Raw genomic sequence first — 124,365 nt, 5'->3', positions numbered from 1 at the left:
CTCCCCTGAAAATCCAATTCCCACCCAGTACGTTATCTCTCTAGCTCTTTGACTAACAGCTTTGCATAGTGCTGTGTCTTGGCAGATCCTTTACGATCTGCATATGCCCATTGAACTTCTAGCTTTGATCCCTGCGCATGCATGGCAATCCATGCTATTCCTTAAATCCGCTCATCTATCCGGAGACTTTTATCTATTAAAGAAATCCGTCCTTTCGATAAAATCGCCGTTGTCTCTTTTAAGATCAGTCCTGCTTCCAAAGTTACAAATGATCCAAGGTACACTAGATTGTACTCTGCTAATAATCCAGCTTTGGATTAAAACATACACATTAGCACTACCACAATCTTATCGGCACACTCATCCTTGTGTGATTTTCAGAGCTTTTGCCTCCTCTGCCAGCCCCTTGTATGCAGAATTGATTGCTCCAATGTATACATTTATGGATATATATTGATTTTCTGCCCAATTTACAAATGGTCCAAGCTGTGATTTATTGAAACAAAACTTTTTTTACGTGGGGTACAGGTTCCAAATATCAAACATGGATAAACTGGAAAATGAGATAATGACAATAATAATAACAATAATAATAATAATAGTAATAATAATAGTAATAATAATAATAGTAATAATAATAATAGTAATAATAATAATAATAATAATAATAATAATAATAATAATAATAATAATAATAATAATAATAATAATAATAATAATAATAATAATAATAATAATAATAATAATAGTAATAGTAATTATAATAAGAGTAATAACAATGGGAAATGCCATTTTTTAAGTGCAATTCTAGATATCATGGAGCTAAGCTGTCCGAACTTGTAAAAGTCAAAAGAAGGATAGGGAATCAACGATGATTATTATTTTCAAGGCATAAAATTAACAGGGAAAAAAAATGCCACATATACCATGTTGAAAACATGTTTTTATCCTTTAGTTTTCATATATACGAATCGAGGACATATTGATTGTAATAAAGATGTTTGCGACAAATAGTAATGAAAGTATGAAAACAAGAATGCTTGGACTATGTGGATCTCACAGCATCATCAAATATAGACTCCACACAAACGATTTTTCTCTCCACAATTTTGGACATCTGTCTTCATGAATTTTTTTTTTCTTTATAATACAACGCACAACTTGCAAGAGGTGGGAAGGGAAAGAGTGATATAGTGGTGAAGAGAAGAGCAGAGATATTTGAAGAGGCAATTCTGTTTGCAAAGTCGCATAGTCTGTTTATCCGAGTTCGTAGTGGGACACAAGCGGCATTTGAATGATGCAGATGCAGGATAACAAAGAGAATAAGCGGGGTCGGATAGCGCATTCTCGTTTTAGCAAGAGCATGATCGGAAATATTGTGCCATCAGCAAGAGATAGAAGTGGTAGGAAGGAAAATACCAATATGGTTGATAATGGTGCAGAACAAAAATAAAAAAAAGAGTATTGATCATTCGCTGCCGTGCATACATGAAGATGGGTGGATGAATAGACAGATATCAAAAAGAAGAGTCCCTTGTTAAAAAACAGTGCTGCTTTGCACAAAGTACCAATCTCTCATGAAATAAAGCCCTTCATGAATATGTATCAGTCCATACGTTTCATGGTTGCCCAGCCGGTACGCCGATCTAGTGTCCTTCCAAAACTGCCTTCGTGCCATCATGGCCTGCCACTCAGTATCCAACTTGATGTAAAAAAGTATTGCTGGTTTTAGGAAGGGATGGAGGGATTCAAGATGTTATCGTGACTTCTAGGCAACAAGCTCCTGACGAATCATTGAATGCATTTTATGTGCATTCGTGGGAGATGCAGAAAAGTGAGAGAAAGCAAAGTGGAAGTACAAAAAAAAAAAAAAAAAAGGTAGTAATAATAATAATAAAAACAATAATAATAAGGGGGAAAAAAAGCAGAAAAAAACAAAAACCAAAAGGGCCGTTGAACCAAAAGCGTGCCTTTTTGAAAGAATGAAGAGAAAAAAGAAAAAAAAGAAGAGAAAAGAAAAAAATAGCAAAAATGAGATAAAGCAACAACTTCTCCTGTTTACCGGTATGGAGGATACGCCGTTGCTGCGGCTTGGTAGCCTGTAGCAGGAGCTTGGTATCCTGCGGCCGGGGTTTGATAGGCAGTAGCTGCAGCTTGGTAGCCAGTTGCTGCTGCTGCAGGGTAGGCTCCTGCTGCCGCGGGATATGCAGTTGCTGCTGCTTGATACCCTGTGGCAGCAGTTGGATAACCTGCCGCTGTTGGATATGCAGTAGCAGTACCTGTGTTTTGGTATCCTGTAGCTGGAGCGGGATAGCCGGTGGCTGCGGTAGGGTAAGTATTACCCGCTTGATAACCTGTAACAGCTGTAGCAGTAGGATATCCAGTAGAAGCACCAGCAGGATACGCTGTAGCTGCAGCTTGGTAGCCTGCTGCCTGGGAAGGATATGCGGTCGCTTGAGGCTGTGCTGGATATGTGGCAGCACCAGCTGCAGTGGGCTGGTAACCCGCAGCTGCAGCTGGATAGCCGTATGCTTGAGCATATGCTTGGGAGTACGCTTGTTGCTGCTGCTGCTGTTGCTGTTGCTGTTGCTGTTGCTGTTGCTGTTGCTGTTGCTGTTGTTGGTGTTGTTGCTGCACTGCTGGTGGTGGTGGTTGAGCAGGCAAGGGTGGCTGACGAGCGTTGTACCCATTGGCGTTACTGTAGCCAGCGGTAGCAGCATTGTTTTGATTGAGAGGGATACTATTAACGCTACTAGTGTTGCTAGGAGTAGCGCTGTTATTGTTATTTGCGAGGGCCGCGTGATTGTTATATCCAGCATTATGTTGCCCTCCTCTATTACCTGCTCCAGCAAACCCACCTCGTCCACCGCCTCGTCCGCCACGACCCGCATTAGGTGGGCGTTTGTACGGCGTGCTCTGTTCAGCAGAGTTTTGCCAATCGCGTCCATTAGGCCCACGAGCAGGACCAGGCCCTGCAGTGCCGGCTGCAGGCTGTACCGCATTCGCTGGAGCAGCAGTACCATACCAATCTTGCTGATAAGGGGCAGGTGTCGCGGCGGGAGCCTGGGCTGCATAAGCATCGTATTGCTGTGCTGGAGCTTGCTGACCATATGTTTGAGCGGCAGGAGCCTGTTGACCAAAAGGCGCTACATTAGGAGCTGCAGCCTGTCCATAAGGAGCGCTATAAGCGGCTCCGGCGGCTTGTGGTGTTGCATTGGCGTTGCCGTAGTACGACATATCTTGAACACCATTGGCAGCTGGTGACCCGGCAGGAGGCTGATTGCCCTATTTAATTGAGACCGAAAGCAAAGAGTGTAAAATAAGAAATCTGCTCATAAATTTAAAAGCGCAATTGACTAAGACAACGAACATACCCGATCCCATTGCATTCCCTTAGCATAGTCAAAAATGGACTTGATCGATCCAGGCTTTTGTGCCCTGCCTTGAGCTGGAGGTGTGAGGTTTTGCATGGGTGGCTGCATGTTTGGTTCTTGAGGCGGGCCACGAGGCATTCGTTGTGGACGCTGACGTTCATTATGGTCAGGTCCCTGGAATCGATTTTGGTTGTGATGGGGTGGACCATTCTGGAACTGCTGCTGTGAAGATTGTTGTTGAGAATGGCGTTGTTGGAAGTGCGATGGCTGTTGCTGTTGTTGATGAGCAGGCTGCTGATATTGATTAGGTCCATTATAAGTGCCATTGAAGTTGCTATTGTTGTTATGATTGTTATTGTAGCTGTTCTGATTGTTGCCGAAGTTATCTCGTTGACGTTGCTGGTAATGATCTTGCTGTCGTCCGCGAAAATCCTCACGGCGGTAAGGCCGCTGATCTTGCGTACCTATGGTGGTATTATACAATTATAGGATAGAAAATGGTGTTAGCATTTACTTCATGGATAAACAAGGTCCAGTTAGCTGGACCTGAAGCATTTACGGAGAGGTGATGACGCGTTATGGTTCTGTGAGCTCATTCAGATTTTAGGTGTACATACGACTCAATCAGAACAGAGGATAGGCATTCGCTTTTCGAAATTATATCAATGATAAAATTCTGTCGTACATCGAATTTTTTTACAGAGTATGGTATTATGATCAAATTATTACCTCGGTATCCGCCTCGACGCATAGGTCCTGGTCCTCCATGATAGCTATTGTTGCTATTGGGACCGCTGTTGTTCGAGCTATTGAAGTTATTGAAATTGTTGCTATTGTTGCTATTGTTGTGGTTATGATTGTTATAATTGCTATGGTTATTATGATTGTTGCGATTGTTGAAGTTGTTGCCGTGATGGTTATGGTTGCCATGGTTGTGATGGTGGTTGCTATTGTTATTGTTGCTGTTGAAGCGCTGGTTGAAAGGCCGGTTATTCTGGAAGTTATGGTTATTGTTGCGGTTATGAAAACCACCCCGACCACCACGCTGATGATGTCTGCTCTGGTGATTTGTGTGATGCGTCTTGCCGGATGGAGGTGCCGCTGAAGTCACTGGCTTGGCGGCGTTATCATTTGTCTGGGTCGTTGAGCTATCTTCTTCAGGGTGACTTTGATTCGCGCCGGATTCTACATCGGCACCTTCGGGTACAGGTACGTCCGATACAAGTTCTGTATCTCTATAGGTACCATCCTGCTCAGTATAGGGATCGGCTGGATCATTTGAATCGTTTACAGGCGCATCATCTTGTCCTTCAGTCGCAGTCGATTCAGCCTCTGGGACAGGGGCGGCCTCATCAGTTTCCATTGACGGATCATTTGGTTGCTTGTTTTCATCTTGTGCAATATGCACTTCAGATTGAGTGATCTCTGCAGCTGATTCAGGTCTGCTAGACTTTTCCTTGCCAATCTCACCAGGTATGCTTAAAGAAATGGCCGAATCAGAAGCATGTTCTTGCTCGATCTCTGACGTAGCATCTACTGGGGGTGAAGTATGATGCTTTTCATCATCTGTTGGTGCAGATGATTGTTTGTCAGTCATTGGATGATCGACAATGGACGTGTCTTCGGTAGGGTTTGATGAAGAAGCAGTAGCAGGATCAACAGTAGTAAGTGTCGTTGTAGCTTCAATTTGCTCAGTGGTTTCCGCCATGGTCTGAATGATTGAGCGAAAGGGAGATAAGGATAATAAAAGAAGCAAAAAATACTTTTTGTTTTGAATGTAAGGCAAGATATTTGAGATGAAAAAGAAAGGGGAGCTGACGATGTGGATGGTATGATCAGAAAAGAGAGAAGAAAAGAAGGGGTTAAAAAAAGTCTCCTTTCCTCAGTCTGAGCTCATGAATGCAGTAAGAGAAAGAGAATGTGTGCAGATACAGAACGTCCATGCCGCGTGATCAAGCACTTGTTGAACTGGACCCAACTGAGGTGTCTTCCCTCTCATACTTAGGACCTGGACACCTGACTGTAAGACTGTAATATGCTTCCTGTCTGGAAGCCCTTGATACCACCTTTTTTTTAAAAAATCATGGTCTAAAACAAAAAGGTTGTCGTAGAAATGTCGTAGCGCTGCCATTAGCATATGGTGACATTCAACACGCTCCTCAAATAAAGCTATTTACATGCAAACAAAAAGAAGCTCTTTCTCAATTCTCTCTTTTCCTCTCTCTCTCTCTCTCTCTTTTTTTTTTCTCCCTTCACATTCCTTTCCACATACACTGCCAAGACACCTCTTGCCCTCTTTCTTGCCCCACAGTATTGACAGAGCCCTGTGGCTATTCTATCTACTTTTTCACGGCCATGGTCCACACTATCCAATCCAGTGGATCCTCTGCCCCTGCGTCTCCCAAAGACCAGCCAGTCGTAACTGTGCCCGCTACAGAATTCACTTCCAATCAAATTGGCTTTCAAACCATGCCAAGTCCTGAAGTGACAACCTCACATTATCAGGTCGCTGCGGCAGGGTCTGGTTTTTCAGTTGGTCTATCTGACGAGTCTACTATCCCCAATAATGGCAATTCAGCGACATCTACCAGGAGCACGGGCCCTGCCCAAGCTGACGACACAGACGTGTCTCAACCTTGTCTTGAAAGCACAAGCAATTTGAAAATGTCTACACAAGAGCATAATGACCAAGCAACGAAAATATCGGAGGGGCAACCAGAAGCCGTACTGCAGCAGACACAGCAGCAGACATTACCATTACAACTAGAAACTCCACACAAAATGTCACAAACGGAAGAGCAGGCACCGTCGTCCAAAATTGGGTCGCGCTTCAGTGTCAATCTCTCAGGTGTAGGACTGCCAGCAATGGCATCAAACTTGGGTTTGACACAAGCTAACAGCGAGCGTGCTGCGGACATGGCTCAGGATTTGAAAAAAAATGTAGTGAACATATGGAATGCCTGGTTTCCTACTCCTACAACACCTGCAGTACCATCAACGTCAACATCGACTAATGTGACACAGGACTCGTCGCGGCCTCTCTCTGGAACTCAGTCTTTGACTCATCACCCAGGCCAAGCACGACCTGCCAAAGCCTTGCGTACGAACTCTTATACTTTGGGATCAACTATTGCAAGCAAGGAGCCAAACACTCTTGGAGAAGTCGACTCACCTTCATCGAATAGGGCATCGCTTGATGCATATGAGCGAGGCTCAAACCAGAAGGCGATACCTATAAAAGCACAGACATTAGAAAATGAGGCAACACAAATAGTTCATGAACCCAACGATCCTGTGGCCAATCGCTCGTCAACATGTGCGCCTCCATCATCAAATAACAATAATAGCCCTATCTATTTGATGGGCAAGCTCTATCCTCCTTCACCAACTCAATGGGCAGATTTTCAAAGAGACTTTACTTCAGGATTGATCTGGTGCACTTATCGACATAATTACGCCCCTATCAGACCAAGTACTTTTACTACAGATGTTGGATGGGGATGTATGCTCCGATCAGGACAAGGATTGTTGGCAAATGCTTTAGCAGTTCAGTTTATGGGTCGAGGTAAGTTCATCTATTCTTTTTTTTATGTTCATGTATTTCATATATTCATATATCATTGTTACTAAAAAAAAAAATAAAAATAAAAATAAAAATAAAAAAAATACAAACTTAGGCTGGAATCGTCCTGTTCCAGGTGACCCCATGTGGGACATCTACGTTAAGGTAGGCAGCGTCTGGTCTTATGCCAAGCTCGTCCATCTAGTCGACCAGTTATAAATGTTATTTCTTCTGCCTCTAATACTAACTCTCCTTCCTTGTTAAGATATTGTCGTGGTTCTTGGATGATATGAACGCAAAATCTCCTTTTTCAGTGCACCGTATAGCACTTTTAGGGAAACAGCTTGGTAAAAACATTGGAGAATGGTTTGGTCCATCCACAACGAGTCAAGTCACGCAGTAAGCTTTTTTTTTTTTTTTTTTTTTTTTTAAAAAAAAAAAAAAAAAAAAAAGAAATTGGGAAAAGAAATGTGATCGATAGTAGTATTTTCATATTGCTGACATCACCTTTACTGTACTGCTACCTTCTTAGAGCCCTTGTTCACAACTTTCCACAGAGCGGACTCAGTGTGTATGTCACTACGGACGGTGTCATTTATAAAGACCAGGTTGAAGAAATAGCCACAAAAAAGAAAACAGCGAGCTTTGGCCATCTCTTGATTTTGGTCACTATACGGTTGGGTATTGATAAACTCAACGCCATTTACAAAGATGCTATCAAGGCAACCTTTGAATTTCCACAGTCTCTCGGTATTGCAGGGTAAAGAACAATGGTTTTAATGCGATAGCCCATTGATCATGCATCCATATGTTCAACATACATTTCTAAAGTCTTTTTTTTTTCTCTTGATATTTGATTATAGCGGTCGACCATCGTCGTCCTATTATTTTGTTGGGTATCAAGGAGATGATTTGTTCTATCTTGATCCTCATCATTCACGAAACATCGTGGAAACCAAAGATCTGAGTGCATACACCGCGGAGGTATTTAAGAAAGATGGATATCTAGTTTTGTTTCCGAATACCACGACTTGAACGAATGTACTTATTTATAGCATGTGCTTCTAGGATTTTGCAACATACCATTGTGAGACAATCCGCAAGATTGACATCAGTGCAATTGACCCATCCATGCTTTTGGCATTCTACTGCAGAGATCGTTCAGAGTTTGATGCGCTCTGTGAACGCGTTAAGGAATTAAATGCACGGCCTGGTATGGGATCAAGCATCTTTACTGTTGGAGAGAAGGCGCCTGACTACGAGGTTGATGATGAATCAAGGCTACTTTCGGTTACAGACGAGGAAGATGAGGACTTGGAGCTGATTTTGTAGTAATCATACGAGCTTTGCCTAAGGTAGTACAAGATACAATTCAATAGAGTGTATCTGTGTATCCTAACAAGGATTTAAAGCAAGAGATTCATCTTTGTACTACGACAAATTTAGTTGTCTAATGGAATTTGAGTTTGCTTGTTAAAACCAAATCATTCAAGGTTCAAGCTTATCAAACTAAAGCTTCCAACAATGCCTTTTGCACGTTGTTTGTTCGGTTGTTATTACGTTAAAAAAAATAAAATAAAAAAAATAAAAATAAAAATGAAGCGAACTATAAGCGACCTGAGGCTTATTAAAGCGCGATTTTTATTATTTAATGAAGACGATAGCGTCTCTCCATTTCATAACAAATACGCAAAGTGTGTATTTTCTTATTTGATAATAATAACCAGGTGCAGAAAGTTGTCGGGGTATGACATATTTTGTGCTGCCCAGAGTGCGCTCGTCTCTAAACTAGGGGTGATACCGTGAATCATTGCCGTCGCTACTGGCGGTCCTGTTTCCACCAAAGGAAAAAGATCTGGCAATGATTGATAAAGGATCCTTCGCAGTGACTTTGGTTGATCTAGTGTAGATAGTAATGTAACATTAACATTCATACTTTTACGTTTTGGACTCTGGTCGTTTCTTTCATGGGTGCTTTTTTTTTTTTTTTTTTTTTTTTTGGATGCTCATTACTGTTTTCATCTACAGGCGAGATTGGTTCCTGAATAACGGGACAGTTTTCTGGCAAGTATATCCTAATAGGAAGATTCCTGGGCATTACACCATCGTTCATCACAAGTTTATGATTCATACCCCAAAACCGATCATAGTTGTCTATTGTAACATAAGGCACGATAACATTGTTAAACAGGCATTAGTAAAGGTTCCTTGACATCCGTGTATGAATCATAGACATCCTATTCACCCTTACTTGACCACAATCCATCCCACAGCTGCGTTTGATCCGATTTTGACATATTCATGACTTTTTTGGTGGATCCATTACGTAGATAATCGGCCTACAGTTAAAAAAGAAAGAAGAAAAAAAAAAAAGTTTAATAGACAGCTTATACTATAAGTCTTGCGTATTATAGCAGTCATCACATACTTCCTTGATCATGGACATAAAGTAATCCTGACAGCTGTCAATAGCCTGGCTCTTGATTAATTTATCTGCAGGAAAGTTCTGAAAATGCACTGTGATCTTCCATGGCAACAATGATCCTTTTGTAGCATTGCCTCCAGATGCCTGAAGTCCATGAATGTCGTACAAAAGTCCAATTGGATAATGCCTATCATTTAAAATGATCCAAGAAAATAATAACCGAACCGGTCCCGATAAAATAAATTAAGCGTGAACATGAAAAAAAAAATAATAAAAAATAAAAAATAAAAAAAAGCTTAAAAAGATTGTTTTGTCGCTTGAGAGCGTGGCTCAGGCCATGATACAAAAAAAAAACATCTGCTTCTGAAAAGGCGAAGAGCCATAAAAAAAATAAAATAAAAAAAAAAAGACGGCGTAAAAAAAAAGTTAATGATTTCGATGTAGCTTTCTTACCACTTCAATGGAATGCCTTCGTAGTCGTACCAGACTTCAGCATCATCCCCAATAAAATGTAATGCCATATCCACAAAATGCTTTCTGACATGGGTGGTGAGGAGTGAAAAATAGGAACATCTTGGTGCTTCATACTAAAAAAAATAGAAAAATATATATTGATAGTCAGTTACGAAAGTTTTGAGTTGACTGATACTTCATTGACAAGTTTCAAGCTGTTTGGTCGAATCCTCTGCTTAGCTGCAATCCGAGGAACATACAAAGAATGATTCGACAGCATTGGACCCTACTGCTGCGGCCTCAGCCTTGTCCCAAGAAAATTGGATGGGTATGGATCCATCCCAGATGACCCTTGCAATGGGATTATATGGAGCTTGTGTTGCTGATGTAGAGGACGATGCAGTAGCTGGTGTTTTTCCTTTGTCTGGTTGAGGAGGCATCAAGTCAAGTCCTGAGTAGAAAAATGAGCAGGTTTTGTTGGAGCGAGATGTGATTCAAAAAAAAAAAAAAGCAAGCTGTAGATATCCTTTGTCTATTAACTAAAAAAAAAGAAAAAGAAAAAGAAGGTGTAGACAGGAACGCGTGTTGGACAAAAAGAAGGAAAGCCAAGGAGTAAAAAAAAAAAATAAAAATAAAAATAAAAATAAAATAAAGCAAAGGAATGAGGATGGAAGCGAACTAACAAGTTCCGTGGGTTCTGTGGTTAGGGTTGGTGTAATGGGCAATGGGTAGAGAACAATGGCGAAGTTAGAATGCAAAGAGTGAAGTATTTACTTACACGGGGTCTAGCCACAGTAAATTACATTCAACGCCCCCATGCCATTACGCGTGACATTTCAATATAAAAAAAAGTTTAACGTGTGATGATTGACTGACTCTTACTCTTCCTCCTTCTCTTCTCCCTCCGCTCCTCCTCCACTTCGTTATTCCTTCTTTCTTCCTCTTTCATTCTGCTTCTTCACATTCATCGCATTCCTTCTCTGTCATCGCCTTCATTGCATTCTAGCATTCACCTTAGGCTTTACTTAATTCCTCCAATCGCTTTTGCTCTATCTGAATATGGATCAGTTAAAACACCGAAGCAACAACACAAAGGCTCTCTTTCGTGGTCAACCATTGTCGGATGAATCACAGTTCATGGCTGAGGATGGTAAGTCTATAACCATCTTGGCTAATGAACACAGTACCGGATCCGATCTGCCTGTATTACTGTGGACATTATTATTTTCTTCATGTTACCGCTTTTTATTACCGCCTGACAATTTTCTTTGTTAGAACAAGAGCAGCTCATTGAGTCGCTAAGGAAATCAAACGAGAAAGCCAATGATGCATTCAAGGCAAGTTTCTGTCAATCTATCAACTGTTGAACTTGTGTCCACAGGTGGACGAGCAAACTCACAACGTCATTTGTCCGCTCTAGTTTGTCTTGCTCTTATTTTCAATCATGGAGATCTTTATGTAAGGGATCACGGCATGATTTGTAGGCTTTTCTTCACTAATGGAGAAAGGAGAGCTTAAATGACAATCTGTTTCTATTTTGTTGTCGACTTTTTTTTTTTTTTTTTTTTTTTTTTTAATTTGATAATAGACATCTCGGGTTTACTGCATATGCATGGTCAAGGAACAAATCTATGTCTGGGCTTCCATTGCCGGACAATGCTGACCAGTCCATTTCTCCAGGATTTGCCACTATTTTTTCATTGATCTCATTTTTCATTGGTATATTCATTATCTGGGACATGTGCAATATCAGTCGCACTGTTGTGGTAGGTTGGACTTTTGTGTCATCTGTGCCTCTAGTGCTGATGATGGGATCGACAGAGTTTTCGTTTGAGTTGATGTGGTGGTCAATGCCGTTGTTACTTCAGGCCGTGGACCTCGCAAGCTTGTGGATCATGAGAGACCCTGATGAGGACTTTTTACGACTCGAGAAAAGTCAATACAAGCTGAAAAGTGCATAGTGATGGATCAAAATATTTCGCCCAAAATGAATAAACATTCCAATAAAAATGAACCACAGCAAGCCAGAGCTGAGAGCATGCAGTCACATTTCGATGCTTCTTCATTGGCCCTTTAAAAAGAAGATTGTCTTTGTCCCCCTTTCTATCCTTTCTTTCCTTTCTCTCTTTTCTTTTTCTCTTCTCATCGTCCAATAGCCATTCTCAGCTGGACAGTATCGATCACACTTCTCCCTTCCCTTTTTCGATTAAACGCACATTCTCTATTCCTAAAACTTGACTTTACTTGGCTTTTTACTTTCTTTCCACTTTCTACTGTGTGTTGAAGAAAGTTTAATTGAGAACTCGTCCCCTCAGTATTAAAACTTGTTCCTTATTTTCATCGCCCGTGCACGCTGCGTGGTTTATAAACACATTCACTCTCATTTGACTGCTCTCTTTGGCAACATTGTCGTTGCAAACTAATCTTGTTTTTGTTCATCCCATTGTAACCAGACTAGTGACACACCCTTTGTCTACCATTCTTCATTCAATAACTCGACTTGTTCTACTTTCTTTAAGTCTCCTCCTCCCTTTTTCAGGAACATTGACCTGTCGAGGATTACGCGCCACACACCTCCTTGTACATACACAACTCAATCCTGACCAATAAGAACAAGCACCAAACATGCCACAGGTAAATGTCAATAATACAGACAAGATTGATATCCAAAAAGATAGCACGTTAACTGCAACTTTCTTTTTTCTTTTGCTTTCTTATTTCTTTTTTTTTTTTTTTTTTTTCCTTTCTTTTCTTTTCTTCAAGGCATCTTTACTTTTAACTAACTCCCTGTTGTTCTGTTGTTGTGATACATGATTTATTAATCGTACAGCACAAGAGCATTCGTAAGGAGATCAAGGTATATCCCTATTCGCAAGTCTATATTTCACACGTGCCTGCATGCCATCGGATAAAGCTTTTGCAGGGCTTTCTAAAAACCATTTCGCTGCTCAAAAAAAAAAAAAAAAAAAAAAAAAAATTCCCCGGTCTTATCTTTCTTCACTCTACCTAGGTTGTTACAGATCAAAATATTGTCAAGGGCCAAAAACAGATGGGGTTCCCAATTCGCAAGTGGAAGATTTCGCTGTGCGGTGTGAATGCAAACGGCGAGGAAGAACAAATGCCTTATGTTGACCATGTGGAATATATTCTCCATCAGAGTTTCGAACCGCCTGTTAGAAGTATGACCACTTTCGTCATGGCTTTATTGGCTGCTATAATATTATTATTATATTATTCTCATTTTCTAATTAATGGAGAAAGCAATTACTCTTGATAATATTTACTTCATGAATTTGAATAGAGGTGACAGAGTATCCGTTCTCATTGCAGGAAAAAGGATGGGGCGAGTTTGATATGAAGATTATGCTTCATTTTGTTGACAAGTCAGTGCCACCATTCGTGCTGGATCATGATCTCCACTTTCAATCACCACATTATGAGGTTCCACAGACAATAGTAGGCAAAATGTCTTTTTTTTTTTTTTTTTTTTTTTTTTTTTTTTATAAAAAGAAATTTATATATAGCAATGACGACCCATCAGAGAATTATTTTCTGATCCCAGATCTTCTATTTCATCAAGTTTTTAACTAATGGCCATTCTATTTTTTAATTTTATTTTATTCCCTTGGCTCCTTAGATATTTAAATCAGATTTAAAAGCAGGCTTTTTGAAGCTGTTAAACCTTCCTTCTAGCACTGTCTCTGACCGGGAATCGAGCAACGATAGTGTGGGTGAAAGTGTGACACAGAAACGTCGTAGAGACGTGCTTATGAAGGAGAAATCAAAGAGAATTAAGGATGACCGGAGTTCGGATGACGAAAGCATAGCTGATAGTAGTGTTGCTGGATCAGGAGATGAGTGGAATGAAAAAGTAAGAGGAACGAAAAGGAGTTCTCATGCATAAGTGTTCTTTACTCCTTGCAGTTGTTGACTAATGTTTCGCTTTTTCTTTTCTTTTCTTTTCTTTTTATTATTATTATTATTATTTGTTGCTGTTGCTGTTTTCGGCCATTTGTCTTATGATTCTTTAGGTTAATGTGCATCAACTGGTGAAAAATTTTCAGCTGCTACAACCCGAGGACTTGGTTGAACTTGTTCAGATCATAAAAGCAAACCAGACTGCAGATATGTATGTCAAAGAAGATGGAGAAGGTAAATGAATTAAAGCTGGGGGTCGAGGTATTATTTTGATACGGATACAAGGGGAAACAAAGATTCTGTTTCAGAATCCAATGGGGCCTAACCATGTTGGACTCATTTACTATGACGAATAGCAGGTGAATTTCATATTGATCTTCGGACACTTGGAAACGAGCTATTGACAGAGGTATGGTATAGTCAGTAATTAAGGGGGAGAACTAAGAGGGTTGCTATTCGTATTGACTATGAGTGTAAATGAATAACCGAACGAAACTATTTGATCCGCATTCTTTGCTAGCTCTGGCAATTTTGCGAAAAAAAGCTCGAGTAATGCTTTAAAATTACAAAAAACATTTGGTAGCTTTAACTTGTCCTTTACAATAACAAAAACAAGAAAGAAAGAAAGGAAAGCCGGGGATCAGAACATCTTAAGCATCCTAATCCAACACCTTTGAGCTATTGCAAGCTTTATCCTTAGAACAACTATTTCTTTAATTTTTTTTTTTTTTTTGCCATGTTCAAATTAACTATCTATCTTAGCCTCATGTTTGCTACACTACTTCTTTCTCCATTCCCTTTCCTTCTCTACCTTTCCTTCTCTACCTTTCCTTCCATTTTCTTTCCTTGCTATTCCTTTCCTTTCCATTTTTATCTCCGATTTTACAATTTTTGTTCTTTTTTTTTTGCCACGTAATTTTCATTCCATGCGTTGCTTTCGCTTCTATTATACATGTTGCTTGATGGCTCAAGTCCTTGCTTAGACGACTTGCCTATTGTGTACGATTGCATAAATCTTTTTTTTTTTTTAAAAAAAAAAAAAAAAAAAAAAAAAAGGTAGTATCCTTTATATTCACATCATTTTCAAGTATCGAATCACAAAAAGAAAAGGGATACTTTTGTGTAAAGACGGCAGGAAATACATACTCTCCATAAAAGAATAAAGGGTTAGAGCAGCTCTTCGTAATATGTCATTGTCTGTCATGAGTTTAATATAAAAGATGATTCAACATTCTGTAAAGACGAAAAATAATAATAATAATAATAATAATAATAATAAAATAAAAAAGTTAGAGATTACATGCTTGCTATGGCAACGAGATCAGAATCGCCAGTAATGTTTGTAAAGACTATCTGCATCAAGATTCTGCAAGCGATCCCAAAGACAATTACTAGTGTTGTCTGCAAGTACCCTGTATCTAGGAAAACTAGTTTATATCGGTTAAAAAATAACAAGGATTAATAAAAATAAAATCCTTTTAAATGCTTTTGCGACTTTTTTTTTTTTTTTTTTTTTTTTCTTTTGTTATAGATAGACAGATAGATAGATAGATAAATAGATAGATCGATAAAGTCGAGAGATGAAGGAGTTGATAAACAATACCTGAGAGAGCCTCGATGTTCGATGTAAAGACGATAAAGTTGACTAGATGCCAAGAATGCTCCAATTCTGTGTAGTCCCAAATGACCATTAGGATTAACAGCATCTTGCCAAAGCTCGAGATGATAAGTGCTGTAGTGATGTAGTTGTATCTAATGGATAGTGATAGCAGGAAGAAGATAAGGAAATAAGACAAAACAACATAAATATGCATTCCATACATGTATCAAGGATGTTTGAATGACAGGCACTTTGATGCTCTAAGAGAGAAGGTATGATTAGCTGGCTTACTTGAGGATAGCATAACGTCCACCATAGCATAGACTGACAATTAAGCGTACACCAAAGTGAAATGAAAGGAACTCTAAACAATGTAACCAACATAATTTTTGTTAAACAAACCCCCATCAAAGCATTATATCCAAATGCACTCATTCGAACTCTGAATGAAAATGCGTTGGCTGTTGTTGTTTGTTTTTTTTTTCTTTTTTCACATTTTCACCTTTACCTATGATACAAAGGAATAAGATATATAGATATTGAAACACTAAAGCGTGCTGTGCAAAGTCGGCATCTACTACAACCGCTTCTTGCTCCAGTCTAAACCACTTGATATCTTTATATATATATATAAGAGTTAGTATTCCTTTTTTCTTTCTTCCTTTCTTCTTAAGAGACATTTTTTTTTTTAAAAAAAAAAAAAAAAAAAAAATGGATATCCGATTCACTGTTAGTAACTTACAAACATCGAATAAGATCAATAATACTCCCAGTTTGAACACATTTGGCTATTAAAAAGATATACAAACCCCACACATACGCACAGAAAAATGAAAATGGAAATAAAAATAATAATGATAAAAGAAGCCCTTTAGTTAGTTTTCTTTTCTTTTCTTTACTTTTTTATTTTTATTTTTATTTTTTTTTCTGAACTTGATATCTCGTGGAATTTGCTCCGCAAGCAAAAAAATAAAAAAAAATTGCATTTTTTTTTTTTATTTCTTACATCGATTCCCAGATCGCGATATGGTAACCGATTGAATAACAAGTGTCGATATACAGGCTTCTTGTGCAGGACCATGTCGACAAAAATGATTACAAAGTCATGCTCCACATATTTATCCGCTAGTTTCTTGCAATGCTCCTTTTTTAAAAATAATAAATAAAAAAAATAATAAAAATAATAAAGAATCAGATTGAAATGAATAACATTAAATACATTGATAGTCATATAGGTGACAGTTCTTCTTTATACTCCTTACGCAGTATGTAAGTCGGATGTTGCCTTTACTGTATTCTGTATACAGTGAAGACACTGCTGCCCCACACTCAACACATATTGGCATTATAAATATTTCTTAATAAACAAAAAATAAAAATAAGAATATTAAAAACCCCTATATGAAACAATGAAACAATGTCAAAAAGATGTGTGAATGAACGAATGAATGAATGAATGCATACCAGAATGAACTAAAGAATGGATGGTCCATTTCTTAAGGACTGCCTTTCAAAATTTCAAAGTACTTTGGGGACACTTTCATTTATTTAAAATTCAATCGCCAGACAAAAAAAATACCAATTATAATAATAATAATATCTTTATATCAAACTTCCTTTACGTGTAGTAACGATCGGTGCAGAAGGGATATAGGCAACTCCATAAGAACTACCATTGTTGTTGCTGTTCACTGTTCCTGTCACAACCACTCCTCCGCCAGCAGAGGAAGATGGAACTACGTATTCACGGTATGAAGATCGTGGCGTTCGAACTATGAGCTCTTTCGTAATCTTTGTCAAATTGGAAACGTTAGTCATGACAAGTCGTGAAAAGATTTCAGGCTGCTGTTGTTGCTGCTGTTGCTGCTGTTGCTGTTGTTGCTGTTGTTGTTGATTTGACGTCTGCTGCGGGTATCTCGAAGGGTGACGGTAATTCTGTTGCTGTTGCTGTTGCTGTTGTACAGATTTATCTGGATAGGTCAATATGTTCGATCCAGATGCAGAGAAGGAGGAGGCAGAAATCAGATTGGACGATGTGGAGGCATTCGCAGAAGAAACTAAAGGGACAGCGGTTGATGACCCATCTGAGACACCCATGTTCACAGAAGCTAAGGCTGAGGCTGCAGGAACTGCAGAAACTGCAGAAACTGACATGTTGGCGTTCGCCCCAATTGTACCCCCATCGACTGATGAAGAGCCGGATCTCATTCTGGTGGATGAAGGGGAAGTAGAGACAATATTTGATGAAGATGAGGCTGATGCTGATGTCGATGTGACTGCAACTATCCTTGAAGAGTTAACACTGCTGCCGCTATTGCTGTTGGAGGTCGAGAGCTGTCGGACCAGTGTAGATATCGCCACCACAGATGTCACAAAATCGCTAATGCCCATGCCGAACCGTCTGCGAAGGATATTGATTTCATCAGAGTTGGACCCTATATGTACAAAACCGTGTTGATAACCAGATCCCTGGATTTGCTGATAAGGATGAGGTCCTTGGTTTTGATGATATGGCTGTGCATGAGGTGGGAATGATCCTTGATGTACATGTTGCTGATACGTATGGTGATGTTGTTGATGGCTGTACTGAGAATGGTCATCTGTACGAATCATTGTAAGATCCAGATCAAGCCGCTTAATAATCTCTGTCATTTGTAGCAAACAATCCTTCATCTCTCGCCAAGGATGAGAAGTAGACAAGTTCACAACACCTCCTGTACCGAAAAGAAGTGAAGACGAGGTCGAGGGATAGATACCAGGTGTAGGCGGCATATGCGAATAGGGCGAACTAGCGCCAACAAATCCCTGTGAAGGCAATGATGAGGCCGCCATCATATTAGTGCCGCTGCTTGATGACAGCAATGAGTTAGTGTTGGAAGGCAAGCCTGAAACACTGGCTGATCTGGCTGTCATGATTGGCTGATATTGTGGCATTGGAATAGGGACTGAAGTTGACGAGGCCTGAGCAATAGTTCCACTGGTCTCATCCTGTGGTATAGCGGGCAAGGCAGGATCGACAGATGCTTTAGATGAGCCCTTGGAATGTGACCGTGCTCGCCGCTCGTTCCTTACATTGCTTTCCTCACCCTGTCCATTTGGCATGCCCGATGATGTTCCTAATTCTTTTGAAGTAGAAGAACTTTGGTCTATTGGCAGTGTCATGCACATACTATTTGAAAAAGGAACAGCATCCGAATCAGAAAACAGCGGTAATCTAATCAGACTGGTATCGGGCTTGCCATTGGCTGCGTTACTTTGGCTTGCTAACGATCCTGCTGCTGGTGCCGAAGATGTAGAATTGGATGAGGTTGTGTTTGCTGCAAGTTGTAATGGACTCATAGGTAAATCCTGGCCCTGCTGATCTTGCGAACTGCCTTTGCCATTCGAACTATTACTATCTCCGCTGCTTCCAACGCTTCTAGGAGGTGATGCGGAGACGGACCGCGCTCTTCGTGTTGGCTTTTGCTGGGGACTAACCACCAAGTTATCAGCACGTGTCATGCATGTTTCTGTCAAACATTGGATTACTCGTCGAGCAGCCTCAATTGCGTGTTCAACAGTCTGTAAAAACTGAATATCTTCTTCTTCCTCTTGATGCAAGTTATTGGTCGATTGACCGTTGTGGCTGCTAGCTCGCGACATGTTTTGACTGCGCTGAGGGATTTGGACAGGAAGCCATGTTGAAGAAGTGGGTATAGTTGGCGAGGCCTGAAACGAGTGATTCTGATGGACTGCTGATAAACTATTAGAGAAATGACGTTGGCCTTGATGGTTCTGCTGTTGTTGTAGTTGGTTACGACCACTACTCAGAGGTATTTGGTGAGGTGGAAATTGTGTGTTCTGCTCTTTAACCACCTGATAATTTGATTCGATAATTTCTCCGTTGAGCTCACCAGGGTTTTGTAGGAGGGGAAACAGCGAGTCCCAAGCTACGCGGATTTCGGTAAGTGCGCCATGGAGCACCAAAACCAAGTTTCTGACCAGCCTAATATCCGCCATTATACCAATATTTCGGAGCTGTATCTGAATCATATGTACAAGTCTCCTGAACGCCACCACATTAGACTCGCAACACCGCATGACCTCCGCGCAAATAGTCTGATCAGGTACATCGACTTGAGCCATACTATCGAAACGGTCAAGTGACTGGATAAGTTGTGCCATAGCACTGCTGGCGCCTTGAAGGAGACGTGTGAACATTAAACTGAATTTTTCATCTGTGAAGCACCCTACAACCTGCTTGACAGCCTTGTAAATTTGTGAAAGAGCAAATAATATCCCTCGAGCAGCCTCGACTAAGCGCAATCGCTCATTTGATAACGGCTGAGATGGTTGAGGATATGACGCCAGCCTCTGAAAATAAATTTCGCTATATCTCTCACAATCATTCGATGCATTACTGTTAAATGAGCTAGTCGAGTCTCCAGAGACCCCTCTTGAATGACTGATAAAACGATAATGATCTTCCCCATGAGCTGCATGCTGGCTATTGGTCCGTACATGTCTATGTGAAAGAGTGTCTGTTGGAGGAGCGGGAATGTGCTGTCCAGCGCTGCTTGGAAGACTAAGTCGCAGAGCTGCCTCATTCGCGCTCTGGCGTCGAGCCGGTGGTATTGCTAGACTATCCAAGGAAGCTGACCTACTGCCACGTTGCTGTACAGTGACCTTATTCTCTCGTACTGTAGCAATGGTTGCTTCTTCAATTGGGATGCGACTTGATTGATTTTCATGCCCCACTAGTTTAGATGAAAGACATAATAGAAGAAATTTAGATTTCTAGGTATACTAAAGTGAAGTGTAGTAATAAATAAACTAAAAATAAGATATTACACGCACTCTTATAAGAAATGAGATATGACTTGAGTTGATTGAGCCATCCTTTCATGTCCTGATCAGGAAGTTCGACGATCTCTGGCGGGGGGAAAACAATAGGGTTCTGTTCTATTTTCAAATACTGTAGCTGTTCCATTTCTCCAATATATGTTGGTATAGTTTCAATTCGATTCTTGGAAATGCTCAGCACCTAGGATTATGTCACGCACCAAGCAAGCAATATATAAATAATGAGCACCTATGCAATCTTTTTTCTTTTTTTTTTTTAAAAAAAAAAAAAAAAAAAAAAAAAAAAAAGCGATACACCTGCTTACTCGAAGGTTCATCAGATTTCCGAACGTGTCTGGAAATCTCGTAATCTTGTTGCGGCTCATATCCAATATCTCAAGACTCATCATCTGACAGAGCTAGTACCAATACATCGTGTAATTAGAATATTACAAGATTTAGTACAAAGACGATAGGTTGAACGACACTGCATTTTTAGTCTCCTGATGCCTCTGATGTCTCCTGAAAGCTTACCACTGCTGGAAAAATCCTGATGGAGTTGGCACGAATATTGAGGTAGCGAAGACTCTTGAACATATTGAGCTGCAGGGGTAGTGTCCTGATCGAATTATGGCTCATCGTCAGCCTAGTACAGTCGACACAACGTGTGCATTTTTTTAAGGAGACAAAGAAGTGATCATTGTAAGTTGATTAAATAGCGATCCGCTTAGAATCCGTTGATAATAAGAGTTAAAACTGCAGAGGAGACTTGATGAGGAAAGCTATAAGATATTCGGCCCTGGCTGATACTGAGAGAAATAAAGTCTAAACTTGGGAGCAAACCAGGCATATGAAATGGCTGTGCCGATGGGCGATTGTACCTCAACTTCTCTTTCTTTCAGTCTTGCCTCTAATGTTCTCGTGTCTCCTCATAGCGTAACAGCGAAAGAATTGGTCTCTATTCTGATTCCATTATTGATGGTTTTTGTATGCTTGTTTGTTTGTTTGTTTCCTTGCTCTTTCACCTGTTCATGCTCCATATCAGAGGTGTATATGTCAATGATGACCTCACTGAACACCATGAAACATTCCAGCGTACACCATGTCCCATTTTCACAATCGACAACTACATTTCGTTTGTCAGTTCTTTGGATTCAAACAACAAATTAAAACTTGGTTGAAACCCATTATTAAAGTGAGGGTGAGAGTGAGAGTGAGAGTGAAGATGAGAACGAGAATAAGAGGAATAAGAAAAAGAATGAACATACTTTTCAAGAACATCTCTTAGGAATTCAATTTCTGATGGGAATGCTTCCAGATTAGAATATGAAAGGTCCAGAATTTGAGTGCTGCCAGCAGCACTTTGGCGTTCCCGAATGAGATTCATCAAGCTGCCATTGCTGTTACTGGTGGCACTTGCTCTGCGTGATACTCCTTCCCCGCCAGTAGTATTAATGCTACCTCCATTTCCTCCACCACTTACTTCTCCCCCTCCTCCTGTGCTAACACCTCCATCTTCGCCCTGTGTCATGACAAGGAGCCCACGGTGCAATACTGAATGTGTATTTTATTGTTAGCTGTACGAATTTAGAAACGCTAAAAAAAAAAAAGAGAGAGAAGAGAAAAGAAAAGAGTCTTGAATGTAAGAATAAGCACAATTGGATGTTAAAAAAAGATTGTCAAATGAAGGTATAAGGCTGTCACGTGCTAAAATTAAGACGTCTAAAGTTCGTTGATCTGGATGTCTTATGGTTTCACAAGATACGAACTGTAATGCGTATATTTTATTATGGATACAAATATATGATAGAAAATGAACAATGGGAGCCAAGCTCAATGGCCAAAACGCCCTTTTCCTGTCTGGACAATGGATAGTTCTATACATGTAGGAGGTTGGGAAAGGTGGAGTGATGGGGATGGAGACAAAGATGTTTCCCTAGTTCTCAACAATAATCTTGCCTTCATCGATGAAGGACTGAATGGCGAACCGCCAGATAGTACTCATTTGTCCATAAAACTCTTGAAAGTCGATTCCATTGGAACTGTCCTTGTCGTGTTCCTAAGATTTCCCATATTAAAAAAAAAAAAAAAAAAATCAGTCTTAGTGATTCAGACAAAGGATCTTTTTGTTATTCTTTTAAAATATAAAAAGGAATTGTCACTTACAACCAAGTATGATGCAGCTTCGTTAGCTGGCAACCCCCAGGAGATCAAGAGGTGCTCCAATTCTTGGACATCAAGATATCCGGAACCATCCGAGTCCAAAATGTCAAAGACTAACTTTGCCTGACCACGAGGGGTACTAGGCATGCGATGCACTGAAACGCTGTTGGAGTGAATCCAGTATTTGGTGAACCAGCTGCAAAAGTCGTCCAATGTAGCCACCTTTCGGTCCCCAAACAAGGACTCGAGCATCAGCCTGGACTCCAGGGCTTGGGAGGAGATACCGCAGGCCAACAAGAAATCGCGGACTTCTTGAAGGCTGAGCTCGTTATTTTTATCAACATCAATAGCACGGAAGACAGTCTCGGCCTTGGAGCGTGGGGTAGCATTACGGACGTTGGCAGACATGACCTTGGAGCAGATCTGAGCATAACGAGTCTTGGTGTCCTGAATGGAAAGGCTATCGACTACATTGGCGACTTCAGCCGCTGCAATGAGGGCCTCGAGGACTACCTTCTTTTCAGGAGCTGAGGCAAACTCGCGTGGGTGCTCGGTGGTCCAGGAAGCCCAAAAATCACTGCTAGTAGTCATTCGAAGTACGATATCGGTCAAGAGGACACCACAGACTAACATCATGTTACCATAGAGACCCATGACAGAAGGCACAAGCAACAATCCACTGGTGAGCATAGAGGCAGAGAAGCGATGGTTCTCAAACAACTTGAAGCGGTAATACAATGCGAAGAAGACACGGGACCAAGCGTAGATATGCACAGTCAAATAGGTTGATAATAGGTAATAGAACGATGTGGGATTCAGAGCCAAGTTGAAAGCATAATATCCGTGCAAGGCTGTGACCATGAACAAAGATGGCACCAAGAAGGCTTTGATGCCAAGGACTGTGGGGATCTGATAGAATGTTGAAGGTACATGTGAGATGACAGAAAGGATAGCAGCCGCGTATGAATACATGGTTGGGTCTTCTGCATAGAATCCAGCAATACAGGCCATAACTAGAACAAGTGAACGTAAGAATTGACAGTGTCCCAACATGAATTGATTTAGTGCTCTTATTCAACCAAAAAAAAATAAATAAATAAAGCCCAAGAGGTACTTACTTTCAAGACATCCGCTGACAATGTGAAGGCGTAACATGCGTCGTCGCGTTGTCTTTACATAGAACTAGATTTGATTTGAAGATCGACCAATAAAAGAAACGTCAGTAAGTAAAGACGTCGTTTCATACGCGAAAAAGTGTTTGGGATTAATCAGAGGTATGACTTACCTTGGGATGGTACGGAGTACTGAAATGATATGCCAACACTGCAATGTCGAAAAACAGCGAGATATAAGCAATGTACATGCGATAGGCTTGCTCAGGATCATCCCAATTGACATGCTTGAAGTGAGGAAGCTGTGCTGTCTCCATGGTGAGAAAAGAAAAGCAGAAGGAGAAAGTAGGGAGAGCGATTGAAAAGACAAGGAAGCAGAGGTGAGAAACGGAGAAGCCTTTATATATCCTGGGATCAACTAAAACAAGTCCGAGGAGAAGGAGAAGAGTTGGATTGACTTGTTTTGAATACCCACCATCTTTGTGTAGTGCAGTATAGATATACAAGTAATATTGAATCAAGAAAAAAAAAAGTTCAATGCATGCGCGAAGTGTAACGAAACAAGATAGAGTTACTGGAGGGATAAAGATAGTGAGCCAGTCACGACAAACAGCAAATAGCCTCGCCATGACCTCTTTACGTTTCGTACTAATGGACCCCTGACCAATTCAGTACCCTTTCACTCATACACACCACATACCCATCTCATTAAGATTAACGGTACGTAGAGTGTGAACACCTCCTTAAAGAATGCTTCAATCTTTACATGGTGGTAGTGGTGAATTTTTTTTTTTTTTTTTTTTTTTTTTAACAGATCTTTGGGATGCAAATTGAGTTATGCTATTGAAAACATATTTATATATATATATATATATAATGCATGCATGTGTATTGACTTTATTTATTTTTTTATTTTTCCACACGCCATCTCGCATGGGGGAAAACTTTCTTCATGCAATCAAGCTGACAGTATCACACAACATGTGTTCAAAAAGTAAGAAAGAAAGAAAAGAAAGGACGGATCTTTACACAAACATGCGCACGTCCAAAGAAAGATGAAAAGAAAGACAATAGGAGGATCAAAAGGACACAGTCTTCAACTCATCATGAGTGCATTCTTATGCGCCAACTCTCTTTTTCTCTTGAGACAAAGGCAAAAGAGAGAGGCGCTTATGAGCATGATTCCTCAATAGGGTGTCATGCCAAAGGAATGATACGGATGAAATGCTTGCGACTTTTGGTGACATTTACCCTTTTTTTTTTTTTTTTTTTTTACATATTTTCCGATTGCTACTTGTATCGTAAACTCAATTAGCCTATAGACAACTATTAAGTAACCCAATCTAGTGTTCAACCATATCAGACAATGTATTAGCAAATCATCAAGTCGATGCGTATTATTGCCTTTTTTTTTTAGCATCCGCCGGAGCCGAAGTCCTGTGCCTCCCCATTGGCTGAGGAAAATACCGAGGAGACAAGGAGGAAAAAAACAGAGCATCTCCCCTAGTTTGTAAACCTTATGCATTCTGGCTTACTGAAGACAAGCTTTGTTCATTGTTGTTTGTTTACTCAGCTTGTGTGGTTACTCAAATCACTTTTGTTAAAGATGTTAAAGACGCGCAAAAAAACATTATACACGCATTTATATTTATACACTGTACACAGAACATGTTTATAGAAACAACTCATTAGACAACCCTTATTCCACTTACCATTGCTCTCCTTCCTTCCTTTTGCATTCGACTCTCTTCCTCTCCCTTTTCTCCGTTTTCCTTTTTCCTTTCCTTACCATCTTTTTCCATCTTTCCTTTTTTTTTTTTTTTATTGTAATTATTCTCACACCGTTTATTTCACACGCCGTTATCCTCTTCAAAATGTCTACATCCGAAAAAACCGCATTACCTGGAAATCCTTGGCCATATTCTATGGGCTACGATAATGCTCCCGAAGTCCTTGAACCAGTCTCCTTGACCGTCAAAGGAACCATCCCACCTTGGCTTGAGGGTGCATTGTATCGGTCCGGACCTGGGTAATTTTAAATAATTTTATCATTCAAATGAGATGCCTTTCGCAAAACGTAAAAGAGAGATTCAGAATTGCTGATAAATATACTCTTTTGCAAAAAAAAAAAAAAAAAAAAAAACCAGTTCTTACGATCTTAAGTCGGAGTCTGGAAAAGATGTCAAAATTCAGCACTGGTTTGATGGGCTTGCTCAAAGTAAGCTTTTTTGTGACAAACTGTGTTTGGATCTACACGGATCATTGAACGATGTGCAGAATAAATTTCTCGACAAAAGGTCCTAATCCAAATACATGTCTATTTGGAGGATGGTTTTGAAATTAATATTTTTTGCTTGTCTGCATTGCAGTTCATAGATATGAGATTCAGAAAGGTGGCCGAGTCTCGTATAGATCCCGTAACACTTCGGATGATCTTCGAGAGCGATATAAAAAAGCCGAGAGAGTGACAGGTGTAACCTTCTGTCAACGTGATCCTTGCAAGACCATCTTTCAAAAGTTTTTCACAACATTCAAGACTGCAACCCTGGGTGGAGCTCCAATCTCAGGCACCGACACTAACGTCGCCGTTATCCCTACAATCAATTTCCCGGGCTTCAAAGAAGATCCAGCCAAGAGGCACAAAAGCAATGACGGCAAAACCGACTCAAATGTCCGTAACTTCGTCATGAACACGGATGGTAATGTCTTGCAGGAACTTGATCCAGTCACATTAGAGCCCATCCGCCTATTCACCTACGGAGACATCGATGATTCACTCAAAGCCAGCAATTTGGCGCCAGCTCATCCATGCGTGGACCCCGATACGAACGAGCATTATACAGTCTTGTTAACTTTTGGCCCAACCTCTGTCTACAAAGTCGTCCAGATCCGAGAGTCTATGAAAGGAAGGGCCCACGAACCTGATTTGGATATCCTAGCTGAAATTAAATCACCTCGCCCTTCATACCTACACAGCTTCTGTATGACCAAGCGTTATGTTGTTGTAGCACATTGGCAGTGTGATTTCGCCGCATGGGGAATGAGCGTTCTATGGTATGGTAATGCCTGGGAATCCTTCAAGGCTCATGACCCCACTCTCAAGTCTTCCTTTTATGTTGTGGATCGCCTTCGGGGACGACATGTGGCCACATTTGAATGTGATCCTTTTTACGCCTTCCATAGTATCAATGGATTTGATGATGGGGATGACATTGTCCTCGATATTGCTGCATACAAGGTAAAAAAAAAAAAAAAAAAAAAATAGCCGGTTTCTCCAGTTCCTATTACTTACTTCTCCGTCTTTATTCTTTTTCTTTTCTTTCACAATCAATAAGGATCATACTGTTATTGGCGATTACTACATTGAAAACCTCCGTAATGAGACCCATGGCAAGCCCACACAGCAGGCCAAGTTGCGTCGCTACCGTCTCAAAGATGTGACCAAGCAAGCGTCACTCTCTGCAGCTTCACCTCGTGAGCAGCCAACACCCGTTCCTGCGCTTATAGACTTTGAACTGGACGAAGCCATCAACTTTGAATTACCCTCTATCAATCCCAGCCGATATCTCCGCAACTATCGCTATACGTATGGTGTCAACCGCTCAGGCTTGAACCGGACCCTAATCTATGATCGCCTCATCAAAGTAGATCTAGACAAGATCAAGAATGGTGACCAAACTAATGCTGCCAAGTTCTGGATGGAAGACAAGTGTACGCCCTCGGAGCCCGTCTTTGTGCCTACCCCAAATGCTACAGAGGAAGATGATGGTGTGCTATTATCGATTGTCTTGGACGGTGGCCGCCGCTCGGGATTCATGTTGGTCCTTAATGCTCAGACCATGGAAGAGATTGCAAGGGCAGAGATGCCAGCAGGCAAGATCCCACCACACAACTTCCACGGAGTATTCGTACCAAGTGTTTAAATGGTTTAAATGTCTATAAAAAAAAAGAGAAACCCCTCTTCCAAAGATGCATCGAGGGATATGAGAATGGAGTTTGGTACATTGTGTTGTCATTGTAGAGCTGTATAGTCTTCTTTTATATTGTTTTTTTTTTTTATCTCTATAAGCAAGCAACAGGCCAAAAATAAATAAATAAAAAACAATTCTCATTTCCACCGTTTCTACACTTCGCCCGCTTGCTTTGCCAGTTTGTAGAATAATGAGCCCTCCTTACGCTGTAACAGAATCTCTGGCTGACCAAACTCTACAACTCTACCTTGTTCCATCACCAATATCTTGTCGTAATCCATGACGGTCTTTATCCTATGTGCAATCGTCAAAATGGTTCGGTTTTGAAACTCTCGCCGAATTGTTTGTTGAATAAGCTCATCCGTTTCCACATCTACCGCAGAAGTTGCTTCATCCAAGACCAGGATCTTAGTTTTCCGAAGCAATGCTCGAGCTAAACAAATTAATGACCGTTGGCCCACTGAGAAATTCTCGCCGTTTTGTGACACTTGGAAGGATAAGCCCCCTTGCAGTTGCTGGATGTACGATTTCAAATATGCTCGCTCTAACGCTTCCCAAAGAGACTGGTCTACATGTTCCGAGAACGGATCAAGGTTCTCACGGACAGAGCCCGCGAAGAGAACAGGGTCCTGAGGGATGATTGCTAGTGCCTGGCGAAGGTCTACCAGGCCCAGCGTTGAGATGTCTACTCCATCAATTTCAATCTTGCCTCTGCAGCTCCTGTGAGCTTCAGTTACTATATCCGAGCTTGCGCTACCATTAGCTAGGTGGCTATCTGCAGCTTCAATCATCCTAAACAGCGCTAGAGCCAAAGATGACTTGCCTGCACCCGTGCGACCTACAATACCCACACGCTCGCCTGCCTTAATATCAAACGACACATTGTCCAGAACAAGGCCCAGCCTCTCACGGTATCGAGTCGAGTAGTGATCAAACACGATTGAGCCCTTTTTGGGAGGCCATACTTCCTCAGATCCTATTAGAGGTAACGGTAAAGGCAGGTTCTCGGGTGCCTCTGTTGGCAGATCAGTATATTCACACACACGCTCGACGGCCACCAACAGGTTCTGTAGTTCACAGTAGCTCCTGACTAAATAGCTGATATCCTGTGTGGTGGTCAAAACGAAACTCATAGCTAAACCGGCAGTGGCTGGATCAACTTTATCGTGAGACACCACAAATGCTATCGCGACCACCACAATAGCAAATGCAGACAAACACTGAAGACGAACCTCAACCCATCGAATACAGTAGGTGTAGGCTACATGAGCATTCGTGTGAGTATCCACCCTAGTCAAATTTTCTTCAATAAATTGAGCCTGATATCGCATGGCGCGGATCGAAAGCACTCCATTGAGCGTCTCGTTAAAATGCTGATAGATCGGCGACTTGGAGACATGGAAAATACGCTTGACCGCCCTTGAAGCGTGGAGATACTTACGCTGAATCATTAAGACAGCCACCATAAAAAAAGGTAGGCTCACCAAGAACAGCGGGGCTGAAATTGACACAATGATAATGCTAGATACGACAGACGTTGAAAACATCAAAGTATCGGAAACCCTCCAGGGAAGTCTGTCATCAATTGCTTCCATGTCGCCTGAGATGCGGTTAATAATCCTCCCAAGCGGCGTTGTGTCGAAAAAGGAGGAAGGTAGGCGAAATAGCCTGGACAAGAGATCCGAATGCAATAGCGACGAAGCTCGGATACGAGCGACAACGAAGGAGGCATAAATTGTAGCCATACACAAAAGAACGTAAGCTGATGTCAGTAGCGCAAAGACTGACAGGAACGCCTTTAAGGATGGCGGGGGGCTGTTTTCATCCTCATAACCGCTACGTAAGGCCTTCTCACTACGCTTGATCCAGTGCTTGAGCCAAAGGCTGGTCCCCATCAACGAAGCTTGCTGGAGAACATACAGAAGGATGACTATGATCGAATACTTGTAAGATCTATTTAGAAGATAAATACCATAATAAAAACATAAACCAATAAGCAGTCAGCACATTGAACATATGAAGTCCCATCTTTATCTTCTCACGTATTTGACAAGCAGTAAACTTACATTGCCCGCACATAGGCTAAAAAGATTTCAAAGCTAACGTTGCCTTCCTTGATGTCTTCATCCACAATGGTTTTTCCGTCTAGCATCGTAGCTGCTTGTGCACCGCTTTCCAATCCAGCCTCGGCTGCCGAGACTCTCGCTTCAGGAGGCTCAGCCGTCGGAGTGTCTATCCCTTGGTCTAAAGTCCCGTTACTTGAGATCTCGTCATTCTCAATCCCTGCGTCGTATGGGCTCGATGAGCGAACCTTAAGATGTGTGAATGAAGAGGTAGATGTGGATGACTCAGTGATGGCCGCCTTACTGTTTTCGCCATCCTCAGAGTTTCGGCGCTTCTGGAGGGCATACTCCTTGAAAAGCATGTAGAACATGGCTTTTTCCGCCATCAGATCGTTGTATGAGCCCTGAGATGCGATCATGCCATCTTTCATCATGATAATTTTATCAACTTCGCTCAAATGATGGATACCATGGGTTACCAAGATCCTTGTTTTTCCTTTGAGTAAGCCCCTGGAGCCAATCAAATTCTGCCATAGATGCCGATCCACATGTGCGTCCACAGCACTAAGAGGATCGTCCAGTAGGTAAATGTCAGCATCGGCATAAGCAGCTCGTGCAAGTGAGACTCGCTGCTTTTGGCCACCAGACAGGTTGATGCCACGCTCACCAATCTCAGTCAAGTCCCCGCCAGGAAGCATAGCAATATCCGGCTCCAGCCCACATGCATGAATGACTTGGTAGTAGCGGATAGGATCAAAAGGCATCCCGAAGAGAACATTGTCCCGAAGAGAGCAGCAAAGGATCCAGGTTTGCTGAGGTACATATGCAATGCGCCCTCTCATTTCGACTAGTCCATGGAGCTTGTACATCTCTCCGATGATGGCAGACAAAAGCGATGACTTGCCCTGACCAACCCGACCGACAACAGCGTTGAGTGATCCCTTGTTGAGCAAAAGATTAATGTTTTGAAGTGAGTACTTGAATGATTCCGGAGGGGAACTGGAGTCGGTATCCGCCTCTTCAGCAAGTAGTGGCCGAATGTCCTCTGTATATTGCTGTTGTGTTGGACGACCTGACGCATTTTGTTCACCTTCTTCTTTCTTTTCCCATGAGAAACTACCATCGCGAACAATGACCACCGGGACACTGGGGTCTGTTGAAACGCCACTAAAGCGTACAACATTCGATTCCTCCAACTCCTCCAGCAGTAAGAACTCTTCAATCCTTCTAGTTCCGACCAAGGTCCTAATTGTCTCTGAAGTTGTTTCTGCAAGATTCGCAATAGGGGCTCTAAGCATCGCAAATAATGTCATGCTTACAAAAACTGTCTGTGATGTAAGTTTACCCTCTGTGAGCCCTTCTCCGCCCCAGGTTGCGTACACGGATAAGGTAAAGAGGGAGATGATGAGGGTTGAGGATGTAAAGAGAATAGACATGATGGAGTAAACCACACCTAAGCGCTCCATAGCAGCCAATTCACGGTCCCGGACAGCAAGGATCCTTCTCTTGAACGCGGATTGCCAACAGTATAGTTTGATAACTTTGATTGCAGAAAGGCACTCAGTTGTAAGTCGAACACGCTCGTCCATGATGGAAAGCCTGTTCTTCTGCATGCGATTGTATATACGAGCTCGCCAGACTTGAAGGGGTGCCATTGCAGCAATCGCTAAAATTCCTACCAAGAAACTCCATCCAAGAAGCCGGTATACTAGTTCAAAAAAAAAAAAAAAAAAAAAAAAAATCAGCACTTCAACTACACTTAATGTTTTTTTTTTTTAATATTATTATTACTATTCAGTACAGACTTACGTAGCCACATCGCTGTGAAGATCTCAACGGGCAAAGAGATCCACATACTCAGAAACAAGAGAGCCTCCGACCATACATCGGCATCAACGGACATGTGATTGGTAATTTCACCCGTTGTTGACTTGTTCCTGGATTCAGGGCTCAGGCGTAGTGATTTACGATAGACCATTGATATCAGCGCTGACTTGACCTGCAAGCTGAGCTGAATAGAGTATTGTTTGCTCGCTGCTTGGAGAATAGTTCCAATAAACGTGACGGAGAAGATGGCCCCTGCCAAGAGGAAACCATATGCAGGACTTTTCTCCTGATCTGTCCCAACATCCTGTAGATAATTAAGAAAGAAATCCAGGAGCCCTGGAATAGAGAATGTGAATAGTGGTTGGGCTATTCTTAGGAAAATAATCGGAACCATTGCATGGGCTTGCACTTGAAGGACAGTTCTGAATAATGAAGTTTGTCTTCCGGATCGGTTACTCTTCATATTCTTGCGCCATTGCCTGTCAATATTATCGTGACTCGTAGAGGATTTCATAGACCCCGGAAGCTGGCCCTGGATATCCTCGGCAGTAAGCGTTCTCGTGGTTGAAAGTGAGATGACCGGCTGAAAAAAATGAAAGGTACAACGCGAGAGAAGGTTAGCTTTATCATATGCACTGGCTTCACAGCGTTGCTGCACAAGGGTCCTGCCTCTTGGCCACGCTTCGATAATTAAACCAACGACCAAACAAAGGGTCATCCCAAGAGTCACATTGGCTTCTAAGCCTGATTCTGCTCCATGATAAAGAACGCTCAATGACGAGGTGATGCTTAAGATGTAGAATGATAAAATTGGATCTGAGGATCGGATTTTGTATCGGTGCTCATTGTAGTTCAGGACAACTGCGAGGACCTGCCAATGGATAAATATTGCAACTAATGGTTAATTCGTTCCACTGCCATTGTGTTCATAGGTGCTTAATGCTTTTTTTTTATTTTATTTTTATTTTTTTATGATAATGAACGCTGCATTTACCCATGCAAGCCCCAAGGAAAAGTAGCCGAAGACAGCTGCAGGATATCCGTCCCCGTGTAGTAGTCTGCTGGTTGCATTCACGAAGGATAGAACGGCAGCGGTACCCATGGCAATCTGAGTTGGCCAGTAGATCCAAGCTGTTCTTCCAAGATGATGAAGAGTGCACCGTTTCCTCAAATAAAGGATCCGGGAAATAAAAGCGATGGTAGCCAGGATAGAGAAAGCGCCGTAGAGGACACTTTTTTTTTTTTTTTTTTTTTTTTTTAGTAGAATATACGGTCGATAAGGGAAGGTCAATGGGAGATGGTTAATTAATTAAAAACTATTAACGTATGCTGTCACTATCTTGACCAAACAATGTTACCTGAACTTGAAACAAGGAGTGAAATCGAGTCGATCAGGACTTACTGGCCCCTTCAGATATATATATATAAAGTGTTGTGGCCGTTTCCAAATTAGAAAGGCGAAATAATTGAAGTATAAAACGACCTTAATAGTGATGGAAGACCTAGATCTTAATGCTAATAATAACAATTACCCAGTCTTCACCATAACCGCAAAAGATCACTATAGAGCCTCCCTCTAGCCCGAGATGAGCATCATCTGGAGAAGTATGGACTTGGAAAGTGGCCTGCATAAGGTCTTTAGAATTGCAATAATTTTTTTTTTATTTTGTTTTTATTTTATGTTTTTGCTGCAGCGTGCACAGTAGGGAGAAAAAACACCAAATATCTCAAGAAGCAAGAGAGAAGCGATACCGATCAATGGATAATGGCAACTGGAGAAACGCTTTCTAAGAGAAATAAAAGAAGAGAAGAATGCAATTAGTCAATATTTTTATCTGACATGGGAAGTGCGCAGTGCATAAGGATTTTTGAAAGTGCGCCGCTTCTGGGCAGTCATGAATGTGGCTCAACAAGTTGTTTCAGGCTCTTGTAAAAAAATGTCGAATACGGTGAGCTGATTTACCATGCCCAGTTTTTCAAGCCAAGCATGACACTGTTTTGTGGTGACAACCTGTGGAAGAAAGTGTAAGACAGAAATCTAAAATAGCTCATTGATCCAAGGATTCAACATTTGCACAGCCACTTTGGAGGGTTAAAAAATGTTTAGCGAATCTTTATCTAGCGAAATCTTATCAATACAACTACAGCTGTCTTGTGATTAGGGGTAAAAAATTTACACGCTTATTTTGGTTTTATCCAAGACAATTATCTCTTCACCGTCTTTGATATCGTAGTACGAGATCTGGCGCATATCATCCTTCATGTTGACATTGACCTAGGCCCACAAAAGTACGGATTTTAATGAGTGGAAATTAATCACATATTCCAAACAAATCTTTTTTTTTTTTTTTTTTTTTTTTTTTTGTACTCACCTTGACGCCTTCATAATCAGGATCATCTGTCAAGAAAACTAACTCTTGACGTAAAGCTGGGACACGCAAGAGCTTTTGTGCCAAATTCTTCAAGTTCTTAACTTTCATTGTTCCCAAAATCTTTTTCTGAACCGATGCCTTCACAGGGCCTTCGAGGCTATCTTTCGATACAAGCGTAACGGCTGGAAAAATGCAAAAAAAAAAAAAAAAAAAAAAAATTAGTGGATCAGTGCGTAAAAAAAATATTCTTGCATATTGTGGTTGTCATATGCCTACCGATCAGTCGATCCCTTAGCATATCACTTGTAGCCTTAAGGAACTCATCACTAGTATCGGGACGTCCGTGGACTATAAAAATCATCGGATATTTGTATGTAAGGTAAGTTATCAAAATATTTTCTTATTTCCTCACAAATTTTTTTCTTCCTTTTAGTGAGCCATATACGCACCTTGACAAAGCTCCTCAAATCGAGGGTGGATTGCCAGGACTGCAGCGGGGTCCATATCTCTGGTTGCAAGCCCAACATGCATCAAATAGTAAATCTCTGCATCCAGTCTGTTCTTCTTGCTGATCTATAAATCATCCGTAATATAACGCTCAATTGTCAGACAAAATGTAGTCGGCATGCAACTCAGTAACTTTGCCTTCTATGTTTATCCATGACTTTACCTCAGTTCCATTCAGTTGCTGGATATTTACCATTCTTGCAATCGTTTCAATCCGCGGCTCAAATTTGCTAGGGGTAGCCCCAGCTGCATACTCTTGAGCAGATTCGGCCATAATTGGATTGTTTTCAACCCAAAAATTCTTCAATGCACTATAGAGCCTTAACTGGTCAATGCTGGACCAGTTTTTGAGCAAGTTATCCGCTAAGCGTAGCGATTCTAGTACCTTGAAATCATTTTCGTCCTGTGGACCGGTAATGTTGTCAATTTTATTTTCAGAAAGATCCAGTGACTTGAGTCTTTGTTTTAATTAAAGATAGGACAATTAGAAAGTCAGAAGGTTAAAACTGCATAATCGCGCAACAAGTGGAACAAGTGCTAACGAAACAAGCTGGAAATGCAAAGGCAAAAGCGACCTACTTTGGTAAGTGGGAGAGGCGAAGGATCTGGTTCCAGTCAGCAAGCATGTTGCCTTCTAGATGCAGGTCCTCGAGATTGACGAATCCCTTAACCTTTTGAGCCAGAACAGGCATGGTGCTATCCGTCTTCCCAAGCTCCGAATACATATTGAAGCCGATCTGAAGTACTTGAAGGTTAGGCATTGATGGCTCCAAAAGTTCGATCTATAGTCAAAAAGCCAAAAGTCGATAAGCCGATACAAATCATTAGTAAGCTTATATTCACAATGGGGAATAAAGCGATTTGTGCTGAAGGCGAAGAGTCCCACTGTAAGGGCGTAACATACCTGATCCCAAGGCGCATAGATACGGTTGATCGCCAAGCAGCGAAGGTTTTTGAACGCATATAAGAATGAAGGTGACTCAGTAAGCGGCTGGAACCGATTACGACTGTTTGAGAGACAAATAAAAAAAAAGTGGATGTTAAAACAATCATTTATCGACTTGTCACTAAAGTGAAGAAACGGAAAAGGACAAAGGGACATTCTATAAGCTGATTTAATTACTTCAATCTTAGGACTTCCAATCTGGAAAGAGGTGCGCAAATATCAGCTACATCCTGCCATGTCGAAACGAGCGTTGCTGTGAGATCCAAGTCCTGGATATCTAAGTATTAAGAGGGTTTACAATCAACCAGTAACAATAATAATAAAAATAGAAGACATTAGGTCATTAGTGTCAGGAGTTCAGTCCAGTTCAGTCCTTGCTAGTCCTAACAAAGAATCGGTTTACATACTTGGGCATGCCTTCTGAGTCTCTTCAAAGCCTGCAGCAGTTTCTACATTTGTGTTGGCAAGGCCTACGGTCTCCATCAAGTGTAATTTCCTGATGCAAATAAAAAATTATTGCCAAATATAATGAATGCTGTGTGTTAGCCTTTTTAAATAAAATAAACAAATAAAATAAAATAAAAAAAGCTTACTTCTGTTTATGTTTGATTCTCTCAAAATCATATAGATCCACTTTGACATTTGAAGATCCAAGATACAAATCTTTCTGAGCACCCTTATCGTCATCAACATATCTTTCTTTCAAAATTTGGAGAAAGGTCTTTCCAGTATGGATCTTTGGAGTCAGTCGTGTAAAGCTCCCAGTTCCAGGAAACCTATTAGAGCACATACACATCAATCGGTGTAACAGAAGGTACAGGGAGATGAGTCTCGATGCATTGGTATATTCAAGTATGAGAAATCGAAAAAAAAAAAAAAAAAAAAAAAAAAAAAGCACTAAAAGGTTTCCTACAGGCATTCGAAGTATTTGGTTCCATTGTGTTCACCCGAGTGTTTGCCGCGTTCCTTGTCGTCCCATTCAACGCCGATCCACTCTCCTGCGGTTGGAGGCACCTCACCCAGATAACGAATGGTGCCTCGAAAATGTTCAGACTCGATACGTTGTCCGACCCTGACCTGTGGCTGTGGCTGTGTTTGAGGCTGAGTAGCATCGACCATGGTTACATCCGAATTCTGCGGTGGAGAAATGTCTGTGTTGGTGTGCATTCAGATAGCACTAAAAGGAAAGAGTTAGTGGTAAGATGAGGAAATACCAATTAGAGTAATCAGGGGGGAAAGAGAATGAATTGTAAAAAAAAAGGTGCAAAGCTACTCTTTTTATAAATGAGGAAGAATGCCTCAACCTTATTGTATCTGTTTTATCACTTCTCCAATGATACGCGCTGCGCGTATTTCTTAATTAAAGTTTATCAGGTCACATTCCGTATTTATTATCGCAGATGCAAATGATGCTATATTATGCACGTGCCGCTGCACTTAACGATCTGTTTTCTGTTTCAGAGCTCGTGCAGATCTGAAGACCGATTACATTCAACCCAATAGCAAGGACATGTGCTACACGTCCATTGACACAGCAATAATCTCCAAATGGCCTCATGGGTTAATCACACTTCAGCTACAATGCAGAATCAATCTGGTGTAAGACGTAATGTTCAATCTAATGTTAATGGATCAATCGCGCCTTTCAATCACCAACAACAATCTATCCAGCCTCAGTCGACAACCACCTACCCATCATACTCTCCCCAACAACAACAGCAACAGCAGCAACAATTTCAGTTCAAGCAATACCAACCACTACAGCAACAACATCTGCATCACCAACATTATCTTCAACAACAGCAAACACCGTCACATCTTCGCCATAGCCAAGTATCTCCGCAACAACACTACCCAGCACAACAGCATACTCCTCTAGCACCAATTCATATGCAGCCACGCCCTCCTGCTCCAGCACAGCATGCTAGGACCTCCACGCCTCTACTCGCATTTAATGCACAGCCAAACTCGATCTCCAAGATGGTTAATGCGCAAGGAACATTTAGCACTTATGCATCCAGGATACGGGACGCCAACAGCGCTCTGATCTTGCCACCCGCGCTCGGAAGACGTGCCAAAAGAGCAGTAATGTCGATGGCAGAGAGCGACGAAGATGATTGGGATTTCGAGGACTCGTTAAGAAGCACACCTACGAGACATCAATATAGACAAGCAGCATACATGGGGAAAGAGCGCTCGGACAAGGGGAAGAAAGGATGGGCACCTCGACCAAGAAAAACTCGCCATACCTTTAGGTAAATCAAAGCTTTGCCTAAGGATACCCATCTAGCCCTTATGAATCTTCTAGTTTTTATTCTTTTTATTTCTTTTTTTTTTTTTTTTCCTATTTAAAAAAAAAAAAATCATTATTGACATTTTTAATATGTTAATAGTTCCCAAAAAGAATTGGAAGATGTGGCAGATCAGGATGCAATTTTAGTTCCTATCCGCTTAGACATTGACACAGATGACTATCGTCTTCGAGATACATTTACATGGAATGTAAATGAACAACTATTAACGCCCGAAAAGTTTGCAGAAATCCTTTGTGACGATCTCGATCTGAATGCAGCCAAATTTATCCCAGAAATTGCTCAATCTATCAGGGATCAGATTGCAGAGTTTGAGCCAGTTGCTGAAGTCCAAGTCCCAGATGAAGGATCAAGAGTTGTCATCCAGGTATATATTATAGGATTTTTTTTTTAAAAAAAAAAAAAAAAAAAAAAAAAAAAAAAAGATTGTTTATTAAGACTCACACTTCCAACTTTCTTTCTTTTTTTTAAAAAAAATCCGACATATAGTTAGATTTGCATGTAGGAAGTATTAATCTTCGTGACCGTTTTGAATGGGATGTAGGCTCCGATATGACACCAGAAGAGTTTGCGAAGCAATTAGCAGCAGATCTTGGTATTGGAGGCGAGTTTGTGTCAATGATTTCACATGAGATCCATGAGCAACTTTATCGGTTTAAACAAGAGCGTTTATTGGGCCGTGGATTTGAGCCAGAGCCCCTATATTCAGGATTTCGAACTGTTGATGACGGTAAAAACTGGAGTCCTGCACTTGAGACCCTGACTGCAGAGGAATACGAAAGGATTTTGGAGGATAAGGACAGAAGCATTCGGTAAGGGGGCATTTGGAGCATTTCTTTCGTGTATCCGTACTATAGATATTTTGTGTCCGTGTTGAAAGAGTAATCAGCTCATTTTTTTTTCCCTTTTACAATCTCCTGCCATCTACTTCATTAGGCGGAATCGACGAGCCACAACGAGTCAATCAAAACGTCGTGGTGGTACTATTGCCATGTCATATAATGTGCCAGGGTATTCAAGCAAGATCACAAAACGTGGACGCCTGATACCACTACAGTGCAGCTTGATTGACGCGGAACAATATGAGAAATGGCAGTGTCAACAATGTGGATTAGGGGCTCATTCAACCTTCATGATTCGTTCTGGCCCTACAGGCGAGAAAACCCTCTGCAACTTCTGTGGTCTCCATTACACAGTTCACGGCTCGCTACCTATGGATAGAAAAGATCTTTTTAAATTCAGCGTGACTGATACAAGTACAGATGCAGAGACACAAGCAGAGATTAGAGAAGGGATCGCTTCATCAGCTTTATCTGCAGCAATTACCACGCCAACAGCTGCACCCGTAGGTGCATAATAAGTCACTAATAAATACATCGACTAAAGAAAAAAAAAAAAATACATTTCTGCATCTTCACTCATAGGCAATGAGTCTATATACAACAGGCAGGTGAAGTGGAAAAAGAAAAAGTATTTGTAATATGTAATAAAATGGAAGTTTTTATACTCGGAATTTTTTTTTTTTTTTTTTTTTTTTTTTCATTTCCTTTTTGAGTTACTCTTTATACTTGAGCCGAATCCACCACTTATATCATCCTTTGGTGCTGCACCTGATGCTAAGGGATCTGCGCTGTTTGTCTTCCTATTTTGTGCCTTTACTAAGGTAAGCAACCCATGCAATCGTTGTTGCTATTGCTTCTGTTGTTGCTGTTGTTTATACGACCTCCAGGAGGGTGGGGCCGCGCCTGGAGCATTTTTTTGGTGTTGACCCTGATGGCCCAATGAAGCTGGGTTGGTAACAGCTCTTAGCCCACTTTTCTCATCATCATGTTGGTGGGCTTTGGCAGCAACAGCCTTTCGATTACGACGTTTCATTGACTTGGTTTGATTATCAGACATAAGGTTCTCACTTCCATTATTGTTCGCATTACTGTTCTGACTTTCATGTATAGTGCTATTGTGGGCTGTTGGCAGCGGGCCATGGAGGGCGGGGGAAATCGCAGAAGCTCGATTGTTAACTGCTCCGTTAGCTTGAATAGGTCGTCCCTGTTGTGACTGAGAGGCCAAAGGAGCTGCTGGTATATCGTTATTCTTCGTAATAGATCTTTGAAACACCTTCCCATATTTCGACTCTATCCTCTTGTCACGAGGCCGATTTGATACACTGGTAGTGACCGTGGTAACTTCAGCGATTTTAACTCGACGTCCGGAAGTAGCATACGTTTCTTCGCCTTGGGAAGACTCTGGGATATACTGGAATGCTTTTTGGAACTCACCCCGGCAAAGAATCAAATAGATTCTCTCAAAAACCGTCCATACCCTAATTAAATGACGTCCCGTACATGTTTTAGCGACATTACGGTCTCGAATAAATGGATCCATGACTATCAGTCTCTTCTCACCCTTGCCAGGCAGGGGCATCATTTTCCGTCGCGTAATTTCATCTCGTACTCTGACCCCGCCTAATCGTACATTGACTTCCATGGTTTGATAATCGAAATACCGCGTGTAGAATTCAAAAAACTCAATTAAGAGCTGTCCGACAGGTTTGGTATTTTTAGCACCAAAGTTCTGATGCCGACTAAATTCATGGTCGAATGTGCAATCATACACCGCTTTGCCTCTCCGATCTTCCTCTATAACATGTAATGGCATCATACATTCCGCTGGTTGAGCTTGCAGTGACGGTAGAATAGGTGGGTCCTATTTTTGATTTTGCAAAACGAAACTGTCGGTCAATAAATGTTCCTGCCAGATATTGGATATCAAAAGAGACATACTATCAAGCGCCTGGATGGCAAAACATTTATCGCGCTGCCGTGACTAAAAAATGGAGGCATAGAAATTGTGATCTTTTTACCTGTGCTTGCAGAAACCCTATTGCCATCATTACATAGGCATAACTACTCAGCCAAGATTGGCTAGAGTCGTTAATACGATGCCTTTTCACAAGGTCCTTAATAGTGTACAGAAGTGGTTTCACACGGTCATCGATCATGGTGTAACACCGTATGAGTTCGCTATTGTAGACGCCTAAAACACGGTTTGTGTTGATATCGCAATTGATTCTCGAATCTGGATCAACAAATTTGACGATGGGCACTCGGGCACCCGTAATCGGCTTGACTTTAATCATGCCGCCTCGTCTTAGTACTGTCGCCAAATTACCCATGTCATTATAGGGTCGCGACTTCTGAAAAAAATCCGAAGTTATACAAAGATCCGCATCGCTTGTTTCTGATCCAAGGCCACTGGCGCACGATCTATTGAATAACAGCCGTTAGGACGTTACACTTAGTATGTATGAACGCATGATTTTATGAGTCCGATTGGAAATAAAAAATGCCATTGAGCAATCAAATAATATTAACACTTGCCCAAAGACTTCAAGACGAAGACTATCAGTTGGGAACGCTGCATCCAAAATGCTTTGCAATTTTTTAATCAGGCGCGAACGCTTCCTGAGATATTCCTGACTCGGTTGTAGACGCTGAGGAAGACAAATACATGTGGAAAAGAGAGAAAGTATATTTACGGCTATTTCTGTTAGCTATTATAAAAATAATAATAATAATAATAAATAATAATAATAATAATAATAATAATAATAATAAAAAGGAACAACTCTTTATCGGAACCTGCAACCGTTTACTAGTGTATTAAATCTCTCTTTACCTGATAGAGCGAATTCATAGCGATGCTAAGCGTTTGGTATGCGTCACCCGTGGGTTCGATGATCGGAAGGGCCATAGGGCCTTGGAGTCCATATGTGGCCTTAGTTTTTTCTGCTTTAATCTGCAGGCCTTCCAGTTGACTTTTTATTGCAGCTAGATGTGCACTTCCATCTAATTCCGTTGGGTTCGATCTAGATTTTTCTTGTTTACTCTTGAAGCTATATGCTCCATATAAAGCAACAGAATATGGAATTGACCCCAGCTCCGTGATTTGAACAGGACGATCCCAAAGCTCTTCCCGGAGCTTGTAAACAATCTTTGAGATCGTTTCCTGCCATGATGTTGGTATAGTTGCGTATACATCCTCAAATTTTTTAATCCCTGCTGCATCTACCTTTGGGACCTCGACACCAGATAAGCCCTCTTTTGCTACAATCCGCAAGTATGGCAAGCGCTTCCTTGGTTGTTGTTTGTTTTCATTTTGCAGATCTTCATTTTGTTGAGAAGGGGAGGGTAAGAAGATTCCGCTGGCACCAGCGTGCCCTTGAATATATGTCCTCAGATTAGCTTCCTCACTCAGTCCGAATCTCTCTAGTTGAGCTGTCATGGTTACGCTCTGATAGTGCTTTGGGTTGCCCTTGCTGTTCTCTGAACATTTCTTTTGAACAATTTTAAAGGCCTTCTCAAGCTCCTTAAGCGAAACAAAGACGTAGTCTGATCCAGTAGGGGCTGCAGCTGATTGGTTGGTGCGATGATTACTAGCCTTTTCCAGAAGGATGGTATCGAAAACCAAGTGGACAAACAGCGTTCGCCTAGCAGGACGGGAAGCGAAGGATGGGGTCGAAGCTGAGGAGACGGACTGATCCGTCAAGATCTAGGTTGTAAAGAAATTTAAAGTGTAAGTTTGACTTTTGACAAACCCTTCGCACAGACTTTAATATATTATACATCTATTCAATAAGGACCACTAGGTGTAGACGTTTCCAGAGCAAAAAAAAATAAAAGTAAAAATAAAATAACGAACCGTAGACAAGGGCTCCTCCATTGGGTCTATGGTAATGATGATGATGTGTGGATGGAGATGATTGAGAGAGGTAATTGGCCACTTGGTCGAAGTAAAACCTCAAAAGCTTTTGCCGCTGCGGCCCATGCAAGTCACACTTTTCAGCTAGATCCAAGGACTTTGACTTTATTGATGAAACGCCACTCTCTCCACACTTTATTACTTTATTTCAAAAATCAAAAATTAACATTTTCGTTCACTAGAAGATTTAGTATTAGGATGATATAGCATCGATGTACATTCATAAGGCTATGGATAAAACCCTGGCCTCAAGGACGTCCATCAGTAAACCGTTGATGGAAGGTATTTCAAAGATCCCATGAAGTTGGGCCAAGTCTCTTAAAATCCGATTCTTCTCTGCATCAGGACAGAGTCGGCCACCTAGATATAAAAGACTGGCCCAATGCTCCGCCATCCAGGCGATCTCCTTCTCCTCAAGAGACTGTCTTGTCCCGATAAAAGTAAGCAATTTAATCTGAGTCAAATTTGCAAGAGTGTCAAGTCCATTCTCAAGTCGAAAGTTCAATGATTGCGTTTCAACTGCGGTCCCCTCATTCTCCATGCCGATTTCATATCCTGCATTTAAAATCTCCAGATGCATCAGATGTGCCAGACGCCCAAATATTAGTTGCTGAAGCTCCTCTTCGTCTGGCTCAAATAAAAAATTAATGGTCAGACTTTTCATCAACATGCAAACCCATGGTCGACCCTCCAAGGTAACTTTTGCGAGAACACTTCCACTCTTGAATACCTCGAGTAACGAACAGGAGCACAAGATTTCCTTAATCATAATGCTAGTTACGTCCTTGCAGGACCTAAGGTCCAGTTCTTTTAATGTGCTGAAGTGGTGCTGGAGACACCAATATGCATGGTTTCCAAAGCCCGTGTTCATGAACCCAAGCTTAGCTGCCTTTTGTAGCCCACCAAGGATTTGTCCGATTTCTCCATCCTGAAGAATAAAGTGTAAATATAATATTTTCAGATGTGGCCATGCTCCCCGCCTTACATATTCTGAAAACTTACTCCCTACAGTGCCCATTCCTGCCCATGAAGAAGTCCAAGAAAGGCTCTCCAAGCCAGGACATTGGATTAGTAACTGGAGCTGGTCTTGGGCATTAGGTCCTTTCAAACCATCAAGTCCCAGGCAGCGGATCTGTGGAAATGTCATGTCAATCAGGATATCTCTACTCAGTCCATTTGACCCAACAGTATTGTCTATGCGTAGTCTGCGAGGACTCCAAAATGTGTACAGCTCTTCACTTCCTGCAATCGGCCCATAGAGCCGCAAGGTTCTTAGATGTGGTAGATTTGACACGGCTCTCCAGAATGGTCCATACAAGTAACCCTCCATATTAAAAAGTTCAAGACAGGTCAATGAAGGATTGAGGAGAATCAGCGCCGTTGGTTCTGCCCCGATTGAATAGTCCCTCTTCCGATCTGTTGTTCTTAAAAGGAGGGTATTTAGGTTCGGATAGTTGAATGCATATAATCCTGGCGCGTTACTCGAGATTGCGAGCGTGTGAACCATTGTACGATGATATTGAAGGACATCTGGTGTAGGGCCTTGAGAATGAACACCATGCACAACATTGATATCCTTCCAGATAAATGGTAGGAAGGAAGCATACCAAGCCTTGCAGACAGTAAGACAGCAGGCCTTTTCGCACTTGTTCAGATATGTGGCAATTTTCTGTCTTATCTCAGGTAAGTCCAAGGGATTCCCTGTAGCCATGGCAGCAGTAATAAAGCAAATGATGACACTTAGTTTGGTAGTAAAGATGATGGTGGAGAATTCAAAGTATAAAATCACTCGAGATGAATGAGCGCGTCAATGAATGGAATTTAGCAAGATGGACTATGCCTATTAAAAGCTTAATCTTTCGGCGACTTTTGTATGGAGCCTGTGCGTTGCGGCACAATATTGCAGAAATAGGTGACACGAACCTTTTGCTTGGTTCATCTAGAAAGATCAAGATCTCTTTCGTTTTGTGCAAGACAGCATAGACACTGGGCCGGCCATAGATGGCGTGTAGTAGACGCGGTTGATAAACATCAACCGACCGAATTGTATCGGGCCGGTTGGGGTGCTTTTCTCAAGTCGTGTCCCTGATATCTGGCTCTCTCGCTCGCTAAAATTTTTTCATTTACCGCCCAATAATCTTGTATATTGAATTTACATACATATTTTCTGTACTTCAATGTATGCAAAACATGCACATCATACCTCTGCCTTCTTGGCACTCCTTCCCCTCTTTCATAAATCCAACCTTTCGCTACAGTATGTTTCCCTTGCATGGCATCCATGGTTTCGAGATGTTCTAGGGATTTGTCTAGAATACCACATAGAATTTCATCCATAATGAAGCAGCAATTGAGCGGTCTATACACTCAAACTGAAGTGAACATATCGTATTCCTATGACGACACCTCCATGTCGGACAATACATTCTAGTCGCTTTTTTTTTCCGCTTTTTGAAACGTGTATGATTAGCATGGTCGGGGTCGTGTTGCGCACAATACGCAAAAGCATTTTTCTCAATATCTTTATGGGGAATTAAAGAACAACTGGACCGGTGCGCGTAACTGAATGGTTGATAGATTGATCACTATGGGGCTGAATATATACGTACTTATTAGAACCAAAACACAGTTATCATAAGCATGGACCAGGATCGGGTGAACCTTTTAGGGAACACATAGAGATTAATGCTCGGGGTGCTTTTACTAAGCATGTTAGATGCCATTTGCACAAGTCTTTTTCTCTACTTCTCCGAAAAAAAAAAAAAAAAAAAAAAAAATGGAAGCAGCGGTTAATCCTAAAGGTATAAAAACCATCCTGAGCGTTGTGATGTAGATGTGTAACTACAGACATCTGATTACCGACTTGACTAGGAATGAGAACGTTACGCGTACCTGGACAGGGTCTGAGAACAGCAAATAAATAAATAAAACGAACGTGGCTATAAAAAATACTTTTTGCATGTGAAGACATCAAAGTGTCAACTTTAAAAATCTCATGGTTTATCTTGGCATGGCATAGCATAGCATAGCATAGTATAACATCATATTGAATAGCAATTATCTCGCTTTGCACATCCCGCACATGTCTATGCTCAAGACATTCCTATATTACTTCATATTCTATACATCATACACCATACACAGCAGAGTGGATTGTCATTCACGCAGTTCAACTACAAGCATTCGGAGATGTTGGATCGGATGCCCTCTGGTCCCTTCGTCATGGTAAAGTATATATACATATATTATATATTAAAATTTATTTTTATTTAAAATGGATGAGAGAGTTATAAAAAAATGCTCATGCAAGTTCATGTCACAATGAGTTTAAAAGTTTAAGACGACTGTGCCTTGACCATTGAAAAGCATTCGTTCACTAATGCTCATAATAAACAACAAACATGAAAATGTTTGCATGTAGCGGTATAAATACAACCGATCAATTGAACAAAGACCACATCCCTCTTTTTTGCTTGATCTCACCCTTGATCTCACCCTTGATCTCACCCTTGATCTCGTCGTTGATCTTTGCTTTGCAGATTTACATACCTCCAACGTTACATCTTCATCACATTTCTACCGTCTTTATTCCTCCAACTTTTCTTCCAACAAAAGTTTTCTATCTATACAACCTGCATCTCATCACTACCATCCTTTTCTTTTTTTTTTTTTTTTTTTTTTTTTTTTTTTTAATTCCATTCCACTGCATCCCCTATTTCTCATTCCATTCCTCATTCTATCAGTTTATTTTGGCACCAATTTTCCCGCGCTTTGACTTGAATCAATTGTTGGTCTAAACATAATTTTTTTGTGTGACACACCCATTCAATCACATCACAACCGTCAATGGATCCCCTGGACTACTACGCATTACTAAAGCTGGCTGATGCTCCAGGCACTCTTGTACTCTCTCTCTCACTTCTAGTAAACGCTTAAGCATCGTTCTCTTGTTTTCTTCTTTAGTAGGGTTTGATACTCATATATTTTTTATTGCTATTACATTTGTTCATTCGCCGAATAGTCTGGACCAAAATGTCAGTATGTCCAAACCCCAATCAATTCGTTCACAAATACATCGACGCCTTCCTGGGGATGTCCGGCTGGGTATGACATATTCTTTCCTTTATGAATGTAATTCTTCGCCTGCAACACATTGATTGTCCATCAGCTCAAACTTTTTTTTTTTGTGCACATAGCAACTTTTGTCTGTCACCAAAGCACTCTGCTCCATGCCCACCTGTAAGTTGCATCTCTGATTCATTCTTTCAAGAAAGCTTCAAGGAAATGGACATGATGACTCAATTAGTTCGCTCTACATTTTTTTCCTGCTTTTATATTAATAGGGGTTCTACTGTCCGCCCAATACAGCGCAACCCATGTATTGCTGCGCAGGATACTATTGCTCAGAAGATACCAAGACTATCACACTCTGTCCACAAAATCAATATTGCCCTGCAGGATCCGTGGGCAGGGGAGTAAGTGTTCGACTATATTATATTCAATGTGATGTTCTGCCTGCATTTTATTAACAATGCTCTGTATCTGACCATCACTAAAAATTAAAAAAAAAAAAAAAAAAAAACTTCTACTCCTATAGACATCGTGTCTTTGGTTAGCATCATGCCCTGCTGGCAGCTCTTCAGCTTCAAAGTTCGGCCTGATTCTCTTCGTAATCGTCTTCATGGTCGTTATTTGCATTGTATTTTACATCCATAAGCGCTTTGAAGCCGTCAGGACACACCATCTCGAGAAGCGCCTCCAATGGATCCATAACCACAATGGAAACTATGACAGCCTTCTAGCAGCCGATGACGATGAGCAGAAGCAAAAGCAGGGCCTGGAGGATACTAAAGAAGGAAGTGGACGCCTTTCCAGGCTTTCTAGGGACACGAGTAATCCAGATGTACACGTTACAAGCCCTGATGACACATCAACGTCAGAGCTTACAAGTATGGAATTGACTATTCAGGTTACTGAGGACGAAAAGGAAGGCACTGCAGCAGGTACAGCAGGCGCAATGCCGACACCTGCTAAAAGAAGGAAAAGAGCAGTCAGTAAAGTCACCCGCACGTTTGACATTGAATTTCAAAAGCTGGGATTAACACTTCCAAATGGGACTTCTATCTTACAGGTAAGTTTAGGTAACGAAACTTCAAGGCGTTGCTTTCTTTTACTTGTAGTTATTTCTAGCATTGCTACGCTTGTAATTGCACTCTAACGCCTTCACTGATACACTCTCTTAGAATGTGTCTGGTATCCTCCGTAGTGGTAGGACATGTGCGATAATGGGGCCATCTGGATCTGGAAAGACCACGCTCATTTCCATGCTCACCTCAAAGATCCCCAAGGATGAAGGCCGTATTCTCATCAATGGGCAAGAGGGAGATCTGAGCTACTACCGCAAGCTAATTGGATTTGTTCCCCAAGAGGATATTATGATGCGCGAGTTAACTGTTCATGATGTACTCCTTTATTCAGCTTATATGCGCCTTCCATCAGATCTCAAAAAAAATGAAATGACAGAAAAAGTACTCGAGATTATCGATTTCTTAGGCTTGAATTCGGTCATGGACTCAGTCGTTGGCGATGCAGAGCGTAGAGGTATCTCTGGCGGGCAGCGCAAGCGTGTCAACATCGGTATGGAACTAGTCACAGATCCTAGTATCTTACTATTGGACGAGCCAACATCGGGACTCGATTCCAGCACCAGCGGCGATGTCTGCAAGTTGCTCAGGTCTGTTGCTCGCCGCAAAGGACTGACTGTGGCTGCAGTAATTCATTCACCAAGCCCTGTCGCATTCAATCAATTCGACGATTTACTACTCCTTGGACAAAATGGTCGTGTTGTCTTTCATGGGCCACGGACTGAAGCACCCGCCTACTTTGCCGCGATCGGATTTCCAGTTCCCGTAGACTCTAGTCCCTCTGATTTTTATATGGATGTTATCTCAAACAATATTAAATCCAAGCTCACAAAGAAATTCAAGCCATTCTACCTCTCAAGGTACTGGGAGTCCTATAACAAGCGCGCCCAAAGCTTTTATGCTGATCCGGCTTTGGGGGTTGAGTACCGACACCCTTCTCACAAGCCTGGGTCGCCTCGCCTTTATCCAAAAACCTCGGCTTTGCTGACATACCCGAGCTTGAATCAATCTGCCATTTCAGTCCAACAGAGCAATGGTCATGGAATTATTGAATCACTAACACTCACCGACATCGACAACATGCCATCCCCAGCAATGCCATATTCTTCGGATTCAGCTAATCATGGATTCATGTCATCCGCCTCTTCAACCACTTTGTATCCATCATCTCAAACTCAGCAGAAGCGCAACAGCCAGGTCAAATCTGTGACTATGTCTGAGGATCCAGCTTACCAAAGGTCAGCCCCATCTTCTCCACGGCCTTCTATGGCGCTGAGTGACCTTACTTCAATGTATTCGACTCCCCCTCCACCTGAGCGCTTGACTTTCTGGGAAACGCTTCAGAGGTCCATCCGCATATCCTACATTGAATCTAGGATGTGGTGGAAGGGCGTTATTGCCGAGACAGTCGAAACCGTACAGGGTATCTTCCTACGACGAAAGGACCCTGTCCGCAACACTGCAAACCCCTTCATGATGTTTTGGTTGTGTCTGAACCGTGCACGGCTACAGATCTACAGGAACCAGCGGCAATTCCTTTATGATCAGTTGTTGCATCTTGGATGTGGCCTCTTTATCTCGATCGCAGCCTCTCGCTTCGACTATCTAGGACGACAGCCCGACCTGGTCTGCGCCATGACACCATTCCAGCTCAAAAGTAACTGTGCCAACCCTACAGACCACTTGACTGAAGTTGGTGTTTTTATTGCGCTCGGCGTCTGCTTCGCTGGCATCTCAGTGGGCTCCATGACGTTTGGCAACGAAAAGATCGTTTACTGGCGAGAGAAGTCCTCGGGTCTGCTTACTTTACCTTACTACATTGCCAAGGTTATTGCAGACATCCCTCGTATTGTCCTTGCAGGCATCATGTTTTCGATCTCGCTCATTATTTTCTTCAACCAAAGGTCCAATTACTTTTACCTACTCTGCATCATTGTGATGTTATACGCTGTTGCATTCGCGATGGGCTACTTCCTCTCCGCTCTTGTGCCCCAAAACAGAGTCTCATTAGTCGGTACAGGGTTCACTTTGGCATGGGCTATTGTCTTTTCTGGCGATGCACCAGATCTGGCGGAGGTCATGAGCGACGATGCAGCGGGCGGATACAAAGCCACATCTTGGATATGGGTCATCTCAGCACCCCGATATGCTATTGAAGCCATTTATCTCCGCGAGATCCAGGCACGACCTTGGCAGGAGATCAGGAACGAGCCTCTATCACACACGTACCAACTTGATCAGTTCTGGTGGTGTTTCCAGTCCATGATTGCAATCCTGTTGGGATGGCATGTATTGGCCTTTTTTAGCTTGAAGCTGAAGGATCGTTCTAAGCAGAAGTAGAGTGAGAGATCGAACCCTTCTTAAGCCTGTATCTTATTCTTTATGTACATTGGACTCTAATGCCTTATTTAATATTAATAATTCATAACGTTAGTGATGTAAATAATATAATATAGTATGTTATATCACATTTTTCATTTATTATACTTTGGTATATTGTGGCATGATGCGATTGAGGCGAAAAGTAAAATGTTTTTCCTGTACACGTAGATATGATGCGTCCAGCTTCCTTTAGAAATCATGCACAGCATGAGTGCCAAACTGGGGAGAGGATTTATGCTATTGTGGCCATTATCGTGGTTGTCATTATTATTATTATCATTTAGTGAGGGATACAGACAGCAGGCGTCTCTAGCGCTGGGCTTTGTACGACAGGAATGGACTTGCTGAACCCAAAGAAACCTCCAACAAGGTTTAGAGAGGCTCCACCTTCAGCAGAGAGTGCAACATGGTCAGCAGGACATGTAGAAGTGCTGTCAGTATCCCAGTAAGTGTGGATTCCTAGCCTGATGGGTGCATTAATACCGGCAGAGAGTGTAGAAATACCAAAGACCTTGAGGCCCATAGTCAATGAGGGTGAGACTGTCATGCCAATTCTGACTTCAGCTGTCTCACGGGACCCGCCCTCTGTTGCTGCCAGCTTCAATCTTGTATTGCTCTTGGATGCGGTTGCCGGGTCGGAGCCAAAATAAAAAGCGTCGTTAATAGAGGCACGATTGTCAATTGAGCGTCTGTTAAGAGACTTGGGGGTATCTGGTTTACTGCAGGTGCCAAATTGGATCGTAGGGATCTTTGTGAAACTGCCATTCCAGTCAATGATCCATGGACAACTTGTGCTACTTCCAGTGTTAACCAAAAGGTCCTCAGTAGCCTGTACAATGACAGCAAGGGAGACAGTTCCACCAAGGCCAACATTGGCTCCCATATCGAAGACGCCAGGAACGCTAAAGCCAAGGAGAGGGATAGGGGCCATCAAGTCAAATGAAGGAGTGGTGATGCTAATGTTGGTAAGAGTTAATAGAGGTGGGCCATCAGCGCTAGCAGCCATGACTCCTTCCTGTTTGTTCTTGACCGTGATCTGTGTCTGATGCTTGATTTCCGTTACGCCTGAGATTTTCGAATTTGAGATACCCCAGTTAGCACAGCGCATCTTGCCTGTGAAGATGCCCTTGATGCATGTCTGCTTCCAAGCCATATCCGCCTGAGCTATTCAAGTTATGATGGCAAGAGCATTGCTTATGAGTAAGGTGGGGTTGATGCTATGCTATAAAAGACATGAATTTGCTTTGATTGCGCATGCGAAATAGCAATTATAACAGTAATCATAATCATGACAAAATATAGTCAACGTAGATAAGTTGTCACATTTTACATACCATATCCTTTTACAGAGCTTCGATCCAAGTCAGCATGAACGTTTTCAGCAGTGACATGTTCATCAACGGCCTTGGTACCTGAAGACAAATCATGTTCAAAATCCCACATGGGGCCCTGCTCATAAGCAGTAGAGCGCTTGGAGAGAACCTTAGAGAGCATTGTGTCAAGAGGTCGGTGATTTATATGGACTGATTGAACACGGTTCATCTGAGACCAGATATCAGTCTTGACGATGGTAAAACTGACAGTATTGGGGCTCTTAGCATCCAGGAACCTTGGATCCTTGACCAACTTAACGACAGTTTCCATAGGATTTTCTTCAATCCATTTCTTTGCTGTAGAATCCAAGCCTGTGTAGCAAGCTTTGTTTTTTTTGAGATCCACAAAGTCGTGTGGGATCACAATGCCGAACACATTTCGAGGTGAGAAGTTCCAGCGACGCACTTGTTTTGCATATACAGGATCCAATTCAATGTCCAACTGAGAAGATGCATTGGCACATGAGATTGATTTGACAGCATGCTGGAATGCAAATGGGTTCAAGGCTTCGATTGTACGACTGCCATCGTCAGACTTGAGTTCAACATTCATGTCAACGTGATGGCACGCATCATAGTATTCGCTCTTATCTGCCTCGATGAACCGGAGCTGGATACTGTTCATGGGCTTGAACTTCATCGTTGTTCGTTGACGACCAGCGTCCGAACGGCGCACCAGGTGCACAGGAGCAGATTTCATAGGCACGCCGGGCTGAATTTCAGGCGCACCTGCGAGCACGAACTGATTGAGAATCGTAATACAAGCAAGCCAGATGACGACAAGATAGACTTGTCGATGGATCTGCATCTTTGAAACCATTGTGTTGATGATGATACTTTATATGGCGGAGGGGGAGTGCCAGAGTAAGGAGAATAGGGGTAAATTAATAGGGCTGGGGAACTGGAGGACTGAGCAAATGAATTGTTGAATGTAAGATGTGCAAGTGGAGGAAAAAAAAAAAAAAAAAAAAAAAAAAGAATTAGGCACAAATGTACTGTGCAAGATGTAAAATGGGCGTGGCTGAGAGGTAACTGACGTTCAGTACAATAGCATTCAGATGGTGTTTTCAAGAAGAAACGGGCGGGTGGCGAAGGCAGGAATATCTGGTGGTTAGAATCAACGAATGATCCTGAGTTACCAGACGAGGAAAAGGAGGAAGGAGATGGAGAGAGGAAGGAAGAGGAGGAAAGAGTATTGTCCTTGAAGAAGGAGAAGCCTGACAAATGATAGCCGAAGATGGAGTAGTGAAGGGAAAAAATGCTTAATTCAGAGGTGGGGAAGGAAGAGGTTATATAGACATTCCCTTTCATGAAACAGCAACCGAGTAAAAAGTGCTGTTAAAGTTTGTGTTTGATCACAGCGCACGTTTGATTACTCAAAGGGAGCAGTAAGTATTGGAGGGGAGACTTGTCCTGCATGCATTTATGCATGCCAGTTACAAAGTGTTCCATTTCTGTTGCACACAAACAGAGAAAAGACCCGATCGAACTATACTGCAATAAAAATAAATAAAATATTCCCGTGGCCAAGTGATCGGCCCTCCAATAGTCCAGTCCATATTTTAGTTTTCCTTTGTGTAACATTTGATATTTTACCCTGACACTTCTCTGTCCGTGCCTGAATTTATTTCAAACACTCCTTTGAAAACATGCACAAATCAAGTGCCTTGCTTGACTAAGCCTTCGCTTACTACATCTGCTGTCCACTCATTGGCTATTGGCTAGTGATCTTCTAATATAAATATAAATATATATATTATATTATATTAGATCATATTTCATTGCGGTCTGCAGCTTGAAGTCTATTACATATGTAAAGCAAGCCTCAGCGACAACGTAATGCTGAATCTACTCAACGTTCTCTTCATCCATACTTTTATTTAAAAAAAAAATGAAGTGAGCACAATACACCATTTGTAACAAAATGCATAAGCAAATAAGCAACTGAAAAATTGGCGGGAAAGAAATTGAGAAAGGATGTAAATTGCACATTGTTAAGCCCTAATATTAATATTTATATATTATAGAGAATATATTGAACATGCTTCTAGGTCAAAGACATCTCTAACCCATTCATTAATTAAATAAATAAATTGGTAATAATAAAGCAGCAAGCAAGTTTTGTTGCCCTCTTTTAGGCAATTGTTGTTTATTATTGTTAATTTAAAACACTTGGACGCCGGAACCAAGGGCTGATTCCGCCTCATCCAGTCTCTAAACAACCTCAAATGTGGTTAGTGTTGTTTAAACCATTCTATTTATTCCAATCAAATTTTCACGATCAATTCTGTCACATGGATTGTCACCTAGCTGCTTCGATTTAGTCTTTAACGTCCATAACTGTCTCTCTATTGTACTCCTCATCGCGAAAGATCCTTCTCAAGCAAACAAACATTGGCGACTGTAGCGAAGCCAGGTGACCATTGATGGTATGGTGGAGCTCACCCTGCGTTATAGTACGACCTGATGGCTCATCACTGTTTTCGCTTTACATGATCTCTTGAGTGAAGGGTATGGCCTTGTTTGTCTCACAGAACAAAGCCTTGAAAGCTCATAATGACAAGGTTATAGACTTTGGAGCACTTGGCGCTAACAGATGTAGCAGAAAAGATAAGTTTGAGAATGTGATGGGTAGGCTGTATATATGCTAATATTCAAGATTAATACTATAATCGCATGTGTTGGCATCGTTCGGGGTGGGGATGTGATGGTGGATGACGCAGATACAACTTTTTTTAAACCTTCGTCAACACCACTGCTATAGTCGATGGTTATAGTAAGAAGGGTGCTTCAAGTTACGAGCTATACTCCAACAAAGAACTTTAGCTGTCAATTACGACATTTCCTAAGGCAATGCCTATAGCTGATGAACGCGACTGGACAAGCACAGAGTAGATGAGGGAGCTTCTATTGACCTGCCAGGTTGGGATCACATTATCAAATCTATCATCTTGCTCACAAATGCCAAAATAAGAGCATGATACCTCGATCAAGCCTTATGAACGGAGTATTGCCACAGAGAGGCATGGTGGACAATGGACGTTTTCTAGAGAGAAGTGGACACATATTCAAATTGAGTGCATTATAACAGGATGGGAATATGAACTAATCATTTAGCAGAGGTATAGGATCGCATGAGGATCAAGTGAGCGTGTTTCTGAATGTTCTCTTTGGTCAAGCTATCAGACTTTCTCTGCGTCAATGTAATATCGTGCAAGAGTGACTGACGGAAGTCTTCACCCTCATTACCGACAGCTGAATATGCGTTGAAGTTCTTTGCTCGGTTGTTTGTAGTTTGATGTCAGCCCAAGTGCTTCTTTTTTTTTTTTTTTTTTTTTTTTTTTTTTTTGATAATAATGACTCACAGGGTTATGGCAGTTGTTCCGGACGCAGTGCTCATGATGTAACAGAGAGATGTTTGAGGGCGAGATGCGGTGGCGGAGGGTTTAGGTGTGTGATTCCACTATATATTATTGTTATTACAATCTATATTATTACTCTTGACTATCCTCAACCTGGATCCGCAGCAGGACTAATGCTGGATTAGATCGAGAACACGCCTCAATGGTTCTTTCTTTTTTCGTCTCCTTTGACGCGGCATCAAGATTATCTTTGATCTCGACTGCTTTTTTGTCTAGGTTTGCTAATAAGCCGTAAAATTCTACTCGAGCACTGACTAGTGCTATTGAAAGATCCTCAGAAGTGTCGATGATAGTGCGAGTTTTAAGCTTCTCCGATCCAGTTACGCTTTTAGGATTGTAGTCAATATTCTTAATGACCTTGTACCTAACAGCTAAATCAGCTGCCTTATCAGATAATAAGTTTACTGCATGATCTTCGTCATCCAAGTTTAAACGCATGACCTTTGCTTGGTCCTGTGCTTTTGTTGTAGCAGTGAGTCGTCCTGTTGAATTAAATCCATCTTGAGGTTCCCCTCGTTTGCGTTCTACCGTCACAGCAGAAGGAGAAGCAAATGACGATGATGTAGGACTTCGATGCTCTATATCCTGATGCATTCTATTCAGCTGAACTGATCCATGGTCAGAAACCAAATCGAAATCCAGGCTCTCATCCCCTATTACTACAGCTCTCTTCTCCACCCAGACGGTTAGTCCTTCGTCACGAGTACGTTGCTCCAAGACACCTTGAAAACAACCATCCTCTCGAAATATTGGTTCAAACAATGCCCCAGGCCCACCAAATTCTTCCAAGAGCCTGATGCCGAATCTGTTAGCTACGTCCATTTCATATGCAACTGCCTCGACCGTCAAAATGGGTGGAGTATAGGGAATGGTTTTAAGCTGAAGAACCAGGTAAACAAATGCACCTGCCTCGTCTGGATTAGAAGGGATAGGAGAAAAAGGGCTGTCAAAAATGGCACGAGGTTGGTGAATGGAGGGATGCAAGAGGTTGGATGGCGATGAGGGAATGGATAGTATGCCGTCATCAGCGTGGTCAAGACTAATAGGGTTGAAAGGCGAAGTTCCGAGATGTAATGACGAAGAACCCCCCCTTGTGTCCTGCAATTCTTGTTCTAGCGGTATGTAACACATGTATAGTGGCCGAACCTCGATGAACAGCCAGGCTGTTTTCCCTGTCGGTGAAAGTGCATGAGCGTATTCTCCACCCGGTTCGAGGACATAGCCTTGATTTGATGACCATTCTGACGGAGGCTGATCATTTACTAAGGCCTCCTTTGCTAACTGACGGGTGGCGAAAATACCTCGAGTGGTCGACCGTCGCTTACCACCAGAGGCATCTTTAATTGTCCGCTGAAGGATATAAGCATTTGGTCCCTTGCCTGCTCTTTTTGCAATCGCCTTTGAAGAAAAGTCAAGAGTGCCTTTCCAAGGATGTCGCTCGACCCAAACATGGAATCGATCGCCGTTGATCAGAGCGGAGACTTTACTAAGTTCGGATCGTTGAGGTGAGGCCCCGATTTCATAGAGTGTGAACTGATCGCGAGGCCATGTCCGGAGGAGGTAGTCACAGCATGCTGCATTAGCATCGGCGGCGGTTGTGTAGACTGAGCGGATCTCGCGTTTGGACACGCCATCGCCCCAAAACTGCTCCAGAATCAGCTGAAAGACAAAGTCAGAAGGGAAAACAGATTGTATGGATTGACCAGGCTGCTGTGCTGAATGCTCGGGATCTCGCTGTTGGAGCTGGCGTGGTGAGTGTGCAGGCTGAGTGTCTATTAACTGAGGTGTAGCCATTGAATTTTGTAGATGAAGGTCGCCAAGATGAAAAGGAACGTGTGAAAAGTATTTTACATGCGACAAAGCAATTTCAAAGAAATATGCTGAGGAGAGACAGAAGAACTGTTCCTGTCTTAATCTTGTTCGTGAACTTTGCACTAACACGTGCATGGTTCCAATATGCTGTCTTCCCTAAAAGATTTCCATCATTTTATTTTTCATTTGATGATAGTTTCGGAGGATTTTCGTTCAGTTTCTCATCACAACAACACTTGCCTTTTCAAAACTATAAACCCATTGTTATTAAATTTATGTTTTTCCTGTAATCTAGGTTAATAGAAAGTAGATTTACGAATAAAAAAAATCCTCAGAGAACGATCTATCCTTTCAATTTTTTTTTTTTTTTTTTTTTTTTTTTTTTTAAAAAAACTCTCAGGATACCTTTAGCAGATGTTGCAAGGCGAAGAAAATATCACACCATTTGGTCTTGCTTCTCTCCTGACCCAGAACAGCTCCATGTCAACCACTGTTGACTCGGCTATACCACTGTACATACCCGTCCTACAGCCTGCTTTAAACTTCATGGACATAAAAGCGACATCTCAAGAATTTCCTGTTACAGCTTTTCAGGTCTCCTCGCAAGACACGTTAGAAAATCCCATTCACCATTGGCAATTATCTCAACCACAGCAATTACAGCAATTACAGCAATTGCAACCATGGCTCACACTGGCCACTCCGCTTGATTTGAATGATATTCGCTTTGAAATAAGTCAACAAGATCAATATTGTCAAAATCAGCATGGAATGCTTCATACAAAACGTCAAATGCTCTGGGAAAAGCAATGGCAGCTCCAAGAAGACGTGTTTTCAGGCCCAGAATTGCATGAATGCATCCCAACATTTAGGCACGACAAATACAGAGAAGCACAGCTTAGTCCTTCAGCCATTCAACGGTCCCAATCCTTGTACGGACAGGAGCAATCTCTGTCACATCCACCTGATAGTTTCTCAGTCTCAGTAGCTTATATACCGAATCCCAATAGCATTGACTGTTCTACAGAACTTGTCAAAAGTGATGCAATTCGTTCAGATAAGTCTTTATTGCCTCAACTGAATGCTGCTACTATTTACGACCAGCAAATTCTCAAGTCATCCAAAGGACGTTGTCGAAATGATCCTATAGCGACTGGCTCTTCTCATCAACTCTTTACGGCAGAAACGGTGACAGTACCCACAAAAACATCACGAGCATTATCTTCTCCTTCAAGCTGTACGTCTTCTTCGATTTCATCAGAGTCGATATTGACGAATCGTGACCATAGTCGTCGTCGACGTCTGACTATAGATGAGACAGAATACTTGCTTGATCAGTTCTATCTTAACGAAAAACCTACGACCAAAGACCGTCAAAAGATTGCAGATCACCTTAAACTTGATCAGCGGACCATTCAAGTGTGGTTCCAAAACCGGCGTGCTAAACTTAAACGAGATGAATCTATTGTGCAAGAATCTTTCATACAGCAAGTAGAAAATCATGTAGATCAATCACCAAATAGTCTATCCAAAGGACAAACAAAAGAGAGAGATGAAGGTGAAGATGATAAAGAAAGGGGAGGAAGTAGTCAGAGGTCTTGTCCAAATGATAACAAGAACTTAGTCGTGCCTGACAAGTCTCTTCACAAGAAATCTGGGCCTAATTTTGGAACAGAGGTATTCCTCGGATATGAGCACCCACAGTTTGAGAGCCCTGACCCTTGGCTGACCGACAACTTTGAAGGGATTCTGCAGCAATACGTCCACGCTGATCCTATCACAGCCCCATCTACACCTATGATTGGTATTTCAGTTTCCCACAATGAGCAGAGGACCGTCAATGCCAACGAAGAGTCTGATGAGGATATTGATTACTTCAACATGGCGACCTTGAACTCTGAAAATAGCTTGGAGATGAACATTTTAAGCCTACAGCAAGCAGACGAGAATCTATTAGGCTTAGCATTCGAACCCTTGAATAGTGGTGATGGCGAGTCTACCTTGGACCAACTAGTAAATCTTAATTCAGGATCTACAAAAGCTTTGTCGTACACTACGATCAATCAGACGTGTACTCTTTCAGCAGCTGAACCACAGACAAGTAAACGGCAGGATCTAAGACTCACACAGTTGAGGAGGGCTGAAGATAAAAGATTCAATGGTTGTCATGGGTCCAAAGTGACATCTTCTTTAACACCGACATCACAGGAATCCTCCACGGTTTCTTCCGAAGGACGCTCTCCATCGCTCTCAATGAGATCATCAGCGCATACACCTAGATTCATGCTTCGTCAGCAGAATCTGATCCCACAACACCAAATGGCCTTGACATTGATACTAGCCCGTGAAAATGATTGATTTTTCTTTTTATGATTGGTTGTCACTTGTTTTTGAATTGATTGAGGTGAAAAAATAAGTAGAAAATGGAGGATCCCATAAGCTTATTCAGCAGTTTATGATCATGTCCCAATAGCAGTCCTCCCAAATAAAGATTCAAGCACAAAAAATTTCCTCATCATGTCATTACGCTCACACAGAGTCACTCTTTTGTTTGTTTATCCGTAGCAAGGTAGTGCTAGTGTACAGCAAGACACCAACCACAGTGGCTTGAACTCGCTCCTCAACTGAGGACCAGGCCCTGGCGAGGGCACCTAATATCGTCTCGGCTTACGCTTCGCCCGGGATCGAGTGTCTACAAAGACCCTTGCAGAAATCCACAATCCCCATTTTCTTTCTCATTTTCGACACTGGGTTTTATTGTCTATCCTTCTAATATTAATCCGTTCTCCATTCGGAGCAAAACATAAATAATATACGTCTATACCATTCTCTCCAAGATCTCACAAGTGAACCATTCACCAGTGCCTTCGATAACCTTGGCCCGTATACGATCCATGTTCATGGCACGTAAGCGCCGCAGCGCCTGCTCTTCAATCTGAATCTGATAAAGACTTTTCTTGTGATGTCGTGCTCGCAACAACAAGTTGCGATCACGCAATTGCTGGTTCTGGATGAGAGCAAATGATGATAATGAGGGCCCAATGCCATTCGAAGACGTAAACGGCGACATTGGTGACATTGCGGACGGAGAGAGAGCGGTTGGTGTCGGTGCAGCGTTGCTTGTTGGACGTCCGCTTGCATGTCCTATCAATGATCCTTCTGAGAGGCTGCCTAAAGATCCGTTGGGTCGGGCAGCGCTAAAAGATAGGGATCCCAATGATCCAAGTGAAGGTGCATGACTGTGGCTGTGGCCGTGGCTATGACTGGTACTGGATTCCAGTTTAGGATACATCTGGTTTTGATGTCGTGTCACAGCTCGTAGAGGTTCAGGGATGGCATCCAATCGCCAAGGCGCTTCAGAAAATGATTTTTCTGTCCCATTTACTCGCCTAGAATAATCGTCGTATGGAACGTTAATGCCCTGTCATACTAGCAATGTATACCTCCAAATAAAATAAAGGAAAAATAATAATAATAATATAGTGGATACAATACTCACATTGTTTCCTTGAGAGGTTTAGATGTGGCAACAGCTACTCGAGGAATCTCTTTGGACTGGGCTCGGAAAATAGAGAGCTCGTTTTGTTGAATGTCTAATAGGCTTGGAGTATTGGTTATTAGGCCGCTATTGGGTCCATTGGATATGCCATGTCGCTGTACCATACTTGATCCACCAGCTCCACCAACTACTGAATCTGTCACATTTGTCGACGCTACTTTACCCCAAACAGGCGTTATGGAAGCTGTTTGAGAAGACTGGGGCTGCTCTAACACAGGCAATGGCTGCTGTTGCTGCAATAGTTTTCTTCGCTCCTTTTGCGACATTTTACTAGCTTTGGGATTGGCTACTGGACTGGATGCGGAAATTACCCTGATCGAGCTATTTTGCCCCTGGCGTTGTTCTTGATCTTGAATTTCTCGGAAAGATGGCTTAACGGATAGTCCCTCTGATAAGACAGTTTCAGTGCCATCTTCAGATAGCCTCGTGCCTTCCATAGTGGGTACGTGATCCCAGTTGGTTTTTCTTCTGGCTAATTGTGGAATATCTTTCAGGTCCAGTGTGGCACTATCCGTTAAGGTCGGCCACCCTGTGACGCCTCCACCATATGGCAATGCATATGGCTGTTGCTGTCTTTGAGCCATATTCCGAGTGTGAAGATCTTCCAGAACTTGTGAGGATGTTGTGGAACGGATTTGTGACGGAATTGGTGTTGATTGTGACGGAAGCAGTGCAGCAAATTCATGTGCCACAACCTGTGATGCTATACGAGCCTGTTCTGATTCTCTGTCGTGGTTTTGCCGAGAATGATGTACATCCGGTTTGTATGTACCTCGCGGTAAGAAATGGTTATAGCCGTCTAATTTGACTTGCTGGCGAACTCTCTCTACTTTTTCTGGGTCTGGTAAATGGCCTCCAGATCGGATGAATGGCATAAAAGAATCTTGCTTTCCTTTGAGAGTTTTTTCCACAAGCTCCAAAACATCGCCATCAACGTCCTCCAACCATCTACAAATACAAACAGCAACAATAAAAAGTTAAGGATAGTCCTCTGTGATGATGCTATCGAGCTACCAAAACTAGTGCTCTTACCTCTGATCGAGAACCATTTCAATGTTATGGCATAAATAGTTTAGGCATGTCGTTTGTAGCGACTCAGCTGAATACATTAACGCGATTTCCAAAAAGGCGACTACAGTCTTTGCACGAACTTGATAGATGAAGATTAGGTCAAACTCATTATTCCATCGTGGATACAGTTAAAGACAAATATCAGGAAAAAAATGTTCCTCACCTTGTTCGCCGAGTACGTTCTCACAGATCTCCTTAAGACGATCCATAAGTAGCTCGTCCGCAATTTGAAGAACGTCGATTACCAGCTGGAGTAACTCACTAATATCGTCTTTTTCTATGAAACAGTCAATATACAGAAGCCGATTGACATGTTATTAAAACTGTACAATCTGAAGTCGCCATTATATCAAGATGCGATGTATCGAAATTTGTCTTGTACCAGTGTTATCAAATAACTCCGGGCCGCAATCCGTATAGATATAATTGACAACAATTGTCATGGCTTCCAAACCCATGTGGGTCATATTCACTTCAAGAAGTTGATCGTTTTGTGTTGAGCTGCCTTCTGGCAGCCGCCTAGGGCCTTGCCTCGCACGAATCCATTCGTTTGTTCTAACAAACATAGCATTGAAAAATGGCGATCGGTGGCCAAGTATCATCTGATGTAAGTCCATTGATTCTCCATGTTTTAGCAGTAGTCTCACATCCGCTAATCCTTGATATTTGATCGGATTCAAAATGACCTGCGCCATATTTTTTGAGAGACTAGGACTGCAGGTGTGCGTAAATGAATATTGAAGAGCAGCTTGAAGAGTAGGTAAGGAGAGCTCCAAGGCGAGATGGTACAGCTCTTGCCGTACTTTGAGCGCATATTGCTTGATAGATTTTGGCAAGTCGAGAGCATCCCAGAATGGATCAAATCGGTCGCTATACAAAAACTGAAGAAGAAGTACGGCTGTAGCGAATTCGACTTTGAGCATGATTGTGTATAGGATTCTTTGATTATAGTCGATTTTAGTGGGTTCTATTGACACGAGAGATCCAATTGTTGTCGCAATACGAGGGGTTTCAACGAACACTCGACAAAGAGCTGGACTCCTAGCTGCCAAAACAATTCTATGGGCTCCCAAGGTCCGCTTTCCTGCCTCTAGCTCCACATCAAATAAATGACTCCCTGAGACAGTTGTACCGCCAATGTTGCATGATTCTGCAGTTGAGTCCAAAAGAGGCACAACATCATAATCCCAGCTCCTCTCAATATCTAGCCAGCCGCGGCTGTCGATTTTCCATGGATTTGCTTCTGCTTCACTAGCTTCGTCACCATCATCATCATCATACACTATAGGCTCAGTACTTGTTCCACAGTTCTTTTCGTTGTTGTTATACAAATGGAATTGTGAAAGTGATTGCTCCAGGTCAGAATCAAGGCGTCCTGGTCGAATTATGACTGGAGTCAGCGCTGACTCGGACCGTAATGCAGCCCAAGCGCCGCTAGGATTTGCGTAAACTCGGACCACACGGTCGAGATGAGGTATCCTATGACATCAAATATTTGGATTTCGTTAGTGCACTTTTCAGGCCTTAGTTTGTAGGACTTTTGTGCGTAGTAATACATCATACCTTTGCCACTTAACATTCCGCCCTAAAGAGCTTCCCTTATTGGTACCAATGTACACATGTCCCCCTTTTGTGAGCATGATCACTGAGCCATTTTGACCCAGGGCAAAATCTATAGCATGGGTTCGTTCGCCGCCACAAGTCCAAACTCTTCTTGGCTTTTCTGGCTGAGCGATAGATGAAGCAAACTGATTCGGAGGTAGAGATCCTAAGGTGATTCCTGGATCGACCTCAGGATAGCTCCAAACGTGGATATCCCCCCATACTGTCATCATTCCAAACTTATTTTCGGAACATGCGATTTTTTGAGGGTGGTTATTGGTCGACATTGAATACATGACTTGGCTTGTAAACCAATCAGGAAATGGATTGAGCGAGAAGGCCACTTTATGGTATGCATACTTGTGGAAAACGACAACTTCATTCGAAGACATAAGGCAGGCCGTTGCTGAATCCGATGCTACCACCTGGATAATATTTCCTGGTGGAATAGAGGCCACTTTTCGTGGGCCTAATTGAATATCGCCTTTTCTTTCATATCCAAGCTGACCAAAGTTAAATCCGAAAGTAAATAGCTCAGAGTCTGTGTGCACAGCAGAATGCCATCTCGATGCAGCGGCGCCAACTATTTTAAGCCTGGTAATAGTGAGGACGACACGTTTGGGTGAATACTGAATGGGATCCTGACCGTTTTTCGGAGCTTCAAGTGCATAGCCAAGCTGTCCATACTTGTTGCTCCCTAATGTATAGACTTCTCCTTTGGCTGTGACGAAAATTGTATGGTCTCTACCCAGAGCTGTGGAAACGACATTTCCAGGGATCCCTGAAACTGGCGCCGGACTGAGCTGCATTTTTCTGTCAGACCCAAGTCTTCCATTGGTACCAAATCCCCATATTTTAGCCGTGAAACCTGGCTCGGAGGTTGCGATCGCTGTATGGAATTTACTCATCGACATTTGGTATAGAATAGGCTTAGCAGACTTCACTCGGGGGAACGTTATAGTATTTGTTTGGTAGGGGAATTTGACGAGCTCTGGCTGCTTTCTGTCGTCACCATCATTATGTCCGAGTGTAAAATTGGAATTCGATCCCCAAGTATATAGAGCATCTCCTGGACAAGGCCCAACTTTAAGAGACACAGGTAGAGTTGCCTGACATAAGTCTATAGCTGTGTTCCTATCTTTGTCCTAAAGTTGACGACATGTTAACAAAATTCATGAGTCGAGTACGTAAATGATATTGAAAATATTGTTGTAGCAAATTGTATACACAAATATACAAATACATTTAGATGTGGATATCGGCACAGCCACACAGAGCAGCGTACAAACTTACCTCTATAGTCATATTAATGTTCTTGTGTTGAATCAGTAAGAGAGCAATTCTCAGATGTCCGAGATAGAGAGCCCTAGAGTGATGAAGATCCCATTAGTATCAAGAGAAGGTTAATGTTACATTCGACAAACATTTATGGATAACATATTTCAAAGGCTTACCTATGCAGTGCTGTCCATCCTGATTCAAGATCTTTATCATTTACATCGAGCTTGGGATGTCCTAGCAATTGCTTGACTAAGTCAAGATTGTTGTTTGCAACAGCACGGTGCAAAGTTGAGATCCCGAACGAGTCTTTGCGATTGACGTCGTCATTCATGGTATTTGATGTTCCATTTGCCCTGAGTGAATAAAGTACGTTGCTGCGGATAGTATTGTTCAATGGTGCATGGTGCGTTGTGGTCATTGAGCTTGAGTCTAGAGAACTTTGGCCCATGTCAAACCGTTTTTACTCTTTTCAAACAAACCGCAGCATAGGGATATGCCGCAGCACACGCTACAACAAAGGCAGTCATATGGGTTACCAAAAAAAGAAAAAAGGGCCTTTGGAGCAGATTGGAGCAGTTTTCTCGATAGACACCGTTAAATAAAAACTAACAAGATCAGGTGGATCTTTCACAAGACATCATTATTAGACAGGGCAATTTATTCTCATCATGTCAGAACTCGTGGACTTTCACTTGGCCAACATCTTGCGGATGACCCACCACATAGCTTACAAAGATCATGCTCACTCAATTTCAACCAGCACAACTGATACAAAAAGCCATGAAGAGTATAATAGTAGTGATAACGATGACAATGACGAAGAAAGTGAAGAAGAGCTTATTGTGCGCGCCTTAGATAAAGTGCGTGAAGAATTGAAGAGAAATATCCTTGACTTTAAGGCCAAGCTCGCAAGTCGAAAGGAGCAACAGCAGCTTCTATCTAACGCAGATTTCCCACCGTTGGAAGAAGTTGAATATGGCATGGAGGACGTCGATATCTTTTACAAGGCCCCGATCTGGCCCGTCTTAGATGACAGTGACGACACAGAAACCTTGTCCGACACTGATTCATTGATTAACCGCCATCGTGATCCAGAGTTCGGCCAGCGCGGTGATATGCTCCCGGATTACGGCGACGTGGTGCCGCCCACACTCCCTCCGCGCCCCAACGAGCAGAAGAGCCATTTACCAGATATTCAATCTTCCTCTCTGACGAGCCCTGTGTATGATCGCGATTGGTTGGTAAACCAATGTATCGCTCATTTAGAGCATTATGGTGATCCAACTACAGAAATGACATCGAGGCGACTCTCCATTGACATTTTTACAATCCTTCGGTCCGATAAGCTGGGTATGTATGACCGTCGTATTTAGACTAACTAAATAGTATCCATGTACAGAGTTTCCTAACTTGGCACGACTTGATCTTATAGATGATGACATCCAGATTAACTTGGTGGATTTGTTGGGTTTCGAAAATTTCGAGTTTATTACGGCGTTGTTGACCAATCGACGTACTATTGTGGAAAATGTCATGTCCCAGGTAGGCAGTGAACATTAGAAAATGAACGTGTCTGTGGAGTAAGCTTCATGGGCCACTATATTCATCATAGGTATGCATTACCAACTCTTTTCTTGATTATTATTAACTTTAGACTACATATGACTTCGATTCAAAGCTTCCAAAAAGCTACAAAGCCGAGCACCATGACAGCAATTATAGAGCACCTTTGGGAGGCAACTTTACTGTCCAGACCGAAGATGAGAAGTGGGCAGCTAAGCTGGCACGAAAGGAGCGTAAAAAGTATGGCGCGCGCGACGAAGAAGATGAGGCGGCATTGTCATCTGCTATTTTGGGATTTGACAAAGAAGATCTGCGCAAGGCACGCGAGGAGCAGCTACGAAATAACGCGGCCATGCCTCTCGCCAGTTCTCAGCAGGTAAACATATATATATATATATATTTATTTTGGAGAGGGAGAGGGGGTTAATTGTTGTAATGAAGAAAGTGGTAATTATAAGAAAAAGTGTACTGCAGGATTGAGCGAAAGACTTTTTCTTTCTACAGAAAACAAACTTTAGCACACCAGATTACCCCCATGTCTATCAGTCCGCCAAGGGTGGCAACATGCTATCGTCAATTGGTAAGGGTTTTGCATTACCTCCTGGAACTACCCGTATAGATGAGAAGGTAATATATTTTATCTTTGTGCTACGTAAGGCACATATGTCTTTTTTATCCAGCTTCTAATTTAGCGTGTCCCAAATCTTATAGGATTACGAGGAAGTTGCTATTCCTATTACCAAGCAGGCGCCGCGTCGTGCAACGGAGAAACTCATAAACCTTGAAGATATGGATACGCTCTGCAGTACTACTTTCAAAGCTTACACTTCTCTCAATCGCATTCAATCTATCGTGTATCCCGTGGCGTATGAAACGAACGAAAATATCCTCATGTGCGCCCCTACAGGAGCAGTATGTTGACTGATTTTTCAATCTTGCCATAACTTCGGCCCCTAACTCACCATAGCGCCATATTGTACTCATCACTTATTTCTATTTTGACTTTTAGGGTAAAACCGACGTTTCACTTCTGACAATTTTAAGGACACTTTATCAACACTGTGCTCCTACGCCTCGTAAAGGTATCGATCCCAAAGAGTATGTCGTAGCAAAGAACGATTTTAAGATTGTATTTGTGGCTCCAATGAAGGCTCTTGCAGCAGAAATTGTGCGCAAGTTTAGCTCGCGTCTCAAGTGGCTCGGGATTGAGGTCCGTGAGTTGACCGGAGATATGCAGCTGACCAAAGCTGAGATTGCTAGTACGCAAATTATTGTGACAACACCCGAGAAATGGGATGTCGTTACTCGTAAGAGCACAGGTGATGTTGAATTGGCCCAAAAGGTTCGCTTATTGATTATTGATGAGGTCCACTTGCTGCATGACGAGCGTGGCGCGGTGTTGGAGAGCATTGTAGCACGTACGCTGCGCCAAGTCGAAACATCCCAATCCATGATTCGCATTGTCGGTCTTTCTGCCACACTTCCAAATTATGTAGATGTGGCCGCATTTTTGCGTGTCAATCCATATCAGGGCTTATTTTACTTTGACGCTGGTTTCCGCCCTGTACCTTTAGAGCAGCATTTTTGCGGTGTCCGTGGCAAGTATGGTTCATCCCAATATAATCGCGGTTTGGACCAGACATGTTATGACAAGGTGCACATCGATGCGGCGAAAGTTTTGTATGCATATGCATGGAATCAATGATGGATATCGAACTCTAATATTTTTTATCCAATTTTACTTAGGTTGTCGATCTCGTCAAACAAGGACATCAAGTCATGGTCTTTGTGCATTCTCGTAAGGACACTGTTAAGACAGCTCAGATGTTAAAACAGAAAGCCAATGATGAAGATGAAGCTATCTTCTTTGACACTTCAAGCCACCCACAACATGAGATCAAGAAGAGGGAGCTCGCAAAATCCAGGAATCGGGAAATGAAAGAACTCTTCAACTATGGATTCGGTATCCATCACGCCGGAATGCTTCGCGCAGATCGAGCACTTACAGAAAAGTTGTTTGCCGACGGTCTTATCAGAGTACGTGCTTTAAATTTATTTTAGTATAAGATACATTAACTCTATGTAATATTTTAACTTTCCATCTATGCGCAACTTAAACCTTAAATAGGTTCTCTGCTGTACAGCAACGCTCGCATGGGGTGTCAATCTGCCAGCATATGCTGTAGTCATCAAGGGCACTCAGGTTTATAATACTCAGAAAGGTGCTTTTGTTGACTTATCAATTCTGGATGTGATGCAAATTTTTGGTCGTGCTGGTCGTCCACAGTATGAATCACACGGTGTGGGCTACATTTTGACAACTCAAGACAAGCTGAACCATTATGTCGCCCTTATCACGCAACAGCTTCCTATTGAATCGAGGTAATTAGTGTGAAGAAGCTGTAAATGCTGGCTATTCGAACAGTTGGACACTCGCCATAGTTTACCACTGACATATTTGTGCCTTACGAAATAGGTTTATCGAAAGCGTGGTCGATAATTTGAATGCTGAGCTATCTCTTGGAACAATTACTAACGTGGATGAGGCTGTCACTTGGCTCAGCTACACCTACTTGTACGTACGTATGCGCAAGAACCCATTGGTCTACGGCATGAGTCATACAGAGCCTACGGAGGATCCATTGCTCGGCAAGAAACGCCGCGATATTATTGTCGCTGCAGCAAAATCTCTGCATAAAGCTCAAATGATCATTTACGATGAAAATACAGGATACCTTACACCTAAGGATTTGGGACGCATTGCCTCAAACTATTACGTCTCATATAACAGTGTCAATACTTACAATAGTCTGATGAAGCCTCGAATGACAGAAGCCGACGTCCTCGCAATGGTCAGCAGGAGTACCGAGTTCGAAAACGTGAAGTCCAGAGATAATGAGCAATCTGAACTAAAGAAGCTATTGGAACAAGCATGTCCTTGTGATGTTAAAGGCGGATTGGATGCTTCACCATCTAAGGTCAATATCTTACTTCAAGCAGCCATTACGCAAGCACCATTGGAAGACTTTGCATTAGTCTCGGACAGCGCTTATGTTGCACAGAATGCCTCGCGTATCATCCGTGCTATGTTTGAGATCGCCTTGAATCGCAGCTGGGGTCCTGTGGCAAATGTGCTTTTATCGCTTGGCAAATCGGTTGACAAGAAGATGTGGTCATTTGAACATCCGCTTGCACAATTTGGTCTACCACGCGATATTATCACTAAACTGGAGGCACGCACGCATCCGCCTACCATTGAGGAGATGAGAGAAATGACTGTGAATGAACTGGGAGAGCTTGTTCGGTTTCACAGGATGGGTCAGACTATCTCCAAGTGTTTAGACCAATTCCCTGTTCTGCAAATGGATGCTCAGGTCGCACCTATCACCCGAAACGTCCTCCGAGTCGCTCTCACAATAACACCAGACTTTATGTGGAATGATCGCATTCATGGATTCAATGAGCCCTGGTGGATTTGGGTTGAGGATTCGAACAATACAGAAATTCTCCATTCTGAGTACTTTTTGTTGTCACGGAAACAGCTAGGTCAACCTCAAGTTATTACCTTTACTATCCCTGTCATTGAGCCACTGCCACCACAGATCTTTGTTCGCGCTATTTCTGACAGGTGGATTGGAGCCGAGTCTGTGCATCCTATATCATTCAAGCACTTGATTCTCCCAGAACTTTATCCACCTCACACAGACCTTTTAGACCTGCAACCACTTCCAGTGTCTGCACTACATAACGACGTCCTGGAGGAGATCTGCCTCAAGAGATTCTCTCACTTTAATCCAGTGCAAACGCAGATCTTCCATACCCTCTATAACACTGGCCACAATGCTTTGATCGGTGCTCCTACAGGTTCTGGAAAGACCGTTGCTGCCGAGCTAGCTATGTGGTGGGCATTCAAGGATCAGCCAGATAGTAAGGTTGTTTATATTGCACCCATGAAGGCCTTGGTTCGCGAGCGTGTCACTGATTGGACTACGCGATTAGTAGGCCCCATGAACAGGAAGTTAGTTGAGTTGACTGGAGATGTCACGCCTGACATCAAGTCTATCGAGAGCGCCGATATCATTATAACAACCCCCGAGAAATGGGATGGAATCAGTCGTAACTGGCAAACAAGGCCATACGTTCGGAAAGTGTCGTTAGTAATCATTGATGAGATCCATCTGCTCGGCGGTGACCGCGGCCCGATTTTGGAGGTCATTGTTTCACGTATGAACTACATTGGTGCACAGCTAAGCAAGAGGATTCGACTTGTAGGGCTCTCGACCGCCTTAGCTAACGCTCATGATCTGGCAGACTGGCTTGGCATTCAAGAAGTTGGCTTGTTCAACTTTAGGCACTCAGTTCGTCCTGTACCTCTCGAGATCTATATCGATGGCTTCCCGGGAAAGCACTACTGTCCACGCATGGCAACAATGAATAAGCCTACATATGCTGCGATCAAGACTCACTCCCCTAGCCAACCTGTCATTGTCTTTGTTTCATCGCGTCGTCAGACACGCCTCACTGCTCAAGATTTGATTGCGTATTGTGCCATGGAAGACAATCCCAGACGATTCTTGCACATGCCGGAGGAGGAACTTGAGGTGCTTTTGACTAAAGTCCAAGACTCGAGTCTTCGCCTTTCACTTGGATTCGGCATCGGTTTACATCATGCCGGTCTTACAGAGAGCGACCGCAAACTCGTAGAGGAACTCTTTGTAAGCACCAAAATCCAAATCCTGATTGCCACCAGTACACTGGCCTGGGGCGTGAACTTCCCTGCGCATCTGGTGGTTATCAAAGGTACAGAGTATTATGATGCTAAAACACGTACGTATGTTGACTTCCCAATCACGGATGTTCTGCAGATGATGGGGCGAGCAGGCCGACCTCAATTTGATCAGGAAGGTATTGCTAGGATTTTTGTTCACGATATCAAGAAAAACTTTTACAAGAAGTTTTTGCATGAGCCTTTCCCAGTCGAATCAAGCCTGCATCTACATTTAGATGACCATTTGAATGCGGAGATTGTTGGGGGAACCATCAAGACAAAACAGGACGCTATGGACTATTTGACTTGGACATACTTTTATCGCCGTCTTCAGATGAATCCCAGTTACTACGGAGTCCAAGATTTGACGCCACTAGGTGTTAATACGTTCTTATCAGACTTGATTGAGAAGTCGATATCAAACCTGGAGAAATCTAGTTGTGTGGAGGTCATAGACGATTTTGAGATCGAGTCCACATCGCTTGGAAAGATTTGCTCGTTTTATTATCTGATGCATCCAACCATCCAACATTTACAAGAATACTTGAAGCCCGATTCTACGTATGAGGATCTATTAATGATTCTATGCGGTGCGATAGAGTACTCGGAGCTACCAGTGCGCCATAATGAGGAAATCGTCAACAAGGAGTTAGAGCAAGGACTACCACTGTTGATCGACTCTTCTATGTCATACGATAGCCCACACGCCAAATCATTTTTGTTGCTGCAGGCTTATTTTGAGCGAATGAGATTGCCAGTTGCAGATTACATTACTGACACTGTATCGGTCCTTGATCAATCTGTCCGTGTTTTACAGGTTTGTATCTGTTTATTCTTTATGAACAAACTATACAAAATGCACAAATGAGATTGCTGATGCGAATATGCTGCTATCCTTCCTTTAACTTATAAGCTATTGTTGCCTTCATCATCTTTTTAATCATGGATAATTTGGCTGAGTAGGCAATGATTGATATAACAGCTGAGAAGGGCATGTTGCAGCCTTGTTTATCCACTATGAATATCTTACAATCCGTCAAGCAAGCTCGATGGAGAGACGAGTCTCTTTTGACTTTGCCTCATATTGAGAAGCACATGCTCTCTATACTGACAGGTGCATCTCGTCATGGGCACAACAACAAGGGTCACTCTGTCAAGGCTTCCAACAAGACAGTCGAACGGCTCTTTGATTTGACCTCAATGTCTGAGCAAGAAATCAAATCTTTCTTCTCCAGAATTCATTCGCTTAATGTAGGCCAATTACAAGACATTTGGAAGGTTGTTCAGAAACTCCCGCTACTGAAAGTCACATCCAGCATTGATACAGGCATCAAGTCCTTCTTAGTTGGAGATCTCACCTACAAGGTCAATTTGGAGCTCAACAGAGTAAAACGCCCTGGCGTCACATATGATGGTCGTGTATATTGCCCTAAATTCCCTAAACCACAATGGGAGTCATGGTGGGTGGTCCTGGAAGATCCAGATACCCAGGAGCTCGTGGCATTGAAGCGCGTTAATATGCGCACAGGACCCCAAGGAGAATTTATTAATAAGGTCACGACGAAACTAGAATTCGTTGCACCAAAAAGAGCAGGAAGACATGCGTGGAAAATTCACCTTTACAGTGATGGCTATCTGGGCATGGACCAGACTGTAGAAATTCAATTCGATGTTATGAATTAGATTTAAAGTAATACATTACATGCTATTAAAATTTCACATCTCACCAAGGCCACATGGAAAAACAATATCACTAATAATAATTATGCAGAACTGATGGATCCTGCAGAGGCTGAAAATCGAGCATAATGATGTTGCTTAATAGAGTTCTCTTCTTGAAGCGCATGTTCTCGCGCCAGTCGCTCATATGTATTACGCTCAAATCGATTAAGCGATTTGATATAGACACGTCCGGTCTTTTGGTTCAGTGAGACCAATGAAAAATAAAAAAATAAAAATAAAAATAAAAAAAAATCAGCGCCGTTAACACTAAACGTACTTTTGGAAGTCTTCCAAGCGTAGAATAGCAGGTACACTTACGGGATGCTGATTCAGTCTGTTCAAGAAGGCGACCGTATCATTGCGAACACTAGCCAAGGGATGGAAGAGCCCATAAGCAATGCAAAATAATCCGCCCTGCGACAATGGAAGACTTGATAGGAACTAGCCAATAATTATGATAAGAATGAGGTATAAACACTAATATCTTGCAACGATATTTCGATAGAAGACTGAACAACAACAAACCTCACCTCAATGATCTGTTCATCAGTCGAAATATTTTGTAAAAATCCCTTGAAGAGAGTAGAGACATCCTGGGGCGATAACGTCTTCGGCAACTTCAGCAAGGAGATGATACGCTTCACGTCCATGCATCGAATCGATCGTGAAGCCAACCAAGTCTTGTGATCTTCCTGTAAGTACTTGTAGCTTGTAGTTGACCGCCAGCCCTCAATTCTGCTCGAATTTGCAGCTATTTCTCGTGCACGCGAGGCTTCATCTATAAATACAAGACCTGTGCCCAGATACTTAATAGACTCAGGTGTGTTGGTACGGTTGAGCCCAATAGTTGTTTGGCCATAGGTGGCCTCTTCGTATTGTGAGGCAAGTTGAACGAACCGCGCAACATAATCCTGAAATTTCGCTCGGATAACCATCTCTCCGTAATGTGCTTGAATGGAATTCAATATCTTAAAAGAACGGAAGCTCAATCTTGTTAATAACTTTTAAATCAAATAAAAAAAATAAAAAAAAAAAAAAAAAGCCTTCTTTGCATCACTTACATCGTTCATAAAATCGTTATCTCCGTTGTCATATTTGCTGTTGAATTGACTCCCAGGGGTGCCAGTAAATAGCGGAATGCTTCGTACATCATCGTAATGCCCTCCATGTGATGATGGCATCGGTGTAATATCTTTGCTTACTGTGATCTTGCCTGTATCGATGTTGCAGAGTACATCCCACCAGGCAGTTCTATCCTCGAAAAGCTGGTTTGTCACACCAGCAATGAACCCCTTGCTGCAATTACCACACCAGCCAAACAAACAAGCAAAAAAAGAAGAAGAAGAAGCTGAGTATGCGAGGCTAGTACTGATGTGCTTTGAAAATATTATTCAGGATCTAGTATTTACCATGTCAACAGATGGTCAATGCCTGCCAAGTTCGTATACGGATATGCGCGTTCTGGGAATCCTCTAAGGACTCCGCCTGATCCACTACCAAGGGCACATGCCGCTAGTACAAAGTTGGCTACATCTCCCGCCGGGTGTCCATTTCCCAAAAAAATGATTCTCTTCTCAGTCAAGAGCGCATTCATGAGTAGCATGATCGGGTGTGTATTAGGGCCATTCGAGTCCAGATGTGCATGAAAGGGATGTGGGTTAGGCGATGGATTGGCTGGACTGAATGTTGTTATGAGCTTAATCAGCGAAAACTATTTAATTATGAAAAATAAACGCTGTCAATGATGAGCTCTGCCTTTCAGGAAGCATAATGAACGATATTCAAGCAATCTTACTTTACCTCTCCAACTTCCTCTGAGTTGATACTGAGCGGCACTCGAATAGGGATTTTGATTCCATCGTAAACTACTTTTGTTTCATAAAACTGACAGTCGCGATTTCTTGTCATCCCAGGAGCTGGTGCTGCAGGCACTGAAGTTGAAGTTACAACTCCGTCTCTGTTACCCTTCAAAGGCGTTTGTCCAACAACTATTCCAAGACCATTCGCCATATCGGCTCTATTGGTAGATGCCTCCTCGCCTCCTGCGCTTACAGAATGTGCGGCCTCGAATTTTTCAATAAATAGCTCTTTGTTATCTGATGACCGAAGGATCATGCGTTCATATGGAGAGAGGTCAGGGGGCGAAAGTTCCATTGAATTAACTGACTCGTAAAGGGCCTTCAAAACCTCAATTGATGGGTCCTTGAAGTAGTTCTCGAGTGCAAGTAATAGTACAGGCTATTAGAGGGTAATTTATGGGGCATGAGAAATTATTTCAAAAATTAGTTAATGTATATACCTAAGAGGCCTAAATATTTTCTCTCGAAGAATAAGAACTTGCCTTGTACACATGCAAGTATTGATGAGTTGTACAAATCGCCATGGCTTTGACAGCAGCACCTCTGTAAATTTTAAACAAACATAAAAAGTAGTTGGTATTTATGGCATGCCTTGCGGATTTACAGTATCAAAAAAAAAAAAAAAAAAAAAAAAAAGGTCGCAGAATAAAATCTCACCTTCGAATAGAGGCATCATGGTTGGTGCGGACTAAATTCAGAACATAGAGGAGAGGGTTTTCAACCGTATCATCATCAGTTAGAGTTTTGTTGCCATTCCAAGGAGCAGGTTTTGCTCGGTTTAGAAAAAAAATGGTCCAGTCAGCGGGTCTCAAATGTGCACCATCGGGCAACATCAGCTCTGCTAAAACACTGAGTCAAGTCAAGAAAACCACGCTTTAGTATAGTGGATTTTTTTCTTTCTGTCATTTGAAATGCTATAAGGAGAGAAAGTACGCACTGGTTATCCGAGGTGATGTCGTTTGGATATTGATGAGTCAAGACTGAACCTTGGTCAATGTCGAACTCTGCTAAAAGGATCGTTGTGACATGTTGGGGTGCCATCTAAAATGTATATTTTTTTCTTTTATATTGAGCAATGGAGAAAGCAATAAGTGTAAAAGCAAAGATGTATATGTGTGTGGGAAGAGAATGAGTAAAGATAAAATTGGGAATGATAGAGTGAGTGAATGAGTGAGTGAGTGAGTGAGTGAGTGAGTGAGTGAGTGAGTAAGTTAGTGGGTCAGGGAGTGAAAAAGTGGTGAGTGTGATGTGAGGCAGAATGCTTCCAGAAGTAGATGAAGGACAGCTTCTGGTTTTTAAGTTCGGATGTAACACAGTCAACGCGCTTTAAATGAAATGATTTCGCCCTGAAGACTTTTTAAGGGGCTAGTCTTCCTTGACAGCAGTGATCTAAGCTGGAAGCGAAGCAGCAGCGATTTTTGAGAACAAGCACGTGCTGGTTAATTTTTTCAGCATGCTGGTTCGTTTTTCCAGCATGCTGGTTCGATATTTCAGCATACTTGTTAAAATTTATTAAAATTTTTAACTTGCTTAACCAAGTGCTCCTCCATGCACTGCTACCTGCAGACATCATTCGCATTTATTTTAGAATCTCGAGCATCAATAAAAGCTTGATTACTCACAGCTACAGAATGGATAATCCTCATTCAAACATTTGTCAGTTTTGTATATGCACATGCCTAAAAAAAGATGTCAGCCATAGTTTGGCATCTGTTTTAGAAATTAAGCGTTGCCATAGAAGTCCTTTATTTTAATAAAAAAGTTAGCTGCTACTGCTACAACTCTGTAATTTTTTCAGGGCAGAGACAAAGCTATGATAAAATATGATGTTACGGAAGTTTTGATTGGTCATTCGGTTTCTGCGTGCAGACAGGATCCATCCGGCTCTGCTGAATAACCTTTCAGAATCATTGGAAGTAGCCTGGACAGAAAGGTATGCTCGTGCAAATGGAGCAATATAATCCATTCCTCTTAATCCCTTGTCCTTTTGCTCCTTCCAGTAAAGCTCAGGAGTAAAAGCAAAACGCGCGATGTCCATCATCGGCGTTCTTGAAATAGACGCATCATAATATACCATATCGACACTAACTATCGAATGGTAATATTCTTGTTCCAAAAGAGGAAGTTGATCCCAACATGCTCCATCTTGGGTGGCGGCAAACTTTTTTGCTGCATCTCTGGTCACCTCTAGAGCTTTCTTCCTGAGAGAGTCACCATTGGTTGTCATTATGTCTTTAATGATACTCAAGGTCACCGGGTTCAGGAATAGCGATATGAGCATAACATCGGGAATGTCATCCACGGCCCACATCGTATTGATAAGCCTGTTAAGGTTTCTCCAGAGCTCCTGTGCCGTCTCGGTGTCGTATGTGCGAGAGTCCGGTAGCAACTCTTTCAACTTCACATACATTTGTGACAGTTTTGGATGGTCGGTACTGCCCACCCATTCAGTGAATTTGACTGCATCTGTCATCATATGAATGATTTCACGGAGAGCTTTGACCTCATCACGATCGAGTAGGTTTGGCTCTAATTCCTTTGCTTTCAACCTTATCTCCCTTTTTTCGGAGGATTCCATGCGATGGTAGGTGCGAGAAATTGCTTGAGAGTAAAGTAGCACTCTATTTGCCATCTTGTACTGGGAGTTCCATCTTGTAATGTTCCTCGACAGCAACTTGGCACCCTTGCCTTCCTGTTCTTCCACTAAGATAGACATCGCCGCGGCATTGCCTCTGAAAAAAACTGAAATATCTTGGCACTTGTCCAATAATTTCTTAGCGGGCTCGCATAGCTCCAAAGACTTATTGATGCAAAGCTGGATCTTATGTGAGGCGCATGCCAACCAGTGCACCCCCTTGTGATCTTCTTGGTAGAGAGCTATCGCTTTTTTTATATTAGCACCTTGGTCTGTTGTTACGCAAATGAGTCTTTCGCTCATATCCATGCTATCAATAGCCTCAGCTGGTAAATGAATCAAAAGACCACAAAAAAAAAAAAAAAAAAAAAAAAAAAACGTTAAGAACGTTGCAATACTTATGAAAATATAAAGATAAGGGGCAGATGTATCAGCATTTCACTTACCAAACTTCCGGTGAATATTTTGGGATGTTTGCACCCCATAGACTTGTTCCATCCCTATTGCAATAGATACTGGCTCGAAATTTGGCGTGAAAAAATGCATTGTAGTCCCCAAGAACTTCCTGTGATCGACGCTTGTCCAGCAATCTGTCGTGACGGCAGCGTAAAGCTTATAATAGGTAATGTACTCTTTGATTTCGCGTCTCATCTCTCGAACTCGTCGATCCATCCTGTCTTGCATAGCCATTGTGGTAGGGATATTGAAATAAGGATTGGTCATTTCAATGATTGATCTGAAGATCGTCGAATTAACTGCAGTAAAAGCGTATCCTCGAATGCTTCTTGTTCATGAGGGAGCGGCTTCTTGAGGCTCTCATTAACAATCTCATCTCGTGCGATGTCGAATTTTGCCTTTCTTGGTGGAGCCACGTCAACTTCTTCCGGATCAGGTGGCAGCATGATACCTTTAACCCTGCTCTGACAATTGCGAAATTCTTGGAGGGCACTATATAAATCGCCATGGCACTGAGTTAAGTGAACAGATCTTGAATATCCACTCCCAGTTTTCTTGTATGTAGTACCACAGATTACTCCATCTTTCAGGACCAGACACTGGAATTCTTCCTTGCTTGATTTGAAAAAATGACCAATCACGCTGTTTTTGCGAAAGGATTTTTGATTTGGAATCAGGGCTAATGCTTTTTAAGAGGGAGGGGCGTCAGAGCATTGTTCTGGCGTAGGAATGGTACCAAAATCCAGTAACTCGTACAAATCATACCATCCGTTTGATGCAAAATGACTATCCCTCAGCTCTCTCCGCCGGTTGGCCAATGCTTCAGCATCAATGGCACGTGTAAAGTCAAAAGAGGGAAGATTAATAGATCTTGAACGCGTAAATATTGCGCTGTTGCGTGGAGCTCAATGTAGAAATCGAGGAGACTGAAGATGGGCCTGGTTTTGACTCCCGATATTGGGAGAAGCTGTTGGATGAACGGAGAGATGACAGTGGGGCTTGCTGTGCAGCAAGTAGCGTATGATTATAACGTGATGTAGGCAAAGCTGTTGATGATTGAGAACGTCCAAACGTCCTTGGTCTGGCATGATGAACCGATTGCGCAAATCCACCGGGAGGAGAAGAAGTTTTGATGAACCTCCTCTTTTCGCGACCAATGCTTACCATGGGTCTCATCGTCTGGGATGAAGACGAGATTGGGTTCGCACCAAGATAGGAGTCTAGTACCTCAAGCTCATCACACGGCATATCTTGCGTCTCGAACGATTCGCCATTGTAGGCTGCATCACTAGTTTGGGGAGAATCGATTCTATTTGCTGGAAGACTTTTCTGGAGTTGCATTCTTCGTTCGATTTGATTTCGGCGAGGTATAAGGGTCTCTTCCTCGTCCTCGTCCTCGTCACTGGTGTACTCCTCCTGATACTCATTCCCCTCCTCGTGTCCATCCTCATACTCATCCTCATCTTCATCCTCATCCTCATACCCCTGTTCTCCATTCTCATCCTGGTGAAGAGGATCATGTGTATGATTTGCCATTATTTCTTAAAGATTTTGTGTGAAAGTAAAACGGGTAACAATGGAAAGAAGATAAAGAAGATAAAGAAGATAAAGGCAACGTTGTAGCATTCAATTGGTGTTTGGTTTTGTGTAGCATGAAAACCTTTCTGTTCCACCAGCTGCAGTTAGCACGCCATTTTTGTTTTTTTGTGAAGAGGCAATGAAGGGTGACTACGGCTGACATCTTTTTTTAGGCATGTGCATATACAAAACTGACAAATGTTTGAATGAGGATTATCCATTCTGTAGCTGTGAGTAATCAAGCTTTTATTGATGCTCGAGATTCTAAAATAAATGCGAATGATGTCTGAGGTAGCAGTGCATGGAGGAGCACTTGGTTATACAAGTTAAAAATTTTAATAAATTTTAACAAGTATGCTGAAATATCGAACCAGCATGCTGGAAAAATAAACCAGCATGCTGGAAAAACGAACCAGCATGCTGAAAAAATTAACCAGCACGTGCTTGTTCTCAAAAATCGCTGCTGCTTCGCTTCCAGCTTAGATCACTGCTTGGAGGCACACTTTTTTGAAACCACGCTTGTTGCTAAAAAACACAAATGGTTCCCGTTTTCCGCATACTTTCAGCGCTTCCACAAACCAAGAGCTGTGATGTATCCACTGAATGTTATATGTTTGTCGAAGTATTGGCTCATCCCTTGCGAAAGCTCTGGTGTGTGCTAAGAGTATTGTACAAGGGACGTGGAATAGTCAATGGCATGTGGTAGTGTTCAGGTGTTTATACAGTATCAAATGGAGTCCGAACAGTCGCCATAGCAAGATGTTGTCTTAGGAGAATCTTTTCGTTGAAATCCAATTCCCTGACGAGGATATTGCGAGTTAAACTCTCGGCTATAGCTCTGTAGTGTTGCTGTTCCATTTCGACTCACTTGAAGTTAGCCATTCTCGTTATGCCTTCTCTTGCATATATCGCATTGCCCAGATTGAGCTCGTCGCAGCTTGTAGGTCCCACACTGGCCATCATAGTGTATTCTGTACAGATTCGTATGCTTGTACTGCGTAAACATTCTATGTACAACAATGAAAATGATAGGCATGGGCAACTGGCAAGGTAATATCATGACTTTAGATGCATATCCAAGTGCTGATGAAATCAACCGTATGTGGTTACGCTAGCGCCTTGAGATCCTGTTGGTATCTGAGGCTTTGTCCACTTTGGGCTGAACATCGGTGATGAAAAACTCTGCATTCATATTGGTGCCATGGGGCACGGATGAAACGCCTGATCGTGTCATTGCGTTTGCAGCTTCCCAGACACCGGATCCTCCTACTCTTGCTATGTACGCCCATGTCAATGTAGTCGCCTAGACTGTCCTTATATTGATCTTGATTAACCCTTGCAACCTTGAAGTCCCACATAAATTTAGGCACATGCTGGTTGTTGTTCTTAAAGATAGGTTGATATTGTATAACAATGTGTAGTGACGCCTTAGACTTGGGTGATGAACTTAGGACTCGTCATTGATCCTCCGACACTGGGCATTCGGATGCATATTGGATACGTTGCTGAAGGAATTCCTCGAAAACTCGCTGCTCAAGCTGTAGGATCTTTTCTCGATTCTCGACAGGCGGTATGAGAGAGGTTTGTAAACTCATAAAACGATCTCTTGCTATCGGGAGAAAGGCGAGAATTGTGGAGTAGATTCAAATGTTAGAATAATAAAATGTTAGAATAATAGATGTCAATGCAGGTGATGGAAACAAGAGATGATTGGTAAAAATGAGGCTAGTGATTTGGGTGTGTGTGTAGGGCCGATTAAAAAGCGCCATCCCGTTTGTCTAAAGGGTAAGTGGATAGTGATGGCTTCGTTCATAAAGGATGAACGATTGTAAAGAATACTCAATAGATATGGTATTTTCATTACAAGACAAAATTCCTTTCACTTGATTGACATTCGACTCTTTTCTTCATGCTTGAACCTCGGCGATCCTCCTGCATATGCGGTATTGATGTGAGTTTTTATGACACACTGTCTCGCATGTTTTAAATATCTAGGTGTTGCCTTAACATTCTGATCATTGTTGATAACGAGCTTCTGAATCTTAAGCTTGACGTGTATGTCGCCTGCGGCCATGAAACAGAGGAATGTGATATTGTCACTTTTCTCCGAGGTTTGATCGGTTTCTCTTCAAGCAGGATCCAGTAAATATTATCAATCATCTCCTTGAATGATGCTTGCTTGATCGGATGCTCCTCTGATGTGACCTGGAATGGCTTGTCGGGTCCCAACACAAAACTTATGGGTGGAAAGATAGGAATAGACAATAGAAACAACTTGCCACTTGCTTGAGAAAATTCCGATGATGCAGCTGCGGCAATTCGCTTGGTGTGCTCACTTCTCCTTGCTCAGGTTTACTGAATAGTGATATTTTAATTTATCTATTAGTGCTATATTATAAAATTGTGTCTGTGCCATTGTCATAAACAATGGCGAGTAAAAAGAAGTAAAAGAAACGATCGCTACTTTTTCCATGGTTTCTTATCCCTGCTTGACCTATTGGACTTGTCGTCTTCCGCTTGAGTCGACTCACTTTTTCTTTTATTTGATCCGCTGGCTTTGCTCAACTCTTCCTTATTTTCCATAGCTTGAGCTTTATCGACAATTCTCTTTGATGTCCTCCTTGCCTGTGGTTCTTTGGGCTTGCTTCCTTCTTCCTCATCCTCCACAACTCGAGTCAATTCTGACTTCTTGAGGGTCTCCCTTGCACTTTCAAGGAAGTTCAACAAGCTAATATTGAGCACGTCGTTTCTATTCGTTTGTCTTTGATGACAGGGACTTCTTTGACTTTAGCTACTGAATAGTCACCCTGTTCGTGATAAGACAACATGATAAGTAAGGCCTAAACAACAGCAACAAGGATATGTCATTCGAGCAAAAGCCGAGAGAAGACGGTGATGAGAGGTGTTCTTTGATGCAATTATGGCAAGTTGTATTATGGGCATCCTTAATTCTTGACCTTATCGCCGATTTTTGGCTGTACGGAAACAGGATAATATTTACCCTCCGATTCCAGTACAAAGACGTTATCTGGTCCAGACGGGTTCTCTTTTGGAAACAAAAAAAAGCGAGATTAACTTGGTCATACATTTTAAACAAGTTAATTGCTGCTATAAATGCAATCGGCTCAACGATAATTGTAAACTCCTTCTTCTTTTGATTAACAACAATTCGAGCAAACGAAGCCTCGACTGGAACAGGCTCATTGTACTCCAATATCAAGTCTTTACTATATAGTAATCTATTCTTTACGGCTCGACCGAAGGTTTCCCTGATGTCGACACTGGTTTTAATTCCTGCATCCCCTTTGTTAATACGCTTCAGAATCCTTGATTACTCATGGCATAGAACAGAGCATCCATTGATAGTTTGCGAAAGAACAATCTAGCATACTTTATTCTTCCCATTCTCTCCCCCCCCCCCCCCCCCCCCCCCCCTTTAACAGCCACAACCCAAAACATACTCCTTCACCCCACGGCACATGCAAAGGGAGGATGCGATCCAGGCACTTAGTGGCAGAGGGGCACAGTAAGAGCGTGGCCGACATCCTGACGAGCAACGACAACGACTATTCAAGTCAGATGATGTTGGTACAGTCCACGAATGTAACACAGAAAGGAATCTAAGTATGCTGGACTAGGGTTGTGTCCAGATGGATAGATTCAAATCAATCATGCAGCTTTTTTTCCTACCGTCAGGTACAGGATGGAATAAGACTACAAAATCAATATGTACATGTACAGCAACTAAAGCTATGAAATCACGTTCTTTATACAAAAAAATTTATTTGATTTTCACAAGTAAAGATGTTATTAAAGCGCCTCACGTTGAAATCCATCAATGACCATAAGACGCTAAAGCAGCTGGCGAATAAGTCTAGTTGGCTGGCTCAAAACTCCACTCTGATTCAGGCCTTCGCTGCATCACAACAACGCGAGGTGGGTAAATAAGCAGCATGGACAGATCGAGATTCGTCTTATCAGAGCCACTTGGGTGATGAATAAAAAATTGACCGCTCTTACTGCCTTCCTCTAAAACCCATTCCTGTTCTTCATTGCCTAGAATAACGGGCGCATGTTGGTCAGCACCCTTTGAAGAAAGAAAGAGACCTGTGTCGCAATGACAGAAAGTGACGGTGCCATTATCTGGATTGTTCTTAAGTTCCCATTTCTGTGTCTTTGGTGCCTCTTCTCCTTCTTCTTGAGGCAATAGGACTACAGGGGACTCTGCTTCTGGAAAGTAGCAGGAAAGGGTAGAAGTAGGTTCCTGTTGCCAGATTCTGTAAAGACCATCAGGCAAAACTGGACCAGTGGCGCAAGACATTGTTAGCCGAACTTGAATAGAGGTGAGTAGGGAAATGTTTGGTTTAAAAGGAGGTGGCGAAGACTTTGATGAGTTTTGAGAGAAGTAGTAGGGCGATTATGGGCTTTTTATACAATTTCCTGCCCAACGGAGAACTCTAAAAAGATGATCCTTTGTTGCGCTGAGATCCCTGTAAACTCCAAAAAAAAAAAAAAAAAATGAAAAAAAGGCTCTTTGACTCCCTGCCAGAACTAAGGTTTCACATAAGGAAAACGGAATATTTTATTTCAGCATTCAGAACCACTGTTACCAACCCTCGCCCTGTGCTGTGCGGTTATTTCATAAGCAAGATACTTTCCACCTCCCCACCTTCCCATAATAGATGGCATCGTCATTGCTTCCAATAGCTTTGGTTTTTATAAACGCACCGCTGTGTTTTAACCTTGCTATTTTTGAGATTGAGATGCAAGGCTATCTCTTTCTGCTAATTGCTAGTAGAAGTCTCCTCCATAACGCCAAAAGTACCAGAGAAACTGCTAAAAAGAAAAAAAAAAATGGAATTAAAGTGATATCGAGACTGGGTTTAGGATATTCGAAGTATGAAGGAAAACCTCATTGAGATCCATATGAAAAGCCTACTATATGGAAAACAGAACCCTATCCTGTCCTACTGACTGACAATTGCGGCCACTGAAATTGGCTGGTTGGCACCTGTTCCTCTAGGCTTCCTTTATTAGAGTATACATCTGTACCTTCAGCAAAATACACGTGCAGGGAATAGAAAAAGTCTCCTATTACCCTGGGTTCCTTGTTACAACCCCAGCACGAAAAATACCTTTGTGTTTATTACCATTAATAAACTTGCACGGAAAATCAATCAAACTCTCTCACTTTGCGTTTGTACTCCAGGCTATGATGGTTGGGCTTGAACGAATGTCAAGGTGCTCTAGCTTCTCATGCACTCACAGCACCTTGGGGACGAATAAATTCTAAAATATATTCATGATCACTTGATTTCATACTTTAAACCTCAGTATTTATTCAGCAAGTTGTCATTCCAATGGATGCTTTTTCAAGTTCTTATGAATTATCGAGACAGTGGGCATTTCAATTCACATCATTCTGATGATTTTCAACCGCCCTTTTACTGTACTATCAAGTGTCGTGATTAGCAGTCATTTGTGAGATTTTACTATAGTTAAGTTTTTTACTCTTTTTATTTAACGAAGATCGCTGGATTATAGTAAACACATCTTTCTTTCGTTCTTGCTGCACACTATGGTCCTGGGGTATTTCACTAAGTTCTGAGATGAAGATTTATGATGTAGACAGATCAAGTAGTATCTATTGCAGTCAGCTGAGAGACTGATTGATTGTCTATTTCTATTAGGTATATAGCTTGTATGATAGGTGTATAGCCCACATGAATAGTAATGAGCCGAGATTCACTACGCTGATGATAAGTGTAGTAGCATGGGCTTCTTATACTTAGGAGGGGCCGAACGGACTTCTGAAGTTGCTCAGCCCAATCTCAGTGAGATTTAGAGGTTGGTTGGACTTTAGAATTTATATACATGTATGTATATATATACTATACTCTGAATTGAACCGCACTTTGCATCCTTAGTTTCATCCATTCCTGTTTTGTTAAGCGGCGATATATATAAATGTTGTAGCTTCCAAGGCAAAGGCGATAGGCAGGAAAAAGAAAAAAAAAAATGGAAGCACGGAAGCTGCTGCGATAGCCGCTCCTCAGCTTGGCCGAGCTCTGAGGTTGCTTCAGTGGTATATAGATAGTATATGGTATAGAGCCTCATTTCCACACTGTTAGCTCTAATTAGCTTCACTTGAATAAAAGCCTCCTAATCTCTTGCGTATATCGCATTGACCAGATTGAGCTCGTTGCAGCTTATAGGTCCCACCTTGGCCATCATAGTGTATTCTGTACTAACTCGCATGCTTGTACTGCGTAAGTATTCTATGTACAGCATTGGAAATGACAGGCATGGGCAACTGGTGTGGTAATGTCATGTCTCTATATGTATATCCAAGTGCTGCTGAAATTGGCCGTATGTGGTTACGCTAGCGCCTTGAGATCCTGTCGACACCTGAGGCTTTGTCGACTTTGATACTATTGGGCTGAACATTGGTGATAAATTCTGCATCCAATACATGCATAGATACCTGGCGCCATGGGGCACGGATGAAACGCCTGGTCGTGTCATTGCGTTTGCAGCTTTCCAGACACCGGATCCTCCTACTCTTGCTATGTACGCCCATGTCAATGTAGTCGCCTAGACTGTCCTTATATTGATCTTGTTTAGCCCTTGCAACCTTGAAGTCCCGCATGAATTTAGGCACATGCTGGTTGTTGTTCTTAAAGATAGGTTGATACTGTATAATAATGTGCAGCATATTACCAAACAAGGACCGCTTTTATTCTTGCATTAAGTTGATGCAAATATACATCGGTTCAACTTCATATTCACATTCATAAGGAAGGAAAGTAAAATACTATGAATGGGATAACGGGAGATGTGGTAAGTGGGAACAGGGAAGTGGGAAAGGCTATATATATGGTTTAAGATGAAGGCGGGCCTTTTCTCAAGACTTGAATCACGCTGCCCCAATCCTGGCTCCCTTTCCCTTGATCCTTCAAAGTGGTTAAATGTTGATACATCAAATCCGCTGTTGGTACATGGGCTCCATTATCCTTGGCTAAATCCCTTATATGACCCACATCTTTCATCCCCAAGTCTACAGAGAAACCACCTTCTTTGCTCATAATTGACCCCTCCACCATCTTTTGACTATACCCAGTCCAAGAAGGAGCCGGGAAAAACAACTGAATGAATTTTAAGACCGCTTCCTGATCCACTCCGGTCTTCTCGGCTAACGACAGCCCCTCTGCTAATAACTCAATAGTACCGGCAACAAAGAAATTACCAATCAACTTGAACGAACTGGCGACTTTCACATCTGGGGTCTTGAGATCGATAATAGATTTGGACATGGATTCGAAATAAGGTCTAAGTCTTGAGATCGGTTCAGGAGGTCCAGTGGCCACCCAGACCAATTCCCCAGCTTGAGCTGCAGGAGGTCGGCCAAAGACTGGACATTGTAGATAAGAATGCTGAGGAGCAAGTGATTTCAATCGATCTGAGAGCTGTTGAGCCGTTCTCGGATGAATCGTAGAGGTTTCTACAAAGATGAGTGGTGTCTTGATTCGAAGCTTAGTGAGGGAAGAGAATAGTTCTTGATAGACAGATAGCACCGCTGCATCGTTTGCAAGGGATGTAAAGATGACATTGGATTCCAACACTAGCTCTTGAAGGGAAGAAGCCTTTTTAGCTCCCAGGGCCTCAACTATTTCAGTCTTGCCAGGTGACCGATTCCAAACCGTGAGATTATATTGTTGTGATGGTGAAGAAGAAGGAGAGGATTTTGAAGAGAGGTATTTCTGAAGGTTGGTAGCCATCCCAAGCCCCATCTCTCCAAGCCCAATCCATCCAATCTTGATATCCTGAGAATCTTGAGCCATTTCTTTTACTTTCTTTTTATCGTGTCGTTGCTCTTGTTGTGGTTATCGAAGAGGCAGAGATAGAGAGAGATAGAGATGGAGACAGAGGAAGAGATGAAAAGAATAAAGCTGAACATAGAACGTGAGAAACGGCAGGAAAAAAAAACGTGAGAAAAGTAGACATCTTTTTTATGCGTGTAACACCCACATCCTTCTCTTTTCGGATAAATAAGCAAGAACAAAAAAAGGACGCATTTGGTAAAATATGGGGATATGGGCAGGCGAAGCCACAAACTTTATATAATAAAACTGAAAAAGAAAAAAAAAAAAAAAAAAAAAATTAATAATACGGAAGAATGCGTAGCAGACTAGGAAAAAAGAGGAATGATTATGCACTCTACAGAATTGACTAAACGCGTCAACAAATTTAAACAAGTCAAACTTCGAGAAAAGAGCCACTTTTTTTTTTTTTGTTACTATTCTTGTTGAGCTTGAAAACCGTTTTGTCGCTCATAACTGCAATAAGAATGACTCCAAGATTCTCAGCTGCGCAACTCTCTTGAATCCTGTGACTCAATACATATCATAATATCAACTTAATCGACTACAGACAAACTTTGAAGCGTTCGGAACAGTTGGGCGCGTTGCGGCTTACTGTAGAGGATGAGTTAGTCTCCCCCATTGGACAAGAGTCTAAGGAAGTCTCAATGTGGCAAGTCTGAAAAGAAGTCCAAGAAGACCTTTTTCCAAAAATCTTTGTAGCTTTATTTTTTTTTTTTTTTTTTTTTTTTTTTTTTTAGAATCTAATGGATGTCTAAGAGTGGTGGATGCTCCGCCCTCAGCCTCGGTTTAGAAAGAAATCAGAAGAATGGAAGAAAGACGAATTGGCGAAGAACTAATGTAAGAAGAGAGACGAGAGAAGACATCCCAAATATACTTCACATATTGGCTCACTGGTCACTAGACTATTAGAAGGAGAAACTCAATAATGGTCTCAATTCCTTTAGACATGGAAATGTAAGTAGAGAAGACAATGAATAGATGCAAAGAAAAAAGAAATAGCAGAACCAAGTAGTCGTTTGCAGTCGATGAGATGGGTATGGTGCGCGGAACTGACATTTTCTTACTAAACATCGCAAACTATTCCTCACTGTATTTTTAATACATGTATTTCAGTATAGACTAAAAAACTCTAATTTCTAGCTGCTCCATGCATTTGCTGAAAGAACATCATTCGGCTGATTTGTCCGGATGCCATGGTCTTCCCGAGTGTACGAATTGTCAACGGCAGACTGAGGTGCGGTATCCACCGCTGCTCCTGTGGCAGGTGATAGATCGCCCTGCGATGAGGTCTGTGCTTTTGATGCGCCAAGATTCTGGCTTTGCTGTTGTGCTTGGTTGTGTTCTTCAGTAGCTCCGTTGAGCGCTTTGAAATAGTTTTCCCACAGCCCCACAATCTCGCGCTGATGCTTGACCATGCTTGCCAGAAATGCTTCCACACTCTGTTTGAAATCCTCAACTTTCTCACGATCAAACCGATCAAACTCTTGTCGGATCAAACTAGAGATCTCTTCAAACTCCTTTTTGGTTGAATCCACACGTTGCTCTGCCTCTGCAATCTCTTGTTGCAGCTGCTGGAGACGTTCAGGCTTGGTCTTGCGGCTAGGTTGGCTCATTTTCTCGAAATTAGCCTTCCTTTTCGAAAGGTCATTCTGGGCCTGCACCATATTTTGATTGAATTTGGCACGAGCCATGAATGCAATCTTGATAGACCCGATCGTACGAATATATTCATCCACTGTATGTTCCAAAGTTAACACGTCCATATTAGCTTGCTTCTCATGAAGCTCCTTGATTCGAATCTTGAGGTTACCAAGGACGAGAAGCGAGTTAGCCAGCGGCTTGTTTAGTTCGGTACTAGCTAATGACACAATACTCTCACCGAACTCTGCAGATGAAGCTCCAAGATCCTTGCGCTGCTTGATGATGGCTTCAATCGCCTTTAATAACGACTTGAGCTGGCTATCAAGTACTTCTAGCTGATTACGGCGTGACTCAAACCACTAGAATCAGGGAGATGATGGTTTGCATTAGTAATAAGGAAATGTATCATCAAAACAACAGCACGTTAGCCATTGACCATTCCAGCCCTAGACCAGCGACCGTGAACACACCTCATCTGTTTCATGCACTTTTGTGAATGTAGTGGCACTTGAAAGAGTCTCCCCAAACTTTGTCATGAATCCCTTTGAGCTATCTTGGCGCTTTTCTTTGATCTAATTCATCAATAGAAAATAATAATAAAAATGTTTGTCATATGGAACGGTGGCTTTTAAAACAGCAATGATAGAGGCATCCTTGTCAGGCTAGCTCCTTTACCTCCGCAAAGAGACTATCACTCTCCAAGAAGAGCTTCAAGTCTGGATCGCCATAAAGCATGGGATGTGCCGTCATCTTCCGTAAACACCTTTCTAATGCAATTCTACGGCTTTCTACAAACTCGTTCTGAAATCGTCCAATGGCATGTTTCTCTGAGACTGGCGGTACAATCACTCCAGGATTATGAGTCGTTAATTGGTTGTAGAGCCATAAAAAGTCTTTATATCTCCTTTGCACTGTGAAGTCGTTTGATTTGAATGCTGTTGAATTTGTCTTAGAAAGATAAAGAACTAAGAGATTAGCTTTTTGATAAAAAAAAAAAAAATAAATAAAAAAAAAAAGAGCAAGGTAAGACGCACCACCAATTCGAGCACAGAAAAAATGAAATTTTGTCTCTCACTTTTTTACCTTGACATGAACCTTATAAACAATATGAGGATTGATCACATCCCCAACCTTTTGGGGTTCACCCACCGTGATCTCAAACCAAGGAAGCACGCCGTTCTCAGGAAGTCTAAAGGACATCTATATGGTTTTTTTTATGAAACAAAGAGAAAGAGACAGTTAGTAATGGTTTTGCGCAGTTGACTTTTGTACGTCTTGAGCCAATTGGATGGAAGAATCTTTTTACATTTACTCTCCATTACCTGTGATCCAAGGGATCGTGTTGATTCAGGGCGGTACTGCCCTACGCTTTCCTTTCGCCGTGTCGTCGTTGCAGCAGTGCTGATGGTATCATGTTCATTTGATGATTGTTGTAGACCTTCATCACTATCATAGCGGTTATTTGAATCGACGCTATTCCATCGTTGATGCCCTCCTCCACCATCACCGCTTGATAAAATCCGTTCCGGATCGCGGTGTTCTTGTTGATGACTTCCACTAAGGTTCAGACCAGAAAGTGATTTTGAGAGCAAAGTCGACTCAGGTTTATTGCTATCATTACTGTTACCGCTACCATCATTATCGCCATCGTTGTCATCATCAGTGTCGTTAACATTTGCACTGGCAGTAGCAGCAGACATGTCCGTCGGTCGCGGATAATATTCGCCAAAATTGAGGGGTGTCGAAGTCCTCAAAACAGGCTCCAATAAATCCTCTGCGAAAGGATTAGATTCTGAATAAGGATCCACGAAGACAGAGGCATCCAGTGTACTCTCTCTATTCCCTTCTGTGCCTGAAGTTGCTAAAAGGTCAGAGACTGAGCCTGTAGGGGACGTCATAGCACACTGTCTTTATTCTTTTTGTTGGGGCGATTAGACTCTTATTGTTTGAAGACTTTCTTTTCCTTGGAATGGCTTATTGCCTGCGTGTCAAAGAAGGAAATGAAGGAAACGAAGGAATGAAGGATATAGATTTATAGATTTATAGATTTATAGAGTTGTTGGAACGAATGAAAAGAAATAAATGAGAATAAGGATGTCCCCGACATGCAACTCCACGCCCTCACAATGACAGTCAAGGGTCACCTGCTTTTTCTCCAAATGAAAGATTACTACAAAATAATTTTCTTTTTGGGATACACTGTTACACTACAACTATTATATTTTTCTTTTTTACTCGCGTGCCTTCTTAGCGCGGGGAGTTCCTGAAACCGACGATGACTCCGATGCCTCATCCTCCTCGTCCAACACACTAGAGGAGCGACCCTTGGCCTTCTTCTTGGGCGATGCCAGCTTGGAGGCAGCTACTGCAGCATTTGCCGCAGCCTTGACGCGTCCACGCTTGGCTGGACTCTTCTTTGCTGGTTCAGCTGTTTCCTCATCAACCAAGGTTACGGATGAGGCCTCTGCGGTCAAGACTGGAAGACCATCAGTAGCAATGCCATTTGGTCCTTCCTCAACAACTTCCTCAGTTGTTTCAACAACTTTCTCGGTCGTCTCAACAATCGTTGTGATCTCTGTAATTTTTGTGGTTTCTGTGGTTTCTGTAATGTTGGACGTGCTAGAAACTGCGACTAATGGGTCCTTTGGAGAAATAGCAGCTGCGGCTTTCAACAATCCGTTGACCTTGAGATCGTTTACAGCGTCAACTAGTTTCTCCTCTATAACTTCAACTTCCACCGCAGGTGCTACCGGTTCGGGAACACGCGCTCCATAAACACGAACGCGCGAAACACCGCCATCTATTTGTATTTTTTTGCAAGATAAAAAAAAAGAAAAAAGAAAAAGAAAAGCTGTTAGTTTTTTTTTTTTTTTTTTTTTTTTTTTTTTTTTTTTGGCTTCTCTATTACGAGAACATTTAATATGATCTTGCTTAGAGATTTTTTTTTTTTTACCTGGGAAGATGTTAAGACGGACATGCGTGTAAGCATCCTCAGTAGGTTCGAGGATGTAGATGTTCTTTTCGTCACCCAGGACTGGAGACTTCTTCAAAAGGCAGACCCAAGTGACATCGGGATCATACTGGACATCATTCTACAGATAAGGAAAAAGATTCGTTAATTCGTCAGGTTCCAGTCATCCCTGTCTACACAGGATGGAGGAAAATCGACGTCATAAACGTCTTGATCTTCTTGATCCCTCTACTTACATATTCACTGTTGCAGGCATCTAAGCTGACAAAGTCAGGGTGATTTCCACGGAAGTGGGTGGTGTCAACAACCAGTGATTCCAAAAGACCCATAGCACCCAATTTAATTTCAACCCAGTCGTAATGTCCTTCCACACGAGAACGACGAGTCTGCCAGCCATCACGGGTGTTGGTGCCCTCGGTAGGGAGAATAAGATTAGAAGACTTTCCGTAACGTTCATCGCTCGACTTGACTACGCGGGCACCACTTGAAAGTGAGGCCAGATTCAAGACCGTTTTTTCATCTGGGAAGATGGGGGACACATTTCCATAAACACGAAGACGAGCCTAGGATAATAAACAAGGAATGGTAACCAATAATATAATAATACGGGTGAGGAAACTCATTTCTGCCACGACAAAGGCTAATAACAACGGATTGAAAATGAACGAGTAAATGATTGTCTTTGTTTTGTCTGTGCATCTTACAATTCCTCCGTCTGGGAACATATTGAGCTTGACATGAGTATAGACATCATCTGATGCTCTGATTCCATAATAATGATGTGAGTTTCCACTCAAAGGGACCTTGGGCAAAACCTCCTTCCACTAATTTATTAAAAAGAAAAGAGGTATCAGAAGATAACGAAAGAAAATCATACCTGATCATTGATCATCCCAACTAGTAACCGCTGATAAAGACCCCTTTCTTCATCTTCAACGGACGCACCTCATATTTGTCCTGAACTCCATCAACTTTAAGGCAAGCCTCGACAGAGGCATAAGAGGGATGACTTCCATCAAAGAACGAAGTATCGATATCAAAGCCAGCAATTGTTCCAGCACTGGCAAGTTGAATAATAGCGGTGTGGTGGGTCTTTTTGTTATGTCTCCTATAAATATGAGATAGAGAAAAAATATTTGTATCATGGCTTGAAACAAGACTTTTTTTTTTTTTTTTTTTTTTTTAGCAACCTCAGCTTATTCTAGCCAGGTTATTTACCTTGTCTCCCAGCCATCCTATCGATAATAAAAAGTCGATAGAGAAGCAAAAAAACCATTAATATTCATAACGTGTGGATAAAGCACCACACCTTGAAGGGTGACATCATCCATTGTAAAATTGTATTGGTATTGTACATACTTTCCAGAAACCGTTGGGGGTTTCGCGGTCCTTGTCCTCGATAGCAGGACCCTCTTTGATCAAGTGGAAACCCTCGCCAAAGAGTTCGTCCGAAGTCTCAAGGACCTTTCCACCTCTCGCGGATGAGGCCAGTTCTGATTGATTAAATGATTAGTTTTTCGGTTGTAATGGACCATTGATTTAAAAAAAAAAAAAAAAAAGATTGACTGATTGCTTGATTGCTTGATTGCTTGATTGCTTGATTGAAAATTGCCCCCCATGGTCACTCAATCGACAAGCGCGTCTCCGATAACTCTTATAACAAACACAAAGAATACCCAGGACTTTCCATCCCCAGTTCAACACAAGCACATTCATAAATGTATTGATGCGCTTGCTCGTAATGTTACAAAAAGATTTCTCGCGTTTTTCTTTCTTTTCTTTTCTTTTTTCTTTTTTGCGTTTGTCTGACAGCGCCGCCACTCCACTGTTTTTTTTTTTTTTTTTTTTTTTTGCACTATAGAGTTGATTCATTTACCGACTGATTTTCTTTTTAATCTTTTCCAACACGTTGTTGGTTGTCAACTCATTGCTACTTGTATCGTTCTATTGTTTCTTAAACTTTATGTTGCTATTGTTGTCGCCGTGGTAGTTGTCGTCACCGCTGTTTGCTTCTGTCACCAACACAATACAATCCGAAAAAAAAAAAAAAAAAAAAAAAAAAAAAAATACTCACCGATGTACTTGCTAATCAGCGCATCCTTGTCACTAACAGTCAGCTTGAAATGACTTTCGTCTATCTCTCTACTCTGAACCTGACCCATAGATAGTGTGGTGTGTGGTACGGTGCAGTATGGTATATAGTTTGGTTATGGTGTGGTGTGATGTAGCAATGAAAATACGTGGTTAATGTGTTTAACGTAAAAAAAATAAAAAATAAAAAAAATAAAATAAAATAAAAAATGAGGGCCCGCTTGAAATTTTTTCTTTTTACATGCACCCACGTTATGTATTTCTTATTTTTTACACAATACTCAATCACGGATACAAGTTATCATCGCTTCTATTTCTATGGCAAAAAAAAAAAAAAAAAAAAAGATAATGTTTAAGCGACATTCCTTTTTTGTCGCACTATCTCCACTGAGCTATAACCTGTAACTCGAAGCATCATTTCTAGGTCCTTCAGTTCACTTGGATCGAAAAAAAAAAAAAAAAAAAAAAAAAAAGGTCTTACGGGGCATTACGAGGCTTCTTTTTAACTTGTCGCGTTCTTTACAGCATTCGTCCACCACTACACTACAACATGATTATGTTACAGATACGCGTCAAAGTAGATCAATATGCAAATCATTATTTTTATTACATCATTTTAATCATTAAATATTTGCAAACCATATCACTTTTTTTTTTAAGGACGGTGTATTCTGGGTGCGATTTTGGCTGGCGTGTTTGGCTTCCCGGGTGCTTTTCCAGATGATGATGACCCTATGATTGGAGCAGCCGCTACTGGTGCTTTGTTGTACATGACAGGGATTACAGGTATATAGAGCCTTGTGGGTGCAGGGCCACCCCCTGGCGTTTGAGGAGCTGCTGCAATAAATTGGTGCCCATGTCCTGCAAGAGCACCGGGAGGATAGTCTACCGCCATCATTATAGGGGCTGGGGAACGAATCGGTGTTCCATCAGGCGCTCGAAGTTGAGGGCCATATGGGGCAGGATAAGCAATGAACTGGGGGGGACGGTATGGAGGTGGTGCCGCCGTCGCCATCACTGTTGGCACTAATGGGCGCAATGGTGGTGGGGGATACTGAGCCTTGGACTTGGACTCGGACGATACTGAATTCTTTTTCTTCTTTTGGCTTGAAGCTGAGGCTGCAGTGGCTGATGAAGCCGTAGTAGTGCTTGGTGATGGCACAGTCTCAGTAGCCGCAGGGACTACGCGGCCTTTTGAGTCTTCGTCGTTCGTTGTAGGAGTCCTGGGCCGGATTGGAGCAAACTGACGGGCCGGACGAGCTGCCACGGATGTTTGTGGTATCTTGTTGGGGCTTGAGTTGGAGTTCGAGCTCAACCCGGGAAGAGTTTGTGGGTTTCGAGGGATCATCATGACGGGTCGGGGCCCTACTGCTGTTGCTGCTGCTGGGTTTTGGAGCAGCTGCACATTAGAGGCAGGGTAGTAGGAGGCAACGTAATGAGAGTGAGGATATTGAACAGAGGGATGAGGTGGTGCAGGCGCATGTCTCGGTATCCAATGCCTACCAGCTATTGCTTCATTTTCGACTGACTCTCTTTGGCTGTGGCTGCTATGAGCCGAGGAAGGCGATGGTGATGCTGCTGATGCTGACGAAGACATGTCTGCATTCGGCTTCCCTGTCTCTATCCTCTCTGGAGCGCTCATTTTATATTTTTCTTGTGGAGGGTCAGAGACAGACACTACCGGTGCAGAGTGGAACCGCTTAGTTGTAGCTGTGGCCACAGAGGTAGGCGACACACTAGCCATGGATTCTTCATCACATTGCATCGCATTATCATCTACTTCTGACGAGGGAGAAGCGACCATTGGTATGCTATGTGATGAAGCTGCAGTTGACGTTGGCTGGTGCTCAAACGGATACTCCTTCATGCCGCGAGCATCACTAGCAGACCGTTCCTTCCGCATGGGAGTGGTCGGTGGTGTCGAATAGCCTTGAATGGGCTCAGATGAGTATGCATGCGGATGTGCATACAAGGGTTGTTGCATGGTTTGGGGACCACTTTGGACTGTCTGAGGCCTGGGAGGGAAATATAATGGTGCCAATGTTGCAGGGTGAGTCATTTCAGCATCAGGTTTAGTCTCTTCGTGCATAGGGGATAGACTCGACCGAGGCTCAAACGAAAGCTCAGATGCAAGTAGAGACAATGATGGCTCACGAGATCGATGCTGTCGGCGTCGCGAGGGACCCGTAGCCATAGGACGAGGTTGCCTCTCAAGGTCTGCTTCCTGGTCTTGGCCGCTGTATGGGGGTGGCGGCGGTTTCATCTGAAATGCCGATGATACTCTTGTTTGTTGACTCGGGTAATCATCTGGTTGCCAGTTCATGGTCCTTGACGATGTCGGGGTTGTAGGAGTAATCATTTCAGACTCAGCCAGGTTGGTGCTGGATGACGCAGGGGAGACGCGATAGCGGACCAAATAAGGATGCGATCTTAAGGATGGTGGCTGAGGTGATGGTTCAGGTTCTGGCGTTGGCGCAGCGTCCGACCTGTTGGCGAGCGATGCGATCTTACGAAAAAAAGGTTTTAATATATTCTTGTTGGACCCTGGTTGGCTGCTTGACTTTTCGGAATTCGTCCCCTTGCCGGGCGTGTTGACACGCTTGGCTGGTATGGACTCCATTGTCCCTGATGATAACCGCTGCAACTTCCGTTTGGGGTTCGGCTCATCAGATTCTGGTGGAGGCGAAGCCTTCTTAAACTCTTCTTCAATCCTGGCAGCATCCTCATCTTTTTCCATGGCACCGTAGTAAGAGCCGGGCGTGTACTTGATGTCCACGTCGTTCGTAGGCCAGATCATATGATCAAGGTTCATCTTATTTGACCGTTGAGTTGGATATTTTGCGATGGGTGCTTCTGCTACTACTGGTGTGCTTGCGCCACTTTTCCAATCCGTGGGAGATCCGATCTGGTCATCCGCTTTTTCGGACATGACCTCATCGTCATCAATGATCTCCTTACTGTCGCGATACGGACCTGGTGAGATAAAAGGTCTATGGTCCATTTCGGACGGAGGACGATGCTGTGGATGTGGATGGATGGACGTCTGGATCCTAGATGGGATCGGTTTTTCATGCACTATGTGTTTTTTTTCGTTTAGACGGATGTACTCCCCTTTCGCCGGAGTTATAGCATCAATTGCTGCACGTTCCATCCCGTTAAGTCGCTGATGGTACATAAGTAGCTTGTTGCCATACGACTGCAATTCAGCCTCAGTTGTATTGAGCTCAAACTGGGATAAGAACAAGAACTCTAGCTCAAGTTGGTTGAGCTCCTTCAGTGGAAGTCCACCCACCTATACAAGTCATGAAGGTGTGGTTAGTTTAATGGAGAATATAAATGGATACATGATGGATGCGTGAATAGATAGATGAATTGTTAGATGGATGGGTTGATTGCCAGAATGTTTGGATATAGATTGGATGAGTAGGTGGATGTTCTCGAATGCTATTTGAACTCACCTTGGCATATTGACCATTTGGACAGAATCGGTCTGATGAGAATTTTGACGCCACAACGATACTGGTGATAAGAAGACGGTGAATATTGAAGCTGTTGATAATCAGCTTTGACCCAACGGGCGAATCTGAAGATGAAGTATATATCTCGTCTGCAATTGCCTCTTCTTCATCCGTCGTATCAGAGTCAGCATCAGCATCTGTGCCTGTGGTATCGTTGCCCTGGCGCGAGAGGGCTGCTTTTTCATCTCGTGCTTGGTCCATATTCCCTTCATGACCTCCTCCTGGTGACATTAATTGGTTGATATCTTCTTTAGTCATAGACGCCTGCCGCAACAGACTTTTGGGAAAGCTGTTGGTCAACACTTGCGTGGGTTTGCATCCACCGCCAATGCGATCAAAGTATAGAAGAATAATTAGGAGGACTTCGTTTTGGAAGGTAGCATATTTGAGGATACGAGAAAGATATGCCTCTATTGAAATATTGGGGATAGCTCGCGAGTGGAACAATGTGATCTTTGGACAGGCTAGCCGGTCGTTGACGGCGAGGATAGTGTTAATGAGGGAAGATACTAAGAGTAACGTCTGAGATGTGGGACAATTGACAATGTCATAAACAGGTGGTGGGGGGAGGAGGTCGAGGTCGGGTATATTGGCGATGGTTTCATCATAACCTGGAGCGTCGGTTTCTTCGGTCTTTATGTTAGAATGGCTGGCAATCACTTTTTGGATTGAGGGAAGGTTCATATATGCTTTTTTAGATCCTAAGGTGACGGCGAGTTTTTCTGTTAATGCAGCTGAGAGTCCAGAGGACAAAGGTGTTGATTTAGAAGGAGGAAGGTATGCGCGCGTGGGTCCAGCACCCTGAGGGTACTCTAATGTTGTTTCGTTATTATGGTTGTATGTGGACATGGTGTGATATAAAATACAATACTTGGAATACTAAAAAGATGAAATAAACGAAGGAATATTATAGAAGAACAACAATAAACTATAACTACAACAACAATCTGCACAGTCTAGAATGAAATGAAAAGAGAAAGAACGAGAGGAAATATGAGTATCAGAGTGTGAAGGTCAGGGTATGGGAGAGAGATGGAAGGTGGGGAAAAGAAAACAAAGAAGCGTCAAGAAACGAAAAGAGAGCAAGGCGAGTGAGATATATTGGGGTGACATTCAACGTGGGGGAGTTATTTGGCATAGGCACTTGGCAAAAGCCTGTGAGCACAAATCGTACTTCTGGTTAAATGAGTCCCTCTTCAATGTCGTCTGTGTGCTTCTGCTGGAGCCGTTGCCTCCTTGCGCTTTTTTTTTTTTTTTTATCTGTCAAATAGTCCAAATTGTCTCTTCCTTGAATTCCTGTCAACAGAGTGCCCTGAAAAAATTCTGTCCACTAAATGATCACGGTCGAAAAAATCAAAATTTGATTGGTTGGGAGCAATCTGGAAGATTTTGTTGGACAGTCGACAAAGGACAGGAACAGAATAAGAAGGCGGAGGAAGGAAGAAAGTAAAAACAGAGGCGACAGACAAACAGACAGGGAAAGTCGGGACAAACAGATGGATAGACAGAAAGAAGTGAGAGGAGTGATCAGTTTCAATGGAGAGGGAGGATTGAAGAGGGAACAGTAAGGAATATATGATGGTTGACTGTCTATCCTTATGAATAGCAAAAGTACGAATGCTGGATAGTAAAGAAGAAACTGGCTGTATAAAGTAGGAGGAGGATGGTTATTTTGGATAGATATACTAACATGCGACGATATGGATCACCAAGGTAATCTTCTTTCTATTACTAAAAGACTGCAGATGGAGAGGATTTATGAGGGGAAAGAAGAAATAATATGTTTGGAGCAAAAGGTAGCGATGGTGAAAGAGAAAGAAGCTGAAAGGGTGAAAAAAATGTTTGCTGGGGGAATAGGTGAATTAAAAGGGAAAAAAATGAGGACATGGATGGTTGGCGAGATGGCCGAAACTGAAAAACATCCAGCTCTTTTCACATAACAAACAAGCAAGCAGATGTATACATACATCTAAAAATTTATAATTTTAATCCTTTGCTTGTTGCATCGCCCCCATCTGACCTTGATGAACTCAGTACTAAAAAGTACTATTGTAAAAAAGGGAAAAAAAGAGAAGCAACTATATATTGATGATGAGTGATTGCATTTGAATGAGTAAAAAAATAAACATTAGAACCTAGACCTGAATAGGGATTCGATCCGAAGTGCCTGAGAAATGTCCTCATTGCTGACTAACTTGTCGTGTCATTTGAAATGATCAAACAGACTTTATATCTATTATAATCATACTCTTATATATATATATATATATATATATAATACTTGATTGTATATTTTAATTGGAGACCCGGACGCACAAGACCAAAAAAAAAAAAAAAAAAAAAAGTAATGATGCACTAGCCTTAATGTTCTTTGCTCTTCTTTTTTGAAGCGAAGCGCAATCAGGTCTATTTCGTTTGGTTAGCAACTCATACATTTTAATCAAAAAAACAAAGATTGAATTGATTTGGTGGCTAATTTAGCCAACAAGCAAAATAATTGGCTTCCAATGCCAATTTATTCAAGAGAGTAAGTGGATCACTGACAAAACGAGTCGGGAAAATGCGCTGACTTTTTTTTTTTTTTTTTTATGCTTCTTTGAGTTCTATGAGGTCGATCAGTGTGTGTGATGTCGTCAAGAGGGGATTGAATTGAAGAAAGATAATCTTTTTCCGCCTCTGTCCTTGCTCTAATGAATAAATGAGCAACAGCAAGTAAACAACAAATGAGCATGAGCGAAAGAGGTGTAACAAATCAAAACAGCATCTGTCCATCGTTGAATCTATTGGCTCTTTCTTTGCTCCTTCACCATTTATAATGACCTTGCTAAATAAATCACACTTTTATATTTTGAGATTGACTTTCGCGCGTCTGTGTCCAGTCGTTTGGGCATGCTGCTGTCCAATCCTTCGATTCTCACAATCTGGTTGGCTGCACAGGCACACTAGGCTAAGTCGTCCTTTCGTGTCAATTCTATTGGGAGGGGACACTGATATTTTTACACAGTCAAATAGGCACTTTATGCATATTCTAATTTATTTATTTACTTTCTTTAAATGCACTAGGGGCCAATTATATAATTGACTGAAACGTAAAAGCCACTAAACCAATTCAATCACCTTCTTTTGATTAAAGAATAATATACATGTATAAAAATGAATTAGTCCTGACCAAACGAGGGGGTGTGTGTAGATTTCTGTATTACACAAGTAAGCAAGTCCAATAAATGTGAACACATTGAGCACAGGAAGGTACATGAATAATTCACACAGCACTGAATTAAAGACATATAAAACACTACACGTGGGTTGGATCTCTTTCACCTTGATTGGCTTCGCATTAGAAGCAAACGATCGTGTCCTTTCACAAAGTGCCCATTTCCGCCCTTGGCCTGGGACTGGGGCAATGTCTCCTCATCAATATTATAAGATTTATGTATATTCCACAGTTTATGCTCTTTTACTATCGCCCATCAATGATCTATCATCCGACCTATTGGTTATCTCTTTAAATCTCATGATGAACTGTGTAATAGCATTTGTATTACAAACACCTCTTTTTTATTCCCCCGGATATACTTACCCCAAAGATAATGGGCTCTATTGACTCTCTACTATTAAATGCTATAGAAAAGCATTTTTCTTTTTAAAAAAGATGTTCCTTTAGACAAACCTGTACGACTGATTTTCGCTTTTGATATTTGGCGTGCAGTGCTGTTTGACATGAATGGCGGGGGATTGTGACACTTTTTCCAAGATTTCTGGCATGAGAGCTTATTCCAACCTATGCAAAACCCTGTTTGCCAATCGATACGAATGCAGTCTTAAAAAGATGCAAACCATCAACGTTCGCATGATGGGTGAGGATAAACATTCAGCATCAATATATATACATGTATACTTAGGACTTTAGTATTGAGTAACAGGTCTATTCTTTATTTTTCCCATGATTATGCAAAAACAAAAACAAAAACAAAAACAAAAAAACCAAACAAAAAAAAAAAGTAGTCCGGACAGGGGTACATGTGTAGTAATTCACTTCAGCGGTTCGCGGTTGATGCCGGCTAAACGTGATAAAGCTATAAGAAATGATTCATAAGCTGTAATGATTTGTATTTAGGGAGAACAAATGTATAGAAATATACTACGCGCGTGTTTCCTCTCAATATTATAGTTCTAGTCAACTCATGTAAAAACAAAAACAACATAAACAATAACATCAGATTAACCCCAAACATGGCTCTATGATCTCAAAATAAAAAAAATAGTTCTGGATGCCTACTGACATGCTTCTTTTCGTTTCTTTTCGTATTTTGCTTCTTTTTTTTTTTTTTTTTTTTCTTTTTTTTGTTGTTTGGTTGTGGTTTTTTGGTTGTGGTTTTTGGTTGTGGTTATGGTTGTTTGAAGTGCATGACCAGAGCCCTTGATTTGGCTTTAATCTTCGCGACCTCTGGCCCAGTAATCACTATTGATGGTAGACAGGGTAAAACGATGTGTATCAATCATCAATGCGAGATCTCATCTCAATCCCTTTTATGCTTGCCGTTGATGATATTGTTGATGTTGTTAAAGAGATTCCAGCCAAGCTTTGGCGTTTACCTTAATTGTAGAGAGCGCGTTCTTGACGTTTATTGGCGATTTAACGGTTCTGAAAAAGATTACGCAAGGACAACTGATTATTATGCTTTTTTTTTTTTTTTTTTTTTTTCCACAGCTCAATAAACAAATAATACAAATCTCCAAAAGGGCATTATTTTGGATATGACAAAAGGTGCATAAGCATCCCAGATCAGCCACTAAGGTATATGATAGGGAACTAAATATATATTGTGTTGGTTTCAAAGTCAGGGTGCTTCCATGGAGTTTGTTGATCTACAGTTGCCAAGGCATGACGTTTTTTCTTGTCTGAGATCTCCTGGTATTAGTTCTCTTCCAGATTTTTTTTTTTTTTTTTTTTTTTTTTTTTTTTTAGAAAAAAAAAAAAAAAAAAAAAAAAACAGTGATCCAAGCAATTAACATGACTTTCCCCCGTCCTCAGCCCTTCCCTTTACGCCAACTGAGAAAGCCGTTAGAAGCCTAACGACTTAGCCAATTTTTAACATTCAAAAAAATATCGGGTAACTGTATGGCCTAGGAGCTCATATCAACAGGCCTATGCCGAATGGGGCCTTCTCCATGTGTTCCCTTCGCAAAAAAGCTGCATTGAAAACTCTTACTCCATACCACTTCAAACTATCTGGAGAGCCGTGAGTGGGCAATGTGATTTATAAAGTAAATGTTCTTTTGCTACACACCTCTCCCCTTAGCTCTCTCTCTATTTTATTTGTTTGTTTATTTGTTTGTTTGTTTGTTGTGCTGAAGTGCAGTATGTATGCGTAATATGAGCGCGCACGCCATCTTCAGAATATGGTTTATGCATAGTTTGGACAATTGCTCCCCCCCTTATGAAGCATCATTTTAGCTTCCCATTCATACTCAAATGCTGCGCGCTTACACCGTCCTGTTCTCCCTGTGCAATCTATGGTATTGGGGGCAGGACTATTGAGTAAAATTGGCAAACCTAAATCCGTCTACTCGTACCTTCTTTACCTTTGCTACGTTATACAGTATAGCCTCTTTGAGACACCAGCGACGGCATTTTGTCATTATTCCCATTAAGTCAAGTCGAAAGAAGCCTATCGGGGTACTAGCGCCCTAGATATCAAAGAAAACAGCGTCATATGGGAGATAATCATAGCCGCTCTATACTATATGTGGCATATACAGCCATTTGGTCCGCAATCTTAAAGGACAGTAGCGATGGAGACTGCTTTGAATGTGAAATAGTAAGCCTCCTCAACAAGGCAGACGGTCGATCGACCTACACAAAGAGCATAATGTGGTTTAATTTTACTATGAGGTGCTTTTCGCCTATATTGTATATGCCGTGTCCTCAATATTTTAAATACATACTGCTTACTGATCTTCTGTTGCACGGAGGCTGCATGATATGGCATGTACAAAGTTACATTATTTGCAGACGCCATATTTAAACTGACAGCCTTTGATTGATTTACCTGGTGGCATTAACGTTGTCAATGATTTCCCTCCTCTTATGACTTCTGCTCTTGAGCGTGTCTTCGCTAATGAGGCTTGGTGATGGTTCTGCGGGTTGGGGAGCATCCTGAGTTTGGATGCCATTGGTGGTGCCCCTACAGTTTGCTGACATGCCCGGTGTATACCTACTCCAGAAGTCAGTCCACCTACAGTTCTACGTTGCACTAGAGGCTTCCTTATGACTCCATTTAATCTAGAAAGATCTGGAGTACAAGCATTACCAGCGTAAAGTACCGTTTGCTCGCTTTGTATTCCATACCTTCGACCACACGCGGGCCCCGCTTAGTAATGTTTGCGTTTGATGGCAGTGTGCCATATTACCCAAGTCCTTTATCTAAATAGTTAAATTACACAAATAATATACCCACGACTTATAGTAATAGGAAGGAGCCATAAGTACCCTTTCCTACTATGTAAACAAAAGCCCTCATTCTTACCTCGTTGCATTTGAAGTCCATCATTAATTTATATTAGATTTAGTTCACTAAGCGGTCCCTTTTAGTGTTTCTTAACTCATCCATGAATGCATTCATATTCAAGCCTACGGCCGCACTCACTATCTCAAGCACTTCTTGGGTCACTATTGATGTGCGTTGAAGTATAGCTTGCATTAGTGTTTTGTCATTTGGAGTATATAGCGAAGCTTGGGCGGCATAGGCTGCATGATACACCAGATGAGGATCTGAACTGCCTCGCAGTCCCTTCAAGTAGGCCCATTGGGCTGCTCTTGCCTCAGAACCTTGACTTGGTTGTTGACCATGACATCGAGTACATGTGAGGCTCCGGCAGCTAGATGATAGAGGTGATCGTCAGAGTGAGCATGAGCGCTTTGTAGGTGTGAGCTGAGAGCAGCGAGGGTATTGGCTAAATCGTCTGGCCCGAGGTATCCGGCTGGAGCATACTGCACCAATTAAGCCAGGCCTCCGAGTAAATGTGTGCCTAGCATGATGTTGTTGCGAGCCCCATCGGCAAGAGAGAGGCAAAAGTAGTGTCCTAAACTGACCCCAATTGAGAACTAGAGCCTGACACAGCTTTAGCGACAATAGCTTCAGTTTTAAAGTTGTTACTACTGGTTCCTTTTTCTTCTCGCTTTTTGCCGGCAGTTGCATCAAGAGTTGAGGGCTCATCACGGATAATGCTTCCTTGGATGGATGTCCACTTTTCAGCTTTTATACCAATTTTTTTAGCATCACCTGCGTGATCCAGGCACTCATGTAAACAAGCAAGTTCATGGTAGGCTAAAGCGATCCTCTGGCGCAATGATTCGAGGTCGATGGGGGCTGACAAGGTAAACCATCTCTTCTCATTCCGCTGGATACGAGACAGTGTAGTATCTGCATCGATACGCAACTCCATGATGATGTCGTCATCTACGGTTACTATGCGGATGCATTCCATATAAATGTTGAAGAGCTTTAGAGCCTTGGTTGGGAAGAGAAAGTTTTGTGGTGAGGCGTGCTTATTGCCGAACATGACTGATGTTCTTGTTCTTTTGATTGTGTCTGGTCTATTTATTTCAATGGAAGGAAGCCCAGTATCAGATGAACGTTTGTCGCCCTTTGTTTATGATGAAATAAATGGCTCTCATGTCTCTCAAGAGTATTCGCATACAAGCTTTTGTTCTCGAGTATTCATATTTCAGGTACATAGGAGAATAAAGATTGTAAAGGAAAGAGGAGTGTGTATAATGGAAAACGTGCGACAAGGTTTGTCCAACAGAGCCACATTTACGGGGGCTATTATGCTGCACACATGTGGGCTGTTTGGTTTTTTTTTATTTTTTATTTTTTATTTTTTTTTTAGCCCTCTCTTAACTTTGCTTTGCCTCACCTCACTTCGCCTCATCTCTTCTCTACCTCCACTTACACTTACACTAACTCTAAATTGTTAGTTTTTGCTAGATTCCCCCCTCCCCTCTAAGATTATAATTAGAGGTCTGAACGAATTAGGTATCGAAGGGAAACACCTAATTTATTGGACAGTGGCAAGGTTTAAGAGCGCTGTTGTACCTTGGAAGGGGGAAATGAAAAGGGAGTTAGGAAAAAAACCCCCCATTAAAGTGTAAATCATAGGCCGGATAGTGGAAACTTATATGTCTACACTCTTATACGTCATCCCTTTGAGTGTTATAATGCGTAGATTGACACGCCTTTTATTAAGTTTCTTTTCCTGAATGATTGCTTTTTATTAAGTTAATGGTTCAATTGTACAAATGAAATAAATGGATAACCATGCAAGGAGGGTGTTAGGTCCTTTTTTCTTCTTCTTGTTATTGTTGAGAAATATTATAGATGTTTATGTACTTATTATTTAATAATGCCCATTTTGTGGATGATAATATTGATGTTGTGGTTGTGGCTGCGGCTGTGGTTGTGATGTCTGTGAATTCTGAAGGATCAACTGAGCATTTGCAAGGGCCGGTGAGAGCATCCCTTGCGACTGTGAACCATTATTATTACTGGAGGTGTTTGTTGGCACAGCACTCTCAGGTTGTAGATAGCTGTGTTGAGCCCCAGGTGATAATGGTGTCTGTGCTCGTGATTGTGTTGATTCAATTTGGCTCTCGTCAGCCAACTCTTGCTTGCCGCCTACCATCACAGTCGCATTCGAGTACATAGGTGTTATTGAAGGTGAATAGGTGTAAAGTGCTCCAGGGATGGCTGCTGCTGATGTTGTTGCGATAGGGACGGCTTGATTGTATGATGTAGGTTGTGGAGTATGATGTTGCTGTAATGGCTGCAGTGATGATTGGCTGTACTCTGAAAATTCTTGTTTGCTGGTTGACATACTTCCAAAGGATCCTCCACGTGCAGGAGCAGCGTTTGGATGAACCGGTGGAACATATGCAGCCATTGCAGGAGTAGTCGATGCAGATCCATAGGGTGTAATATATCCTGGAGGTGCTGACATAGCGACAGGTGGCAACACTGGTGCTTGTGCTGGTAGCGCTGCTGGTGACACAATCGCTTTCTCTGCTTCACGCGATAACATATCAGGTTTTGCTCGACTCTTCCGACTGCGCAAAAAGAATCCAAGTCCCAGAAGTGCAAGTATAACCACAGCCGCTATAATGATCGCTGCTATGGCTCCTGACGATAAACCTCTTTTCGAAGAGACTGATTCTCCATTGGCTGGCGTACCTGTTTGGGGATCTCTTGGATGTGTGTAAGGTCCATCACCACTTGAAGTCTTTGTTAATGGAACTGTCTTCCAGTCCCAATTTGGGCTTGTCAAGTCGATGGATCGAATCGAGGGCATCCCTGTGTCTCCTGGTGAAATACATTAATACGTACAAGGCATTCCGTGAGAAAACAACACAAACAAAACAAAACAAAACAAAACAAAACACTGATATAAGATTCATGTATCCGGTTGACTTTTTACCTTCGAGTACGGCATACAGCTTAGAGTTGGACGTAGCACATGCTAAAATAGGAGTTGGCAGGTTGGGCCTAATGCCTGGAGCTTGACGACTATTCCAGCTACTTGATAATCTTGAACTATAATCAAATGACCAAATCCCTTCCGAAGATGCCATAATAATCAAGCCATTTGCTACAAAACAAAACAAAATAAGACGTAAGCATGCATGTCTTTTGGACCAAAGATTTTTAATAAGCCAAAGCAAATAATGGGCGCTTTACGTACCTGCGGTAATACAACTTGAAGGATTATATGGCATGGTCGTATAGATCTAATCAGGAAAAAAAAAAAAAAAAAAAAAAAAAAAAGATCAGTCTATTTTTGTTCAAGATAACAGCATTATTTGAATCCTTGTTTGCAGCTTATTTGACTTACAATTTCATGGTTGACTTCGTTGATCAATATTATACAGGCCCCTGGAGGGTTAAACGGAGTTTGGATGCAGCTACCGACGATGGCCACATCAAAGATGCCTCCTTTTTCAGTCAACCTCAAAATCCTCGGTTCTGCTTGTGTGTCTAAAAGGTTCATCTCCAATGGCAACAAAGACGATGCTGGCATTGGATTCGGTCCCGAAACATCCAGTTTTTGAATAGTCATTATATTTCTTCTTTCTGTGAATAACTCATATAGCCCAGACCCTTCTGGTGAGCCCGTCGGGTGAGCAGTTCCTGAGGCAAGCCATAGTCGAGAGGTTGTGGGAAGGACACCTAGCATCTGGCTCTGATCCATGGCGGTCCAAGAATTGAGTGATGAAGCAAAGGAAGAAAAAGAAGGACTAGTTGTATCGCTAGCACTACTATCACTGCTATCGCCACTGTTACCGTTACTGTTACTATTACTACTGGACGTTCCATCAGGTGGAGTTCCACTGCCCATGTTGGGAAATTGTGGTGATATGCGGAAAACGTATGGGTTAGGTGCTTGAGGGAAGTTGAGAGCTAGTAAAAGGTCATAGCGAGCAGCCCCTGTGGTTGGATCTCGAGTGGCGGTTGAGACTATGCTAGCTGAGCCAGGGGCTGTGCGAGTGGATGGGTTCAAAAAGTTGGGACCATTGACGACAAGGTTTTGAGGCTGTATAAGCAAGGAATCAGGAGTGGTAATAGTTCCGTTGTTGATGTCGTTGATGACGACTGCGTTGGAAGCAGGCGAAGGTGGAGAATTAGGATGAGGTGAAGGAGGGGAAGGGGCGACGGAGGTAGGATTGGAAGAAGAAGGATATAGTGCATAAAGAGAGCCAAGGTTATTAGCGATAGTGGAGTAGTGAACAAAGAGGGTGTTGCCTCGGAAGGCTGCGGCTGCTGCTATGGCTTTGCTTGAGGACATTGCATCACTTTGATAAAATGAAGGAATGAAGGAATGAAGGAATGTGGGAATGAAGATAATTGAAGAAGGCAAGTAATGGAGGGAAAAGAAAAGAATGAGCAAGCAAAGCAAAAGGGAGAGAAAGATTGGGGAAAAAAAAAGCCGCTAATGTGTGAGGGAAAGGAGGGTTGCATGGTCCTTGCAACAGGTTCGTAACACATGTCTAGACTCCCTGAATTTGATCGATTGGATTGGATGGAAGGACAACTGGGCGCACACCCATGCATTAATCAATCCACACACGATTAAACACGCATGGGATATTTAACAGCCGAGACAAGCTTTGCTCTGTGCTTACAGCGCCATTTGTCATATGCCATATGGCCATGGGAACATTTGAGCATTTTAAAAAGACATGGACTACATTGTAAATGTATACATGTACATTGTCTCAATGACTCTGTTCGCAGATTTTTGATACTCACACGGATATGCATCTGAAACGCGACGTGATTTTACTTTCTTTGGCTCCAAGATGTGGCTTCCATCATTAAGGTGCCAACAATAAAAAAGAGAAAGTTGTTTGTTTATTTATTTTTTACTTTCTTTCCCCTTCCTTTCTCATATTTTTCCTTTTTCCATTGTCTCTCACCTTCATAGTTCTCCCTTCATTTGTAAGTGAACTTGTCTAATGATTATAGACGATACAAACATATTGATGGGCAACATGATGAGACATAAGCAATCAAAGCTGGAATTACCGCCTGAACAACAGTGTTGATAATTATTGCGCCCTACTGAAACTCCCTTTAATATGATGAGATGCAGAAGACGGGAGAGAGAAAGAAAGAGAAAAGCATCAAGTTATTCTAACGAAGTTCTTTCTTTATCCATTGATATCAATAAGATCATATAGGTATCATCAAAGGATCAACTAATATTTTGCATACAATAATATATAGCAATCATGAATGGCAATAAACATATATGTATAAAAAAAAAATGTTAATCATAATAATTGTACTAGCATGTTATTCGATTTGCAGCAATAACTCGATGTAATTTTTTCCTGATCAATGGATCAAAGGATCAAGGGATCTTCGGATCTTGATGGTCTTGAGGCACGTGATATCTACTTTCAAAAAAGTATTCATCTTGGAATTGTAGTCACTCTATTCTCCATTTCTCTCTCCAACTCAAACACACACACACTCAATCATGACCACCGCTGCCAGGTATATACTACTGCTCCCCTGTCAAATAGACTCCATCAGCAAGAAGCAACAACAACACTTTGCTTACGCTTACAATTATCGTTTTTTTTTTTTCTTAATTAATTGTGTCAAAATGCTACAAGACCGACATTTGATCCAGCTCGTGGAAAGGGCAGTCAGGCACCTACACGCATCTATAGTTCGCGTGATCTCGCATCACATACCAAACTTAAGTATAGGTAAGTTATTACATTCAAGTCAAAATGATTCAAAAATACTTCTTCATAAAGTTACTAAAAAAAGCCTTTTTTTTTTTTTTTTTTTTTTTTTGTTTTATTTATATTATTTTCATTAACAGAAAGTCTGGTCAAACTGCACAAGATGAACTCAACCGTTTGGATTTGAAGGCTCAGCTTCTGAAAGCAGAACAGAATCATTTTGAAAAAGTCAAGAGGACTACAAAACTGGCCGAAGGTCTTTCGAACTCTTTCAAGGACGACGACGACGACGATGTTGATGACAATAAAGATACTACAAAAAAGATTGGATCATCAGCAACACGCTCTTCAGAGGAACCAGCGGAAACACCTTTAGAACGGAAACGGAGATTGTTGAAGGAGGCTGAACGTCTAGATAAGGACGATAGTGATAGCGATGATTCTGATAAGGGAAGCGATGAAAGTGATAGTGACGAGAGTGACAGGTAAGAAAGAGGGAGGGAATAGGCGGAGCTGTTCTTTTTTTTTTTTTTTTTTTTTTTTTTTTTTCTTTAAGTACAATTGTCAATTAGAGCGAGATGAAAAAAAAAAGTATCAAAATTTGAAAAACTAAGATGATAATATCTTTTTTTTTTTTTTTACGGTTCACAGCGATGATGATGAGGATGACACTGCGGAATTATTACGAGAATTAGAAAAGATTAAACGTGAGCGTGCGGAAGAGAAGGAACGTCAGGAAAGACTTCAACGTGAAGAAGAAGAAAAAGAAAGGCAAGCTCAGGCAGCAGCAGGAAACCCATTGTTAAACATGAACAATAATACTGCAGTCAAGGATTTCTCTGTCAAACGGCGATGGGATGATGATGTGATCTTCAAAAACCAAGCCAGAGGTATTGACGATAAACCCAAGAAACGGTTTATCAACGATACCCTGCGATCAGATTTCCATAGAAAATTCATGAACAAATATGTTCAATAATAATAAATTTGTGGAAATCCATCTTTATTCATATATATTACTAAGCCACTGTAAGAGATATTCATTCTCTTGTGCCTAATTTGCATCGCAATATTTATACATTTTTTGACATCAACCATTCAACATCAATGGGCAAGGACGGATTTCTTACTCCTAAAGCTGTATGTTTCATTACTGTCCTTTAAACTTCTTTCACTGAAAAAAGCTATCTGTCCTTCATTATAAATAATTCTTGGGCCATTTCGATTCAAAAAATACATTATAGACTGCGCCCACACAGGATCATTACTGATCTTTTTATTACTTGTTTTAAACATTTTTTTTCCTTTCTAGATTGCAAATCGCATCAAAGCCAAGGGTCTCCAGAAACTTCGATGGTACTGTCAGATTTGCGAGAAGCAATGTCGAGATGAGAACGGGTTCAAGGTAAAAAAAGAAAGAAAAGTAGTAAACGACTTTGGATGAAGAGACATGAGTATTTAGCTTTAACTCCTCTCTTTCTTATTACCGAGCATAGTGCCATTGTGCTTCCGAGTCTCATCAGCGTAAGATCTTGCTTGTGGCAGAATCACCTGATAAATATATTAATGACTATTCCGCAGAGTTTCAGCGCGATTTTTTGAAGTTGCTCTCTACAAGGTAAATATTTTGCTTTTCTCTTTCTTCTTGCTTTCCATACTAAAGCTTAACAGCATAACTTCATTCTGAACTTATTTAATCTAGGCACTTGTTTTACATGTATAGTTGTATTTATTCATATATTTACCTTCTTTTTTTTTTTTTTTTTTTTTTTTGTCGTCTCTAGATATGGAACTCGTCGTGTCCATGCCAATTTAGTCTATCAAGAATTCATTTCAGATCGACAACATCTTCACATGAATGCCACTAAATGGGCAACCTTATCAGAATTCACAATGCATCTTGGAAAGGAAGGCTTAGCCATTGTGGATGAGACCCCCAAGGGCTGGTTCATGCAGTGGATTGATAATTCACCCAAGACTTTGGCTCGACAGGAAGCCATCGCTCGAAAGGAAAGAATGGAAATGGATGATGAACAGCGGGAGCAGAGATTGATCCAGCAGCAGATTGAAAGGGCCGCAGCCCTTAAAAAGCAGCAACAACAGCAACAAGGAGATGGCAATGGTTCTTCAGGTGAAACAGCAGAAGAAGAAAATAATACAGCAGCAACGGAACTCAAACGAAAAAATGAAGAAGAAAAAATCAAGTTGGATATTTCAATCAAACCTATAGGACTTGGCGGAGCAGCGGCAGGGGGCGGATTAAAATTGGGCGGTGGTGGAACTGGATTGCTGAAACCAAAGAGTTTGAGCGCTCTAGCAAAGAAGCCAAGTGTGTTTTCTTCAAAGAGTTCTACTGCTTCCACTGCTTCCACACCACCATCATCATCGGCAACTTCAATAGGACCAGCAGCACCAGTAGCAGCATCCATATCCACAACCACAACAACAACGATGGCGACAGAGCCACTTAAGAAGCGATCTGCGATGGAAGAGATGATGGATCGTGATTTGGTCAAGAAAAATAGGTTGGAGGAAGAAACGAATAGTAAAGATGTAAAGTCCAAGGATGAGGAGGGAAGGCGGGAATACTCTGATCGTAGTAGCAGAGACGACAGGAGCCATAGAGACAAAGATAAGGACTATAGGTCTAACCACGACAGTCGAAGTGGTCGCGATCGGGTCCGAGACTATAGATCGATTAGAGATAGTCGAGACGGCCGTGATCGTAGTCGTGATCGTAGTCGTGATCGCGACTACAGGTCTAGTCGAGATAATCGGGATGATAAGGACCGTGATTACAAATCAGGCAGAGAAGATCGGGAAGAAAGAAACAAGGATAGATATAGGGATTCGAGGAGTCGTGACAACAACCGGGATCGGGATGGCTATCGGGAAAGGTCCAGGTCGCGATAGGAGGTAGAATGGTGATAAATCTTGATGTGCAAGATGTATTAATATTATTATTATAATATAACTATTATTATTACCATTACCATTACTGTCATTATCGTTATCATTATCATTATTATCCATCAGCTATTTCACACTGGCTATCAACACAAATGTTTTTTTTTTTTTTTTAACTTTAATGGAAGTTGAATACAAAGGCTATGTATTAGATCTCAGCCTTAAAGACAGTGTCTACACCTACTGTTGCGGCTGATGCTGATATTGATGCTTCTGCTAAAGTGCTCTTCATTGTGATGCTCCAATAAGCAGAAGAGAATTCATCACCATAAAGACTAGGCGAGGTCAAGGGTTGTAGCAGGAGGCCGAACAAGAGGATGCCGGTTGCAAAAGCCAAATAAAGCCAGTGTTTCCATCGACCAAAGTACTGAATGTTGGTGACATCGGGGAAGCCCATCAAATTACAGAAGGCATGGCAGATACAGGGTGCGATCAAATTGGACGTTCTGAGGAACAAGTAAGTGGCGAACCAACCAAAAAGGGTTGTGTAGAGAAATTGAAAACAAGTCATAAGGGTTGCATTTAAAAATGCACGTCGTGTCCGGCCCTTTCTCACAAAGGATTCATAACCATGGTGAATATGTGCTACAATTTTTTTTTTTTTTTTTTTTTTTTTTTTTTTTTTTAAAAAAAAAAAAAAAAAAGTATCAGTGATTGGATAGGAGAAAGAAAAAAATTAAGCGGAGCAAATTCAAGGGACATTAATAATAGATCATTTACCTATACCAAACACTAGTGGCAATGCAAAGATCATAGTATAAGATTTTGCGCCAGTGTGTGCGACAATTGCAACCATGCATGCTCGAAACACGAACTCTTCGGAAATAGGACCCTAATTATTATTATTATTATTTTTTAATAATAACAATAAAAAAAAAAAAAAAATAAACAAAAAAAAAAAAAAAAAAGAATTGTTACTATTATGATTGAATGATATATATTCATCAATGTATTCATTTTACATATATTATCATTTATAATATTAAAGCTTACCACGACAAAATTTCTCATGCCGATCAAACTTCGGAAATATTGCCGATGAGTTACCCAATCAAAGGCTTGTTGGAATGGAAGTTCTTTGCTTAAAAACATCATCAGGACGGGACCCATGAATAGGACGCCCATTAAGAATAAAGGAAGCACGACATGATTGAAAAGCTTGAATATGTTTTGTGGAATCGAAATCCCTAATAGTTCTAGAAACGTTCTTAGGCGCGACCAGAAAGACTAATGAAGATGAAGAGGAAAAAGAATATATATATGCATGTATTCACATGGGTGAATTAGAATTGATGTTAAACCCAGGTACGACACAACACGTGTTTGTCCTATTTTCATTTTCATTTTCATTTGAATTACCAGATCGTTGGGAATTGCTCCTGTGAGTTTAAACACCCACCAAAGGTAGATCGGAGCCACAAAACAAGTCAAGAAAATTCCTTTGAATCTTTGTTTAATTACTAAAGGATGGTTTCGATCCAACTTTTTATCCGCTGCTGAAGGTGAATGTAACATTTGAGATACCCTTTGTTGTTCTTGTTGGTGTGGATGCTGTTGGTATGGTTGTTGTGGGTGATGATGATAATATGGAGCATTAGATTGGTGTTGATCATAAAAATATGAAGATGAATATGAGTGGGTCACAACTTCTGGTCGTGCAGCAGGTCCTGAACCTCCTAACGTAGAGGATGACAACGTAGAAGGCGATACAATAAAAGTACTAGTGCTGCCAGCAGAAATAGTCGATAGTGCAGGAGATGCCATGGGTGATGATATATTGCTATTACTGTTGTTATTGACACTCTCTACAAATTGAAAATGTGAACTAGTACGATATGCTCGTTTGTCAGCTGTTCCTGATGATGGAGATCGTTTAGGTAAAGCCGGAAAACTATTTCTAGCAGAATTGGCGAAACTAGTATTGTCATTATTGCTGTTGGTATTACTGGTACTAGAACTTGTCATCATAGTCGTAGTCGAGGTCAATGAAGGGCTGCCCATGTTTATGCCTATGCCATATGCACCAGATTCCATAAGGTGTAGATGTGTACTGGTACGATGTGCTCTATTATCAGGAACCCCACTTGGTTGTGGTTTGGTCATGCTTCCTGTAGTGGCGCTCAGAGCGCCTGCACTGATTGTACTGACTGTATTCACTCCCGAATTGCTGTGGTTTATCATCGTAGCTGTCGTTGTTGGTGTTGTTGTTGTTGTTGTTGTTGTTGTAGTGGTTGTTGTGGGTGTAAGGGATGGAGATCCAATATTATTGATACTACTGACTGCAGTGTGCATACTGTCCAAGGTTGTTGTCGTTGAAATGGAAGAGGTAGAAATCCTTGGAGAAGCAGGCGGAGTTGTATCATTATCATCATCGTTCGAAGATAATGATGATCGTCGCGATGGTGCATTATCATTATTATTATTATGATTATTATTACTATTATCATTATCAATGGAAATTGTAGTGACACCAGATGCTGCTGCTGCTGCTGCTGTGACGACAGCTAGCGCAGAAGCTGAGGCAGCAACTGGAGTGGACTGTGCGATGGATGAAAGTAGGCTGTAACGAGCTGCATATTCGCGTGCCTGTTGCTTGGTCCTGAGGGGAAATAAGTAGAGGGATCCGACAAAGAGGCAAGTGAAACCTATACATGAGCCAGCAGCCAACCATGATGAAATGACAGGGTCAAATGTTGACATTCTGATGTCTTTTGGTTTTCAGCAATTTGTTGTGTTAAATTTCCACTCTGCGAGCACGTTGCTAATGAAAAGACATGAGTGATGGAAATGGGCCAAAAAAAAAGAAGAGTGTGAATGAAGGGAAGGGAAGGAAAGGAGAGAGGGTGTGTAGGGAAAGTAAAGGGAAGATGGTTGTAAACAAAGAGGGGAAAAGAAGAAAGTGAAGGAAAGGGTACTGATTTGCCCCACTCCTCCCTCTTTTCTTTCATCGTCTGTTTATTTTAGTGTTTCGTCTTCAAGTTTACACATGCAAGCATTAAAGGCCAATTGAAGAAGAAAAGGAATCTCTGCCCGCCTTTTTTTTTATGGTTTAATTGACTGATTTTATAGATTTTCTCCCATTGCTAATGCCAATTATACTTTTGTGCTACGCAGTGTCATGATTAGGAAAAAAGAAAAAAAAGAAAAAAGGGGGAAAATGATGATCCATCATCAACGCTTTTCTATCAACTCGGCTGTTTATCTTATTCATTTATAGTAATGGCCTTGTTCCAAAACACCCTTTTTTTTTTCTTTTCTTTTCTTTTCTTCATTTATAATTTTCAATCCGCCCAAGGAGGTTGTCTGCATGGGGTCCAACTGAGATGGGATGAGAATTAACTTATATTAATTATGCATTACAAATGAAATTAACTTTATATATAAAATGTAAAACTAGTTCAGGTGGAATTTCCGGATTAAGGGGTGATCTACAGAAAACAATATGAACCTGTTGAAAGAGCTTGAGCTTGGTCTGTGCTTTGGCCGGTGTTCTGATAGAGTGATAATATAACAAATACAATAAAACGACCGGTTCATCATAATGGGATTGCCTTTCTCTAAGATCGTATGCACCCATTTCCATGAAAAAGCTGTTTGAAGGCATGAGACTTTTTATTGTTCTCTAATACTTTTACTTCTAATACGTTACAGAGTGGACGGTGCCTCATTTCCTGACTGCCATCTACAATCACACGAGCGAGCCCTTGTCCGTCGCTGTCTTCGTGTCATCATCACCATCGCCCTCATCACCCTCGCCCTCATCGTCCCCGTCCTCGCCCTCATTATCGCCCTCATCCTGTCATCATCCCCATCTTTACCCTCACTATCACCCTTCTTTATATCGCCGCTACCCTCGTCATCCTTATTTTCATCCTCCTTTTTATCACCACTAAATCCGTCCCCAGCATGATCTTGAAAGGTCATAGTTGACCAAGCCGCAGTTCGAGTTGACACGTCCATAAAGAGTATTCCTCAACTGGTAGGTAGCAAGCTTTGAATTGTCCATCGTGCATCGTTGACATGCATCAGGGTCGAAACAGGCCCAGATAGTATATCCAGTACCTTAGGTGACGGAGCCACCTTGAAGACTGGCACCGGAGGAGCGCACCTTCTCGAGGAGACCCTGCAAAATTCTACGCCGAGAAGATGGTGCACGTTCTAGGATCAGCAAGGCTAACAGCCATGATCTCAGGCTTGAGGAGCTTGGGATCCTTATTAAGAATGCAGGAGACGCGCCCTTTCTGAGCATTGGAGCCGCATTGCTGGAGGTAACGACCGCAATGAGTGCCAATATGATGACGCTGGGTAAGCTTAGTTTCGGAAGCATAGTTAAAGCGGAGAAAAATGAGTAGTTGAAAAGATGTTAATCGTTGAGAAGGAACTGGTGGATAAGCAATATGGTGCTCGTCGGATCCATTCTATATGTTATAAACATTTTCACCGAAACTTGATGTTGAAGAGGGCGCATATCGCCAAACACTGCTTCGTGCGACCTATTCCGATCCCTCCCTTCCTGTCCCTCTCGCCTTCTCTTAGACATGAATGTTCTACGGTTTAAATCAAAAAATAGTTTTTTGACAAATAACCAATATGTTCTAGAATGGATACTTTCAGGCACAGAGGATTGTATGTAGCTACATAATGCGTGAACTACAGCCCTGGAAAATGTATGGAGGGATATCAGATTCAAGGCTTTTGTTTTTGATCCTCTATCCCTTCGACCGTAAGGTTTAGAGGACATATTTGTCTTGGCAAAAGTCTGTAGTAGACCAATGTAAGATTTATAACACATTCTTTATTTTGGGCAGAACAATGATTTTTTTATTTTTGGAATATGAAGGGTTGTGAAATTCATAAAAACAGTTGTGAGAACCGTGTGCTAATTCAGGAGGCAGGATGATATAAGCGGTATTCTCTGGCCTTGAGCGTGGCTCAAACGGTGGTGGGCTATGCTCTTCTTCCTTCGAACTTCTACTATAAGCATCTTCTCGCCTTCCTCGTCGAGTATTTTTGTGTTCTCAAAGAGAAACAATAAGATCAAACAATCCGTCTTCCTCATTTCTCATTTCTCTCTCACTCGCACGGACCACCGACAGACGAGATGAGGAGAACGCGCTCATGCTGGAGGATGTTGAGATTTTTGTTAGAATCGATGAAAAACCAATGGTCCAAGGCCCATTGAGCTTAGGAAGGCCGTGGCTTAATAAATTTTTGAGAAAAACAAAAGAAATAAGGTGCAGGACACTCACAGTTCGATGTTTGTTGTCGGTCATTAATACAAAGATACACGCTCTGCTCAGGAAAATGAGCGATCATCCAAAGCAAAATAAATTAAATTATTCAAATTAAAGGATTGACAGATTGGTGGAGTGATCTGTTGCGTTAAAGATCAATAGGTGCTTACTAAATGAGCCTCTAGTATGGATATTAATAATCAACATTCAGTATTCCATTGTCAGGCATGAAGCTGCGTTTTGACTAGATTATTCATAGGCATGGTGTGTGAACCCCAGATATTTTTCTCACTTGCTTTTCCACCTTCAATATTGCCCAGTTAAAATTCAATACTCCATTATCCGATGCCTTACCTGAAGCATTGCAGCGTGACAGTCCATAACCAGGAGTACATGCGCGTCCGTACCATTGCAAGTAGGCCTCCGAAAGGCTTTAAAAAAAAAAGAGCGTGCTAAATGATCATGATCACGCATTCCGTACAACACCGCACAGCTTCGGATACGTACAATCACTGCGTTGATCGTTGGTATGCTACGGTCAACCTATCAGCAATAGACATGTAGGATAGCCTCAATAGAGGGCGAGCGCAACTAAATAAAGGCTCGTAGAGCCGGAGCCACTTCTGCTCTCTTCCTCTCCTTCGCCCTCTGCTTTCTCTTATCATCTATTCTCTCACTCTACAGTCCTCTTATCCTTTATTATGCACAACGTATGCTGCTCCCTGCAGAGCATCCCTCGCCCCTCATCAGCTATTGATGCCTTAAAACTAGTAACAATGCGCTCTTTCAGAAGCTTCATTATCGAAAGCAGGTAAAAATTCATTGATGAGCTCGAATAACCGGGACGCGACTTATTAAAGCCACTGACTGTTAGGAATTACAGTTCTTCTTATGCACCTGCTTTCCTAGGCTGCTAGCAAACTGGCTTTCCGACCTCATCGAGCGTTCCCTCATCTCTGAAGGCTCTTCGAATGCCGTAAGTTGATGTTCCACTAGATTATTGTTTAATAGCGCTTTATTGACGTGCAGGGCGCCCTCATTCTCTTGTCACTATTAATGCCCATCCATCCAGTAAAAATACATCGGACAGAGACCGTACGCAGCCTTGGTCTATGTTGATAGAAGTAATGTCCTTTGACACTCACACTCGGAAAAGGCTTTGTTTACTGAGTCCTGTAATTAACCGAGTTCTCGAAAAACAAATGCTAGGTCCTTCAGAATGTTAATAACAAGGTCCATAACGTCAACGGCGATACCCAGTTCGCTCTTGCGGACCGTATTGCGACGGGCCACAAAGTCAACGCCCCACAAAGAACTCAAAGCAAGCTCATTATGCCAGCAAGATACCAGAGAGTATTCCTTCTTTAACTTGTAAGGAATATTACTGACATTTCCGTCTGCTTCAAACTTTTTCTTTAAAAAAAAAAAAAAAAAAAAAAAAAAAAAAACAAATCTAATTAACTCTTTGTTCTATATTAGTGCCCTTCAAATATCAAAACAAAAAATGTGATGACTTTTCGACTATTGCGTTCGCCTAAAAATGGCAAATGGCAAATTTTTGTTTTGATATTTGAAGGGCGCTATCTTGGTCGATGGATTGACAGATTGATAAATTAGTGTGGCCTGAGACACAAAGAAGCAAACAGTACTTCCTACATAAGCTTACAATATGATGCTTTATAGTCGAGCATGAAGATGAGTTATTATTCTCTTATTGACGAAGGATAAACAAATGCTCCTTGAACGCGGTGTGTAGACTCCACACCTTTATTTAACTTACTTTCCTAAATCCCGACACTGTCTAGTTAAAATGCAATGCTCTCTTGCCCGGCGGTCCGCCTTAGGGCTTTACAGCGTGGCAGCCTTCAACCAGAAGTACAGTCACCTGAAATAAAGTTTGGACAAAATGGATTTTCTTGATTTTTTTTTGAACAACCTGGACAAACAGCTCATATGCAACATACATAAAGACTTCATCAATACACATGAAATTTTACATGCTCACTAAAGAGGTCAATACTGTTATTTATTGGGGTTTTGAAGACGGCATTGTTAGAGTAGCAAAAGTGCCATGTAGGTTCAATAGTGAGTGTTCCTACCATCGACCCCATTCACTTCTTCCAGCCTTTCGGGCATGGTAGCGACAAGGCTGGCCAGCCTCTCTTGCGGTAAATTATTCCACTCTTCGATAAGAGCCCGTGTGAGAGTGGGAAGATCTCTTGGCCCTTTAGCGCGCCTATCGAGTGCATCCGCAAGAAGTGACCATACATGTTCAATAGGGTTCAAATCTGAGGAGCATGAAGGCCAGTCTGGAATCCTGGGGATGCTGTTTTTTTCGCGCCATTCTTTTGCAATCTTACAAGTATGAACTGGAGCATTATCCTCCATAAGTATGCCATCCTCTACCTCAGCCATAAATCTGGCTAGCTCGCCTTGATATACATCTTCCACGAAACACCGTCCATCTTTACGACCTCTTTCAAATACAACCAACCGAGACTTTCTGGTTGCTGTGAACGCCCCCCAGACCATCAGAGTTGTTCTACCACTTTTGAAAGTGGGTGCGAGGCAATCATGATCGTACTTTTCCTCTACTTTACGCCAAACTCTTATTTGACGAAAATGCTCACCAACTTCAAATGATGATTCGTCAGTCCAAACTACCCGATTCCAGTCTTCCATGGACCAACTCATATATTTTTTGACAAACTGCAGCCTCCTTTTTATATGTCCTTCTTTTAAGAATGGTTTTTTTACTGCAATCCGGCTGAAAATACCCAGTGAATGCAATGCCTTCGCAACTGTCCTCTCGCAAACTTTGTTCGGCAATTGGTTAGTGATATCATTAAGAGTACACCTTCTATTCTGCTTAGTATGGCGAACGATGCTCCTGAGGTCCCGTTCACTTAGTACTTTGGGCCGTCCTGGGATCGGAGTGCAAGCAGTGGTGCCTCTTTCTTGGTACACCCTGATAATATTAATAACAGAGGTTCGGGGTACACCGCGTTGCAATGCGATTTCCGCAGCCTTCATGCCCGCGAGGTGCATTCCAACGATGATACCTTTATTCTCAATGTCTAAGTGTCTCGCCATGGTGGTTTACTCAAGCTGTTTGTATGTGAAAAACAGGAAGGAAAGAGATTGAAGGAAACGCTTCCCTACGTAACTATTTCAATATTTTATTTTTTTGTCCAATCTTTGTTTCAGGTGACTGTACAGTGGAATCTCGATAATTGTACACTTTTGTACAGTCACCTGAAACAAAGATTGGACAAAAAAATAAAATATTGAAATAGTTACGTAGGGAAGCGTTTCCTTCAATCTCTTTCCTTCCTGTTTTTCACATACAAACAGCTTGAGTAAACCACCATGGCGAGACACTTAGACATTGAGAATAAAGGTATCATCGTTGGAATGCACCTCGCGGGCATGAAGGCTGCGGAAATCGCATTGCAACGCGGTGTACCCCGAACCTCTGTTATTAATATTATCAGGGTGTACCAAGAAAGAGGCACCACTGCTTGCACTCCGATCCCAGGACGGCCCAAAGTACTAAGTGAACGGGACCTCAGGAGCATCGTTCGCCATACTAAGCAGAATAGAAGGTGTACTCTTAATGATATCACTAACCAATTGCCGAACAAAGTTTGCGAGAGGACAGTTGCGAAGGCATTGCATTCACTGGGTATTTTCAGCCGGATTGCAGTAAAAAAACCATTCTTAAAAGAAGGACATATAAAAAGGAGGCTGCAGTTTGTCAAAAAATATATGAGTTGGTCCATGGAAGACTGGAATCGGGTAGTTTGGACTGACGAATCATCATTTGAAGTTGGTGAGCATTTTCGTCAAATAAGAGTTTGGCGTAAAGTAGAGGAAAAGTACGATCATGATTGCCTCGCACCCACTTTCAAAAGTGGTAGAACAACTCTGATGGTCTGGGGGGCGTTCACAGCAACCAGAAAGTCTCGGTTGGTTGTATTTGAAAGAGGTCGTAAAGATGGACGGTGTTTCGTGGAAGATGTATATCAAGGCGAGCTAGCCAGATTTATGGCTGAGGTAGAGGATGGCATACTTATGGAGGATAATGCTCCAGTTCATACTTGTAAGATTGCAAAAGAATGGCGCGAAAAAAACAGCATCCCCAGGATTCCAGACTGGCCTTCATGCTCCTCAGATTTGAACCCTATTGAACATGTATGGTCACTTCTTGCGGATGCACTCGATAGGCGCGCTAAAGGGCCAAGAGATCTTCCCACTCTCACACGGGCTCTTATCGAAGAGTGGAATAATTTACCGCAAGAGAGGCTGGCCAGCCTTGTCGCTACCATGCCCGAAAGGCTGGAAGAAGTGAATGGGGTCGATGGTAGGAACACTCACTATTGAACCTACATGGCACTTTTGCTACTCTAACAATGCCGTCTTCAAAACCCCAATAAATAACAGTATTGACCTCTTTAGTGAGCATGTAAAATTTCATGTGTATTGATGAAGTCTTTATGTATGTTGCATATGAGCTGTTTGTCCAGGTTGTTCAAAAAAAAATCAAGAAAATCCATTTTGTCCAAACTTTATTTCAGGTGACTGTACATGTATAGCCTATTTCCTAGTTGGTCGCTCTTAATTTCAATGCGATTACTAAATAATAAACAGGTTACCTTATCTAATAAAATTTAGCGTTATTTTTTTTTTTTTATTTTTTTTTATTTTTTTGGAGTTGTAACCCGTCTCAGAGCCTTCTTGACATAGCTCGAAAAGTTTGTGATAGATGTGATTCCACGCTGTAGCAAAGCCTGTGGTTCAATCGTGATAGGTTTCTTGGCCTCTCCTTGAGTTCAGCTCCACATGTACGGCGTTGGCGTTGGCGTTGGCGTTGGTGTTGGCGTTGGCGTTGGCGTTGGGTAGTGTGGGAGCCTTCCAGACTCTACAGGCACAGTCGCATATTCGTATATTCGCAAATTCACCCAAGGGGTCTTCATAATGTGGTTTATGGTTGTTGCTGTGTGACATTGGAATGAAAATCCGTCCTTCTTCCCCTGCAAACGCCCCAAGTACGAAGACGACTGTTTGATCCTTTACACAGAAAACTAATGCACTTCTCCTATAACCATGGTCCTCTCAATTCTACAAACTCTATGATATGCAACTCCCATAGCATGCCCCCCCCCCTCCCCTTTTTACTATCACACTTCATTGCATCGTAAATAGTTCAATCATTGAGGGCTTCTCCTTGGTTGCCTCAAACCCAGAGACATCCTATCCTAGCAAATGCGGCTGGTCTTGGGCTCGTCTGGCCAAACGACGGCCTTACAGTCTTCTGTATGGTATTTCAATGGAAGAAGTATGATTTTTTCCGAATCTTTTCGCTTACCTGTAGGGTAAAAAAGCTTTCTTTTTCTTTTTTTTTTTCTTATTCGAGAATATCAGTAAGTTCTTTGATCTTGGACTGACTTAGTTGGCTCCATACTTGGGTGAATACGCGCTTGTGCGATTAAGCTGTTATTAAGTAGTGATTAATTGCGAAAATGATAAAGCATATAGGAGCTATGCTGTTCTGCTAATAAACCGGGGTCCTAGATATTTCTAAGGGGAGAGGTTAAGAGAATCTGAATAACAATAGATAATCATTTTAGGAAACGGTCCTGTTTATTTTTGAGCAAAATAAGAGGAAAAAGTATTTTGCCCGGCTTTGAACGATGTGTGCTGCAGCTGCAGGATCTTGAATAACATGTTCATCTACATGCAACATGCTACATGTACATGCCCTGTGGATTAATAGAGCGAAAAAGCAGTAGTGGTCTTTGAGCAATATAGACGACGGGCATGGAGTGATTGAATCAAAGAGTAAAAAAAAAAAAAAAATACATCGATATATGGTTTTAAAAGTACAAAGTGGAATCAAAGGGGGTTTTCTGTTTTATGTTTTATGCTTCCGGCACAGCGGACGAAATGCGTATACACAGCTTTGTTCAATCTTGAGGAGAGAGAGAGGAGAGAGAAGGAAAAAATAAAAAAAAAAAAAAAAATAGGGGACAATTGCATTGGCATAGGCGGTAATAAGAGATCAAATGTCACCTCCTTCTCTTCATCTTCTTTTGTTCCTGATTTTTTTTTTCTCGGACTTTTGGTTTAGAAAACGCTCTTTTTTTTTTTTTTTTTTTTTTTTTTTTGATTTTTTGGATCCTTTTCCTCCTTCTGGTCAACCTAAGGACTTTTTACTACTAATTTATTTATTTATTTATTTATTTATTAATATTATTTATTTATTTATTTATTTCATTCTTTCAATTGTTCATGCTCGATTGATCGAGGTCCGAGCTGCATCAGAGAGTGAGAGCGAGAGCCTATTCGCCAAGCATATTCTCATTCTTACCCCCCCACCACCCTCACTCTTACTCGCTTTTTCTTTGTTTCTGTTAATACAGGCGAGATCTCCGCGCGCGCTCTAGCGTCTGTGCTTGCCCTCTTTTGAATTTAAAACTGCACGTGAGCGGAGAAATAAGAACAGCAGACAAGAGCAGCGTCGTTTTTTTTTTTTTTTAGTTAAAAAAAAAGAAAGAAGAAAGAAAAGAAAGTCCACGTATATGAGCATGTATCATTATGCTACTTAAAAAAGGAAAAGGAAAGAAAAGAAAGACAAGACGTTCAAAAAAAAAGTCGTCATATAGACAGATATTCATGTCGTCCTTATTTTATTGCATTCTTAGTTTGCATTCTGGTCTACTCAGATCTATTAAAGAAATATCTTTTCTTTTGGATTGAATGTTCTGAAAAACAATAGCAATACAGCCCGTGCATATCAGAAAGGAGGGTTAGGCTTGATCTTTATCAATTGTGGATTTGGTTAGCATAAAGAAAAAAAAAAAAATAGCAGTGTGTTACTGTGCTCTTTGCATTAAAAAAAATAATAATAATAATAAAAAAAAATAAAAAATCAACACCAACAAGGAAAAAGGACAAGGACAAGGACAAGGACAAGGACAAGGACAAGGGCGAGGAAAAGGGCGAGGAAAAGGGCGAGGAAAAGGGTTAGAGCATAAAGAGAGCGAGATTGAGGGAAAAAAAAAAAAAAAAAAAAAAAAAAAAAAAAAAGATCGGGAACTATGACCAAAGAGATCAGAGCATAGCCAATAGTGTTCTTTTGCACTTGCTGTCTATTGTTATATCTCCCTTTGTATCTCCATATCCCATAACTGGGTCCAAGGTTCAAGCCCATGCTAAGGCTCAGGGTTCAGTTCTATGGGTGTAAAAGAGAAAAATAAAAAAAAAAATAAAAAAAAGAATCAAGTAAGGGGTGATCAAAATACACAAGGGATCTGGAGGATCAAAAAAAATAAAAACAAAAAGTGGATAAAGAGATAATGTCAGGGACCAATGGCTGTGAAGGCACATATACCAC

At 41.8% G+C, this 124,365-nt stretch overlaps 35 protein-coding genes across 35 annotated transcripts; 10 read left to right on the top strand and 25 right to left on the bottom strand.

The window, feature by feature from the left end:
* Positions 1 to 3,739: 3,739 nt before the first annotated feature.
* Positions 3,740 to 5,220, bottom strand: BCR41DRAFT_156411 (hypothetical protein). The gene has a single exon (XM_022019621.1). The coding sequence runs from the start codon at positions 5,080 to 5,082 to the stop codon at positions 3,967 to 3,969; it is 1,116 nt and encodes a 371-aa protein (XP_021885229.1). The 5' UTR covers positions 5,083 to 5,220; the 3' UTR covers positions 3,740 to 3,966.
* Positions 5,221 to 6,734: 1,514 nt separating this feature from the next.
* On the top strand, positions 6,735 to 8,268 carry BCR41DRAFT_367824 (hypothetical protein; the record flags this gene model as incomplete). Its single annotated transcript, XM_022026338.1, has 6 exons — positions 6,735 to 6,939; positions 7,052 to 7,101; positions 7,202 to 7,335; positions 7,469 to 7,696; positions 7,800 to 7,920; positions 8,005 to 8,268. 6 exons carry the CDS (start codon positions 6,735 to 6,737, stop codon positions 8,266 to 8,268), a joined length of 1,002 nt encoding a protein of 333 aa, XP_021885228.1.
* A 284-nt stretch (positions 8,269 to 8,552) lies between these two features.
* BCR41DRAFT_332159 (autophagy protein 5) lies at positions 8,553 to 10,318 on the bottom strand. The gene is made up of 6 exons (XM_022021840.1): positions 10,075 to 10,318; positions 9,815 to 9,948; positions 9,365 to 9,548; positions 9,188 to 9,275; positions 8,950 to 9,090; positions 8,553 to 8,836 (listed from the first exon to the last, which is right to left on the bottom strand). Exons 1-6 carry the CDS (start codon positions 10,252 to 10,254, stop codon positions 8,643 to 8,645), a joined length of 921 nt encoding a protein of 306 aa, XP_021885227.1. The 5' UTR covers positions 10,255 to 10,318; the 3' UTR covers positions 8,553 to 8,642.
* Positions 10,319 to 10,707: 389 nt separating this feature from the next.
* On the top strand, positions 10,708 to 11,849 carry BCR41DRAFT_346885 (hypothetical protein). Its single transcript, XM_022022978.1, has 4 exons — positions 10,708 to 10,964; positions 11,090 to 11,151; positions 11,235 to 11,272; positions 11,403 to 11,849. Exons 1-4 carry the CDS (start codon positions 10,874 to 10,876, stop codon positions 11,773 to 11,775), a joined length of 564 nt encoding a protein of 187 aa, XP_021885226.1. The 5' UTR covers positions 10,708 to 10,873; the 3' UTR covers positions 11,776 to 11,849.
* Positions 11,850 to 12,319: 470 nt separating this feature from the next.
* On the top strand, positions 12,320 to 14,468 carry BCR41DRAFT_346881 (yeats family-domain-containing protein). The gene is made up of 8 exons (XM_022022977.1): positions 12,320 to 12,448; positions 12,645 to 12,671; positions 12,825 to 12,993; positions 13,116 to 13,270; positions 13,452 to 13,685; positions 13,846 to 13,966; positions 14,089 to 14,141; positions 14,253 to 14,468. Exons 1-8 carry the CDS (start codon positions 12,440 to 12,442, stop codon positions 14,283 to 14,285), a joined length of 801 nt encoding a protein of 266 aa, XP_021885225.1. The 5' UTR covers positions 12,320 to 12,439; the 3' UTR covers positions 14,286 to 14,468.
* A 461-nt stretch (positions 14,469 to 14,929) lies between these two features.
* Positions 14,930 to 16,771, bottom strand: BCR41DRAFT_332158 (Arv1 protein). The gene is made up of 7 exons (XM_022021839.1): positions 16,595 to 16,771; positions 16,339 to 16,476; positions 16,075 to 16,120; positions 15,841 to 15,948; positions 15,624 to 15,696; positions 15,336 to 15,484; positions 14,930 to 15,159 (listed from the first exon to the last, which is right to left on the bottom strand). Exons 1-7 carry the CDS (start codon positions 16,676 to 16,678, stop codon positions 15,029 to 15,031), a joined length of 729 nt encoding a protein of 242 aa, XP_021885224.1. The 5' UTR covers positions 16,679 to 16,771; the 3' UTR covers positions 14,930 to 15,028.
* Positions 16,772 to 19,229: 2,458 nt separating this feature from the next.
* BCR41DRAFT_290810 (RAM signaling pathway) lies at positions 19,230 to 19,694 on the bottom strand (the record flags this gene model as incomplete). The annotated part of the gene is made up of 1 exon (XM_022020348.1): positions 19,230 to 19,694. A coding segment is annotated over one exon (465 nt), but the record flags the coding sequence as incomplete, so codon positions are not given.
* A 406-nt stretch (positions 19,695 to 20,100) lies between these two features.
* On the bottom strand, positions 20,101 to 20,900 carry BCR41DRAFT_411913 (hypothetical protein; the record flags this gene model as incomplete). Its single annotated transcript, XM_022029461.1, has 3 exons — positions 20,688 to 20,900; positions 20,480 to 20,572; positions 20,101 to 20,355 (listed from the first exon to the last, which is right to left on the bottom strand). The coding sequence occupies exons 1-3, from the start codon at positions 20,790 to 20,792 to the stop codon at positions 20,101 to 20,103; spliced, it is 453 nt and encodes a 150-aa protein (XP_021885222.1). The 5' UTR covers positions 20,793 to 20,900.
* Positions 20,901 to 21,904: 1,004 nt separating this feature from the next.
* On the bottom strand, positions 21,905 to 23,778 carry BCR41DRAFT_419253 (hypothetical protein). The gene is made up of 4 exons (XM_022029733.1): positions 23,602 to 23,778; positions 23,435 to 23,498; positions 22,320 to 23,329; positions 21,905 to 22,212 (listed from the first exon to the last, which is right to left on the bottom strand). The coding sequence occupies exons 1-4, from the start codon at positions 23,743 to 23,745 to the stop codon at positions 22,090 to 22,092; spliced, it is 1,341 nt and encodes a 446-aa protein (XP_021885221.1). The 5' UTR covers positions 23,746 to 23,778; the 3' UTR covers positions 21,905 to 22,089.
* Positions 23,779 to 25,256: 1,478 nt separating this feature from the next.
* BCR41DRAFT_419252 (carotenoid oxygenase) lies at positions 25,257 to 27,442 on the top strand. The gene is made up of 4 exons (XM_022029732.1): positions 25,257 to 25,457; positions 25,576 to 25,646; positions 25,798 to 26,666; positions 26,764 to 27,442. Exons 1-4 carry the CDS (start codon positions 25,303 to 25,305, stop codon positions 27,349 to 27,351), a joined length of 1,683 nt encoding a protein of 560 aa, XP_021885220.1. The 5' UTR covers positions 25,257 to 25,302; the 3' UTR covers positions 27,352 to 27,442.
* A 102-nt stretch (positions 27,443 to 27,544) lies between these two features.
* On the bottom strand, positions 27,545 to 36,383 carry BCR41DRAFT_419251 (hypothetical protein). Its single transcript, XM_022029731.1, has 19 exons — positions 36,028 to 36,383; positions 35,708 to 35,890; positions 35,522 to 35,610; positions 35,292 to 35,391; positions 35,073 to 35,175; positions 34,748 to 34,950; positions 34,332 to 34,626; positions 34,111 to 34,234; positions 33,938 to 34,009; positions 33,662 to 33,843; positions 33,507 to 33,564; positions 32,822 to 32,925; positions 32,648 to 32,697; positions 32,284 to 32,521; positions 32,020 to 32,160; positions 31,681 to 31,872; positions 31,272 to 31,593; positions 29,466 to 31,170; positions 27,545 to 29,352 (listed from the first exon to the last, which is right to left on the bottom strand). The coding sequence occupies exons 1-19, from the start codon at positions 36,279 to 36,281 to the stop codon at positions 27,552 to 27,554; spliced, it is 6,216 nt and encodes a 2,071-aa protein (XP_021885219.1). The 5' UTR covers positions 36,282 to 36,383; the 3' UTR covers positions 27,545 to 27,551.
* Positions 36,384 to 37,094: 711 nt separating this feature from the next.
* On the top strand, positions 37,095 to 38,783 carry BCR41DRAFT_367816 (hypothetical protein; the record flags this gene model as incomplete). Its single annotated transcript, XM_022026337.1, has 4 exons — positions 37,095 to 37,369; positions 37,508 to 37,793; positions 37,916 to 38,238; positions 38,363 to 38,783. 4 exons carry the CDS (start codon positions 37,095 to 37,097, stop codon positions 38,781 to 38,783), a joined length of 1,305 nt encoding a protein of 434 aa, XP_021885218.1.
* Positions 38,784 to 38,972: 189 nt separating this feature from the next.
* Positions 38,973 to 42,212, bottom strand: BCR41DRAFT_346869 (hypothetical protein). Its single transcript, XM_022022976.1, has 5 exons — positions 42,125 to 42,212; positions 41,102 to 41,974; positions 40,804 to 40,916; positions 40,287 to 40,689; positions 38,973 to 40,129 (listed from the first exon to the last, which is right to left on the bottom strand). The coding sequence occupies exons 1-5, from the start codon at positions 42,143 to 42,145 to the stop codon at positions 39,116 to 39,118; spliced, it is 2,424 nt and encodes an 807-aa protein (XP_021885217.1). The 5' UTR covers positions 42,146 to 42,212; the 3' UTR covers positions 38,973 to 39,115.
* Positions 42,213 to 42,333: 121 nt separating this feature from the next.
* On the bottom strand, positions 42,334 to 44,005 carry BCR41DRAFT_346867 (hypothetical protein). Its single transcript, XM_022022975.1, has one exon. The coding sequence runs from the start codon at positions 43,893 to 43,895 to the stop codon at positions 42,405 to 42,407; it is 1,491 nt and encodes a 496-aa protein (XP_021885216.1). The 5' UTR covers positions 43,896 to 44,005; the 3' UTR covers positions 42,334 to 42,404.
* A 2,025-nt stretch (positions 44,006 to 46,030) lies between these two features.
* On the top strand, positions 46,031 to 49,668 carry BCR41DRAFT_419248 (hypothetical protein; the record flags this gene model as incomplete). Its single annotated transcript, XM_022029730.1, has 6 exons — positions 46,031 to 46,087; positions 46,206 to 46,288; positions 46,381 to 46,423; positions 46,528 to 46,659; positions 46,782 to 47,315; positions 47,428 to 49,668. The coding sequence occupies 6 exons, from the start codon at positions 46,031 to 46,033 to the stop codon at positions 49,666 to 49,668; spliced, it is 3,090 nt and encodes a 1,029-aa protein (XP_021885215.1).
* Positions 49,669 to 49,826: 158 nt separating this feature from the next.
* BCR41DRAFT_346863 (hypothetical protein) lies at positions 49,827 to 52,327 on the bottom strand. Its single transcript, XM_022022974.1, has 3 exons — positions 52,130 to 52,327; positions 51,045 to 51,992; positions 49,827 to 50,874 (listed from the first exon to the last, which is right to left on the bottom strand). Exons 2-3 carry the CDS (start codon positions 51,901 to 51,903, stop codon positions 49,991 to 49,993), a joined length of 1,743 nt encoding a protein of 580 aa, XP_021885214.1. The 5' UTR covers positions 51,904 to 51,992; positions 52,130 to 52,327; the 3' UTR covers positions 49,827 to 49,990.
* Positions 52,328 to 54,536: 2,209 nt separating this feature from the next.
* On the bottom strand, positions 54,537 to 56,382 carry BCR41DRAFT_346862 (hypothetical protein). The gene has a single exon (XM_022022973.1). It carries the CDS (start codon positions 56,297 to 56,299, stop codon positions 54,578 to 54,580), a length of 1,722 nt encoding a protein of 573 aa, XP_021885213.1. The 5' UTR covers positions 56,300 to 56,382; the 3' UTR covers positions 54,537 to 54,577.
* Positions 56,383 to 57,592: 1,210 nt separating this feature from the next.
* Positions 57,593 to 57,769, top strand: BCR41DRAFT_279581 (homeobox domain-containing protein; the record flags this gene model as incomplete). The annotated part of the gene is made up of 1 exon (XM_022020217.1): positions 57,593 to 57,769. A coding segment is annotated over one exon (177 nt), but the record flags the coding sequence as incomplete, so codon positions are not given.
* A 1,262-nt stretch (positions 57,770 to 59,031) lies between these two features.
* On the bottom strand, positions 59,032 to 59,788 carry BCR41DRAFT_156001 (hypothetical protein). The gene has a single exon (XM_022019619.1). It carries the CDS (start codon positions 59,607 to 59,609, stop codon positions 59,136 to 59,138), a length of 474 nt encoding a protein of 157 aa, XP_021885211.1. The 5' UTR covers positions 59,610 to 59,788; the 3' UTR covers positions 59,032 to 59,135.
* Position 59,789: 1 nt separating this feature from the next.
* Positions 59,790 to 64,368, bottom strand: BCR41DRAFT_156000 (hypothetical protein). Its single transcript, XM_022019618.1, has 7 exons — positions 64,004 to 64,368; positions 63,843 to 63,915; positions 62,511 to 63,694; positions 61,330 to 62,426; positions 61,111 to 61,224; positions 60,909 to 61,026; positions 59,790 to 60,824 (listed from the first exon to the last, which is right to left on the bottom strand). Exons 1-7 carry the CDS (start codon positions 64,276 to 64,278, stop codon positions 59,813 to 59,815), a joined length of 3,873 nt encoding a protein of 1,290 aa, XP_021885210.1. The 5' UTR covers positions 64,279 to 64,368; the 3' UTR covers positions 59,790 to 59,812.
* A 12-nt stretch (positions 64,369 to 64,380) lies between these two features.
* On the top strand, positions 64,381 to 71,886 carry BCR41DRAFT_419243 (Sec63 Brl domain-domain-containing protein). The gene is made up of 10 exons (XM_022029729.1): positions 64,381 to 65,180; positions 65,263 to 65,372; positions 65,485 to 65,769; positions 65,898 to 66,020; positions 66,105 to 66,305; positions 66,403 to 67,047; positions 67,140 to 67,430; positions 67,522 to 67,775; positions 67,870 to 70,978; positions 71,125 to 71,886. Exons 1-10 carry the CDS (start codon positions 64,499 to 64,501, stop codon positions 71,842 to 71,844), a joined length of 6,420 nt encoding a protein of 2,139 aa, XP_021885209.1. The 5' UTR covers positions 64,381 to 64,498; the 3' UTR covers positions 71,845 to 71,886.
* On the bottom strand, positions 71,477 to 75,030 carry BCR41DRAFT_155986 (docking domain of Afi1 for Arf3 in vesicle trafficking-domain-containing protein). The gene is made up of 9 exons (XM_022019617.1): positions 74,680 to 75,030; positions 74,400 to 74,591; positions 74,225 to 74,285; positions 73,684 to 74,121; positions 73,293 to 73,594; positions 72,945 to 73,179; positions 72,414 to 72,851; positions 72,202 to 72,324; positions 71,477 to 72,077 (listed from the first exon to the last, which is right to left on the bottom strand). Exons 1-9 carry the CDS (start codon positions 74,781 to 74,783, stop codon positions 71,925 to 71,927), a joined length of 2,046 nt encoding a protein of 681 aa, XP_021885208.1. The 5' UTR covers positions 74,784 to 75,030; the 3' UTR covers positions 71,477 to 71,924.
* A 7,255-nt stretch (positions 75,031 to 82,285) lies between these two features.
* On the bottom strand, positions 82,286 to 82,732 carry BCR41DRAFT_392816 (hypothetical protein; the record flags this gene model as incomplete). Its single annotated transcript, XM_022028509.1, has 1 exon — positions 82,286 to 82,732. One exon carries the CDS (start codon positions 82,730 to 82,732, stop codon positions 82,286 to 82,288), a length of 447 nt encoding a protein of 148 aa, XP_021885207.1.
* Positions 82,733 to 85,117: 2,385 nt separating this feature from the next.
* On the bottom strand, positions 85,118 to 86,468 carry BCR41DRAFT_346843 (hypothetical protein). The gene has a single exon (XM_022022972.1). It carries the CDS (start codon positions 86,250 to 86,252, stop codon positions 85,293 to 85,295), a length of 960 nt encoding a protein of 319 aa, XP_021885206.1. The 5' UTR covers positions 86,253 to 86,468; the 3' UTR covers positions 85,118 to 85,292.
* A 962-nt stretch (positions 86,469 to 87,430) lies between these two features.
* Positions 87,431 to 89,135, bottom strand: BCR41DRAFT_300313 (Vps5 C terminal like-domain-containing protein; the record flags this gene model as incomplete). Its single annotated transcript, XM_022020560.1, has 4 exons — positions 87,431 to 88,294; positions 88,406 to 88,507; positions 88,611 to 88,883; positions 89,019 to 89,135. The coding sequence occupies 4 exons, from the start codon at positions 89,133 to 89,135 to the stop codon at positions 87,431 to 87,433; spliced, it is 1,356 nt and encodes a 451-aa protein (XP_021885205.1).
* BCR41DRAFT_155883 (hypothetical protein) lies at positions 88,852 to 89,999 on the bottom strand. The gene is made up of 3 exons (XM_022019616.1): positions 89,248 to 89,999; positions 89,019 to 89,135; positions 88,852 to 88,912 (listed from the first exon to the last, which is right to left on the bottom strand). The coding sequence occupies exons 1-2, from the start codon at positions 89,831 to 89,833 to the stop codon at positions 89,125 to 89,127; spliced, it is 597 nt and encodes a 198-aa protein (XP_021885204.1). The 5' UTR covers positions 89,834 to 89,999; the 3' UTR covers positions 88,852 to 88,912; positions 89,019 to 89,124.
* A 167-nt stretch (positions 90,000 to 90,166) lies between these two features.
* Positions 90,167 to 93,068, bottom strand: BCR41DRAFT_392813 (galactose-binding domain-like protein; the record flags this gene model as incomplete). Its single annotated transcript, XM_022028508.1, has 8 exons — positions 90,167 to 90,735; positions 90,889 to 91,027; positions 91,143 to 91,469; positions 91,611 to 91,730; positions 91,852 to 92,014; positions 92,125 to 92,141; positions 92,266 to 92,399; positions 92,981 to 93,068. 8 exons carry the CDS (start codon positions 93,066 to 93,068, stop codon positions 90,167 to 90,169), a joined length of 1,557 nt encoding a protein of 518 aa, XP_021885203.1.
* Positions 93,069 to 96,515: 3,447 nt separating this feature from the next.
* Positions 96,516 to 97,085, bottom strand: BCR41DRAFT_283169 (cyclin-domain-containing protein; the record flags this gene model as incomplete). Its single annotated transcript, XM_022020250.1, has 2 exons — positions 96,516 to 96,560; positions 96,819 to 97,085. Coding segments are annotated over 2 exons (312 nt in total), but the record flags the coding sequence as incomplete, so codon positions are not given.
* A 6,226-nt stretch (positions 97,086 to 103,311) lies between these two features.
* BCR41DRAFT_392810 (hypothetical protein) lies at positions 103,312 to 104,081 on the bottom strand (the record flags this gene model as incomplete). The annotated part of the gene is made up of 2 exons (XM_022028507.1): positions 103,312 to 103,509; positions 103,608 to 104,081. The coding sequence occupies 2 exons, from the start codon at positions 104,079 to 104,081 to the stop codon at positions 103,312 to 103,314; spliced, it is 672 nt and encodes a 223-aa protein (XP_021885201.1).
* A 648-nt stretch (positions 104,082 to 104,729) lies between these two features.
* On the bottom strand, positions 104,730 to 107,481 carry BCR41DRAFT_383875 (hypothetical protein). Its single transcript, XM_022027514.1, has 4 exons — positions 106,407 to 107,481; positions 106,257 to 106,302; positions 105,993 to 106,163; positions 104,730 to 105,877 (listed from the first exon to the last, which is right to left on the bottom strand). Exons 1-4 carry the CDS (start codon positions 107,355 to 107,357, stop codon positions 104,919 to 104,921), a joined length of 2,127 nt encoding a protein of 708 aa, XP_021885200.1. The 5' UTR covers positions 107,358 to 107,481; the 3' UTR covers positions 104,730 to 104,918.
* A 1,042-nt stretch (positions 107,482 to 108,523) lies between these two features.
* On the top strand, positions 108,524 to 109,747 carry BCR41DRAFT_379967 (Pre-mRNA-splicing factor Cwf15/Cwc15; the record flags this gene model as incomplete). Its single annotated transcript, XM_022027242.1, has 4 exons — positions 108,524 to 108,571; positions 108,694 to 108,789; positions 108,909 to 109,253; positions 109,420 to 109,747. The coding sequence occupies exons 1-4, from the start codon at positions 108,555 to 108,557 to the stop codon at positions 109,745 to 109,747; spliced, it is 786 nt and encodes a 261-aa protein (XP_021885199.1). The 5' UTR covers positions 108,524 to 108,554.
* Positions 109,748 to 109,856: 109 nt separating this feature from the next.
* Positions 109,857 to 111,714, top strand: BCR41DRAFT_346835 (domain of Kin17 curved DNA-binding protein-domain-containing protein). The gene is made up of 4 exons (XM_022022971.1): positions 109,857 to 109,908; positions 110,081 to 110,173; positions 110,265 to 110,386; positions 110,553 to 111,714. Exons 1-4 carry the CDS (start codon positions 109,876 to 109,878, stop codon positions 111,679 to 111,681), a joined length of 1,377 nt encoding a protein of 458 aa, XP_021885198.1. The 5' UTR covers positions 109,857 to 109,875; the 3' UTR covers positions 111,682 to 111,714.
* Positions 111,715 to 111,883: 169 nt separating this feature from the next.
* On the bottom strand, positions 111,884 to 112,941 carry BCR41DRAFT_299941 (hypothetical protein; the record flags this gene model as incomplete). Its single annotated transcript, XM_022020545.1, has 3 exons — positions 111,884 to 112,320; positions 112,456 to 112,567; positions 112,729 to 112,941. Coding segments are annotated over 3 exons (762 nt in total), but the record flags the coding sequence as incomplete, so codon positions are not given.
* A 2,482-nt stretch (positions 112,942 to 115,423) lies between these two features.
* Positions 115,424 to 116,062, bottom strand: BCR41DRAFT_392805 (hypothetical protein; the record flags this gene model as incomplete). The annotated part of the gene is made up of 2 exons (XM_022028506.1): positions 115,424 to 115,531; positions 115,844 to 116,062. 2 exons carry the CDS (start codon positions 116,060 to 116,062, stop codon positions 115,424 to 115,426), a joined length of 327 nt encoding a protein of 108 aa, XP_021885196.1.
* A 512-nt stretch (positions 116,063 to 116,574) lies between these two features.
* BCR41DRAFT_155654 (hypothetical protein) lies at positions 116,575 to 116,869 on the bottom strand. The gene has a single exon (XM_022019615.1). It carries the CDS (start codon positions 116,792 to 116,794, stop codon positions 116,615 to 116,617), a length of 180 nt encoding a protein of 59 aa, XP_021885195.1. The 5' UTR covers positions 116,795 to 116,869; the 3' UTR covers positions 116,575 to 116,614.
* Positions 116,870 to 124,365: the final 7,496 nt, after the last annotated feature.

The sequence above is a fragment of the Lobosporangium transversale genome (assembly GCF_002105155.1).
Source record: "Lobosporangium transversale strain NRRL 3116 chromosome Unknown BCR41scaffold_4, whole genome shotgun sequence".
Classification (NCBI taxonomy): Eukaryota; Fungi; Mortierellomycota; class Mortierellomycetes; order Mortierellales; family Mortierellaceae; genus Lobosporangium; species Lobosporangium transversale.
The sequence above is the reverse complement of the archived record's forward strand: the minus strand, read 5'-3'. Positions and strand labels throughout refer to the sequence as shown.

Excerpts from the sequence above, each read along its gene's own strand:
- BCR41DRAFT_332158 (XM_022021839.1), bottom strand. The coding sequence starts at position 16,678 with ATGCCAATATGTGTTGAGTGTGGGGCAGCAGTGTCTTCACTGTATACA. Across the intron at positions 16,121-16,338 it reads ATCGCGATCTGGGAATCGAT|CCAAATGTGTTCAAACTGGG; the intron begins GTAAGAAATAAA and ends TCTTTTTAATAG. Across the intron at positions 15,949-16,074 it reads ATTGATCTTATTCGATGTTT|ATATCAAGTGGTTTAGACTG; the intron begins GTAAGTTACTAA and ends ATATATATAAAG.
- BCR41DRAFT_346867 (XM_022022975.1), bottom strand. The coding sequence starts at position 43,895 with ATGGCTACAGGGAATCCCTTGGACTTACCTGAGATAAGACAGAAAATT.
- BCR41DRAFT_155986 (XM_022019617.1), bottom strand. The coding sequence starts at position 74,783 with ATGGCACCCCAACATGTCACAACGATCCTTTTAGCAGAGTTCGACATT. Across the intron at positions 72,852-72,944 it reads ATAACGATTTTATGAACGAT|ATATTGAATTCCATTCAAGC; the intron begins GTAAGTGATGCA and ends CGTTCTTTTAAG. Across the intron at positions 72,325-72,413 it reads CTGATGAACAGATCATTGAG|TTCCTATCAAGTCTTCCATT; the intron begins GTGAGGTTTGTT and ends ATTATTGGCTAG.
- BCR41DRAFT_346835 (XM_022022971.1), top strand. The coding sequence starts at position 109,876 with ATGGGCAAGGACGGATTTCTTACTCCTAAAGCT. Across the intron at positions 110,174-110,264 it reads GAGATGAGAACGGGTTCAAG|TGCCATTGTGCTTCCGAGTC; the intron begins GTAAAAAAAGAA and ends TACCGAGCATAG. Across the intron at positions 110,387-110,552 it reads TTGAAGTTGCTCTCTACAAG|ATATGGAACTCGTCGTGTCC; the intron begins GTAAATATTTTG and ends TGTCGTCTCTAG.
- BCR41DRAFT_156000 (XM_022019618.1), bottom strand. The coding sequence starts at position 64,278 with ATGGGCCAAAGTTCTCTAGACTCAAGCTCAATGACCACAACGCACCAT. Across the intron at positions 62,427-62,510 it reads CGGAATGTTAAGTGGCAAAG|GATACCTCATCTCGACCGTG; the intron begins GTATGATGTATT and ends TTGATGTCATAG. Across the intron at positions 60,825-60,908 it reads GAAATGGTTCTCGATCAGAG|ATGGTTGGAGGACGTTGATG; the intron begins GTAAGAGCACTA and ends TTGTATTTGTAG.
- BCR41DRAFT_346843 (XM_022022972.1), bottom strand. The coding sequence starts at position 86,252 with ATGGCTCAAGATTCTCAGGATATCAAGATTGGATGGATTGGGCTTGGA.
- BCR41DRAFT_419253 (XM_022029733.1), bottom strand. The coding sequence starts at position 23,745 with ATGGAGACAGCACAGCTTCCTCACTTCAAGCATGTCAATTGGGATGAT. Across the intron at positions 23,499-23,601 it reads GTACTCCGTACCATCCCAAG|TTCTATGTAAAGACAACGCG; the intron begins GTAAGTCATACC and ends AATCAAATCTAG. Across the intron at positions 22,213-22,319 it reads AAGCTGCATCATACTTGGTT|GAACACGACAAGGACAGTTC; the intron begins GTAAGTGACAAT and ends GGGAAATCTTAG.
- BCR41DRAFT_346862 (XM_022022973.1), bottom strand. The coding sequence starts at position 56,299 with ATGGCTACACCTCAGTTAATAGACACTCAGCCTGCACACTCACCACGC.
- BCR41DRAFT_155654 (XM_022019615.1), bottom strand. The coding sequence starts at position 116,794 with ATGAGGAAGACGGATTGTTTGATCTTATTGTTTCTCTTTGAGAACACA.
- BCR41DRAFT_383875 (XM_022027514.1), bottom strand. The coding sequence starts at position 107,357 with ATGTCCTCAAGCAAAGCCATAGCAGCAGCCGCAGCCTTCCGAGGCAAC. Across the intron at positions 106,303-106,406 it reads ACGAAGTCAACCATGAAATT|ATCTATACGACCATGCCATA; the intron begins GTAAGTCAAATA and ends TTTCCTGATTAG. Across the intron at positions 106,164-106,256 it reads TTCAAGTTGTATTACCGCAG|CAAATGGCTTGATTATTATG; the intron begins GTACGTAAAGCG and ends TTTGTTTTGTAG.
- BCR41DRAFT_419251 (XM_022029731.1), bottom strand. The coding sequence starts at position 36,281 with ATGCACACCAACACAGACATTTCTCCACCGCAGAATTCGGATGTAACC. Across the intron at positions 34,235-34,331 it reads AGCAACTGAATGGAACTGAG|ATCAGCAAGAAGAACAGACT; the intron begins GTAAAGTCATGG and ends GATGATTTATAG. Across the intron at positions 34,010-34,110 it reads ATTTGAGGAGCTTTGTCAAG|TCCACGGACGTCCCGATACT; the intron begins GTGCGTATATGG and ends TGATTTTTATAG.
- BCR41DRAFT_346881 (XM_022022977.1), top strand. Across the intron at positions 13,271-13,451 it reads ATGAGGTTCCACAGACAATA|ATATTTAAATCAGATTTAAA; the intron begins GTAGGCAAAATG and ends TTGGCTCCTTAG. Across the intron at positions 13,686-13,845 it reads GAGATGAGTGGAATGAAAAA|GTTAATGTGCATCAACTGGT; the intron begins GTAAGAGGAACG and ends ATGATTCTTTAG.
- BCR41DRAFT_155883 (XM_022019616.1), bottom strand. The coding sequence starts at position 89,833 with ATGACGTCCCCTACAGGCTCAGTCTCTGACCTTTTAGCAACTTCAGGC.
- BCR41DRAFT_346869 (XM_022022976.1), bottom strand. The coding sequence starts at position 42,145 with ATGGAGGAGCCCTTGTCTACG. Across the intron at positions 41,975-42,124 it reads TGGAGGAGCCCTTGTCTACG|ATCTTGACGGATCAGTCCGT; the intron begins GTTCGTTATTTT and ends TTTACAACCTAG. Across the intron at positions 40,130-40,286 it reads TAGGGTTTCTGCAAGCACAG|GACCCACCTATTCTACCGTC; the intron begins GTAAAAAGATCA and ends AATCAAAAATAG.
- BCR41DRAFT_332159 (XM_022021840.1), bottom strand. The coding sequence starts at position 10,254 with ATGCCTCCTCAACCAGACAAAGGAAAAACACCAGCTACTGCATCGTCC. Across the intron at positions 9,949-10,074 it reads ATGCTGTCGAATCATTCTTT|TATGAAGCACCAAGATGTTC; the intron begins GTATGTTCCTCG and ends TATTTTTTTTAG. Across the intron at positions 9,091-9,187 it reads GTGGGATGGATTGTGGTCAA|ACAACTATGATCGGTTTTGG; the intron begins GTAAGGGTGAAT and ends ATGTTACAATAG.
- BCR41DRAFT_346885 (XM_022022978.1), top strand. The coding sequence starts at position 10,874 with ATGGATCAGTTAAAACACCGAAGCAACAACACAAAGGCTCTCTTTCGT. Across the intron at positions 10,965-11,089 it reads ACAGTTCATGGCTGAGGATG|AACAAGAGCAGCTCATTGAG; the intron begins GTAAGTCTATAA and ends TTTCTTTGTTAG. Across the intron at positions 11,273-11,402 it reads TCAATCATGGAGATCTTTAT|ACATCTCGGGTTTACTGCAT; the intron begins GTAAGGGATCAC and ends ATTTGATAATAG.
- BCR41DRAFT_156411 (XM_022019621.1), bottom strand. The coding sequence starts at position 5,082 with ATGGCGGAAACCACTGAGCAAATTGAAGCTACAACGACACTTACTACT.
- BCR41DRAFT_156001 (XM_022019619.1), bottom strand. The coding sequence starts at position 59,609 with ATGTATCCTAAACTGGAATCCAGTACCAGTCATAGCCACGGCCACAGC.
- BCR41DRAFT_419243 (XM_022029729.1), top strand. The coding sequence starts at position 64,499 with ATGTCAGAACTCGTGGACTTTCACTTGGCCAACATCTTGCGGATGACC. Across the intron at positions 67,431-67,521 it reads TTGCCGACGGTCTTATCAGA|GTTCTCTGCTGTACAGCAAC; the intron begins GTACGTGCTTTA and ends AACCTTAAATAG. Across the intron at positions 67,776-67,869 it reads CAGCTTCCTATTGAATCGAG|GTTTATCGAAAGCGTGGTCG; the intron begins GTAATTAGTGTG and ends CTTACGAAATAG.
- BCR41DRAFT_419252 (XM_022029732.1), top strand. The coding sequence starts at position 25,303 with ATGTCTACATCCGAAAAAACCGCATTACCTGGAAATCCTTGGCCATAT. Across the intron at positions 25,458-25,575 it reads TTGTATCGGTCCGGACCTGG|TTCTTACGATCTTAAGTCGG; the intron begins GTAATTTTAAAT and ends AAAAAAAACCAG. Across the intron at positions 26,667-26,763 it reads TCGATATTGCTGCATACAAG|GATCATACTGTTATTGGCGA; the intron begins GTAAAAAAAAAA and ends ACAATCAATAAG.
- BCR41DRAFT_346863 (XM_022022974.1), bottom strand. The coding sequence starts at position 51,903 with ATGGTTTCAAAGATGCAGATCCATCGACAAGTCTATCTTGTCGTCATC. Across the intron at positions 50,875-51,044 it reads AAGCTCTGTAAAAGGATATG|CTCAGGCGGATATGGCTTGG; the intron begins GTATGTAAAATG and ends TAACTTGAATAG.